At 34.0% G+C, this 122,194-nt stretch overlaps 2 protein-coding genes across 15 annotated transcripts; both read right to left on the bottom strand.

Annotated features, from left to right (window-relative positions):
- Positions 1-11,963: 11,963 nt before the first annotated feature.
- On the bottom strand, positions 11,964-49,174 carry LOC143249115 (C-myc promoter-binding protein-like). 6 transcript variants are annotated; one of them, XM_076498456.1, is made up of 7 exons: positions 47,820-49,174; positions 46,673-47,017; positions 46,148-46,231; positions 45,431-45,548; positions 44,240-44,413; positions 43,801-43,948; positions 11,964-25,003 (listed from the first exon to the last, which is right to left on the bottom strand). In XM_076498456.1, the coding sequence occupies exons 2-4, from the start codon at positions 46,943-46,945 to the stop codon at positions 45,501-45,503; spliced, it is 405 nt and encodes a 134-aa protein (XP_076354571.1). In that variant the 5' UTR covers positions 46,946-47,017; positions 47,820-49,174; the 3' UTR covers positions 11,964-25,003; positions 43,801-43,948; positions 44,240-44,413; positions 45,431-45,500. The 6 variants fall into 6 exon arrangements, with proteins under 6 accessions (XP_076354571.1, XP_076354566.1, XP_076354568.1 ...); XM_076498451.1 differs by having other exon boundaries at positions 47,890-49,174; XM_076498453.1 differs by lacking the exon at positions 43,801-43,948 and having other exon boundaries at positions 47,890-49,174.
- Positions 49,175-49,180: 6 nt separating this feature from the next.
- LOC143249114 (DENN domain-containing protein 4B-like) lies at positions 49,181-101,329 on the bottom strand. 9 transcript variants are annotated; one of them, XM_076498445.1, is made up of 12 exons: positions 101,193-101,274; positions 100,949-101,005; positions 96,787-96,855; positions 86,322-86,491; positions 81,455-81,491; positions 80,066-80,295; positions 79,773-79,841; positions 78,941-78,996; positions 69,559-69,703; positions 64,742-64,835; positions 64,315-64,358; positions 49,181-49,570 (listed from the first exon to the last, which is right to left on the bottom strand). In XM_076498445.1, the coding sequence occupies exons 7-12, from the start codon at positions 79,821-79,823 to the stop codon at positions 49,205-49,207; spliced, it is 756 nt and encodes a 251-aa protein (XP_076354560.1). In that variant the 5' UTR covers positions 79,824-79,841; positions 80,066-80,295; positions 81,455-81,491; positions 86,322-86,491; positions 96,787-96,855; positions 100,949-101,005; positions 101,193-101,274; the 3' UTR covers positions 49,181-49,204. The 9 variants fall into 9 exon arrangements, with proteins under 9 accessions (XP_076354560.1, XP_076354557.1, XP_076354561.1 ...); XM_076498442.1 differs by having other exon boundaries at positions 96,787-99,660; positions 101,193-101,261; XM_076498446.1 differs by lacking the exon at positions 100,949-101,005 and having other exon boundaries at positions 101,193-101,329.
- Positions 101,330-122,194: the final 20,865 nt, after the last annotated feature.

Raw genomic sequence — 122,194 nt, 5'->3', positions numbered from 1 at the left:
GGTTAGGACGCTTGAGTCGTAATCTGAGGGTCGAGGGTCCGAATCCCCGTCGCACCAAACATGCTCGCCCTTTCAGTCGTGGGGACGTTATTATGTGAGATCAATCCCACTATTCGATGGTAAAAGAGTAGCCCAAGAGTTAGCGGTGGGTGGTGATGACCAGCTGCCTTCCCTCTAATCTTACACTGCTAAATTAGGGACAGCTAGTGCAGATAGTTCTCGTGTAGCTTTACGTTAAATTAAGAAAATGAAACTAAAACATATTCTTTCTAGTGTACGACGACGAAGGCTTCACAAAGCCAGTTTCAACAGTCCAAACATACGGAAATCCACATGAGCGTCAATCAGTGACTTGATCGTTATTTGTTCGCAGGAAATAACATCAATAATCCTATAATTCTCAAGCTGCTAATGGTATGTGAAGGTTGAACGGATATATCGATGAAGAAACTTGTGTACATGTTACTGAGATTCTACTTCATTATTTTGTGCAATGTTGTCTAGGCTGGAGTAGAACTTGTATATCTCTTTCTTGATGGTCCTGATTGCTCAAGTTGATCCCAATTTATCTGTTTTTCAATGTTTTTAAGTACAAGTGATTTCTAGTTCTCAGAAACGCCAATGTCAAAGTATATTTCTGATACATTTCACTCAATCAGCTGTGATGGTCACGCAACTTGCCGATTTATTTTGAAACTGTTTAGTACAATGTGATAAATCCTCTGTGTATGTGTATATCCTAATATATACTATTACTAAGTCTATAATAAAATCAATTCGGCGTTTCTGAACTTTTTTGTTGTTTAACATAAACATTGCTATGTTTTGCTCCACCATAAATGTGACTGACGTCACAACATTTTTTTCAAGTACAAAAATAAAACATTAACTGTGAACATTTTAGAATGATCCTTATAATATAGTATTGTGCAAGTGATTAGGACAAAGTTGAAAATTATTTTTCAAGCTATTTTAAAAAACAATGGAAGGTAAATCACAGGTGAAACATCAGAATTTTATTAATATTCATATTTAGTACAATTGAAGCTCGGTGGAAGTGGTCAAGTTCAGCAAACAGTTAATATTGTGTGTGTTCCCGTTTTACCTTAATAACTGCAGACAGCCTTTCAAGCATTGTTGTAACGTATTTAATCAAAGTTTCCTTTGAAATTTTACTTTAAATGTCTCTAATACACTTTCAAAGAGTTTTTTGAAAGTAACTTTTGATTTTTCTTGAATTTTTTGTTGTCTCTAACATCCCAGATCCTCAATTGGGTTGGGACCGGGGCTCTTTGGGGGCCATCTAATCATTTGAATGACTCCAGCAGTTTCTTTTTTAGTTAAGTAATTTCTTCATAGGTTGGACGAGTGTTTAGGGTCATTATCTTTTTGGCAGTGAATTCCTTTACCAGTAACAAACCCCTGGGTAAACCATGACAAATCAGTATTTAATGGTAGTTGCAATGGTCCATTATTCCATCTATTTTGCAAATATGTTGCCTCAGAAGAAAATCACCCCAAAACCATCACACTACCTCTTCCATGCTTCATGGCAGGTGCTAAGCATCTTTCACCTTTCTTCCGATAGACATGCAACCTAGGCTTTGAAGCTAATATTTCAAACTTGGACTCATCCGTCTTTAATGCACTTTTGCAATCAAAATTCCAGATTTTAGTACTTAACAAATTTCAGTTTGTTGACAATATTTGGAGATCGAAGTAATGTTTCTTTTAAACTGCTACACAACCAATATTTCGTTCACGTTGAATCTTCTCGATCCTGTAGTTCTGGACACTTTTCGTGTCCTTTGGTACATGATCGTTTATCTAATGCTTGAGACCAGTGATAGTATTCCTTCTTCCTTAAAAGCGGCATAAATAAAGATATTTAACATCAGTATCATTGAGTTTAGATGTTCTTTGTCTTCCTTTCCTATTTCCAAATTTACTTGTCTCGGTCTCACGATCTAGGGTGTACTTGACAGTGTTAGGGAAGCATTTCAAGTCTGCAACAATTTGTCGGAGAGTTCAACCAGCATCATAAAACTTCTATGCGAACTCTCTTCTCTACCGATAATTCTCTTTGCTTTTTTGGGCCATGGCAAAACAACAAATGTTAATATATAGTCTTAAACACTGTTTTTATCAAGGTTTTTGTGAAGTACTATTAATATGATTTATTATAGTATATACCGGTACCATGTGCTAGCATCTTTCTATATAGTTAAGTTTGTTTTCGAATTTCGCACAAAGCTACTCGAAGGCCATCTGTGCTAGCCGTCCCTAATTTAGCAGTGTAAGACTAGAAGGAAGGTAGCTAGTCATCACCACCCACCGCCAACTCTTGGGCTACTCTTTTACCAACGTCTTTGACCGTCACATTATAACGCCCCCACAGCTAAAATGGCCAGCATGTTTGGCGCGACGGGGATGCGAATCCGCGCCCCTCAGATTACGGGTCGCACGCCTTAACACGCTTGGCCATGCCAGGCCTCTATATAGTTAAGACAATGTATGAGGTATCATGACAGTTATTTAAGACCCTAAATTTGATCAGTATGTTTATTTACGCAGAACCCTTGTGGTATGCCCTTCATACAAATATATGGGAATTTCTAAAGTATGATAAGTATTCCCGCCTTGATTCATTCAGTTGTCAACAGGGATGAATGAAGCTTTACCACAGTGTTGAGATTTACATTCTCTAATGGTATGGAAGGAAATAGTCCCGTAAAATTGAAAGAATGACAAAAACAATTCTTCGTCCTAATACTTTTGTACTTTGTGTGCGTTATTCTACTAATTTTATGGAACGTCAAGAGAAAGGAAAACTGGTATGGAAGTAGTCTGATATTAGAGTAATACATGTGTAATACACGGACCAGACTGATAGTGAGCGTCTATTACTCAGAAAAGGTGATGTTTTAGGGTTACCTGTTGCACTTGGAACTTTTCATATTATCGTTCTCAGTCAGCCATTACGCGATACTGCAGGTTCAGTTTTAAGAAGCCTTTGCAAAAGATCAATCTTCTACCACAGCGATATTGACAAACTTTCCATAGCTTATCTACTGTACATAAATAGGAAAGAAAACTAAAATTTTAACGGAAAGTAAAGATCTTTGATTATTTATAGAATTGCTATTAAAATTATCCGAAACAAAAACAGTAAAAAGTACAAAAACAAATAAAGTTTCAAAATCAATCTAACTAGTATCACTTGTTTTTTTGGTTTTCATATGCACATGAAATAGCCATAGCATGTATAAACTTTCAATATTGCCATATTTCTGATAGCCATAACTTTTACAAGAATTAAATCCACAATCACAAATTTATAAAACTTAATCCTTATTTTCGCCTACAGTTAAGTGTATAAAACTGTTAATGATAAATTATATAAATTTGTGATTGTGGGTTCAATTCTCGTTTCGTTACTTTTTAATAGTAGGATCCCTGATTTATTTTAAAATTGTTAATTTTTAATGTTCTTGTTTGTTTAATCTTTATGTTATCCCTTATAAAGTACCTTTATAAACTGTCACATGTCTATCCATGGTCAATTTCATTGTTACTTGATTCAAAGAGTAGAGAAAAGTTGACGATGGGTGATGGATGACTAGCTGCCCCGTCTAATCTCTCCTTGCTCAATTGGAAATGGTTCGCTCAGATAGCCCTCGTCCCCGAAATTCAAAACAAATTTGGTTGACATAAGATGAAAAATATTTAAGTATGTGCATGATATATTAACTATTTTTATTATACCTCTGTGTGTGTGTGTTTTTTTTCTATACATAAATTTCTCTCGAAATATCGAAAGCAGATACTCATAGTCAAATAATCTGGAGAAATCTTGTAGCGATATTCCGAGTTGTCTAAGCAATATTCCCGTTGACATAATCAGGTAAGTACACCCTTGTGCAAATTAATTGAAACAAGACAAAAAATGACGATTTTTTTCAATTTTTTGAGTTTTATTTCTGAGAATCCAATAATTACTCACAAATTAGTACATGATATGACCGCCCGCCTTTATTTTTCAGAAGATCATTAATCCGCTTTGGCATCGAGTCCACGAGTTGACTGCAATCTTTACTCATTTTTGGATCGGGTACCATACCTCAATTATGGCCTCAATTAGCTTATCTTTCGTAGTACAGTCTTTTCCCCGAAGTCTTGCTTTACAAATCGCTCAAAGATTTTCAATAGGATTTAAGTCTGGAGAGTTTCCAGGCCAGTTCAGCACCTTTATTCGCGTTGTAGTCATAAAATTCTTCACTAGTTTCGATGTGTGACACGGAGCCAGATCTTGCTGAAAAATGCCAGATCCATCTGGAAATCTCTTTTTCAATTCTGGAATAACTCTTCTCTGCAAAACTTCGATATACTGTGGTCCTCGAATCATACCTTCTACGATATGTAAGCCTCCGACGCCATAGTAGCTGAAAAAGCCCCAAAACATCTTCTTCAAGGGATGTTTTACGAACTGATGTGAGATTCTCGAAGTTTCTTACCTGGAGATCTGCGAACATGCAGACTTCTCTGACCCTGTACGAAGAAATGAGTCTCGTCACTGAATAACACCTTCCTCCACTGTTCTTGCGTTCAGTTCTTGTATTTCAGACCCCACTGATACCGTTTTTTCTTCATTGAATTGGTAAGTTGTTTTTTGACTGGTCTCCTTGTCTTTCTAACGCAATTTCGAATGACGTAATATTCCTCAAAATTTCGTCATATATCAAAAATAGATCGACCGTACTGCAAAAGAACAGCTAATGACGCTGTCTGTGTGAAAAAATGACTATTAAAGGAAATCAGCGGGTCCAGCGAGCCTACACCGGCCGCCATGCTGAAAATATTGTAAAATAACCATTTGTTTCAATTTATTTGCACAAGGGTGTAGGTATCACACGAAAAAGTTGCCGTTTTAGAAAGTTTTGAGTTGTTATACTGGAAACGATAACATTATTAGCATACATGCACTTAATATATCGTAATCAATCGTCGATTTTTCGCTTAGGAATTCAATAGGGTTGTTTTTCGGTACGTGAATTATTCGGAATCCTTGCGGATCCTTATTATTAAGTAGTGTCGTAACTTCTACTTCTGAAGCCAACATTTAAGTGGACCAAAAATACAAGGAAAACCTTCGGAGCTGCATCTGAGAAGATAGCAAATGTTTGTCTTTATCATGGAAATAGAAGCTACAAGTTTGTCATCTTTCAACATGTGGCGTCAGGAGATAAGCCCAGTTTCTGTGCTTACCTTAATATAATAAAATCAATAAATAAACGCACAGTTAAAATTTATAACTGTTGGAGTTTCTTACAGTCTGAAATGATCTGGTTTGAATTTTCAAGCAAAGCTACACGAAGACCATCTGCACTAACCATCCCTAATTTAGAAGTGTAAGGCTAGAGGGGCATCTAGTTATCACCATACACCGCCAACTCTTTTACCAACGAACGGTGGGATTAACATTAACGTTATAATGCCTTCATGGCTGAAAGGGCGAGCATGTTTGGTAGAATGAAAATTCGAACCCGCGAACTTCAGATTCCGAGTCAAGTGCTCTAACCATTTGCGGGGCTCAAGCTGAAATGAAACAGAAATGTTAACTGACAGTATTAATTTTATTTATCGAACTCTCTACGAGGTCTTTTCTGAAAAGTAAATTTTACCGTGAGGCTTAATAACCGGTCATTTATTCATTCATTAAGCCACATTATGAATTTCAATACATAATTATATAACAGAATTATTTTGATATTAGGTATTTAAGTTTTCAAGTTAATTTCTGACAATTTTTACAAATACTCTCGATGTGTGTGTGTGTACTTATAGCAAAGCCACATCGAGCTATTTGCTGAGTCCACCGAGAGAACCGAACTTTAGATGTGTAACAGGATATTGGAAGGACTGACGTCAGCACTTAATGCCATCACTACACGGTTTTATAATCAGCCTTTCTAGTCCTTAGAAACATTTTATGAAGTTTTATTTTTATAATTAAATTTAAAATTTCTAACGAAAATAAGTTTCATGTAAAATCTAACTGACTGTCACCTTTCTATTAACTTACGATTTCAACTTTGATATTCCTCAGTGTTTTTAAACCTCTGTAGTCAGCCCCATTATTATTTGCATTATCCCACTTTTCAAAAGCTTTTAGATTAATGAATCTCCAACTCTCTCTGACTAATGTTATTAGGTTCACTTGTAACGTATTTATACAAGGTTCATATTATTAATCAGAAATATTTACTTACGTTGTGCCCTTTCCTATGCTTTTGTTTTGTTCACATTTCTCAACATGCGATATTCCTTCACAATCCGAGGGTCGCGGGTTCGCGCCCGCGTCGTGCTAAAACATGCTCGCCCTCCCAGCCGTGAGGGCGTTATAATGTGACGGTCAATCCCACTTTTCGTTGGTAAAAGAGTAGCCCAAGAGTTGGCGGTGGGTGGTGATGACTAGCTGCCTTCCCTCTAGTCTTACACTGCTAAATTAGGGACGGCTAGCACAGATAGCCCTAGAGTAGCTTTGTGCGAAAATCCAAAAAACCAAACCAAACCAAACCGTCACACATTTTGTACTACTATGTCATAATGACAACATTGTTCTTTGATCACTGTACGATGAAGATAATCGATAATGGCAAAATTCTAGCCCAACACTCGAATAATCGACGGATAACTTTTTAATCTTAAAAAAAAAACAATATTAATAATAATCCAGGCTTCAATTACAGCACAGGTTAACTTTACTTTTTCTCCACGTTACCATAATTTTAACTGTGAAGACGTATAAGAACGCAAGTACAATGTGATATATTAAAATAAAAAAGAAATAGCCGTCTTTCATAACAATTTAATGTGCCATTAAGCAAGCGAAGAGCACAAACAACACACTCCCAAAACGACTATTGTTAAAATTACTGCATTAAAGTTTACACGTACTCATTGTTCTAGAAAATTTTAAACAGAAAGTATTTTAAAGTTGTTAATATCTTACTATTATATTTTTTATCTCATTAAAATTTTTTTCGTTTCATTAGTATTGTACAGCTTTTTCATGTTATTTTGCAACCTCTACAAAAATAATACATAAATATAAAAATGAGTCTAAGTTATTAAAATATTCAATAAAAATCAAGATATTCTTCAAAACAAGCAGTTTATATCTAAAAGGTAATTTTATGCAAAGTGACTACCGTGTTTCTCCGAAAATAAGACAGGGCTTATATTAATTTTCACTCCAAAATATGACACTAGGGCTTATTTTCGGGGGATGTCTTATTTTGATATATTAAAAAAATGAAGTTACAAAGTAAAACTATTAAACTAACCATTTAAAATAAACTATTATTAAACTATTAAACTAACTGACTAATACTTAAACAAACTAATTAACTAACTATTAAACTAATTAATAAATTTTTTTTTTTTTCTTTCCTCTTCCTGCCACTCTTAACTAGGGCTTATTTTAAAACTATCCCCAAAAATCACACTAGGTCTTACTTTATGGGTAGGTCTTATTATCGGAGAAACACGGTAGCTATGTTAAAATGAGCTTTAACATTGAGACCTTAACTATTCGTTAAGTTTTCTAGGAAAAACATTGATTTGCTTTTTCACCAGCAGGACACAGGTAAAGGCTCTAGAAGTGTTTTTCTTATAGCAAAGCCACATCGGGCTATCTGCTGAGCCCACCGAGGGGAATCGAACCCCTAATTTTAGCGTTGTAAATCCGTAGATCTACTGCTGTACCAGCGGGGGGACAGACTCTGGAAAGAACGTTTACAGATCCTCCAGGTTTTCAAGAGTTTGTCCATTATAGCTGTATGGACTCAATTTTTGAAGTTCCAGATTTCCAATAATTTGTGGTTCTATGAGAACTTTTACAGATCCTTTAAATAGTAGCTCAACAGCAGTTTGTCTGTTATAATTATGCAGTGTTTGTTGATCCATCAGATATACGACTCCAACAGTTGACTGTAGTTCTAGAAAAAAAACTCTTAATTTGTTTGTTATTCCAGGATTTTAAGGATACGCCCATTTTAGTTCTGTGGAGAGCGTTTGCTGACACTTCATATTCCAGGTTTCCTAAAATTATTGTGGCTGTGGGAAAAAGTTTTAGGGATGTTTCAGACTCCAGGTTTCCAAGGGAAGAACTTTTACTTTTTAGACTTAACGTTTCCAAGAGTAGTTCGCTGTCATTCTAGAAAGTTTGAAATAATGTAAAGAGCCAGCTACTTCTTGCAATAATAACTTTCCCAAAAGAAGTTATGAATTAAAAAAAAACAATGTAATGTATATTTAAAACTATCTTGTTTACTGAAATTGTGCTACAAAAATAAATCGGTGGTCTATAAATAAGTTCAGTCTTGATGTATAAATATGACTAACACACAATTAAAGAGTGATTGAAATTTTCATATTCTAACTCTGACAAAACAAGTGCTATAAAATGTAAGTTGCCCTTAAGCTTATTGTTCTGCAAACCAGGCATCCAATAATCTTTCGCGTTCTAAAGTGCAAAACACTGGTCATTCAGTTAGTATTATACATACAAATCACACATAAATTTGACTTAGTTGTTACTTTACAATGAATCCCCCAAGTTTAAAATGTTCTCAATTGTTCACAACTCATGGCTAATCCTCATAGACATTTTGATGTTTCACTCATGTGGACATCCATCACAGCAGGCCACTGTAAATTATCTGTATACATGCATCATTAGAAGAATGTGGAATTGCTATCAAATCAAGGGTACAGTTGCTTTTACACTTGGATAACATGCGTCATCATGTACAATGCAAGCAAACAACCATTAAGAGTCAATTTTGTGTCACTTCAAAAAAGTTACTCTGAGTTTGAATAAGATCTTTACAACTGAAGTTAGATATTGTTTTAACAAAGATTATTAGAATCAGCTTCAGATGGATGAGTTACTAGCCAGACATTCACAAAGATGCATTTCTTTCACTGTAAGGTATAAAACAAAATATGGATGATTTGACCATTCCCGACCATTCTAAACTGGTCAATCAATTCTTTGAAGAAAAAATATCTGGCCTTTAGATTTCACTCTCATTAAGCAGGTATGTGATGCTCTTAGAAGATGCATCATGTCGTCAGGTTACTCCAGAAATGGAACATGAATAGAAAACGCAGTTGTTTCAGAAGTGAGGTTGTTATAGCCTAGCACCTTTAACACTCACCTAAAGTGAATTTCCTTAAGGAATGAAGCTATGTATTCCTTTTATACTGTATATAACATAACTTTAAAAAATATTACACCACTAATTATGATGATTAAGTTAAAAATATCCATTACAAACAAATTTTTGGTGTTAATAATAACAATTACAACTGTGCTCCAGATTTTGCTTTTGAAATGCAATGAAATGATAAAAAGGTTATAAATGTGAAACCATAATATAAAGGTAATTAAGCCTACTGAGAATAATAATTCACATCTAATTCTTATATATATTTTTAGAACAACATGGTAAGATATTGATCATTGTTCTAATGTATTAGTTTTTGGTTATCTTTTCCCTTTGAAATATAGATAGTTGGCAATTAATAGTTACAAAGCAGATTCCTAGCAGAATAAACAATCCTATTCTATAAATAAAACAATTATCCTTTATTTTTCCTTTCACTCTTCTATCTTAAAGAACATTTTTGCGTGCTATAATTGTAAATACATTTTCTCTGTAACAATAATACAATGGATTGTATTTTAGCCTTACTTATTGAAGTTTCATTATTCTCAGGTCACACACTATGATGTTAAACCAGTACTAAACTATCCCCAAAAATCACACTAGGTCTTACTTTATGGGTAGGTCTTATTATCGGAGAAACACGGTAGCTATGTTAAAATGAGCTTTAACATTGAGACCTTAACTATTCGTTAAGTTTTCTAGGAAAAACATTGATTTGCTTTTTCACCAGCAGGACACAGGTAAAGGCTCTAGAAGTGTTTTTCTTATAGCAAAGCCACATCGGGCTATCTGCTGAGCCCACCGAGGGAATCGAACCCCTAATTTTAGCGTTGTAAATCCGTAGATCTACTGCTGTACCAGCGGGGGACAGACTCTGGAAAGAACGTTTACAGATCCTCCAGGTTTTCAAGAGTTTGTCCATTATAGCTGTATGGACTCAATTTTTGAAGTTCCAGATTTCCAATAATTTGTGGTTCTATGAGAACTTTTACAGATCCTTTAAATAGTAGCTCAACAGCAGTTTGTCTGTTATAATTATGCAGTGTTTGTTGATCCATCAGATATACGACTCCAACAGTTGACTGTAGTTCTAGAAAAAAAACTCTTAATTTGTTTGTTATTCCAGGATTTTAAGGATACGCCCATTTTAGTTCTGTGGAGAGCGTTTGCTGACACTTCATATTCCAGGTTTCCTAAAATTATTGTGGCTGTGGGAAAAAGTTTTAGGGATGTTTCAGACTCCAGGTTTCCAAGGGAAGAACTTTTACTTTTTAGACTTAACGTTTCCAAGAGTAGTTCGCTGTCATTCTAGAAAGTTTGAAATAATGTAAAGAGCCAGCTACTTCTTGCAATAATAACTTTCCCAAAAGAAGTTATGAATTAAAAAAAACAATGTAATGTATATTTAAAACTATCTTGTTTACTGAAATTGTGCTACAAAAATAAATCGGTGGTCTATAAATAAGTTCAGTCTTGATGTATAAATATGACTAACACACAATTAAAGAGTGATTGAAATTTTCATATTCTAACTCTGACAAAAACAAGTGCTATAAAAATGTAAGTTGCCCTTAAGCTTATTGTTCTGCAAACCAGGCATCCAATAATCTTTCGCGTTCTAAAGTGCAAAACACTGGTCATTCAGTTAGTATTATACATACAAATCACACATAAATTTGACTTAGTTGTTACTTTACAATGAATCCCCCAAGTTTAAAATGTTCTCAATTGTTCACAACTCATGGCTAATCCTCATAGACATTTTGATGTTTCACTCATGTGGACATCCATCACAGCAGGCCACTGTAAATTATCTGTATACATGCATCATTAGAAGAATGTGGAATTGCTATCAAATCAAGGGTACAGTTGCTTTTACACTTGGATAACATGCGTCATCATGTACAATGCAAGCAAACAACCATTAAGAGTCAATTTTGTGTCACTTCAAAAAAGTTACTCTGAGTTTGAATAAGATCTTTACAACTGAAGTTAGATATTGTTTTAACAAAGATTATTAGAATCAGCTTCAGATGGATGAGTTACTAGCCAGACATTCACAAAGATGCATTTCTTTCACTGTAAGGTATAAAACAAAATATGGATGATTTGACCATTCCCGACCATTCTAAACTGGTCAATCAATTCTTTGAAGAAAAAATATCTGGCCTTTAGATTTCACTCTCATTAAGCAGGTATGTGATGCTCTTAGAAGATGCATCATGTCGTCAGGTTACTCCAGAAATGGAACATGAATAGAAAACGCAGTTGTTTCAGAAGTGAGGTTGTTATAGCCTAGCACCTTTAACACTCACCTAAAGTGAATTTCCTTAAGGAATGAAGCTATGTATTCCTTTTATACTGTATATAACATAACTTTAAAAAATATTACACCACTAATTATGATGATTAAGTTAAAAATATCCATTACAAACAAATTTTTGGTGTTAATAATAACAATTACAACTGTGCTCCAGATTTTGCTTTTGAAATGCAATGAAATGATAAAAAGGTTATAAATGTGAAACCATAATATAAAGGTAATTAAGCCTACTGAGAATAATAATTCACATCTAATTCTTATATATATTTTTAGAACAACATGGTAAGATATTGATCATTGTTCTAATGTATTAGTTTTTGGTTATCTTTTCCCTTTGAAATATAGATAGTTGGCAATTAATAGTTACAAAGCAGATTCCTAGCAGAATAAACAATCCTATTCTATAAATAAAACAATTATCCTTTATTTTTCCTTTCACTCTTCTATCTTAAAGAACATTTTTGCGTGCTATAATTGTAAATACATTTTCTCTGTAACAATAATACAATGGATTGTATTTTAGCCTTACTTATTGAAGTTTCATTATTCTCAGGTCACACACTATGATGTTAAACCAGTACTAAACTGATAGGACTAACATCTACAAAAAATCTTCAAAATAATATACATACTTATATATGCTGAACAAAAGAAAATGATTTAAATTCATAATTACTAGGAAGTATTAAAAACATTTTAAAATAAATAAAATGGTTTGTTTGTTAGTTTTAGATATTCATACCAATGCAAACAAGAGTTGTCTGTACTAGCCACCACAATTTTGAGCAGATAGAGAGAAGGCATCACTCACTTCCAACTCTTGAGGCTAATTTAATTGAGCAAAGGGATTTCACTGTCACTCTTATAACAAACCTACAATATTTCTGTTTATGCCAATGCAAACTAATACTTTGCAGTAATAGGTTATGTAAAAATACTAATAAATGTACCAGCAACGCTATGAAATACAAACAAATAACTTTCAAATGTTTACATTATTCACAGATTTTAAAGGTACATTTGTGCATCTCACTCCCAAATGTTGTAGTATTATTCAAAATGAAAGAGTGAAAGATTGACTTAAAATATAGATTTTCTTAAAATACTTTATATTTAATAACTTTTGGTAATTATTGTTTAAAAGCTTGGTCCTGATTTAACATTTTAAAAAATTTCTATGAAACATTTTTTATTTAAATATTTGATTTCAGAAAACAATCTTTTCATAATGTTTTTAATTTTATACATTTTTAATCAAAATAGCTTCACCTTCCATCAGATTTGAATTTATAAAACATATAACATAATGTCTATTGCCAGGTATCTTTAAATAATATTTTATATGGGACTTTGATAATTGAGACCAATTTACCATGAGGAATTCTAATATTTATTAACATAAAACTTATGACCATGGTATTTTTTTAATAAATTAAAACAGTAAGTAGACAGGACTTAAGTTTATCCCTGTGATCATGCTTGTAAAATAAATTCAACTTACACAATTACCTACACAAAATGTTAGCTAATTCACTGTAAACTGAAAATTGATGAAGAGAAATTTGTTTACACAATACAATCCATATCCTAAATGACTTTAGGAGATGAAAGTGCTATATTTCAATAAGTATACTATTTAGAAAAAAAATTATTTATTAACCAAACAAGATTCTTCAATAAAAAGATACCATACATATTTTAGACAGCAAAAACATATGTCAGTCAATACCAAAGGGAAAAAATAAAAAATATTAAATATATTTGCACATTCTATTCTACCAAAAAAACAATTTTTGAAAAAACTATACCTCTACAGTGAAGTCCACGAACTTGTAGCTCAATGAAACACATCCCACATGTGTCAACCTTTTATACATATTTCATTTAACAGCTTATAATACCCAACACCAATAAAATCTTATACATCCATATATATCTATTTACAATATTGTATTTGTCAAAAATTCTGATGTTCAGCTTATGAAACAGATTATTCAGAAGTGAATGATAAAGTAATGATTAGAGCATGCTAACATAATCTGATTTACTATGATGAATGAAAAGGTCAACTGACCATAGAATCTAACTATTTCAAACATTATCCCAGAAGAAACTACATACAATTAAAGGTTCCTTTTGAATCGGACAATGTAGCATATTTCAATGTTTAATTAGTTAATCATTTCAGTGAAAAGTGTGAAATCTGCTAACATCAAATCTGTGACATAATATTTGTATCTAACAATGTACAAGTTTGACTGTAGTTTTTAAGAACACATTACCCTACAAGCATACTGGAAAGTTAGGTACACTTTCTCGAGGAATTCATTCCTTGGACCAGTAAGGAAGAGCATGTGAAAATGTCTATGCACTTTTAAAATAACAGCAAAATAAAATTACTTAAAACAGAAGAGACTTGTATTTAGTTACAAATAATTACTAGAGCAAAACATTAATGAAGTTTGAGCTGAAATTTGAGAAATGATAAGCACTTCACATTTTAAATGTGAAATAAAAAAAAAATTAACATGCTATATACAACACAAAGTTAGTTACAACAGAAATTTCCAAAGCTTAGCTATCAGTTTGAAAAGAAAATTAACTCATCGTTGACCTGTTTAGAATCTAAAGTCCACCAGTAGACTTTTTAACACACTAGCTTTGATTGAGTAGCAGTATGTCCTTATAGACACAAATACAACTACATTTCATGAGATCACTATTAACATAGATATTTGCCTTCTTATACTGCTTTCAGTTCTAGCTCCATAAAATACCTCTGACAAAAGAATGCTCGGCTGGACGGTGGCTTGTCTGCTTTTAATAGAAGGGCTCGTTGCATGGAAGACAATTGGTTATATGCACGTAAATATTCTCGATAAAAAGCAACTTTGAATACAAAAGAAGTTAAAAACAACTTACAAATCAATCTATGTTTTAAGATAATAGAACCATCACATCATTAGACAGAGCATTAAGAAATCCTGAATTATAAACAAAACTCTTTCTTCGTAATGTAGCAATTATTTTGAAAAAACAGTATGACAACTTTTATAATAACAACATTGAATTGTTGTTCTGCCTTTAACCAGTTTACTTGCTGTTTTATTAAAGACACCAAAGCCAGATGAACATTTTTGACCACTATAAAAGTTTAATTTCAGTTTAAACAATCTTAACAAAATCAATTAATCACATCTTTAAAAACATTTTATTTCAGAAATCAGTCCTACTATCCAGTTTATGACAATGTCTGTCAAAAGATAGAAGACATAAAAAATGCAACACAATTTTGTAAAAAGCATTAAACATTAACAAAATTAAGAATACAAACTTCCATGGTTGTGCATTAGTCAGTTGTAATTTACCCATATTTCTTTTAAAAATGTCAAAAGTTGTGTGTGTAAAATTATCCATTACTTACTGTGATCAATGTTTTCCCTGCCCAGTGCAACATAACAGAGGAACAATATGCTGCGATAGATACTGTGATAACTCTGATGAGCTCTTCGATGTTTTCTCCTTTCATTTATCAACAAGTTTATGGGAGATAAAAGATCATTACACTGGATTATTGTAAGGATCTGAAGCATGATGCTACAAGAAAATAGGGTTTTACTTTATATCACAAAATAAGCCTGTGATATTTATTATGTTAGTAAACTTTATTTTTTCTTATTTGTGAGAGATAAATATTCATTGAAATACACTCCAAGTTGACACCTTTGTTTAAAACAGTAAGTTTTTAAGATCATGCATTTACTTATTTCCAAATGCATTCAATCAACAGTATCTATCAATAACATTGGAAGATAGTCATTATGTTAAAAAGTAATATGTAAAAACAAACAGTGAAGAAAATGTACTGTAAATACTAAACTGAATTACAAGATGAAGTTCTGACACAATAACACCCCCAAAATATTAATTCAATGTTTGTCAGATCTTAAAAAATGAAGCAATGACACAGATACATTACAAAAACAGCTAAAATTATGATATGTTGGTTTCTATTTATAATGAAAAACAAAACTATCAAAATAAAAAAAACAGCTAAAAGATGGTAAATCAAAATGAAAAAAAAAAAAAATTCCAATGCAAGATGTTAGTAGCTGACGGAGACACAGCAAGCTTGCACAACCTCTATGGCACAGTGGATTTCAACTGTTTAGACTGTATACTGCATACCAAAATCAAAACTTTCTTGATTCCACCACATAAAATATCTACATTATACAATTTAGTGACATAGACAAACTACACTTTCAAAATAAAAAACAATAAATATAATGCAAAAATAAGTTATCATAATTCTGTTTATATATCCCTCAATACATCTCCATGCCCAACCAGTTAAAACCAATTGTTACAAAGAACTTGTGCTCATAACAGCAATCACTTTTTATTATGTTTACAACCATTAAAACATTAAAATTATTTTCCATTGCATTTTCAGATTCACTTGTAATCTATGTCACCTGTTTGTCAAAGAGTCTTTTAATGAAATTGAAACAATTAAGGCTACCTTTGATTAATCAGAATTACAATTAAACTTTGGTATCCTCACAGGTTTGTTCCTTTTGTCACATGGTAGTGGACCTCACATAACCCTCAGTTGTTGTTTGGCATTTTATGGTGCAAAACAACTAGGCTATCTGCACCAAACAACTGGTAAAAAAAAAAAATAACAGTAACAGTATTGTAAAAGTTTAAAGGGAAATTAAATTAAAATAAAAACAGTGGCCCAATGTATGGAATAGGCATGGCAGTGATAGCACCAAAGCAAACAAAATTAGCTGCAATGTCAGCGAGTTTGTTCCCATGAATACTGATGTGGTCTGGTATCCAGAAAAATTGAATAGAAGTATATGATCAAGAGAAAAGAATATTGATGAGAACTAAAGCAAAGCAATTTCAATGCCAGCAGAGAGCTAAGCAACTCAGTATAAATAGCACAGTTCATGTACTGCATACCTTCCATGTGATCCAAGACAAGAGAAATGGCATACAATTCAGCAGTAACCAAAAAAATTGTAAAGGGGATCCTGCACATAACCACTAAACCACAAAAAACCATGGCAGAGTCCACAGAGTCACCTAATTTCCAACTATCTATATAAATGGGAATGGAATGACAGTTTGAAAGATGTTTGGCAAACAGAAGACAGTACTTCCAATTGGGAGTATCCTCTTTCTTCAGATGACTCAAAGAAAGGTCACACTTGAGGACTGTAATAAGCCATGGTAGGACGGGCTGAGCTATGGAGACAGCAATATCATCCAGAGACAGACCCAATTCTGCCAGTTGTGCCTGGATATGAAGGCCAAAAGGAACAATGAAAGACAGTTTTGAAAACGCATGACCCACTGAGAATGCACAACCCTAGGTGGGATGCTGTAGTAAGGACCGAAGTTTTGAAATATGAAGACAGTTGCAAACAGTGGAGGTGTAGAGGAGGTTCTTGAGACTTAGTGTGCAAACTAGACTGGAGAAGTGCAGAAAGCCCCATTGGAAAGCTGAAGCCTCAGACAGTGAACAGAATCCAACCTCTTTAAAGTTCTGGCAGAGCCATAGACTCATAGTTCAGTATCAATCAAATGAAGACATGACAGAGTTTAGCATAGAATATCAATCCACTCTCAAAGAGGTAAAAGAGAGAATACAAAGGATATTCAGTGCCCTTGTTCACTTGACATCTAACTGCTTGATGTGTACAATGAAAGTCAGTTACAGTAAAAAATAAGCCCCAAGAACTTTGCCTTGGGGACCACAGGAAGCACAGCTTCACCAAGATGGAGAACAGGATCAGGGTAAATACCTCCCTTTAATGGCAAAAGTGCATGCAGACAGTTTTAGAGAGAGAAAAGGAAAAACCATTTGCTGTGGCCTACTTCAGTAAATGATAAAGGGCAACCTGTTGCTGCCGCTCAATAAATCTCAAACTCAACAACTGACACAAGATGTGGAAGTTGTTGGCATTGAGATTGTTTGCAACTGTGACAGAAGAGATGCTAGTTGTGTATGTAATCCAAGGTTTCTTCTTGCTTTAACATCTTTATCTGCTGAGCAGGCACACATGCTTACTGAAAAGTGAAGAGGTTTAAAAGTATGGGATACCTACAAAAGGTATTCCAGCCTACCATGCCATGTGGCAGACAGGATTCCACCATGGACAAGGATACCATGGAAAACATGTCAAGGTTTTAGGAATACACCAAGTAGCTACCTAGACAGTCAGTCACTGTTGACATGCAATTATCCATCGATGGCTTACAGATGATGGCAGGATCAAGTTTTGAGAAAGCAGACAAAGAGGGCCAGTTGGCCTGGTTTTGCATCCATCAAGGCATGCAGGTCAAGTGGCACTGACCATGGACAGTCTCTCTTAAAACAAGAAAATGATCACTGCCCAGTGGGTCTCTGTAAAGCCTCCAAGAAACGTAAGAAAAAAGTGAAAGGAGCATACAGAAAAATCAACAGCACTAAAAGACTTACTAGGTGCATAAAAATAAGTATAAGAACTGGTACTGAAGAAAAAAAAAGTGGTAATCCAAGTGTATACATTCAATATCAGCAGCACCCCAGAGGGTATTATGTCCATTAAAATCCCCCAGAATAAAGTAGGGAGACAGTAACTGTTCAACAAAGGCATCAAGGTCTGATTAATCATAGGTCTCTCGAGGAGACAAGCAGAGAAAAACAGTGATGTTATGATCCAAGGAAACACAGAAGGCTACCACCTCTAAGGATGCACCGAGTGGGAAAGACAGGACAGGCACATGATGATCAAAAAGCAGTGTCATTCCTCCATGTGCTTGTCTATTACACAACCTGTCATTTCTGTGCAAAGAAAACTGCTAAAAGGTGACAGCATCAGCAAGTTTCAGAAACATTTTCTGTAAGGAAACACGGGATGATAAGAATCAATCAAATCCTTAATGTCATATATATTCTAACAAAAAATGCTGACAATTCCACTATCAAAGTGGTCATTGTTATTTATGTGGAAAAGAATCAGGTGGAGAGCCCTTCTGTTTTCGACCATGTGTTTTTTTCTTTATTTTAAGGCAGTCTGTTGACCTCCGTGGATCTTGTCCTGGGTCAAGTAAGCAGGTCTTTATCTGTGAATGAAAATATCAGGGACTGAAAGCATGAACAAATAATCGTTTTGTAACTCAGAGCCAAAGAAGAAGGAAGACATGAGGGAATGCCTGAACCAGAGCCAAAAGCAAAAGATTCTTCAGATGTTTTGCAAACAACTCTGCTGGAGGTATAGAGAGATCTGTCTGCACTCCCACTGTGGCAGTGGAATAGAGTGCATCAGCATATGTCTGAGATGAAGTGGGAGACAATAACTTTTAAGCCTCTGGGTAAAAGACTGTTCACAGTATTCAAACATTGCACCTTTTTCTCCTCCACCCACTTAGGACAAGAACTAGAGTAAGAGAGGTATGAAACACTACAGTTAACACAGTGTGGTTCCAGTTTGCACTCGTAAGCATCATGGTTTTTTGATATCAAAATGAGCATATGTTAAAGAATCATAACATGATATCTTTGAGTGACTGAACCTCTGACACTGAAAACTTCTGAGAGGGTTGGGAATATATGGCCATACCTTACAGTTTAGATAATACATCTTGACTTTGGGATGTGGATGTGGTGATGTAAACGTCAAAATCAGAACATTAGTAGGCAGCATAATTCTGTCTTTGCAAGTGGAGATTTGGTGCACTGCAGAAATGCCTTGGCTGGAAAAGCTAGCGAGGATCTATGACTCAGGAATGTTCTTCAAGTTCCTCTCAACAATTGCTCCTCTTGAGGAACTCAAGGTAGCAAGGGGAATAACTTCAATGGGTATATCCAAATGCTCTTGGAACTCAAGAGAAGTTTGGTGTGTCATGATTACAATGTTTCCAAAAAATGTATCCTGAGCACAGCTTCCTTACTGACTTGGGGGGAGCCAGCAATCCCCTTTATCCCTTTTGGATAAAAGGATTTCTTAGATAACGAGTGAAAAATGAGAAATCTACATATAGAAACTGGCTGTGATGGTAATTGTTGAACATGGTCATCCATTCATGGCTGTTTACCAATTAACTGTTTCTCTCTCAATTTTGTTCATTTTTTTTCTTCATGATTGAGGATATCCATAATTAAGAAAGAATATTTCAGTGCCCACTGTCCCCACCTACCACAGAGCCCTACGAGGGGACACACTGTAATGCCAAGGGTTTCGTGAGCACTATACCCAAACACCAGCATCAAATACATTGTCCACAACACCTGTTGAAAATGTCCAACACTGGTATAGTTGGTTGATTCTAGCCCAAATGGACCAACAGATTTATCCTGAGGGGGCCATCCAAAGGTTGCCCATTTATGGGAATTCAAGACCAAAGTGATGTGTTAGGGTTGGACCTCTCAATCACCAGGACCTTCTCCTTCCCTTCACAGCTCATAACACACAGCAAATGCATAGGTGGATATTCAAATCCCAGAAAATGTAAAATGAAAGTGCAGAACCTTCTCTGGGAGGTCCCCTCACCACATACAGGAATCCACCTCAAGGGGAACCCTCAGTGAATACAAGATAACACATATGTATTAAATAAACTAAAGTACTCACAATAATGCTCATTTAGTCACATTATGGATCACCTCAAACCTCAGTTAATACAGGATAATACATACATATTTCATAAACCCGAGTACTCACAAGAATGCTAATCATTCAGTTACATGATGGTTGATCTCACATAGCATCAGTTAATTCAGGATAACAGAGATATATCTGATAAAATGCAGTACTTACATGTGTGCTTGTTTTTCAAAAAGTATATAAAACAAAAATCCTACTTACTTACAATATGTTTTCCTGTCAGTATTTCATAAACACAGAATTGTTACTTTTAGCATACTGCACAATGACAAATAAACTGATAAAAAATAAAAATTAAAAATGCTGAATTGGCATTTTGATAATTCAAAAAATATTATGGCTACTTCACAATAAATACCAGTGTGTGCAAAACAATGACCGATTTCATACCCACAATAATCTTAATCTCCTCTAGCTTTAACCATTGTAAGTGGCACATTATTAAATTTACCATCCCTTTTTTACAGTAAAGAGCTCCAACATTATCCATTTGCTCCAGGTTTATACCATGGGATCCTTTCAATATCACTGCAGCATTTTTTGCTTATTTTGTTTTGGCTTGTTTTTTAAGCTATAACAACCTAATATAATTAGTCAGAGGTTTAGATATGCTGTTATTAACACAGTCCTTCCTTGAGAATTTGTTTACTTAACTTTATCAATATGTATTAATTTTCACTAAAATATATTCAATGTATGATTTGTTGCTGACTATGTCGCACTTTTCCATTACATTGTTCAAGCTTTATGAGGCTAAGTGAAATAGCCTTAATTAACGACATTATGAAACTATAATCATGATGTGCTAAAAACATGTAGGTACAAGAAATTTTGATAAAACTGAAATAGAAACCCTTATAACCCAAGCACTTTTGAAAGGCGGACCTTTCTTCTTCAGGGGCAAGGTGGAAATGCCATAACTATAAATAAGCCTTGTGAGCTGACTATAATAATTATATTGTTGTAAATGTTATAAAACGTAATAGCAAAAGATGTCTCACATGTCCTGCTCTAAATACTTTTCACTCTATTACTTACACAAATTCATTTTATGAAATAAAAAGTGTAATTTATCTCTTAACATGCATTAAATTTGCAATGGGTGGTGGATTGAGATATATACTAGTTTGTTTAGATAACTGGATGGGATGCTTCATACTAGTATAATTCATCTTCTATGCTATCAATTAGTGCCTTTCTACCACATCGGGGGCTGGAATGCTGACTTCGAGAGGCAAGTTTTCAATTTACTTACCCCCAAATGGTAGTACCTTATTTTCTTATTCTTATTTCAATTACTTTTTTTTTTCTTTACTTTGATGAGCATCACCTCCTCACAATTATCTACAACCAGTGAAGGGTGATATTGATGTGGGATGTTGTAAGCTTGAACACCCACATTTCACTCTCTAAATTTCTATTTCTGTATCTATTGCAACTCTTATTTCTTATGCGAGACTGGCAAATGGAGATTAAGACTGATAGACAGTATATCCCAACCACAATGTGGGTCCTACTTCTTCAGTCACTTCCAAAAGCTAGGGTACATTTTATAATCCCCCAGAGTAGTTTGTACCCTGAGATTTTTTAAATTAGTGCAGCATTTACATTTATTTAATTTTCGCTTGTTTTTTAAGTTATAACAAACTATTATATATATTAATAAATTTGATAATTCACCAATATATTATCAAGTTTAGAATTGCTTGGTCACATCCTTATAGATTAGTATTATTACCGATTCTCACATGATCCATCCCCCCTTTTTTTCAATTAGTTTCTTTTAGTCTCATTTCTTGTATCTTGCCTAATAATTAACAGAATGTGAATACCATCCTTAAACTAAGTTCTAAAAGTGAAATTTAAAATTTTTAATATTATGAAAGAAAGCAATCTTCATATACACCATATTTGACCAGATTTTGTTACTCAAACTACTGCAATATGTTTACTTATACTTGACAGTTCTGTTACAAATACATTTCAGAGAATTATTTTGCTTTTATTTTAAATCATACATCCAGTTTCCAACAAAATGCAGACAAAATACTAATAAACTTTGTTTTTTTACTTATAATTATCATAATTTTCTCCATTCCAGCATAAATTTACTCACTTTCTAGGTATTTTACATTCATCAGTGACCACTGCACATACAAGAAATGACTGGTTATCTGGGAAAACAAATGAAGAGTTTAATAGATAAATGATATCTTTACATTTTAGCTTTACAAAAAATGCAAGTTAATTACACAACCAAGAAAAAATATGCATCCTAATACAATTCTCTAATGTGCATTGTGCAAAAAGGAAAAAGTTTGTCTATAAATATTTGTACTGCTTACCAAAATAACACCAATTTCAAAACTGTTTTAGTGTTTGTCACAGAAAAATATTTGTCCCTTATCTATTAACCCTATTTTTTGTACTGGCTATTCCAAATCTGCTTATAAAGTAGACTGTTTTTTAAGTAGAACTTGTACTCTCAAGGTGAGGGTTATTTAAAAATACATTTGTTTTTTTAAAAAAATATTTGAATGGTTGATAAAATACTTGATTTTTCAAAAACTTTTGACCAAGACATGACTGGAAAATAAATCTAATGAAAAATATTTCTAGTCATTAAAAGAGCCTCAGTAAAATAAATCTGAGATGAACACGTATTAAATACATTTGCTTGAGAATGTGGTAATGTTTATATGATCCATTCAGTGTGACTGAAGCTAACATAAATAAGTATAAATCATAAATTATACATCATTTATTATGTGATTAAGAACATAAATGTAGTATCTTTATGACAACAGAATCTATGGACCTATTACGTAAAAAAACAAACAAACAAACAGGTGTAACAAGGTGGAACCAGAAAAAATTATTTTTGAAAATGAAGAAAACAAATACTTTATTAACTGAAAACAGGTCATCGTAGTGGAGAACTATAACATTTATGGTAAAAACTGAATTAAAGAGTAAAATGTATTAAGTTAAACAGCAAATGAAATATATATTATTCAAATAAAAATATAAAAATTTACATTACAAGCAAACCATATCTAAATGTAAAGTAATATTTATACACATAATCAGCACACACGGCAGTGGGAAAGTGTTTCCAGGCAGATACAAGATAAAATAGCAACAATGAGTTTGACCCAAACTTGCTAAAATGTCAAAACTGTTCTCCTATTTCACATTATCTCTGCAGCTGACCAATCATAAAAAAGTTTCACAAGTATTCAGAAATATTTTTGTTCTGTGTGAAAGTTTTAGGTTATCTCAGATTAATAAGATACAGTAGAACACAATACTTCTCCATGAAACAGTAGTTTAGTTTCCACAAGTGAATGCTGGTATAGAAAGCAGCACCTAGGGCAAAGTGGTACAATTCAACTGAGTTTTTTATATTACAAATCAGAACTTTAGGAATATTAAAACATTTGGAAAATATCAAATATACAGTACATAATTGAGAAAAAACATTAAACAAAAGAAAAAACCTACATGCTTAGCATGCAAGACTAAATTTTTACAAAATGCAACTGATGAGCTAATGGCTAATTTCAGTAAACTGAACTAAACAGGCACCAAATGAAAACAAAACCAAAACTAATAATAATAAAACCCTTTAAAGTATCCTTAAATGTGTGCTAACAAAATATGAGTTCATGTATATGTTAATATAAAAAGAGAAATTACAAATCATATAAACATCAACTGAATTTAATCAAAAAAGTAAAAATAAGATAGAAACTTTACAAAATAATTCATTTCACAAACATAATTATAAACAATCCTTTAGATGAAAATGTAAAAACAACATAACTTACTTATATCATCAAAAACTCTTAATATAAAAATAAACAAAGGAACAGATGAAGAATAGATATGCAAGTCAAAAATAAACATGCAAATACATACACACACAAAAAAAACTATACATGAAAGAAACAAAAAAATTGAAATAAATACTCAAAATATTCATTTCCACACAATGAAGAACTGTAGCCTGATTCATGGCAGTGAAAACATCATTTAAAAAACAGTGGAATACCATCTTTAAGCTAACATCCAATAGATTATGACTTTCATTCAAGATAAATGTTTTTTATTTCAACTTCTTCAAAGCTTGATGAATGTCAATTGCTGATTTGGAGTCCTTTTCCACTACATTTACAAGATGAATATCTAGTCCTTTATCCATTTAATGGTATAATTATGGCAATGAACACACCATTCTAAAGTCTGTAGTCCTTCCATCTTAGTCTTCTTTTGATAATGGAAGAAGCTGGCTATGACAATCAGGACTTAAATACAATATGATGAAGACATCACTGCTGCAACAGTAGTTGTTACCATCATAGCAGCTGTCAGTTACTTTTTTTATTCTCAGGTTCCACTGATATGACTGTTTTTGCTACGAGGACCCTTAAGTTTATCAGTTGTTTCCTTATGCATCAATTTAATGTAATATTTCTTAAGCTACTTCAAATTACATTCCACATAAGTGTGCCACGATTATACACTGATGATACTTCTTTTCTGTGTATCCTTCTGACAGGCATCAAATGTACTGTGTCTTCCCCATCATTGCTAAACTAATGTTGTTTTGAACATCAAAATTTGGATAAATTGGGTTTCAAGTTGCCACTTGACTCCACAAGTTTTTTCATCCTACTAGTTACCCTCTGATGGTGAAATTATCCAGAAAATGGAAAAGGAGAGAGGACAAAACTACATCCATTAGTATGGGAGCTGCAGTCACATCAGTACCAATAAAACTGTAAGAAACAGAGATTTTCATTTAGCTACACATTTGTACTGACATCTATATACAGACTTTCTTCTATGACTTTAATAGAGCAAGAAAACAAAGCCAGGAATATAATATACTGCTGTTAAAAAATAAAAGTACTTGATTCGATCACTTATTATTTCTGAACCAAAAAAGCAGTGAACTCAACACTGGTCCACCAATTCACTGACAACATTTCAAGTTTTAGCATACAATGGAGATTAGCAAAATTTACATTCCAATAACATACCAATTTTTCAAAATCATCAATATAAAGCTGTGCAAACTTTACAAATACTTTCTAAGCCCTTCATGAATCACAAATTACAATCAGAATCTTTGACAAACTTCACAAAATTTCTGTATACTTTTGAAAATATCTTTAAATTCTTAAAACTTCTCAACACAAAAACATTATATTTTAGTGCCCTTTCATGTTGTTCTCTGTAACTACCAAAAATGGATTTCCCAAGTCCACTTTATACTGTAACAGAAAAACAGTTACAATTTTTACAAAATTCTTATTTCAAATTTCCAATTGTTCTTCAATATTACTTTCTTGACAAATGTTATAATTTTGGATATAGGTGCCCAGATCTACCTGATACATATGTAACTTTATGAATGATTACTTTCAATAAATACGCATGTACATACAGGCAAACAACACCTATATTTTGGTTACTAATTTCAAATACAACAAGTGAATGTTTTAAAATATCAGTGCTGGATTTTGATTTAGCCTGACTGTGCATCCAACTATTCAATACCAATGGATATGCACATCCAACACTACCAATAATAAGTAAAATTAAACAACTGAAACTTGAAATTTTCAAAATCATAAGAACTGTTAAAATTGAGCTTTGCTTTGTATTTCATTCTATTAGAAATCACAATTAGTACAACATATATTTATCAAAGACAACAGTACTGTTTGCTACTACTTTTACAGTCCTCTTCTTTTTCACTCTAAACACTTATTTTCTGTCAACCCAACTATCACAATATAAAGTTTTTCTAGGTGTAATCTTGCTCTTTATTTCCTTCAGAGCATGGTTATTGTTGTTTCTCATGTAAAACCAAATTAAAAGCTCTCCATGGTAATATATAAATATTTATGTTGATGATTTTATCAAATATACTGTATCATTTTACAAGGTTGTTTTGAAACATAGGATTCAACTCATTTTGTTTTACAATCATCCAAACTATTTTTTATACTTATCTCGCACTCCTACTTGGAGATGATGTAACAGTTATCAACCCTTACTTTCTTCTGCTGCTGGAATAGAACAGTATCCCACAGTGAACAGTGTCCTTTTCACTGTTTTCAGGTTTTACTGATCAAGCTAGTATTGCACAGACTCATTAGTGTCATGCACTTTCAACATTTCAGTGTGTTCTATGTACTTTCATGTACCATGTAGCTGCTTAATTTTATATACTTACATATTGAATCACAAAAGTACAATATAATGCCCAATTCAGCCAGATATAAATTGTTTCATTGTCACAGGGGTACAGCAGAAACTCAGTTTCTTTTACAACTGATGTTCTTTCCTTTTTTTTTTTGTCATGGATTCTCATCTCTCTCACAGATACTTTTACCAGCCATTGAAATGAGCATGGCTGTAAACAGCTATGAGAATAACATGATCATGCATTCAGTTTTATTTTGGCTTCTTCATTTACTCAGCTGTATTTATTCCAATTGAGCACAGTTGTCCCAAACTCTGTTGAATGAGGGGAGTTACAGTCAGAGTTGGTTACTAAGTGTAAAACCCTGGCCAAAGCCAAATTACTAATCTTGAGTCCACTTGAAATGAATATTGAACTAGAATTAACCTTGCAAGCAATGTGCAGCAGCAACTACTGCGAGAAAATGGGCTTAAATGGTACAATACAGTTAACAGCTATGGCAAAAGAAATTAATTAAAAAAAAAAAAAGAGCAAGAAAAATGAAATTGTCATAATGGGCACACAAGTTTCAAAGTAAGAACATAAATAATAATAGATGTAATGAAGTGAAAAAAATAAGAGCATTATGTGTACAGGAAACAAAATGGAAGGAAAAGGCTCAAGATTGTTAGGTGATACTTACAAAATGTCTTACAGTAATGAAAGCACAAGAAGAAATAGGGTAGGCATAACTTAACTTTAAATGAAATTTTTAAAGGTTTGTTTTTGAATTTCACGCAAAGCTATATGAAGGCTTTTTGTGCTAGCCGTCCCTAATTTAGCAGTGTAAAACTCAAGGGAAGGCAACTAATAATCAACACCCACTGACAACTCTTGTGATACTCTCTTGCCAACAAACAGTGGGATCAACTGTCACATTATAATGCCCCCATGGCTGAAAGATCAAGCATATTTGGTGTGACTGGAATTCAAACCAGCTACCCTCAGAATACAAGACATGCCAGACCATGGAATTCTGAAAGAAAAGAGTAATGGAGGTTAAAAGAAAAAAATCACAGGTTGATAGATGTGAAAATAGTAGTTGGGGCTGAAATGATAAATATAGCATCAGGAGAAATATAGACTCTTTAAGAAACATACTCCAATCAGAGGCAATATGATTAGAGGAAGTCTGAACTGCCTTGTAGAAAAAAGGAGGAAAAGTTTGATGGAGTGCATGGAGAAAAAAGGGCACATAAGTAAGGAGAGAGAAAGCTTGCTGGAGAAGGTTGATATTTTACAAATATATATTACCTAAAAAGGTTTTCAGAACACAAAAGAATTAATTACAAAATTTGACAATAAGAAACACAAAATGCAAGTAAGAAAGGATAATTATTGTGGATTGCAAAGTGATTTCAAGAGAGGAAATAGTGATAAAAACAGACTGTTTTTGGAATTAAGCATGAAAGTACAACATGGGCTGTATGTGTTCTGCTCATCACAGGTATTAAAACCCAGTTTGACTCTGCAGACTGAGACCCTGGGGGGCACTTTTAGGTGCATGAAAAGAGAAAGTGCAGGAGAAGAGAATGTAAAATAAATGTCTGGACACTCAACAGAGACAAGGTTAATGAATACAAAAACAAAATAGCAAAACTATGAGAAGATATGAAGAAGAAAGATGGTACATCTTGAACAAGCTGAGAGGGAAAAAGTAAATAAAGAATAAAAAAAAATGAAAACAATACTGGTGGAAGCAACAAAAAGTTTGCAATTTAATTAAAGGAGGAAATCCTTAAGAAAAGGAATATTGGTGGAATAAACAACCGCAAGATGTAATACAATGAACAAGAGAGACATTTAATGAAATGTCAAATAATGATGATGAATATACAAGAACTAGATATGGAGAATACAAGAAGAAAGCAAAGAAAGTACTTGCCAAACTAAAGAGTATAGCCTGGAAAGAATAGTATATGAAATTTGGAAATGTTAGAGAATTAAATATAGGATAGGAAAATCGAGAGAACAATCTGAAAGATATGTTGGATTGGTTGGTTCAGTGTTTTATGGCATAAAGCAACTAGGCTATCTGTGCCAAACATCTGGTAAAAAGTTAAAATTAAAGGAAAAGTAATAAAATTTGTAAAAAAAAATTAAGGTAAAACAAAACAAAGTTTAATTTTTGAATTAAAACATAGAATGCATTAAATCTTATTTTTACATTAATAATAATACAACTTGTAAAGGACTTTCTGCAGCATAATTCTAATTATCATAACTTGTCAGGATGACTAACAGGTAAATTCAAACATCAGCATTAGTCACCTGAAAATGACTTTTCCAGTCCTGGTTGAGTTATTTGACATTATGGCCATTTTCTAATTTCAAATTGAACTACATGTACTTTGATTCTTAAAAAAAAAATTACACTAAAAAAATGTCTAATGTATATTTAAAAAACTTAAATACCATTAAAAAGATTAATAGCCTTTAAAAAAATCAAAAACATTTCTAAGGTCAACAGTGTCACCATCGCTAATAATGCTGTCTGACATTACGGAAAAACCTTGAAATATAAAATGTTTAAAATGGTGCCGTTGTTGAGATTTGGAACAACGGCAAGACAGTAGAATGTGGCTTATTGTGACCTGAGTGTTACACAGACAACACACTGGTGTATCAGTCCCAGATAAAAGAAAATGATGAGTTACAAAACTGTGACCAATGCTTAATCTAATTAGAACAACTTTCTCTTTCCAATCCTTATGGAAGCAAGACAGCCAAAGTCCAATAGAGGATTTTATTTGAAAAAGCTTGTTTTCATGTAATTTGACTGCCAACTGGCACAGTGCCTATCCTTCAATATAGAACCGTAGTCTATGTATGGAACAGGCACAGCAGTGATAGTGCCAGAGCAAACAGATTTAGCTGCACTGTCATCAAGCTCTTTCCTGCAAATACCAACTTGGCCTGATATCCAAAAAAAACTAGATAGAAGTAAATGTTAAAGAGAAATGGGCCAGTCAGTTTTGAATATCAATAAAGACAGGGTGTGAACTAACGTGAAGTGATTCCAGGATCAGTAGAGAACTAAGCAAGTCAGTATAAATAGTGCAATTTAAGTACTTCTTTGCTTTTATGTGATCCAGGGCAAGACAAATGGCATAAAATTCAACAGAGGGGATTCTGTGCACAACTACCAAACCACAACAAACCATGGAAGAGCTCAGAGTCACCTGATTTTGAACCATTTGTATAAATACGGATGGAAGGATGGTTTGAAAGATGTTCAGCAAATAACAGATGGTACTTCCAATGAGGAGTATCTGCTTTTCTCAGATGACTTAAAGAAAGGTCACATTTGGAGATTGTAATAAGCCATGATAGAATGGGCTAACCAACTGAGACAGCAATGTTATCTAATGACAGACCCAATTCATCCAATTACTCCTGGATATGAAGTCCAAAAGGAACAATGGCAGATCATCTGTACTAATAAAGCATGGCCCATCGATGAAGGAAAACACAACCCCAGGTAGGATGCTGTGGTAAGGATAAAAGTTTTAAAGCATACAGTAAAGACAGGTGCAAACTGCGGAGGTGTAGAAGAGGTTCATGAGACTCTGTGTACAAGCTATGGACTGGAGAAGTGCAGAAAGTCCTGGTGTAGAGCCTAAGTCCCAGATGATGAATGGAGTCCAGCATCTTCAAGGCCAAAATTTTGGTAGAAAAGCCACAGAACAGTGACACATAGACTAATTTTGATTGAATAAGAGCACGATATATCTTTAACACAGAATGTCAATCCACTCCTCAAGTGTGAAAGGGAGGACATAGAGGATGTTCAGTGCTCTTGTAAATTAGGCTCATAGCTGCCTATGGTCAAATATAAACTCCAAGAACTTAGTCTCAGGGATCACAAGTAGCACAATGTTACTGAAACTGAGTTCAGGATCAGGGTCAATACCCCTGTTGGTGGCAAAAGTGCATGCAAATGGTTTTAAAACGACAGAAGATAAAACCATTTGCTGAGCTCCACTTCAGTAAACAATTGAGGGCAATCTGTAGCTGACACTCATTATACCTCACGTTTGACAAAAGACATTAGATGTGAAAGTCATAGACAAAAAGCACATTTGCAACAATAAGAGGGAGTTGTTCAGTGATGGCATTAATCTTTATACTGAAAAGTGTGACACTCAAAATAGCCCCGAGGAGCTCTAAGTTCCTGTATAAAAGAATGGAAAAGTGTTGAACTTACATGAAATTGGAATCACATCTCCATTAAAAAATGCTTAATAAAAATGGGTAAATGACCACATAACCCATATTGGTGGAGGTCTTGCAAAATGCCATACCTCCATGTAGTATCATAAGCTTTCTCAAGATCAAAGATTATCGATACAAGATGTCATTTGAGAAAAAGACTTCTCTGACAGATGTTTCAAGTTGAATCAGGCGGTCCATAGTGAAATGCTGTCATTGGAACCCACACTGGATGCCCGAGAGGAGGTTGTTTGATTCAAGTAACCAAAAAGACAAGCATTAACCATCCTCTTTAAGGTCTTACAGAGACGTCTCGTCAAAATTATTGTCTCGTCAAACAGTAGTTTGAAGGGATCTTGAGATCCTTCCCAGGCTTAAAGAAAAGAGAACAATAGCCTGGTGCCAGGCATCAAGAAAAACATTCTCCTGCCAGATCCTACTAAACACAATCAGAAGAATAGCAAGAGAAACAGGAGATAGATGGCACAGCATCTCATAATGTACATCATCAGGTCCGACTGATGTACTGCCAGACCGATGAAGGGGCAGTTGGAATTCCACTAGTGTGAAGAGGCAGTTATAGTCATAAAGACAATCAGCTTGGAAGAAAAGAGGTGATCACTCTACTCCAGTCTTGATGGCTAAAAAGGTGGAGCATGAGGCAGAAGTGCTAGGTATCTGGCAAAAGCTTTCACATAGAGTATCAGCTACTTCCTGGCCACCAGAGAGTAAGATTGAGAGGGGGACAGAATTATACTGCCCACTGACTTTGGAACTGTGGTAAAATACATACTGGTTGTGAACTTAATCCTAGAGTCCTCCAGGCTTTGACATCTTACCCACTGAGTATGTGCGTGGGCCCACTGGAAAGCAATGGGTTCGAGAGTGTGGGATACTTATGAAAAGTATCTCAGGCCCATTTTTGAGGCTTCCATGCCATGTGGCAGGCAGGATTGCACCACAAATGAAGATATCATGGAAAAAGTGTCAAGGTTTTAGGAATACAGTGAGCAGCTGCCTGTATAATACAGTCAATTACTATTGCTACAGCCATCCACTGATGGTTTACAGATGATGGCAGGATCAAGTTCTGCAAAAGCAGTGAAAGAGGGCCAGTTTGTTTGATCCAGCTTCCACCAGGGCACACTTGTAAAGTGGAATCGACTATTGCCAGTCTCTCTCAAAATTGTCAACATTCCATGAAAAGTGGAAGAATACTGAAAAGGAGCAAATTAAGAGATCAATAGCAGTAAAGGACTGACAAGGTGCATGAAAATAAGTATAGAAACCAGTATTAAAAGAAGAAAGAGCAACCTCTTTTATCAATATCAGCACTTCCCCAGAGGGGATGATGTTCATTAAAATCCCCCAGAATTAAAAAGGAAGATGGCAACTGTTCAACAGGAGCATTAAGGTTTGATTGATCATAGGTTTCTTCAGGATACAGGTAGAGAAAACAAACAGTGATGGTTTGACCAAATGAAACAGATGGCAACAGCCTCCAAGAGTGAGTCCAGTGGCAAAGACAAGGTAGGCATATGCAAATCAACCAGCAGTGTCACTACTCCATACACTCATTCATTACACAATCTGTCATTTTTGTGCAAAGAAAACTTCTGAAAGGTGACTGACTGTATCAGCAGGTTTCAGAAATGTTTCCTGTAAGGAAAGACATACAGGATGGTAGGAAGCAATAAGTGCTTTGATGTCATCCAGATTAAAACATAAACCTTGGTAGTTCCATTATATCAAAGTAGTTATTTTTATTTATGTGTAGGCAAAGTGGGTGGAGAGCCCTTCTGTTTTTGGTAGCTTCTTTTTTCTTTATTCAAGGGAGGTCTGTCACCTCCACTGATCCTGCTTTGGGTCGATTAGGCAGGTCTTTGTCATTGGAAGAGGATGTAAACAAATGACCATTTTGCATCTTGGAGCAGGAGAAGAAGATGTACACAAGGAAATGCTCATATGCAGAACCAAAGAAAGTGAATCTCAGGGTTTGCTGGAATGAATGTTGGGGACAGAGATGGGTGTTGACATTCATTCATCAACTTTTTTAACTGTGGAGGTCAAAAGACTCTTCATATGGTTTGAAAATTATTCTTTTGGAGGCAAAGAGAGATCTGTCTGCACTCCTACTGTAGTAGTTGAATGAAGTGCAGTAGCATACACCTAAGATGAAGTAGTGGACAGTAACTTTCAATCTTTGGGTAAGTAATGTTTTGAATCGTCTTCAAACACTGCACCTCTTTTTCTTCCAACAACTTCAGGAAAGAACGAAAGTAGGATGGGTGAGAGTCATTGCAGTTAACACAATGAGGGTCTCTTTCATACTCTTAGGCATCGTCATCCTTGCTACAGCAATGACCACACATCAAGGAACCAGGACAATATGTCTTCAGGTGACCAAATTGCTGACACTGGAAACATCTGAGAGGGTTTATAATGTATGGCTGTACCTTGCAATTGATATAGCCTGCCTTGAAGGTGACAACTGGATGCAGTAATGTAAATGTTAAAATGAGGACATTGATCAATATCATAAATCCATCTTTGCGAGTGGAGATACCTCTCACTGCAGAAACTCCTTGGGTGGAGAAACCAGCGAGAATTTCCAACTCAAATCCCTCTCAACAATAACTCCTCATGAAGAATTCAAAGTAGCATGAGGGAAAACCTCAATAAGTATATCCCCAATCACCTTTAAGTGCGAGAGGAGTTCACTGTGTTGAGATGTGGATGTTTCCACCAATATGTCACCAGAGAAAAAGCTTCTTTACTGACTTTGGAGAGCCAACAAGTCCCTCTAGTCCCTTCTGAATAAAAAAGGGAGGCAACTGCCCTAAAGGTTTGTCTGAAAGAGAATGTAGTGTAAGAAAATGAGGTACAGGTGTTACAGATGTTGAAGATTGCTGCTGAGAATCTTCAAGACATGGTCATTTACCTAGGAACTGTTTCTTCACTATTTTATTTAAGTTTTTATTTGGAGGACCCATAATGAAAAAAAGAATTTTTCGGTACCCACTGACCCCACCCACCATGAAGCCCTACAAGGGGAAGCACTATAATGCCAAACAACGACACTACAGCAATGCCAGGGTATTGTGAGCACTATACCCAAACACCAGCATCAGGCACAATGTCCACAACACCCGTTGAGAACTTCCAACACTGGTACTTGGTTGACTCTAGCCCAAATGGACCATCTAATTCACCCTAGTGGGGACACCCAAAGGCTGCCCATCCACATAACTTCAAGGCCAAAGTGGTGTGTCAGGGTTGGACCCCTCAACCACCAAGATGCTCTTCTCCCCATCACTGGTCACCACGCACAGCAAACACATGGGTGGATGTTTTGATCCCAGAGGAGGTACACTGAAAGAACAAAATATTCCCTGGAAGGTCTCATCAACACGTACAGGAATCCACACCAAGTGAAAGAACAATTGATGGACGATGATTTGTTGTAAGAAGTGTCATCATTAACTGAGGTAATTGATCACCATAATCAGATCAAGGTGATCTCATAAACTTGAAAAATGCAAACTTCATAGTTTGAATGATCTGACCATGATAATTACAAATCTTCATCAAACCCAGTACTTTACACAACTTAACACTCAACTGATTGATTGCTTGATTGATTTAGTGTTTTATGGCACAAAGCAGCGAGGCTATCTGCACCAAACATCTGGTAAAAAGGTAGAAATGTAAATGTAGTAAAATTCATAAAAGAAAATGAAGGTAAAACAAAACAGCATTGAAAAACAGAAAAAGCATAAAACCAATGTTGACATCTGGTCCACAATGTTAAGAGAGAAACCAGAGTATGAGAAGTTGTAAAACACTTTCTGTAGCATAATGGTAATTATCATAACCTGCCAGAAAAACTAACAGGTAAGTACAAGAACCACCATCAGTCAGCTGAAGTTACCCTTTCCAGTCCTGGTTCTGAGTTATGTGTCATTACAGCCATTATAAAAAGGTAAAGCAATAAAAATTTTAAAAGACATGTAGCAAAATTGTAATAATAATTTGCCAAGCATCCAGTAAAAAGGTAAAAGTAAAGTAAATGTAGCAAAATTCATAAAATGAAATGAAGGTAAAAACAAAACAGCAATTAAAAATATAAATGGCATAAAACCAATGTTGACATCCAGTCTACAATGTTAAGAAAGAAACTACAGAAAGAGAAGTTATAAAGGACTTTCTGTAGCATAATAGTAATTATCATAACCCACCAGGAAGACTAACAGGTAAGTACAAGAATCACCATCAGTCACCTGAAGTTAGCCTTTCTAGTCCTGATTTCAAGTTATGTGTCATTATGGCCAATATCAAAAAGTATTTAAAGTGTTAAAAGACATGCAGCAAAATTGTAATAATAACTCACCAGGATGACTAATGGGTAGTTCAAACAGCAGCGTTAGTCACCTCAAGTCAAGTTATTTAATGTTATGGCCATTTTCCAATTTCAAATTGAACTAGAGTAATTGTGACTATTAAAAGAGAACCACAATAAAAAAGGTGTAATGAATAAATATCACACACTTAGATGACATTAAAAAGATTAATTGCCATTAAAAAACTAAAAACTTTATCAAGGTGGACAGTGTCACCGTAACTAATAACACTGTCTAATGTTATGAACAAACCTTGGGACATATGTTTAAAATAGTGCCGTCATTGAGAGTCGTAATGATCGCAAGTAAAATGTGGCTTACAGTGATCTCAGTGTTACACAAACTACACACTGGTGCATCAGTTCCAGATAAAAGAAAACAATGAGCTAAAAAACTGTGACCAATGCGTAGTCTAGTTAGAACAACTTCTTCCTTTCAAACCTTACGGAAGCTAAACGGCCAAAGTCCAATATAGGGTTTTATTTGGAAAAGCTTGTTGTCGCATTGCTCACTCCAAGTCGACTGACAGCTGGCATGGAGCTGAGCCTTGAATACAGGACCATAGTCCATGTATGGAATAGGCACAGTATTGATAGTGCCAGAGCAGATAGATTTAACTGTCATGTCTGCAAGCTCGTTCCCGCGAATACCAACGTGGCCTGGTATCCAGAAAAACTGGATAGAAGTAGATGTTAATAAGAAATGAGCCAGTCGGTTTTCAATATCAGCAAGAACAGGGTGTGAGCCAATGTGAAGCAATTTCAGAGACAGTAGAGAACCAAGCGAGTCAGTATAAATAGTGCAGTTGGAGTACCGCTTAGCTTCAATATGATCCAGGGCAAGAGAAACTGCGTACAGTTCAGCAGTGAACACAGAAGCTGTAGAGGGGATTCTGTGTGCAACCACCGAACCACAACAAACCATGGCAGAGCCCATAGAGTCACCTCATTTGGAACCATTTGTATAAATTGGAATAGAAAGGGTGTTCATAAGATGTTTAGTAAATAAAAGACGGTACTTCCAATCAGGAGTATCTGCCTTTCTCAGATGACTTAAAGAAAGGTCACATTTGAGAACTGTAATAAGCCATGGTGGGATGGGCTGACCAGTGGATTCTGCAATATTATCTAAGGACAGACCCAATTCATTCAATTGCACCTGGACATGAAGGCCAAAAGGAGCAATGGCAGATCGTCTGTTCTGAAAAAGTATGGCCCACTGAGGAAGGAAAACACATCCTCAGGTGGGACACTGTGGTAAGGAATGAAGTTTTGAAGAATAAAGTAAAGACAGTTGCAAAGAGCGAAGGTGCAAAGAAGGTGCATAAGATTCTACGTAAAAGCTCTGAACTGGGGAGGTGCAGAAAGCCTCAGTGCAGAGTTGAAGTCCTTGATGATGAATGGGGTCCAGCATCTTTAAGGCCAAAGGTCTGGCAGAGCCGTAGACCAATGATCCATAGTCGAGTTTTGATTGAATAAGAGTACAATATATCTTTAACATGGAATATCGATCCGCTCCTCAACTGGTGGTAGAGAGGACATGGAGGATGTTCAATGCTCTTGCGCATTTGACCCGTAGCTGCTTTAAGTGTGGTATAAAGGTCAGCTTATAGTCAAAGATAAGCCACAAGAACTTGGTCTCAGGGACCACAGCCAGCGAAACTTCACCGATACGAAGTTCGGGATCAGGGTGAATACTCCGTTGGTGGCAAAAGTGCATGCAAACGGTTTCAGAGAAAGAAAAATTAAAACCGTTTGCTGTGGTCCACTTCAGTATATGATCGAGGGCAGTTTGTAGTTGCCGTTCAATATATCTCATGTTTGACAACTCACACAAGATGTGAAAATCATCAACATAGAGCCCATTTGCAACAGTGAGGGAGTTGTTCAGTGATGTCATTAATCTTTATACCGAAAAGTGTGACACTCAAAACACAGCCCTGAGGGACCCCAAGTTCCTGTAGAAAAGAATGGGAAAGTGTTGAACCCACACAAACTTGGAATCTCCTGTCCATTAAAAATTTTTTTAATAAAAATGGACAAATGGCCATGTAACCCGTATATATGGAGGTTTCGTAAAATGCCATACCTCCATGTTGTATCATAAGCCTTCACAATGTCAAAGATTACTGATACAAGATGTTGTCGTTTGAAAAAGGCTTCTCTGATTGACGTTTCAGGTCTAATTAGGTGGTCCATAGTGGAGTGCTGTCGTCGGAACCCACACTGGGTGGGCGAGAGGAAGTTGTTTGATTCGAGGAACCAAACAAGACGAGCATTAACCATCCTCTCTAAGGTCTTACAGAGACAACTTATTAAAGCAATTGGACAGTAGTTTGAAGGAATCTTGAGATCTTTCCCAGGCTTAGAGAAAGGTAAGATAATAGTATGGCACCAGGCATTAGGAAAAACATTATTCTGCCAGATCTGGTTAAAAACAATGAGAAGAATATCAAAAGAAGCAGGAGATATATGGCACAGCATGTCATAGTGTACATCATTTGGTCCATGAAGAGCCAATTTCAGTTCCACCAGTGTAAAGGGACAATTATAGTCAAAGAGATAGTCAGTTCAAAAAGAAAGAGGTGAATGCTCTGCCCAAATCTTGATGACCATGAAAGTGGAGGAACAAGCAGAAGTGCTAGATACCTGGCAAAAGCTTTCACCTAGAGTATCAGCAATGCTCCAGACACCAGCTACTTCTTGGGCATCAGAGAGTAAGATCAAGAGAGGGGCAGAATTGTAGTTCCCACTGACCTGTCAAACCCTGTCCCATATGACCTTGAAACTGATTGTAAAAGATATGCCAGTTGTGAACTTAATCCAAAATTTCTTCTCGCTTTGACGTCTTACCCACCTAGCATGTGCACAGGCCCGCTGGAAAGTGATGCAGTTTGAGAGTGTGGGATATCTATGGAAAGTATCCCACCACTGACGAGGATATAGCTCAAAACGTGCCGAGGTTTTAGGAATACACTGAGCAGCTGCTTGTATAATACAGTCAGTTACTGCTGCCACAGTCGTCTACTGATGGCTGACAGATGATAGCAGTATCAGGTTCTGCGAGAGCAGTGAAAGTGGACCAGTTTGCCTGATCCAGCTTTCACTGGGGCACATGGATAGAGTGGCATTGACCATGGTCAGTCTCTCTCAAAAGTATAGGAAAATGATCACTGCTTCGTGGATTATCATCAACCCTCCATGAAAAATGGGAGAATAATGAAGGGGAGCAAACCGAAAGATCAATAGCATTAAAGGATTGACTAAGTGTGTGAAAATAAGTTGAAGAACCAGCATTGAAAAGGGAAAGGTTGTGATCAGAGAGCATACACTCTACAGAGCAACCCCTCCTATCAATAACAGCACTTCCCATGAGGATGATGTCTATTAAAATCCATCAGTATTAAAAACGGAGACAAAAACTGTTGAATGAGAGCATCAAGGCCTGATTAATCATAGATCTCTCCAGGCGACAAATAGCTAGAACAAACAGTGAAGGTACGGCCCAAGGAAACAAGAATGGCTATGGCCTCTAAGGGTGTGTTGAGTAACAAAGACAGGGTGGGCACATGCTGATCAACCAATAGTGCCACCCCTCCTTGCACTCATCTATCATACAGTATCAACAGGTTTCCTTTAAGGAAAGACATACAAGATGGAATGGTGGAACAAAGTGCAGTAGCATATGTCCAAAATGAAGTGGTGGACAGTAATTTCCAAGCCTCAGGATAAATAATGTTATGAGTTATTTTCAAACACTGCACCTCTTTTTCCTCCAACCATTTAGGCCAAGAACGAAAGTAGGAAGGGTGAAAACCATTGCAGTTGACACAATGTGGGTCAGTTCACACTCAGAAGCATCGTGGTCCTTGCCACCCCAACGAGCCCATGTCAGTGAACCTTGACATGACGTCTTTGAGTGGTCGAACCTCTGACAAAAATGTCAGAGAGGGTTTGGAATGTATGGCTGTACCTTGCAATTTAGATAACCTGCCTTGATAGTGGCAGGTGCACATGGTGATGTACATGTCAAAACGAGGATATTTGTTGGCAGTGTAACTCCATCTTTGTGAGTGGAGATGCACCTCACTGCAGAAACTCCTTGAGTGGAGAAACCAGCAAGAATCTCTGACCCAGGGATGTCCTTCAAATCCCTTTCAACAATAACTCCTCGTGATGAATTCAAGGTAGCATGAGAGGTAACCTCAATAGGTACATCCCCAATAACCTTTGAATTTAATAGGAGTTCACTGTGTTGGGATGTGGATGTTTCAACCAATATGTCTCAGGATCAAAGCTTCTTTAGTGACTTTGGAGAGCCAGCAAGTCCCTCCAGGAGGCTATTTGCCCTAAAGGTTTTTCTGAAAGAGAATGTAGGATAAGAACATGAGGTACAACTGGTGGTAGAGATGTTGAAGATTGCTGATCAGAGTTTGCAAGACGTGGTTGTTTACCCATTAACTGTTTTTTCACTATTTTATTTAAATTTTTTGCAGGAGGATCCATAGGAAAAAGAGAAAATTTCGGTGCCCATTGACCCCACCCACCATGGAGCCCTACGAGGGTACACACTACAATGTCATGCAAGGATATTGCAGCAATGCCAGGGTTTTGTGAGCACTATATCCAAACACAAGCATCAAACACAATGTCCACAACACCCATTGGAAACTTTCAACGCTGGTACTTGGTTGACTCTAGCCCAAGTGGACCAGCCAATTGACCCAAGTAGGCCACCCAAAGGTTGCCCGTCTACAGGAATTCAAGGCCAAAGTGGTATGTTAGGGCTGGACCCCTCAATGACCAGGATCCTCACCTCCCCTTCACAGGTCGCCACGCACGGCAAACATGTAGGTTGATGTTTAAATCCCAGAGGAGGTAACCAGAAAGAACAGAACCTTTCCTGGGAGGTCCCCTCACCACGTACAGGAATCCACACCAAGGGGAACACTCAACTGACTGTTGAATTTGACTCCTTGATTAGTGTGAATCTCATCTTATGCTCTCAACTGAGTTATGCACAACTTAACTAATTTCTCTGCAACTGTTCAAACTAATGTAGGAGTCACTAAACATATTTAATCTCACTTGATGAAGTAATAAGTTAAACTATTCTTACTGTCAAGATGTTTATATGAAAATATTTGATAATACGTAGGGCTGTTCTCTGAAATAAAGGACCTATAACTCACTGATAATTTTTCTTACTGTGGATGTTTAGTTCCCTGACCCATACAGGCAGTGCAGTTCTGACATCATTGCTCTGTATTCCTATGGTAATAGAGCCAGTAAAATTAATTTTAATTAGCTATTGCTTGAGACACTCTGTGATGTCATTCTAACTGTATATTATGTAAAGCTCAGAGAATCTTGGACCTCAGAGATATCCAAAGAACTAGCCACTTCATGTGTTTCATACCATGCTTGCATAAGTTGTAATGATTGTATAATGCTCATTCCTATACCTCTGGTTGATTAAATTGTCAATGATTAAATGCATCTCTGTAATATGTTCTTATCTGTGATAGTTGTTCTTCACCTAGTTGAACAACAACTAATACTGATGATGCTAGATCTGGGTCCTTTATTTATTTCTGTCCTAACTTTTCTCTCGTAGCATTTAGTATCTGTTCCTCAATATTTGCATAAATTATTGTCACAGTTAAGACAAGGTTTTGCAGCAACTTGCATCTAGGTTTCAAAAACTCTACAGAGAGACAAGCTCTCTACTGGCAGTGAGAAAGAAAACCTGCATTTCTACAATTCTGGTTGAGTTGGTGTGGTCCAACAAAGTTTTGATCCAACATGTTATTTTACTTTTTGGCTTTTTTAAGTTATACAACCAATTAAATGGGGCAAATTCTGCTCTAAGAGCAATTTTAATATAAAAATAGCATTAAGTTAGTCTATGCTATAACACGTATTATTCCTTATTTGACGTACAATAGTAATGCTCCAATTACACCGTTGCCAGAATTTATAATCTGGATGAATGGAACATCTCAAAAAAGATGATAATGATGCATCAACCAAGCCATATTTTGTAAAGCAATTACTTATATAATGCTCAGTCCTTTTACAATGGTACAATTCCTGGTTCCTATTTCCAACTTAAAAGTATGCTTTCAATCAATTCCTTAAGAGAGATGGCAAATTAACTCTCTTGAAATGGGCTTAATTGAACCAGCTGAGTTCATGACTCCAAACTGAACTTTATAGTTTCCATACTATAGGTCCACAATCCCTTTTCCAAAACCCTTGGGGCCAGTTGTGTTTCAAAATCTGCAATTTTTTTGGATTTTAGAACAAATGTATCATCCCAGTAGGGTCCAGGGTAGCACCCCATATACTTCAGTAAGTTGCCGCACAGACACACCACAATCAAGCTTCTGCAATAACTCCACTTTCTGCATTATTGATAATGTCAGATGCTTCCTTTTCCTTTTTGTCACTGTTACCCATAGGGTTACCTGCAGCTGTTTTTGACATTTCCACAGTGAAATTAAAAACAAAGTCACAAAATAAAAGGTAAGAAAAAAATATCAGCAAAGAGCAGACACACATGTGACCAGTAGTAGCACTGAGGCACAACTGATGCGTCTGTTAGACTGCTGGGTGTGGGGTTGGGTCAGCTGCTATACTGACGCTCCATGCTCCATGAAAAAAAACTTCGGTTTTTGGAGCTTTTCGAATTTCAGAACTTCAGAGAGAGGATTGTGGGCCTGTAAAACTTCTATTTTATTTTGTGTATCCCATCACAGAATTTTGCAAGCCTTCAATAATTATTAAAAATTAGTTGTAAACAACAACAACAAAAAAGAAATCAGAATTTTTAATGAAGTACTTTCACTGAAAATTTCTCCATAAATGTATTGAGTCAGAATGTTGACTATTTTTATTGCAAAGTGATTTTCACATGAAGATTAAAAACTATTTTTCTTAATCAAAAAATTCTCAAACTTCATTTGCATAACCTCTAAAATCTCCTAAGTAAAAGTTTCAGTAAAACTTTGTCTTATCCGTTATTTTCTTTACCCTAACTACTCTATACAAGGTTAGGCAAATTGAACAATGAACAACCTTGTAACCACCAAAAAAATTCAAATGAATTTATATTACCACTGGTTTTTTTTGTTGAATGATTTCTCATTGTACCTACATTTGTTTATTCTAATTAGTTTTAAACTTGTAACAATATAGATCTGTTTATTCTTAAATTTTATTGTTTTACTGCCCTTTAAACATTAACAATATTTTTACAATATAACTAACTTGTAAATCACTTTGTGAATATGCAATTCACATTAACCTATCTAATTATATGATGCACAGGGTATTTACAAGTTGCTTGCAAGTGTAGCTCTTGATTTTCTTTTTTTTCTTTTAATTTTAGGTAATCTAACGTAAAATGTTTCTAACTTTTAAATTTTAGTTACTTTTATAATAATAAATAAAATTACATATGAAAAAACAAACAAATGAAGTCAACAACACTTAACCATACTTTTTATCGTAATGGTACAACTGAACTTAATTTTTTTTTATTTGATTAAATAATACAAACCTGAGAATACAGAATAATAACATACAAAAAGCAGACAATGTTCCATAGCTTTCACAGTTTGTTTGACTTTCTAACTATGTGATAAAATATGTTGAAAATTCACTTAAGCTCTTCATGGTTTTTCCCATGAGAATAAAGTATGAACTGGAAACATTTTAAGCAATTCTCTGTACAAAAGACATTGTAGTGTAATATTTCATTTAATAGATTAAACCCTTGGCTTACTATTGGTTATAAATAATATAGTATTATACGTCAGAACTACCGACAATATTTGAAAAAAAGAATGTAACATGTGCATGTGACAAGTGTGCAAGTTTATTTACATATCATGACAAGAAAGTTAGTTATATAATTATATCTTGAATGCAACTCCCTAAAACCTTGTAATATGCAAAATAAAAGGATACTTATACTGAAAGTGTTAAAAAGGTCAAATAGCATGATATAAAACACAGACTTTTTCAACCACAGCACTAACACAGATATCCACAAAACATCACGTGTACTTCACAAAAATATAACAATCATCTATTTTCCCTAATGTGGTCAAAGAATGTTCTCTTTCAAATCACTGACCAGATTGAATTCAAAATTCATAAGTTTAAAACAGTGGATTCAATAACATTTATAGCCTGTTGTCTATCATTTAGCGTATTTGATAATAATGTGGACTCGTGTGTAAACACAGGAAAAGAATACCTATAAAACCAATGACTAAACTGCTTAGAGTAAAATCAAGCATCTCTCCTGTTTTTCTCTCTGTAGATAAGAGTATTTATCTAATCATTCCATCGACAATGCTGAACTGTACTGTACTGGGAAGAATGTTACCATCTGTCGCAGACTCCTTCAACATTGGGTCAAACAATTTTGGAGCTGGATCTCTAACAGAATAACTGCAACTATCAATACAGGCTTCTTCTCAGGTGCCTTGATGAAGTTACCATGCCAACCCTTGATTACAGTGATATGATGCCTCCAATGCCAAAAGAAGGAGTACATCCACTGACTTATTGCCAGAATAATTTTATTAGTCACCTTCTGGTTTTGTAAGCTTTACAATTCACCAGTATATGCAGCTTAGTCCTAGGAGGCATCTATATATAATTCATAAATTCCACTCAGTACATGCAATATTCTCTACCTGGTAAATTGCAAATGCAATTCATCTGTGGAGATGAACAATTTCCATGAACTCCAAGAAATCTAGTGCCAGAACATCCAAATTAAGCAGAAGATGCTGTGTTCTTTGATCCTTGGTCCATGCATTTCAAGTGGTTACCTGAAAAATGCTTTTAAAAAAACAAAAAACATTATCTAAATGTTACTTAAAAGAATTCCTGATATAGAAAAGTGAAATTTGTTTCATCTTGCTACTACCTGCTGGTCATCATTAATGTTATTTGGAATAAATGGTTGTGAAGCTAGTATCAAAAACAGACACTGGTTTTTCTCAAGTGTGTCAGATTTGCATGTTTTGTTTAACATCATACTGTTGCTTGCACTGCCATAGCAATGATGCCACTGTTTAAAAGTGGGGTTCTTGCTGGTTTGGGTAAAGGGAGAATCAAAATTTCACCTACCTTCATGAGAAGTCTCCTGGCTGATCCGAATGTGTCACACAGATGGAAGGACGACAACCATGCCATTAGTGGGTGGGTAGAATTATGGCTAGCATTTCTCGTTCAGCACAGCTTTAAGTGCATTGAAGGGGCCCATCCAACACAGAACTTCACAATGCCAATTTACAAGCTTCACTGTATAGACCACACCCTGATTATTTATCTATTCTCAGTAACTGAACACCAATGTTTCTGAGCTTAGCTTATCTGCATCACAATGTCTGACATTACAGTTTATTATCAAAATACACTATACTGAAATGTAAATTCTCAACATGGTCAGCAAGAGAGAAAACTTCACAAGTTCTGACTCCTTCAGTGTTAGAAATGAAACAAACTGAAATGACCAAAGCTGCTGTTACGTTACACATTCTCTCTATAATTAACCAAACAGGAAAACTGGATCACAAACATCAGAAAATATTTTTGTTTCATATGAAGGTCACAGAGCAGTCCAACACATCCAAGGTGATTATTCCATGAACCAAAAGATAGTTTCTGTGGATAAATCTTGATACAGAAACTAACATTTGGGTTTGAACTTGCACACAACCTCAGTTTAGTATGTTTAGAAACAGATATTTAGAAAAATCTGAAACAAATGTGAAATATACACTAAAGTGACACATAGTATTTGCATTCTGCAATGTTACTTCATGAGGTATCACATCTTACCAGGAAATATAAATATAATAAATTAAGTCCAGACATTTTTTAAACTGCCACTTTGATGTGGAACAAATGCATGTGGTACATTCATGAATATTATACACTTAAGATTTCAACTACAAATAGAAAACTTAATAGAACATTCACTAAACAGGCACACCAAAATATCTGCACAGTGTTATAATATTCAGGGTTTAAGTGAATCATGAAATTTGTAAGAAAGCTGTTCAACAAGCTTGGAAGTGAAGCAATTACAGTCTGTGAGCATAAGAGAATGGTTGCAGATCTGTATACAAATCAATTGTAATTTTATCTGTATAAAAATTATCTGTGAAATGTAAAACTGTTTTCAAATGATGAATTTGATATAGGATTTCTTAAAAATTTGATTTTATCCAACAGCGAAAAAGCATGGGGAAAAATAAAATCCACACATACAGTGCTTAATTCATTATACATAGCAAGATATAATTAATTATTTACTTTCTGCATTCCACATCATGTACATAGGTTGGCCTATTTCTTGGTAAAGTTTGATGTTATCCCAAAAACATCAAACTAGCACCTTGTGACTGTCAACACTTTTCCATGCATCAGACACCTGTAAAAAAATTAAGTTTGAATTTAAAATCAATGTTTTTTGATAAATATTTCTTTATTTTTTACCCTGACGCTTCTATTACTGATTTATTCAGTATGAGTGCATAATGTAGTGACTAAAAATGCATGCAAAGTCACACAAGTCTAATTTATCCTATTTCATTCTTAAAGTGTAAAACTCTACATGTGCATAAAATTCATAAAGTGCAGAAAAAAATATTATTTGTTACAATAACTAAACAATTGCTGTAAACAGACAACAGAAAATGTTGATGGCATTAAATTGTGAAGAGACAGAAAATTGTATTCATAATAAAGACATTTATTTTGAAGTAAGACCAGGTTTATTTTAACATACTTTAATTTTATCTTTGTAAATTACATTTAGATTTCATTTTAATACTTCGAGAGCTACAGCTACTCATCATTAAACATAATGTATAAATGTTCAGGTCAGAGCTGTTCACAACATTTAAAATACAGGCGATTTTTGTAAAGGTTAACAAACACAACAGTTAAAATAGTATTTATACTTCAACATCTAAATTTCTTAATACACAATAAAAATAGTTTGACAGATGTATCTGACAAACCACAAACCTGATGACCCTTTAAAATACTTGATGCCTGAAGACATAATCCTGGAACGTGAGTTGGAACATTGATTCTTCTACAAAACCACACCTGAAAACGTAACATTAATTCCATCACTAAAGAGTTAATTATGTGAAATGAATTTTGATCAAAGAAAAGCTTGGAAACAGAAAACAATGAATATCAAGAATATCATCCTTAGAGGAAGACAACTGATTTAAATATAAAACTGTTAAAAATATATATATATTAAACTGAATATGAATTTCAGGTATTAGTTTACTGTTTATAAAAATATTAAAAAGTGAACTTTAGATTTTGCAGCTGTGTTTTGAAATATTTTAACTGTTTAAACTCATAACAATGTGTTTAGCAATATCTTACAATAGCTCAAGTAATAATTTAACAGTTTTGCAGACAACATTCTATCCATGTTAAATATTCTATCTATGTTTACTGTTCGATCAAATATCACTAGTACATCACACAGTTTATTGGTTTTACCACAACTTTATCATAAAAATTACAAACCAAATTCCAATATATAATTGGATGTTGATCCACAAATTCTGGTTTTGTCAAACAGTCATCACCTTCATGATCAAGTACATTCTCAATTTCTTTTCTCAACACTAGGGGACTCAAATAAGGCACTGTAAATGGCTCAAAGGTAATGCCTGCTTCCACATTACCCATCTTTCTCAAATCACCACCAGAGAACATACAAGATACTTGAGGCTGTAATGGTTGGTTTCTATGAATGACTGAAATATGTTCTTTGATGTGCAACTTTTCTTCTGTCATACCATTCTCTATCTCTGTATTATCAGCAACTGATGGGTGTGGTGTTTCCTGACTAGCTGATATTTTTTTTTTCTAAAAATATTATTGTTTGAAAACAAATAGACAAGTTGGTTTGCTTAATGAAAAGAGTAAAACAATATTACACTTTAAGCTTTGGCAAAGTTAAAATAAGAGTTAAGCACTAAAATGATTATCTTCAACAAATTAATCCAAAAATTAAACAAAATTAATATCCAAATCATTAAGCAGAATGTGACAACAAATTCAAGTTTGATATATTTTAATCCTGCTGATAGAATTTTTTTTTTTTAATTTATCAGTGTGAAAAGTAAAAATCAGTAAGTAGCCATTTTTTTCTCTTTTATAAATAAGTTTTCATTTACTCGCTGTTCAAAGGAGCAAGAAAATGAAAATTTATTTACAAAACTAGAAACAAATCTAGGAGATCAATCAACTAGAGCTCACCACAAGTACAATGTTGTACTTGAAGTTGGCAATTCTATATTAAACTAAGGAGGATAAAGTCAATTCAGGATATCTGATGGCCAGTCTGAAACCTGTTATCCAGCAAAATTCAGCTTACCCTCCTCTCCTCACACTGTGAGCTTGCAATTCAGATTAATTTGATTTTTTAACTTAGCTTTGAGTGTTAGATTCTTCACTGTACACAACATCTCTTATAAAAAATGCCTCATACTGAATCCTAGCCACTCCCATCATAGAAGCAGTCCTTCTCAAAACTTCCACGAAGGTGGCAGCAGGTTAGCAGCCAAAATGTACAATAAAGTGTAAATGGTAATTAGTATTTAGTAACTACAGAAAATATTAGTAACTAATTAACAATTTAACTTTAATGACTGTATAAATCACTAACCGTAAAAAAAAAAGAGCAAAAGCAAAGTGAGAGAATCACACATGTAGCCAAAAAGTTCAACACTGATTACCTCTGGAAAGATTACAGAGCATTCAGATCTGTACTTGTCGAAACTAAACAAAGAACAACTGCTGGAAAACATAAAAACATCACTTACAAAACACCATATTTCTTTAAATGGGCCTGCATTAAACAAAAAAAGTGCACAAAATTGATTCAAATACAAAATATTACACTGGAAGAACATAACATGTTTAACTGATGCACAATAGACAAGATAATTAAAAACACAATGACTCTGATAAATTCTCACATTGCAAAGGAAAATTAGACAGCTACACTAAAATCTGCTTACTCTTTCTCATATTAAAAGCCAATAAAATCACATTAATTTCTTCAGATTAAAAACCTATCTGTCACTCTTTCACATACTACAGCCCAAATGATGGGAGATTACAACCTAAACTTTTTACTTTTCTCAGATTACAAAATATTTGTAAACCTTAATCAGATTACAGGGCAACTTTTAAAAAATTAAAACCAACTTGCTCACTTCATCTTAAATTCTGAATCAACTGTTGGCTCATTACAAAACAAGCCTTGCACATTAATTTTCTCTCTCTGATAACCAAAATGCTCTTTCTTCCTCAGATTACAAAATGTTGTAAAATTATAAACTTAATTTATCACTAATTGCTATGTAATGAGTATCTTTTACAAGTTGTGCAAAGTACGATTATACTTGTCATAAATCATAAAGCTTATTCATTACGAAACAACAGTGACTTTATTATACACTTTTCTAATTCTTGAAAACTCCTAAGGAACAAGATAAAAGAATGTAATATTTAAAAATAATAATAGGCCTCATACTAATATTTTTCTATTCCAGAAAACAGAAAGTAGTTCCTGAATGTTACAATTGAACTTATATTTTCTTAGATTAAAAACAGCTTTTGACCGGTTACATAACAACTTCATGTTTTTTATATTACAAACTGAAATGTTCATGTTTTATCACACTACAACAAAGATTTCTTTTGCAATCTGAAAAGGCTTTGTATTTCAAAAATTCAAACTATTAAATACCACCTGTCTTAAAACATGAATTAAACAGGTAATTTAACAAGACAGACTCCTAAACTAAGTCATTTTTTTGTGTGCTGACAATCATAATTGTTGTTCACACACAGACACACAATTAATAAATTGATTTTTCAGGTTTTAAACTAATCAAAAAAACAAAAAATTCTTTGCATATCATACGATTTCAAAAATACCATAAAAATATTAAACACTTGTACTATCAAATTATTTTTTCAGAATAGTTTTAACTGACTCAAATTTAAAATTCTACTTACATCAGAGACTCTGCATAGTTGAGACTAAAAATCAGAAAATTCAAGATCTGTGAAGTCTTTAGTTATGTTTGAAGAATGACTTGAAAAGGGATGATACACTGTTGGTTGACTGTTTTGGCTCAAACTGAAATGACATGAACTAACAGCAGGTGCATTCCCTTTTGAGTTTCCAGAGTCAGAATCCTCAGATACAAAACACGCAACATTGCCACAATCTTTACTCTGATGAATCACAGTTCTCTCAAAAGAATGTCCTCTTTTAGAAGTAGGAGTTCTACATCTCAGGTTTCCCACATGGTGTAGCAATTGAGATGTTGATGGTGCACTTCGTATGCTCTCTGTAGAGTGGGCTGTCAAGTTAGAGTCATTTAACTCATCAGTTCGCATATCCTGCAGGGACACACATTTATCAAGCAGTGACTTTACAAGCTGAATGAAATATTTCAAAATCATTTATTTTTAATATTTAAAGTTGCCAATTTCTATCCTTTCAAAGCCAAAAAATCATTTCTAAATAAAACATTATAAACACCAATGAAGTCCTTCATCTATATACTTTGTCAAAAGTAACAAAAAACAAACAAACAAAGTCATGTCAAAACAAAAACTTGTATTATGACATCTTATCAAATACTTTTCTCCTTTTATTAAATATATTCAGCAAATTTCACATTAATGGTATTGGTAGAGATAATAGAATGAACTATCATGCCAAAGGAATCCCAAGTACTGAGCAGCTACTTTGATATAATTATATTTACTTTAAATTCTGAAAATGATAAATCAACAATAAATGTTGTATAAAATAAAAAAAAATGCAAAATACAAACATTTTGAAAAGTCTTAATGGTAGATATATTAGATACATTTAGTTGTTTTTAACATTTGTGCTGAGAAGCAGCTGACGTAAACTTCAACTACACACAGATCAACTTACTCTGATGGTCACAGTTAGAATTGGAACTACTCGAGCTTTGCAGAAGGCACACTTTGTATGAAATAAACATTAAAGACAAATAGTTAAAACCTCAAAGCAAATATCTCCACCAGTTTGAAAAGTGTAAATACATCATACTACTTTTTAATTTGAATATAACTTATTGCCTGCAGAATAAAATATGTTCCTTGTAGTAACAGATATAAAAATAGTTTTAACTACTTATTTTTGTTTTGCTTTTTTACCCAGGAACACAATCAACATTTGGTTCAGCTCTAACCCAAAACCACCCCTAGGTGACTGTAGGATGAGGGATCCCAACTTAAGGGGTTAAAGTGCAGTGTGATATATCTACTCCAAAGCAACATCATCCTTTGAGGAGGACCACACAAGGACTGGAGCAAATAGAATGGCAAAACAGTAAAATGTGGCTTATTGTGACCTGAGTGTTACACAGACAACACATTGGTGCATCAGTCCCAGACAAAAGAAAATGATGGGTTAAAAAACTGTGACCAATGAGTAGTCTAGTTAGGACAAGTTCCTCTTTCCAATCATTATGAAAGCAAGACAGCCAAAGTCCAACAGAGAGTTTTATTTGGAAAAGCTTGTTTTCATGTTGCTCACTCCAAGTCAACTGCCAACTAGCATAGAGCCAAGCCTCAAATACAGGACCACAGTGCATGTATGGAACAGGCACAGCAGTGATAGTGCTAGAGCAGATAGATTTAGCTGCAGTGCTGATAAGCTCGTTCCCAGGAATACCAACGTGGCCTGGTATCCACAAAAACTGGATAGAAGTAAATGTAAAAGAGAAATGGGCCAGTCGGTTTTGAATATCATTGAGAACAGGGTGTGAACTAACGTGAAGTGATTCCAAGGGTAGTAGAGAACTAAGTGAGTCAATATAAATAGTGCAATTTGAGTACTGCTTAGCTTCTATGTGATCCAAGACAAGAGAAATAGCATACATTTCAGCAGTGAACCCAGAAGCTGGAGAGAGGATTCTGCGTGTAACCACCGGACCACAACAAACCATGGCAGAGCCCACACAGTCATCTGATTTCGAACCATCTCTAAATAGGAATAGAAGGATGGTTCAAATAATGTTCAGCAAACCACAGACAGTATTTCCAATCGGGAGTGTCTGCTTTTCTCAGATGACTTAATGATAGATCACATTTTGGGACTGTAATAAGCCATAGTGGAATGGGCTGACCAGTGGATACAGCAAAATTAACCAAGGAGAGACCCAATTCATCCAACTACACCTGGATACAAAAGCCAAAAAAAGGAGCCATGGCAGATCGTCTGTTCTGAAAAAGTATGGCCCATCAAGAAAGGAAAACACAGCCCTATGTGGGATTCTTTGGTACAGAACAAAATTTCAAAGCATTTTGTAAAGACAATTGCAAATGGCAGATGTTTAAGGAAGATTCATGAGACTCTGTGTATAAGCTCTGAACTAGGGAAGTGCAGAAGGTCACAGTGCAAAGCCAAAATCTTTGATGGTGAATGGGGTGCAACATCTTCAAGGCCGAGGTGACCCATAGCCTAGGTTTGATCAAATAACAGCATGATATATCTTTATAATAGAACAACAATCTGCTCCCCAGGTGGTGGAAGAGAGAATAGGGAGGATGTTCAGTGCTCTTGTACATTTGATTCATAGCTGCTTCCTGTGTGGTATAAAGGTCAGCTTTATAATAAATTACAATAAAGATAGTCATTTACACAGTAACACAACATGTGGAATCCCAGAGCTATTGGCTGAAATCTGGTTTTATAACAACTTGCATTACACGTTTTTTCACAACTTGGATTACAATTTATTTTTTCTGAAATATATAGGTATAAAATGATAGTGGTAGCTTGTATGATTCAATATAGAAAATGATACCCATGAAATACTGTTCTGATATATTTTAGCTGAAAAGTAATGCCAAAATTTTAGTGACATTCTATGTTTCAAATTAAGGATGAAAAGGTGTTCAAATACAACAGCTATGATAGATGTCTTAATGTTGATTGTTTGAGCTCAAGAAACACATTCTTAGAGTTTTAAATCATAAAAATAATATTTTAATGAGCTAATTAAGACATTTTGCAACTGCAAGAAAGAAGAGAGATCACATTCAGTAGAATCCCAAAGGTTCCTAACAAGGTACATGAAATCCCTCCCTAAAAAACAAAAGTAATATTACATAGTGATAAATTACAATTATATTGTGTATTCTGGATCCAAGAACACATTATTATTTATAACTAATTTTAAATAGGTTAACTGCTGATTTTAATTTTTACTTTGAACATAACCTTACACAAAAATAGTGTGTTTTGTCCCTATATTGCAGTGTTACTAACAGATATTTGGTTTAATTTTTTTTTTCTGTTATGTAAATAATAAGCTAAGCTGGAAAATAAAAATAAAATTTACATAAACTTAACTAATTTAATGTAACTGTGCTAAGCTAATGAACTGATCAAAGAGCATGAGAGTAACCTATACATAAAAAAAACTAGGATAAGTTCATGGGAAAAGCAAGTAACAAGTGGAACTGAGTGCACAAAGAACCTAGTCAATTTAATGAATTTTTGTATATGTAAAATTACTGTAAATAGCTGATTTAAGAAAAATAATTTTGTTATAATAATAAAATGCAAAGGAGCAAAACCTTGTAACAGGACGAATTACGTGTATGGGTAAATAAAAATTGAACACTGAAGCTATATCTTATCATGGGATACTGTATAAGGAATTATAAAATTCTCAGCTAGGTGAACAAGGTTCCTTTTGTTTTTTTGTTTATAGAAAGAGCTACTTCGGCTCTTTGACAATATCCCTAACTTTGAATTGCCAACCACAGGGAAGGTAACTGGCCATCAGCAACAACTACTTATTCTTGGGCTACTGTTTACCAATATAAATTGAGACTGACCATCATATTGTAATACCCCTATGACTGCAAGGGCACACCTTTGGTGCTGAATTTCAATACCACAAACCATACATTTCTAGTTGAACATCCTGTCCACTAAACAAATTGTGAGTTGAACATCCTTATTACCTGGTCATGGCAGGTGAAGTGCGTGAGGTAAAATAAGGAAGTGCATTGGAAATTATACATAATTAAAAAGTTAAAATATTATATTACATATGGAAAACTAACCAAGTAATAAACTAAAAAATAAATAAACAGGGAAACTCTCAAGTTAAAAGGCATAAAGAAAATTTATTGAAAGTTTCTGCCATGTCTTGATCAATTTGAGTCAGAAACAATTACTAACAGGAAATGTTATAAGCTGTAGTGGTTATACAAATTAAAGGCAGTCCAAACATGAGAAACAAATAAATTACATATTAACATGTTTTTACAGAATATAGTACAAAAAAGCATGCTCATAAGATGTCTCTAAGATTTACTAACCAACATCTAGATATACAAAGCTTGAAAAATAAAGTAATACAATTATAAACCTAATTCTTCATAATGACAGAAAAGATATATTTTGTCTTGATTTCCTTCTGTACTGTTTTTTTTTTTGCAATGAGGTTGCTAAATTAAAAGAATTAACATGTAATTATGAAACAAAAGAAAATCAGTATGCAAACTTAAATACTCTGAAGCTTTGTTTTTAAACTGTGATGAACAACTTGTATATGTAATGAATAGTTAATTAAAAAAATGAATGATACACTAAATGTATATTTAATGAGTTAATGAGCAATATGTTTACAGTACAAGTAACAAAATTTAATGTGCATGTTTTGTAATTCTATTTCACTTTCAGTAACAATTCCACATGCTAGTCAAAATACAATTTTGTGCAACTGGAAGGTAACCACTAGTATAGATAATATTAATATATTGTAATGCATGTACACAGTCTGCATTATGATCTTCAAACATTTTCACTGTAGATACAATTCATTACAGATTAAAAATTAACAAGCTAATAAAGCTGCCTTCCACAAGACAAATAATTACTGAACCTATGTACTGAGAATTTCATCTTACATTATTAAACTTAAGCATCACATAAAAGGATTTTGTCACAAGATTCCCTGCAGTTACCAATATGCCATGTCAACCAGATATCATAAAATGCCACTAGAACACAATCCAATTTGGTATCAATTCTTAATGTAAGACAACTAGTAAGTAATGCAATTTTACACTAAACAATACAAATAAATATTAAAAAACCTTTTTTTTACCATAAAACCATTTAAATCTATATAACTTCAAACTAATTACAAACTAATTACAAACATGGCTAATTATGTAATACGGCAACTAACATCCACCGTACGAGAAACTATAGAAGTGTTTGTCAGTGTATATGTTAGCTGTTACACTACTACACATTAAGGTGGATTAATTTCACACAGTATCTCAGTGGGTCTTCGAATTTACAACACTAAAATCAGAGGTTTGATTTCTCTCAGCTTACACAGCAAGTGGCCAAATGTAACTTTACTATAAGAAGACACACATACACACACACACTCAGATTCTCATTTGTTACAACATATAAATAAGTAATTCACACCACATTTTTCCACACTGAATAACACTTTGGGGATTGTTCAAGGTAGTTGGAATTTTATCTTGTAGTTTGCATTATATCTGCATATTTTAGATATGCCAGAATGTTTAAGAACATCCTGTATGTAAATAATCTTGGCTGTCATTTTGTATTTCTGGAATATTCTGTGTATGATATAGCAACAGTTTCTATAATTTCTGGTATATAAGCAATTATGCAGATACTTCTATATAATTTCAACCAACACTATATCAGTGTATCATTCCAAATGTTTATTGCAACAAGAAGTAATATTACAATTTGGGTGCTTGATTTAGAAGACACTGAACTAACAGAAAGTTACTTACCTTCAGATACTCAAGTGCTACATTTATTTTTCTGTTAACACAAAACACTATAGAACACAGTTAATGAAAGCTTAAAGGTTGTTGACAAAGCTGTCAACTGTTGGGAATCATCACAAAGCACTGATGATGAGGTTGGTGGATAGAGTACCAGTAACAGAGATGAGGATAGAGAAACAACTTAAAAATCATCTTCTAAACCTAAAAATAGAACAAGAAGAAATATTACTGCCCCCAATTTAGTAGCAGATATGAACAGAACCAAGCGGAGTGACAGAAAAGCAACTCAACCTTGGTCATGATATGCAGGAGCTAATCATCAACCATTCCTCTATCTAAAACAAAATCAACATTGCTTCTGTGAAAAACTTATCAAAAACTTAAAGGAAAGGTTCTATCCAACAATCTCCTTAATGGTCTAATGGCAAAAGAGCAAGTGGATCATCTTCCTGAAGAAGGAGTAGACTCCTACATTTTCCAAAGATGATTTTAACTCTGGAGTCTCAAGCTTCTTCTGCAACACATTTGCTAGAAAAGGAAACAAGAATGCCATGATATATGTTTTTTTGTTGTACAAATAAACCATAAGGTACATTTCACTGCTACTGATATCAATTTTGCTCCTTGCAATGACCTTCATTTCCTACCATGTCTTGTCAAGTATAAATGAAATGAATGGCATGGATGAACCTCCACAAGAACATCGGCCTGAATATCAGGAATTATGACATCATGTAAATTGATGATTTCATCACAAAGAACACAGACTTTTTCCAGTACCAAAACATTCCATCTGGATTTCTGGATTATGACTCCAAGTCATAGCTCAGAAAGGACTACGAGGAGACACTAAAGACAATTCCACACATGCAAAAAATCATAATATAATTTAAATAAGTCATTTATAATACATAAAAATGTTTTTGTAATCACCTAGTAAATATAGTATTCCACAATTGCAGTCTACAGCCTCAACCTCATTAACATCTAAATAAAGATGTCTGACCCTTATTGTTTCTTTCCACATTTTAGAATTTAAACCCAAAATTTTACCTGCATATAAGGACTACATTACTGTGTAATTATAATCATTTATATAATCATTTTCTGAGAACACACAAAAATAAATGGTATAATTTAACAATTTCTGAACACCATGTATTAATTCTTAATTACTTTTATCTATAAATGTACCTGAGAATTAGTAGCACTCTCCAATTTATCCTTACTAAACTCTCACAACAATTAAATACATTCAACCTACATGTACTTGAATACACTGATGTATTTCTAACAAAAATGATTTGTTCCCAGAAATGCAATAGAAATAAATCAAGTCAAAATGCAAAGGTGTATTTCTTTAATCTATGACCATAAAGAAATAGTAACAGTGATATAAATGAATAGTTTTACAATGAAATGTTTCAAAATCAAGTTTATATGCAAAAAATATGAACAGTTAATCTTTAAACTTCCCTTACGTAATTAACAGTCTTTAATTTATGCATAACATAAGTACTCAAACAATAATTCTTTAGGTATTATTACTAAAATACTGATAATGTTAATGTACAAAAAAAATAGTTAACTTACAAGAATATGTTATTTGTATCAAGATCAACACACGCAACATCATGAGGATCACAGAGATCAAAATATGAATCCACACCCGTATAAAAGAAACTTTTAATGTCCTAATAAAAAAACTAAAATAACCTTTTATCACCTGGTCAAACTTCACTGTTTATACCAAGAACAAATATGTTGAATATACAAAAAGGTCTCCTAGTTTGCATGTTACAATGATAAAACTCACACGAAAAAGTATGACTGCACTAAAAATTGAGAATAACATGCTACAGTAAGTACATACCAAACTCATAACTGTCAAGACTTGTGTCCATTATATTTTCTTTAGGAATTTTCAGGGACAAGGAACCAAAAATCCTACAATATTTTGGGTACAGCAATGAGAACCAGTCTAGTATATGATGACCAGATGGCAGGCAACATACATCTGCATGTGCTGCTTGATGGGACAGTGAGAAAATTTCCCCATAGAAAGAATAAATGGGGACAACTCCAAATTATGTTAAAAGCCTTGGAGCCATGTGAATGCCCATCAGCAACTTGGCAATATACCAATCTACTGAGGAGATACTCTGAGAGGAAAAAAAGACAGGTGCAGCTACTGAGGCACAAATGGACATTGCAGATGTGGCTGTCCCAAAAGCAGAACCAAAAGATGACAGCTTTGTCATAGAAAATGAAAACCAACAAAAACTACAACTGCTAAATGGAAATAAAACAAATGCATCAACATCAGTGAAGAACTGACCAACAAGCATAAGAAAGAACCCAAAGATATAGTGTGCAAGAGATCAGGCAAAATAGACCTTGTGCAACACAAGATCAAGATCACAACCAGGGATCCAGTAAAGATGAAGCTTTACCAGATGGCCTATGCAATGAGAGAATTGAACAAGCAAGAAGTCAAGGCAATGTTACATGCTAGAATCATTGAGCTTATTAATTCAGCCTGCTGTTCAGCAATAATAACTGTGAATAATAACAACTTATATTGCTTTTCAATAGATTTCTGGAAGCTGAGCCTCGTGACATAGTTCAACCCTGAACCTACAGGTAACCCAGAAATTGTGGTAAAACTAGACAGGGCAAAGTTCTTTACAATGATCAATCTCAGTAATGGTTATTGGTAGATATCAATGGAAAAAGAACCTAAATAAATGACAACCCTTGTACAAAGATGAATGCTACCACTTTAAGTAAATGCCATTCAAGTTAGTCAACTCGGGCAACTGTACGATGCGGAAGAAGTCGCACAAAACCACCAAAGTCGAGCATTATATGGATAACATTCTGACCCACACTGCGAGATGGGAAGATTGCCTGAATAAATTCAGAGAATTGTTTGGGGAGGTGAGAACAGCAATTCTGACCATCTAAATGCTACATCTATTATTCTGTGCTAGACTTTGTTTGACACCAGGTTGGCAACCAAGAGTTAGCCAGAAGAGGAGAAGCTAACCTGTAAACAAAATGTACCAAGTAGCAAGTCACATCTTTCCTTGGTTTAGCAGAATACTATTGGAAGTTTATCCTTAACTATGCTAAAGGCAGAGCACCAGTATTTGACCTGATCGAGAAAGGCTAACCCAACAACATGAAGTGGGAGCAGCCACAATAGATAGAATTCAAGAAGGTAAAAACATATTAGGAAGCATGCCACTCAGAGTACCATACTTCAAACTGTTCCTCATCCAGGCCAATGCATCAGACACTGGAACTGAAGCAGTATAGGATGAAGATAAACTGTTTTCCATAATGTACGTTAGTGAAAGAATATGGAGTAGAGAGACAAACTACTCTATGGTTGAAAGAGCATGCCTAGCTATCATATTTGCCATTTGAAAATTCCAAACTACATCTATGGGAATGAGTTCATCATCTAGATGGAACCCTTGCATACAACCAAAGGTGAAAAATTAAGAATGCTAGAATGAGGGGAGCATTACACCTACAAAACTACTAATTCTGCAATGAAACCATGAAAGGAACAGTAACTGTTAATGCAGAGTGTAGACTTTGTGCACAAATTGAAAACAATCTTTGTAAATAGTATAAAAATAACGTAAATACTTTTCCTGAAATAGAGCTTACTGTTAGATATACATGACTGTTTAAGTTAATGCACATTTTGATTAATATAGTTGAAGTATAAAAAGTGTTAAATTTAGTTCTTTTAAAAGCAGTTGTTTGTTGCAGGTTTGTTTACATAACTGTGTACACACCATGCGTTATGTAGTTCAACTGTTGTGAAGTGGCAGTTGCTGTAGTACTGCATTATATTACTATAAACTTAAACATTTTTCTCACTGTTTCAATTGATTACCTTATAACATCTCATAGTGTGAAGAAAGTTGTAAATCTCAGTAAGACTATATGTTTACAAAATGTAATTTGAGATGTATACAGTGTAAGAAAAAGTTCTATATGTTTACAACATGTAATTTGATATGTATACAGTGTAAGAAAAAGTTATGTAGTTAGAAATATAGAGATAGATTGTGTGATTTTGAGTTTAGCCATGAAAAAGTTATTACAGATTGTATTGTAACCCAGAGTAGAAGAATAATTAATCTTGTCATTTGGATTCTAAAGTAACTGAACTACTCTGTTGACTTTGACAAAAACAGAAAATTAACACTCCTATGAAAAGACGTTTCTAGTCCTGATTTTTCCAAGCCCGTTCCCCTGGCTGTGGTTTCGCTAGATAGTAGATAGGGACAGTGGGAATCTCGTTAATCCATTCATTAATGGATTTAAATGGCAATTTCATTTAAATACAAAATTGTTAGGCTAATATTAATAACCTTTCAAGTTGCTCTGGAGCCTATTAGGCCCCACTTTTCGTAGGAGTGTTAAGCTATGTATACACCTGTTATAAGCAACAATGTAATGAACATTTGACCTGTTTCAATATATTATTTTATAAATAATTGGACTCTGTACTGTTTGCTTAATGTTGAAATTTATGAAAAGTAAATCGTATGTCCCTAATACAGGGTGTTTGGAAAGTCACTGTGCACTTATATATTTATTAACAGACAAAACTGCACAGTGACATTCCGAACACCCTGTATAAAGAATTCTGCCCACACATACAAAACCTGACAGGAATCTAAGAAATTGAGGTGTATTAACAGCTTTATTTATCAAAAACTAAAAATGGAAAAACTATGTTTTAAAAAATTGAAAGTGTAGGAATAGCTGCATCAAGAAGTGAGAAAACAAGGTTGAAATGGGCATTATATAATAAAATTTCCTATGTACACCTCACAAGAGGGCATCTCCAACATCACACCTACTTCTTTTATTCTTTATACCTTGTATACAATAAGCCAGATAGACTAAACTTAACAAATTTAGTTATACAATAACTAGAGGTTTTTGTGAATTGACACATTTGATGCAATATATTTACTGTAAAGACTGTTTTCTATTAGTGTAAACCAATAATTCATATGTTTATTTTCTCATTACAACTTGCTTCTCCTTTTGCAATTGCATGAGAAGGGAAAAAGGATTTTGTCCATTAGCTGTATGGATATATTAACTACATAATCATGGATGTCTTTGAGTCTTACACTGATAATTTTATTAAACTAATTTTTATGTTATACCAATTAAAACTATGTACAAATCTCAGCTAATAAGCCATATTTTAATATTATACAAGTTCTTTATTCAACAAAGCAAATTTTTTTAAAAAATCATGAATTTCCAACAGCATAAAAATACAGCACTTTCTCTTAGCATGTCATCATGCTTATTTTATCCACCACCCCTTGGGAAAGTATAAAATTAAATATACATTACTCTATAAAATCATCATTGCTCAAATAAACTACATTTATTATAGTCTTCAAGTCTGAAACTATGAAATAGAAAATCAAACCCCACCTGTCAAATCCTCTTTTTCATAATGTGTTAATAATTCTCTCTTACATTGAATTATATATTAACTACACCCAATAAAAACTCAACGTTTTCACCTATCAAATTACATGTTGTATAATGTTCTGTTCTGTATGGTTAAATATCAATTTCACTCAGAATACCAACATGGTTCCTGTGAGAAAGTTAACAACTAGATTGGATGAATTTGTATCGACTAGATTGCAGAGTTAGGAAGCCAGAAAAGTTGAGGTATGGGAATTTATCTACTTTTTGGATGTTATTAGACTGTAATGTTTGTAGAATTATTCAATTAAATAAAAATTAAGTGCAATGCTATGAGAAGTATAAAAAATTAGAGTTAATGAGAGCAATAAAAGGTTTGGATAAGTATTTTATTTCTCGTTTCTCATCGTCATTCCTCATGTACAATTATAAAAGTAACTAAAATGTAAAAGTAGGGATATTTTTAAGTTATTTAAGATCAAATTATATAAAATAAATAATAAATAATATAATGAAAATGTTTCACGAGCCACACAAACAAGCTGCTTGCACTAGCTGTAGTAGTTCATGGGTAATACAATTCAATAACATAAGATGCACATTCCCCAAGTGATTTATAATTTATAATGACAAGGACAGTAGTTAGACAGTTTAAAAGGCAATAAAAACAACAAAATATATTTATAAATAGATGAATACTGTTAGAAACGTAGAGCTATGTTGGATGAATAAATGTAGTTTCATGTTATAATACAATGTCATTCTGGTAAGGAAAAAGGACAATTTAGATTTATTTTGATTTTTTTTGGGTGGTTACATAATTGATCAAAATAAAAATTATCAAAAGACTTCAACTTTTACTGAAAAGTTTGAAATGCATTTAGAAGGTTTGGGGGAACAAAGGAAGTTTAAGATTTCTCAGATAATTTTAATTAGGAACACAAACTATTCAAAACAAATATTCAATATATTCATAGACAAATCTTTATTTTATTTTACTAAAAATAGTTCATTAAAAATATCTTTTGCATGTTAAAGACTAATATTAACTACATACTGCCAAATGTTGTAAAGATAAACACACCATATTGAAAGTTAAAAGTATTAAATCTAGAAACACTTTAAAAAGGTTGGTCATATAGACTGAGCCCATACTGAGAGTTAACATAATAGTAAAAAGCCTAAGAGATTTTCATATATACAAAAGTAGAATTGTAGAACAATATACTATGTACCCACAAGTTGCATGATATCATTAACACAGAAAAACAAAGTAGACAGTTACACAGAATTTTTATTATACCATGCTCATTCTGACCTTGCCTTCCTAACTTTTTAATGTACCAATTCCAACACTTTCATTACTGTTCCCACAAGATTACATGATTTTATACTTTATTTATTTGTGTTGATATCTCATACATACATCAAGAGTATGGAAGTTCACCACAATATTATAGTATTATAGTGGAGGCACGTATTATATAATATGCAATGCCATTTGGGTGATACAGTATGGGTTGCACTTGTGTGCATATACTAAATGTTGATAAATTATTTAATTAACTACTCCACGCTAGCACTAACACATGGTCTCTGTACTATTGTCTTGTTTATTACACTTATAATTATGGTAAGTGCTTCTTACACAGATAGAAGTGTTCAACAATGTCAGTTAATCAGTGAGATTGAAAAGTTTATAGTTTTGTTGATTTTCTTTTGCATCTGCTCTGCTGACTTTCTCAAATGGTTCAATGAACTGTAATTTTGTTTGTAGTACCTTTAACACCTAAGTGTTTCTCTCTCAAATACTTTTGAGGATTCATTATTAGGTCATTAAGTGTGTATAAGTAAACAGTTTGTATTATGGATCTGTTTTATTCCTACTACAGTAAAACCTATCTAAGGCAGAATTACACAGGACTGAGTAAAATTTCCAGTTCAAGCAGGTTTTTCTGGCTTAGATAGTGAACATGCATTTCCCTAATTATATATAAAATTTGAGCAGAATATTATACTTGCTTGACTCAAGGGAAGTAAGATGTTTGTGAATAAAGTTATTATACTGTTTATGCTATATTTATTAGAATAAGAATAAAAATAGATATTCAAAATATACACAAGTACACAAAAATGAAATTTATTTGAAGAAAGTGTCCAGTTTCAACTGTTTCGTTTTTTTTTAATGGGCTTTCTCATGTGGTTCATTTTGCCCCTTCATTTTTGCACACAATTTGATAGCATTAACATAAACTAACACTTGTGATGAATTAAGAATTTCTATTTCCTCACTATCTTTTACATTTTGTTCATCTTCTGAATCTGTCACACTGTTACCATCTTGCAATTCTATTACAGATTTTAAATCAATTTCATCAGTTCCTGTTAAAACATTCTTATCAACATTCACAAAACTTTCCATGTTCACAGCATCATCTGCATCAATCTTCTGAGTTTGGATTTCACTAGAATCATCACAACAAACAACTTCTCCACAATTTCTGCCAGTATCATGAATAAATCCACAGTTTCAAAAGCATTTTATTACTCATTCATCTTTTACGCATTTGACTAAATGGCTTAAAAATGCAATTGCATCTAACACGTCAATTTTCACGGGTATTTCAAATGCTCTCTTACAGTCGTCCATATTTGCAATAATATGCTGAAGCATCAATTTCCTGCATTTCAATTTTATACATCATATAATTTCATTATCTAGTGGTTGTAGAACTGATGTTGTACATGGAGGTAAAAAGACTAAACAAACATTTGAATGTTGAACTTTTGGATGACAAGTTGCATTATCTAGGAAAAGTAGAATATTTCTATTATCTTATTCCATTCTTTTGTTTAACTTGTTCAAAAATTCCTCGAATATAGCACTTGTCATCAACGCCTTATTATTCGCTTCCCGTTCCATAGGAAGTTGATTCTTCCTTAAATTTTTGAAACTGTCCAGATTTTACTTTTACATATTACCCATAGTTTCTCTAGTTTTCCATCAGCAAATATGAACAAATGTACAATCAATCGTTCCTTTGAATAGCGACCTCTGGAATAATGACAGCATAAAAACAGAACATAATATATTTAACCAATACTTACTGTAACAGAATGTCTGAGAATTTATTAATATTTAAAGAAATTATTAATTAAATAAGAAATTAATATTTAATCAAATATATGTTTTCTGCCTTACTCAGGTTCTAATCCTACTTGTTGATAGATGAGGTAGTTGAAAGATAATTTTCCATCCATGTCACACAGGTTCTGCCATATATAGGGCCTTTTATAAGAGAAATCTTAAAGAAAATGCTACAAAACTTTGATATTTCCAGCTTGTACAGGTTTTTGCCCTACACATTTTCTGGCTTACACAGGTTTTACTGTACAAGGACAACCATATACTTACGATAACTACACTTTCAATATAGCTTTAATACTGTACATAGAAACAAGTAGTTCATACTTTCACAGATTGTTTACATGAAAAATGTGAATTCTTGAGAACATACTCAAATGTATCCAAGCATTGAACACACCACTGAGAAAATGGGCAATGAAGTCATATGAAATTAAAAAAATATATCAAAAGATTCTATTGTAAAAATAAATATACCATATCTACAGGGGAGCAAAAGGTTATGAGAAAGACAGAGAATTCTAGTCAAGGGCTTGCCTGTACTAACAAAACAAGTAATTATACATTAATAGGTTTTAAGATTCTTTGGAAAAAGTAAATTTAAAAATAAACTTGAAAATAAATCAGCAATACCAAATAAAGGGAAATACAAGTTCAAAATATCTTCACTTACAGGTTTAAAAACAAAAATCATAGCTCTGCTCAGAATCACATGGTCTATAAAAAGAAATAATGTTTCAAAGATTGAACACCAACTAAGATAAACAATCATTAAAAGGTACTTTGTAGTGATTCCAAGCCTCATTCATTTGTTACTTTTATTAATTCTTATACTATCACTAAAAAAGACTCAAGTACTGTTTTATTACTTTTGTTTTTAAGAAATAAAAAAAATGTTAATACAGCAAAAAAGGCATGTTAAATGAAAATTCTATGACAAATACAAGATGCATAATGAGTGGAAAATATCATATTATAAATTTTCAAAATTTAATGTTACAAATTAAAATGGATATTTTCTTCTTCATCCATTCACACTGAAAACTAGATACTCCATTTCTGTGCCAACTGGATACTAAACTGAATTCAACATAACTCACCAACAATATATGGAAGAGGAGCATTTAGAACATCTGACAATCCCAGTGGACAGAGAGGAATGTACGGACATTGCCAATGAAATGGAAATATTAACTGAAAATAAAACTAATGCATGTAAGCAAACTTAATAATCATATAACTATCAAATTCAGAACACCAATCTATTAAAAATCAAATAAATAAACCATCTTGAAATAATAATCCATGATGATCTTGAAATAAGCAAAATGTAAATTTTGGTCCTCCAATATGGATTTTTTTTTTTTTAAATCACAATTACATCATGGTAAACATTATCTTTAGGGCATAAAATATTTTATTACACTACTACAGAAATAAATAAGTATTAACATTTTTTTTTCATACAATGTTTAAATTCATAACAGAAACCTTCTAATTAGGCAGAAAACTGCTTTAACTACTTTACTAACACTGATTAAATAATAAAATTCAAATCACTTACAACCTTGTATGTTTTATATTAATTAATATATACAGGAACTAAAGAATTATGCTAATGTCCCGTAAAAAGTATCAAAGACCATGTCATCACAATTCATGTATGGCATTCAAACTTTTATTAAATTTATGTCAGTAAGTTTGATACCAAATTGTAGATTGTAATTTAAATTTTTGTATTAAAAACTATTTAATTTCTAAATTTAGAAGTAAATATTAAAACAAAAACAAAAACACCACCACCAAAATATCAATTTTTGTGTGGCAGGCAGTATGTTGAATACATCATTGGTTCAAATTAGATATCTATGATGTCAAAAGGTAAAACCAATATTACCAATGTATAAACTAGCTAGAATATAAAATAAAATCTCTTATCTTTTCTATTTGTTGACATATCACTTATGTACTGAATCAAATTCAGTGACCTCACTAGACTTCTATTTTTAGAAATGCTCCTTACATACACTTACTTCTGTCTATGATGTGTGAATAACCAACCAAAAGCTCAGAATGTCCCCCTAGTAACTTTCTCAGCCATTTAAATATTATGACGTCACCTCATTTTTTAAATACAAAACCTCAAGGTGGTAAAGTTGTCTTTAGTGTGCTCAAAATTTCATATTTTTTAAGATCCAAACATAACTTAGTTACAAAGTACAGTGGAATTCTATGGTATCAATATAATAATTTATTAATTTTGGTTATTTCAAATGTATATATATAAAAAAAAATTGTTTCATAACCTCCATGTGCAAAATTTCACACAGCAACCTACAACAAGCAGCAAACTATTTCAAAATTCACAATAAGAAGAGAATTGTTTGCTTTACTTCTTTATTTACTGTTCTATATTTCAAGAATAAATTTAGCAACTTATTCGTAAAAAATACATATATACACATACATACATACATATTATACACACACACACACACATATACATACATACATATGCAAAATACTAGTCCACTAAAACAAGTCACTTTCTACAACATAAATATCAATTTTGTATTACTGGATACAGTTACACAAGTGCACATGTGCAGCATCATATTAACTTCTTTATTATTAGCCATGCACATCTTGAAAGGTTAATATAATAAAATACATCTATAATAATAGATAAATATATATTATACAATACAATATGATAAAAATTATATAAATCTATCCATGTTTGTGATTTAAATAAGCTACTTAGACTAAACTTTTGTATTTCTGTTTTAACCATTCCAGAATGGAACACCATGAGTTATACTTATTTTCTAATTTTTGGTGGCAATTACAAGATCAGTCAAATTGTCCGAATCCATAGAGAGATTTGCTAGTGAAAATAACAAAAAATAGTTTTTCCTCAAGAAATGTTTCACAGCTATCTGGACATTATAAAAAATTTTCATATGATCTAGGAAAATGTCTGATGCATAAAATTATTTTTTAATCTTAAGAGCAAAAAACAACCTTGAGATTTAATATTTAAAAAAAGATATTTTGCACACAAGAGCATTGTACTGTTTTTTGATAATCTGATATTTTGTGAATATTCACTTACTAATTTAAAAGTAATAGAATGAAAAATATAAAAGCATAAATTGGTTGGAAGATCAGTCCCAGAGATCAAGCCCATGCTGAAAGAGTTAAGTCTCATAACACTATATATGAACACACACACACACACACACATATATATATATATATATATATTTTACTATATTGATCTTCCCCTTCCAGTCCTGCCCACCTAACATTACATAACTTGCATTGACACTGGTGTACATGCACTCGGGTTGCCATCCAGTAATATAAAACTGATCATTAGTCTTTCCTATCTTGGCTGTGTTTTACTGGACTAGTTTTTGTAATATACAGTCATGATTTCAATTATTATATATGTGTATATAGATTATTATTATTTAGAAAATCAATTATTACACTTATTATTCTTAAAATATAAAAAAATAAATCAAGAAGTAAAGCAAACAATTATCTCTTCTCACTATGCCCTTTGTACTCTGTTGTTGCTGGACATACATTGCTAAGCTTTTTAAAATTTTGCACATGAAAGATATCAAATAATTTTTTTAGTTTTTTTAGTTTACACACACAGAGATGAATAACCTAACAATTATAAACAATTAATACCACAGAATTCCACCACAAGTTATTAAGCTTAATAGCTAAGATTTATTTATTTATTTATTACAAAATATAAAACTTTGAGCAGACTAAAGACAACCTACCTCATTTAAATCCTGGAGTGAAAGAATGTGGAAGCCTTTTCAAAGATTAAAATGGCAGGGTAAACCACTCTGGGGACATTCTGAGCTGTTGTTTGGTTATTCACGTCATATATTGATGTAAGTGCATATAGGAGACCATTAAAAAAAAAAAAATGTAAAAAAGAGTTGAATGGAACCACTGTGTTAGATTCAGTACATAAGCCATATCTCCACAAAATAAAAAGATACGAGGTTCTTATTTTATATTGTAGCTTGTTAATATTAGTAATTTCAGTTCCTAATTTGTACATAATTACATACTTAGTATTTTGACATCAAAAGCAACTAATCTGAAAGTGCTGCATCCAACATAAAGCGACTCACTAAAATGTGTATTTGTGTTATTTTAATATTTACTTTTAAATTTAAAAAATTCACATATAAAGTTTGAATTATAATCTACAATTTCATTCTAATGCAATGACACAGCCTTTCATCCCTGACCTATTACTAAAAGGTTAAATTGACACCCTGAAATTTTTAAATACCAAAACTTATACTATTAATCTATGGCAAAAATTGTCCTAATCACAAATCCTCTCAAAAATGTGAGAGGAAAAAAAATCCAATTAAAAGTTTAATATGCATAGAGTGCAAGATAAAATCCTGAAGTAAGATTCTGAAACATAACAGCAAAAGTTACCCTTTGGTTGCAAGAATCAATGCCTCCTATCACATAGATTTTATTCAAAAACAATTTTGGAACATTCTAGTATTTGACTTTCTTTAAACAAAATCAGCATTAGGCGTCTTCTCCAAATTCTAAACACACATATACGCATTCCTTATCAATAAATTAGCTGAGCTGATGAAGGCTCAGACTTGGAACTCTTATAACTGATTGAGTTGTGGGATTTGTTATACCAGTGAATAAATATATTTCATATTACAAATTATACCATCATAAAGTGAAACAAACTAGGTTGTCACTTTGGAAATAAATCAAGAGTCTTACAATTAAAACTATTTTGCTGTAAAAAGAGAGTAGAAAGGAAGATGTTTAGAGAAAATCTAAACTTAGCTTTCTCCCAAAGCTTTTAAGACATAAAACTTTATATAAATTTCTAAATTATTAAGTTAACTAGAGTGATGAGATAAGATATAGCTTGAATCACCATTTCTCAGCTGGTCATATCAATAAATTTATCTGCAATTGTGATATGAGCAAAGGTTTCATTTAACAACTTTCCAGACTTTTCAAAATCTCCATGCAGAGTTCAACTGACTTACCTTTACAAAGCTTTGAGACTTACATCAGTGTATAGTTCATATCATTTAAAATGCAGCTCAACGTAGCTCTTATCATCATGATGGGCACAAAGCAACCGTACTTTTATAGTAGTTCCCTATTAACTTTCTCCCTCAAATTAGCTTCATTATCATATTTCCACTTTAATATTTATTGCTTTTTTTTTAATATTTGTTTCAATAAGCCAGGTTAATGTATTATACAGTGTTAAATGGTCCGTTTGTTTTGAGTTGTTTAGCACAAAGCTACGCAATAGGCTTTCAGTGTTGTGCCTACCACATGTATTGTGTATTGAAACCCAGTTTTTACCATCAGAAGCCTCCAAACATACCACTGGGGCAATACAGCAGGGTGTTACTAAATGGAAAATGTCAAACGGCAAGAACGTAGATAGTTAATTGATTGCTTCAGGCTCAAGATATTACCATGCATTGGGACATCAGCTAATGAGAAAGGTAACATTTAAAATTTTAGTGCCATCAGTAGATTTTAACTTTTGTACTAAAATAAACTTATAGAAAAATAACAAAGGACTCACTAAAACACTCAAATTGAACTAGACTTTCCTATATCAATAACACAGAATACTTTTATGGCATTTAAACAATTTAAACTTATTTTATAACATTAACAAAATGTTTTTTCTCTTTGTATTACCCAAACACATATATACTAAGGCTTTACACTGTTGCATTTCAGTGGAATTAATAAATGTTTCAAGAAATGATACAAGATTAGTACATTTTAAAGTTATTGGATTTAAAATTCTTATTACTTTTAAGAGGTTTCCATCATTAGAAGTTAAAAAAAAAAAAAAAAATCATACCGTAACCATTGCTTCAGCAACACTTGTTAGTACATCTGGACGGAGAGAATGAAATAGGATCTTCTGTTCCATCAACACAAACAGCAAAACAATGAGACAATTATCAGAACCAAGATTTCTCAGCAGCTGGATGAACGAAGCTCCTCTGACAAAACACGAGTAACTTTACTCTAAAATTGCACGAAAAACACTGTTAGGCATAAAAATTTCAAAATGTCATATGTGTACAACTTAATTTGATTAGAATGCAGAATTTATATGTGAAATGCTTTCTTACAGTTGTTTCCATTAGTAACAAAAGAATGTGGCACATCATGTTTAGCATTATAAAAACTTGTGTATTACAAATGTTTATTTTCTCAAGAACTGAAAATTATCCTGTGTATTTTAGTAAGAGTAGAAAAACTGCTTGATGAAAACTAGAATTTTCCTTCAATCAAAATTTAATCTATTATAAAAAAGTTGACAGAAAACTGAAAATTCTAAGCATTCATAGATTCTGATGCTGGAATTACCTAAATAGGCAATAACTTAAACAGATAAAACAAAACAGCTCAAAAATATAACTAACTATACAATTAGTACAACTGCAAAACATTCCCTACATTTAAAATATCCCTTTTTTTCTTTCTTTCTTTTATTATGCAGTACTGTATAAAAATATTAGAAGAAAATATTTTGTCATTCTATCCATTTTATGAGGTTAATTCTCCCATGCCATTTAAAGATTGCAAATTTCAACACTATGATAATGCTTCTACTGAATTAGCAATGGTGAGAATACTCATTCTTTAGAATTTCCACATACTTGTAACAAGAGCATGTCATAAGGGTTCTGCTTGAATGAACATTCTAATGAACATTAGTTTTGAAATAACTCTTTGGTACCCTATTCAGTGTCTTAACAATACAGAAAGAAGCTAGCATATGATACTAGTGCATCATACAAGAAACCAATTTAATGGCACTCCACAAATAAACCCTGATAAAAGCAGTGTTTAACACTATACTAAGTTTTGATGTCATGGCACAGCCCAAAAAGCATAAAGAATTGTGAGTACAGTTCACATGAAAATTTTATGTGATGCTGGTTGGGCTCTGGCAAATTGCTGCAGACTTAATTTTCTCCCAAACACTGTTAAACACACATTAAATTGTGAGACTAAGACAGGTAAATTTGAAAATAGATAAAGAAGAGGCAGAACAACTAAACTCAATTATACTAATGTTAAGTATCATTCTTTATGCAGCCTTTAAGACAAAAGAAGACTGTCATTGATCTCAAACATGTACCAAATAAGAGAAATGTGTCCAGATCTACAGAATCAAAAAACTCAATGAGAATGGAATAGTTGGCCATGTAGAAATTAAAATACCTTTATTCTGAATTTCAAATTTTGGCAAGAGATTGAGATTTGCTCAAAAGCACAAAAAAATATTGGGCTGTTACGATCAGAAAAGGGTATTATGATGGATGAGTCCAAATTTGAAAGCAAATTCAAAGCATAGATTGTATGTCTGGTATAAGAAAGGTGAAAGATCCTTACTTCAATGTTTACCACCTACAATGAAACATAGAAGGGGCAGTATTTCTCTGCTGAGGTGACAGGAGATATTTGCAAAAAAGAAGGAATAATGGACCAGCACAATTACAATCAAATACTAATCCATCATGGTATACTCAGAGGTCTGCAAGATGATGACTCCAAACACTCATCCAACCTATGCAGAAATTAATCAGCTCAGAAAGAAATTGCCCGAGTCATTCAAATGATAAAATGGCCCCAACAGAGTCCTGGTTTCAACTTAATTGAGCAGATCTGGGATTTCATTAATCAAAAACTTGACAAATCAAAAGTCATTTCCAAAGAAACTTTATAAGAGTATTAGAGACATTTGGAGTAAAATCCCAAAGGATATTTTGTTTTAACATGTTACAACAATGCCTGAAAGGCTGTCTACAGTTATTAAAGCAAAAGGGGGATACACAAAATATTAACTGTTTGCTGAACTGTATCACTTTCACCAAATTTCTGTTGTACAAAATATGAATATTAATAAAGTTATGTTTCATTTGTAAATTACCTTCATTATTCTTTGAATGTAGCCTGAAATTTAATTTTAACTTTGTCCTAACACTTTAGCCTAGTACTATACTTCCTAAATGAGCATCATTACTACAGATGGCCAGTTAGAGAGAGCTGGGGTAAACTATTCACTTCCCTTCTCTGTATTGTAGAAATACTTCTCATTTGATCAGGAAGTATATGGAATAAAAATATTCCAAAACATTGTAATTAGAAATTCTTAAGTACTTCTAAAAGCTATTCTGCTATGCTACAAGTAAGATAGTAGCCCAACAGACTACAAGATATTTTTTTAAGCAGCAAGCACAAAAAATATTGTAAAAGAAAAATATTTTTAAGTTTGTTACAATTTGTAAAAAATGCAAAAACACTGTTAAAATCTAATAACTAAAATACTGATACTCATATGTGGTTAATGAATGGTACAGTTAAGGGATGGAAAAAAGAGCAAGGCATGAAAACCTAACTCAGGGTTTTGTAACTCAACACATTGAAATAAATGTAAAAAAAAAACATTTGAACAAGTCAAGAAACTAATGTTGCTAAAAGTAATAAAAAAGACCAGTGCTACAACTGTTTGCAAATGTTTTAGAAACTGTTAAAACACAGAAATTTTAAAGTAAAAGCACAGAAAGCAAAAATATCTAACATGAGTGATATAGTTAAGTTGCTAAAATCACAATTCAAATATTCAAAAGTTTTGGCTGTTCAGCAGTTACAGAAAACTAATATTTTCAAAGATGAGAAAGGAAGGAAATTTGCAACAAATTACAACACAGAATTTTGTCAATGGAGACGTAACAAGACAATAGATTTAACAGATATCATGTGCAATTCAGTACTTTGTTTTTCAATGCAGTATGTTTGGCACACCCAACTTTTCATTGCTGTCATATAGACCAAAGCACTGGAAAAAAATCTGTTTCACTTTTAAGATTACGTGAAAAGTCAGCATACTATCCACATGGAAACATTTCAAAAGTGGAAATAAATATCGAAAGTAAACCAATTGATACAAAAAATTTGTGTGAATAAATGAATGGGAACACTAGCAAGTTATATTTGAAGACTTGTTGCTTTGATCACTCTTTGCAGAAAACACAAAAAGCTATTCAAAACTGGAATTAAAAGTCTTTTTAATATTTTCCAATGTACCATCTCTGTCAGGATCCATAGAAGGTAAAACTGAAAAGGGGGAGAGAAAAAGTCTAGGATGACAAAATACTCACCTTTGGACCTGATAAAATTCAGCAAGTTTGTAAATTTCAGCATTTGTAAAAACAACGATTACTTACGTAAATGTTCAATTTTGCAATTTATATTAAAGATATAGTGTTGTACAAATATTAAACAGAAAATAGGATAATAACATAGTAAAAAACAGCTCCCAAACATTTTCAAACAAAAAAATGTCATTTAGTCTTTGAATTTAGTTCTCAATTTATCTTTTTTATAGCTTACTGCTATCATAATATGTAATAAATATCGAAAATCATTATTTAATATAATACCCCAAAGCAGCAGAAACTCAAGTATCATTAACAAAACAAATTCTTGAGAAAGCCTGAAAAGTTCCTGAATTTCTACAAAAATAAGAAGCTACATTTTTTTAGAAGCTGTTTTATACACAATATACTACAATTTTTGTTTTTCGGATCTGATACAAAGCTACTTAAGGTCAACCTGTGCTAACTGTGCTTAATTTAGCAGTAATAGACTATAGAGAAGACAGCTAGCCAACACTGCCAACTGCTTTGGTTACTCTTTTACCAATGACTACTGGGATTGATCTTCACATTATAAACACCTCTATGTATGAAAGTATAAGCATGTTCAATGACAAGAATTCAAACTCATAAACAGTAGATTGTGAGTCAAGTGCCTTAACTACCATGGCACGTCAACCATACATTGTGAACTCAGTCTGTAATAATGTTGTGTTATACACTTATTACTTCAATATTTTTAATGATTAAAGGAGATCTTTTAATATTATGAAAAACAGGTCTATGTAAAATCTCAAAGCTGGTACAATACAAAAATGCCAGACTGACTTAAAGTTAGTTAACCCTCTTGCTATGGATATTCCTTTCTGTTTGTGCCTTAAGGGTTTCCTGAGTTACATTCATAATTTAAACTACTTTCTTGCTAAGGTATACGAATAAGCTTATTATAAAAACATAGCTAATATTCCAATTTTAATATCAGAAAAGCTTTAAATTCTTAATGTTACAAAGACAACTTAAAAAAAAAACACCTCAATCTCCCTTAGTATGAGAATTGTGATGCACACTCCAAGTATCTCTTTTTCTCTTCACACCTCCAAGAAGCACAAAATTTGACATAAATTACTCAATATAATGTTGTAATTACTCAGGCAAAGCATAACTTTTATAGCCTTCAATTAGAAACTCTTATCCCATTTGCCACACTGATCGGTCACATCTTTTCTTTCAAAAGTTACAAATAGCTCTTTCTGCTGTTTAATATGATATTATTTTTAATCAATAGAAATCCAAAGTTTTAATCTATCAAAAGACATATAATACATTGTTTTCAGTACACAGATATGTCTATTTCACTTCAACTTCAAACCTTGTTTCCATGGTAAATGCATTTACAAGCCTAACTGAATTTTTAATGACATCTGTTGCACAGCTAGAATGCCAGAAAAACTGATAGTTATACGACATTGTCTGCTTTTCCATTTTATTTTTGGTGTTATATGGTACATTAATTAATTAAATAAAAAATAATTTAGAGTAGTAGGAACATTAGCATAAATAAAAAGTAAAATTAAGTTTCATCAACAGTCAACAACAAAAAAAAGATCCAAGTAAGTACTATATTCAGTCTTTTTCACATATATTATTCATTATTATAAAGGTAACATAACATGTAAAAAACTGGAAAGTTTTTAGATATGGTTAAATTAAGTAAGATTAAGAACAATAATAATTTTTATGAGGTACACTTACAAGCAATTCAAGTAGCTCATGCATAATATAATTCAAAAGGGAAATACAAGCTCCACATTTGCCAACTGATTACAAATTGTTTAGCAGCAATATTAGTTAGACACCATTCAAAAAGCAACAAGACAATAAGCTTTTAGAATAAATGGATGTATACTATTTCACAAGTTAAAAGCTATTTAGGATAAAGGAAGATAGTTTCATGTTAAAATTTGAAATCATGCTACAATAAAACCTGTCGGAGCCAGAAACTGCATAGGGCAGAAACCTGTACAACCTAAAAATATCAAAATTTTGCAGCATTATCTTACAGACCTCTACATGGCAGAACATGCATAACGTGGACAGAAAACTATCTTTCACCTACCTCATCTATCAACTAGCAGAATTAGAACCAAAGTAAGGCAGGAAAAATGTTTTAATTAAATATTAATAAATTCTGACATTTTGTTACAGTAAGTATTGGTTAAATATATTCTGTTCTTTTTTTATGCTGTCATTATTCCGGAAGTTGTTATTTAAAAGAACGATTGACTGTACTTTCGGTCACATTTGCTCATGGATAACTAGAGAAACCATGGGTAAAAGGTAAAAAAGTGAAAATCTACACTGTTTCAAAAATTTAAGCCAAAATATTTCACTCAGTTGCATGTGATTCTGCCTTAAACAGGGTTTACTGTATAAAGAAACAAAGGGTAAATTGGATTTATTCCACATTTTGTTTGGTGATTAGAATTAATTGCCCAAATTAATCAACCTCATAGTGATCTGGAGTAGAGAAAGTAGCAGATAAAATATAGTCTTACTGAAAAAAAAAAAGTTTGAAATGTATTTAGGAGGTTTTAGATATTATTCTCATGAAGAAAAGCATTTTTAGCTATAACATAAAAATCACTTTGTATTGGTAGTAAGCAACACTAATTCTATATATTCATGGAGAAATATTTAGTGAAAAAATTCAGGATGTTATTGTTGTTTACAAATAGCTCTTACTGAAAGCTTGCAATGTTTCATGAAGATATATTAGAAGTTATAGCATGAAAATTCGAAATGTAAATTTGGAGTGATTTTACGCTGGGTCAAAATGACCAAGCCAGCAGCAAAAGTGTTTACCCCAATAGACCCAGCTATCAACATATTTTGTTCCAAAAATGAAACTAGCAGATGAAATTAAAATTTGGCAAGAATGTTCTTAAACATTTGTAGATTCAAAATTATTTAATTTTGATTCATTCTACTATTTCTAATAAAAAATTCATAACCTAATATTGTTATTTGCACTCACATTTTGACTATAAAAAAGATTATTTATTACCCTACAGTTCCCACATTTTATTTGCATATCTAGAACCTACTAAATGAATATCAAAAAGTTTAAGGTAAATATTTAAAATTTATTTTCCATTTTCTCTCTTATGTCAGTAACTATTTATCATCAATGTACACAGCACTGAAATGTTTAAAATTAAGAAATAGAAATATGTGAATACCTATGAGCTCTTTGCAGAAATATTTTGAAACCATTTTTTAATATGCATAACAACTTCATATCTTTGTAATTTTTTTTCTCAGTTTATTTTTAGATTCTCCTTTCCAATTCTTCACATTTCATTATTTACAATGATACATTGTCAGGTTCACCTGACGATGACCGAAGAAGATCGAAACGTCGTTCGCTCTTCTACGTAAAATATTTTCTCAACCCAAACGTGCCGTTTTTGCATATATAATACTAATGACAGTTACAAATGCAACTGAGAAAAACTGCAAGCCAATTTCAAATTACCCATTGGTGGAGTAGATTGTAAACCAAGTTCTTTCTAATTACTACATACACTCATATATACTAACTACATGTGCATCATAGCTCACAAGTTAAAATATAAAATGTAAGCATCAAGGGTTTGAAAGTTTATTGCTGTTTCCCAAACAATAAAGCTACAGACTTCAGATATCATGTGTCAAGTAGGTCAGACAAATATACTTTACAACTACACCCTTGTGCAAATTAATTGAAACAAGACAGAAAATTACAATTTTTTCAATTTTTTGTGTTATATTTCTGAAAATCCAAAAATTGCTCACAAATTAATACATGATATGACCGCCTTTATTTTTCAGAAGATCATTAATCCGCTTTGGCATCAAGTCCATAAGTTGACTGCAATATTTACTAATTTTTAAATTGCAGTATCACAACTCAATTATGGCCTCAATTAGCTTATCTTTCATGGTACAGTCTTTTCCCAGAAGTCTTTCTTTACAAATCGCCAAGATTTATAATAGGATTTAAGTCCAGAGAGTTTCCAGGCCAGTTCAGCACCTTTATTCGCGTTGTAGTCATAAAATTTTTCACAACTTTCAATGTGTGGCACGGAGCCAGATCTTGCTGAAAAATGCCAGATCCATCTGGAAATCTCTTTTTCAATTCTGGAAGGACTCTTCTCTGCAAAACTTCGATGTACTAGGGTCCTCGCATCATACCTTCTACGATATGTAAGCCTCCATAGCCATAGTAGCTGAAAAAGCCCCAAAACATCTTCCAGGGATGTTTTATGAACTGATTGATGTGAGATTCTCAAAGTTTCTCACCTGGATATCTACGAACATGCAGACTTCTTTGACCCTGTACAAAGAAATAAGTCTCGTCACTGAATAACACCTTCCTCCACTGTTCTTGCATCCAGTTCTTGTATTTCAGACCCCATTGATACTTTTTTTTCTTCAATGAGTTGGTAAGAAATTCTTTTTTGACTGGTCTCCTTGCCCTTCTAATGCAATTTCGAATGACGTAATATTCCTGAATATTTCGTCATATATTTCAAAAATAGATCGACCATATTGCAAAACACAGCTGTGTGAAAAAATAACTATTAAAGGAAATCAGCAGGTTCAGCGAGCCTACACCGGCAGTCATGCTGAAAATATTGTAAAATGACCATCTGTTTCAATTAATTTGCATGAGGGTGTAAAATCCAATTACCTCTATGGCAAAAACGTTTGCCAATTATTTGGAACATTTTTGGATGGGACTACATCACATTCTCTTAGAGCATGCCTTATAATGCTTAAACTTTCCTATGTTACGGGTGAAGGAGATTCTTCAAAAGAAGTTGAAATTATTATTTATTTGGTTTGCTTGCTGTTAAGCACAAAGTTACACAACTGACTACCTGTGCTCTGCTCATCATGAATATCAAAACTGTTGAGCCACTGGGTGACCAGTTGTTTATCTATTTCATAATGCCTGTAAAATATGTCAAGTTTCATGTATCTCAGTTGGCTTCACGTCACAGTGCCATAACAACTGAGATAAAGTGTACAGGAATCTTCCAAAATGGTTTCCATCTTAAGGATACATAATGACACAGGTAGTCTGTCTGCAGCTACTAGTGTATTTGTTCATGTGTAATGTTGATATGTAAAACACAGCTAATGACGTACCTGTGTGAAAAAATGACTATTAAAGGAAATCAGTGGGTCCAGCGAGCCTACACTGGCCGCCATGCTGAAAATATTGTAAAATGACCATTTGTTTCAATTAATTTACACAAGGGTGTACATTCTCTTACATTACCAGCTTATGTGGTTCAAGGTGAGATTTTTCATGGGACGTGGATCACAATGTGAAAAGTGCAGTTTAAAACATTTTTTGGAAGGTTTTGAAAGCAAAAAGATATACATATTTCTATTTATTAATTTTAAACATTTCATTGCACAGTGTTAAAGATAGTAGATACAGTTAATGACATCCTAAATGACATATGTATAATAAAATATTTATCTCAAAATAACTTTTGATATTGATTTAGCAGGTTCTAGAGATTAATCAAAGGAAATATGAAACTAAGATAATAAATAGCATTTTTTATAGTCAAAATGAAAAAATCACCTTCCAGATGAACTACCAAGAGTATGGGTACAAATTACATTACACAATAGTTTTTTGTATAGAAATAGTACCAAAAAAAGTTTTATTTTTCTGAATCTACATACTTTCATGATCATTAATGTCAAATTTCAAAAAAAAATTTATCTACTAGCCTCATTTTAAAACTCTTTCATATATGTGATTTTTAAGACACCTGTAATAAAACAGAACTACATGGATAAACTCTATACAGATTTCACTCATGTTGATAAAATTATGAAAACTTTCACAATACCAAAATGGAGATAACAGTTATGTTACTTTTTTTTATGTCAAAATGTCAAAGGATATCACACAGTCTTAGTATTGGTGGCAAACTTCAACACATTCATTCAATAAAATTAGAATCAAAACTTGTCCTGATGAAGAAGTAATGCCTCATTGCTTACCTTAAAAGTAGTGGACTATCTTCAGGTTGAGCCAAGGAAGTAGTATTATCTCCTAACTGAAAGAAATTATATCTATTAATATTTATTCAGATAGATAACAGATAAACACTCATCCCCTCACAAAGTAACATTTTCTGTATATTCAAATGCTTGAATTTATAATATTAAAATGCATACAACTTTAAAATAACAGAATTTGCCTTTTTATAAAATATCTTTCTGCAAATAAAAAGCTGCATGCTTCATTATAAACCTTGTATTCACAGATATCAGCCTATAATGCTAACTTCAAAACAGATCAGTTAATTCCAAAATTTAAACTAGATTTTACTAATGTTACAACAATGCAATCTTTATAATACTCAAATAAAACTTTGTTTCATATGCTTGTGGACCGGCATAGCCAGGTGGGTCAAGGCATTCGACTTGTAACTTGAGGGTTTGAATCCCTGTTGCACCAAATATGCTCACCCTTTCAGCCATAAGGGTGTTACACAGTGATGATCAATCCTACTATTCGTTGATAAAAGAGTAACCCAAGAGTTGGGGGTGAGTGGTGATGACTAACTGCATTACCTGTAGTCTTACACTGCTAAATTAGGGACAGCTAGCACAAATAGCCCTCATATAGTTTTGAGCAGAATTCAAAAACAAACAAACAAAACACACTTACACAACAAAATTCTTATCAAGTTTTGTTTTCATACATAATCCTACATTATGAAAACTAAAGAATCTGTGACCTGGTTCTGTAGTACATTACAATACAAATGTTTAAGTTTTCAAAATCAAAAACAACAAATAGAGAAATATGCATAACAAGAAGAAATACCTGAATAAGTATCCGTGAATGCTGAGCAGATGGAAAAGGAACATTTATCATGAAGTGCGAGAGATGTACCTGTAATGTCACATAAGTGCTTACAATTTACTAGAGTATGCTCCATTTTTAGGAACAATACATTAACACCTTTTCACTTATTTTGAAGTCATATATAAATATTTTATTCCATAACAATGTTATTATGGGGAATTCTCTTAAGTAATTTTGTCTTTCAAACACTGTCTGAAAATATTTACAAAGCTACCACATAAATAATTTTTTACAGGTTATTTCAAACTGACCTTTCCAGGGGTAGCTGGTGAGGGCCCATTATGGATATTTGGTGAAGGTGCAATAAAAACTTTTCAAACGTGTCAAAAAATGGCCACCGCGAGAGAATACATATAGCCTTGTTTATATGCAAGCATTTTTTCTTGCAGTCATTGTCTGTCATATAACCCAACTGTGCTTTAGATGCAGAAGAAAGCTTATCTTTGTATTTCTCATAAAATGTAACAGCTGCTCCATAAACCTGTGAAATAATGAACACGTCCTAAATAACTTACAAGAGACAATACCTTAAAAACAATCTTTATGCTACTGCACCGTAATACTGTTATGCAAAAGTAAATTTAAAAGAATATTTCAAAGACAGATTAAGGATGTTTCATCACATCTACATATTAATTTATACTTTAAACTCCACTGTAAGTTCCTCACAAGGCAATTAACATTATTTGTGAATAGAAAGGAGTCAAGGAGATATCTACGTATGAACTCATTTTTCTAAATTTTCCATTCTTTATTGCTCAGATGATTGTAAGAACCTTATAATATTGGGTTCCAGAGAAAAATAGTTCCCAGCCACTGAAACATGCAAAATCACAGTTGCAAATATACAAATCTCACATAAACAAAAAATACTAGTTATAAAACAGCTATAAAAAAATAATGAATGAAAAAAGTTAAACTATATGATGGCTTGACAACAAGTTGCTTTGGTTAAATATACATCAAGTTTTCCTAATAACAGTCTGCTATACATCATATCATTGGATGTAGCTAGAATGAAAGAATAAGAGTTACAATAATTTAAGAAAAAACAAGATACACAGGTAATAAAATCTAGGAAAACTTTATTTTGGTACAATTTAATTTGCTACAATAGTCTATGATAAAAGTAATATGAACAATGTATCAATTACGTAATGACATGACATATAATTGGTAGAGATTACTCTAGTACATGTTTATTGTGGTATTTCAAGTTTACAACCGATGTGATTACAAAATATTTTCTATACTTCAACGGGTGCATAGGTAAGTTTATACTTCATTGACACTTGGTTACTGACAGTTTACATGTCATTTATTCATATACAAGGAATCTACACATACAAGTTTGACATTGCTGGACCTTACTGGGCCTACATTTTATCTTGCCTTGACACACAGCATTAGGTAACTAGGTAAAGAGATAATTTGATATCAGTCATTGTAATTTTAATACTGTTCCATCAGAAAGGTTGTGTGAAGTGAAAGCTCAATTAACAGGTATGAATTTTAATTGTTAACTACATTAGTGAAGCTGTAGTGTAAATCTAATTTATAACTGAAATCCAATAACGTGCGCATTTTTTCATTCTTTTCATTATTTAAAAAATTACAAATGCCCCCTATACTGAACATACCTTTTTTGTGCTTTCCAGGGTGGGGGAGGGTGTTGCTCTTTTGCAAATAAAACCATATAATCTTAGAACTGGTTCACAAATTCCAATAATAATTCATTCACTTTTCAGTGTTTTATATACAAATTCAATTTTTCATCAGCACTTAGCTTTTAGATTTATACATATTTAAATTCTGTCATCATTTTAAGTCAAATTATCTTCTTTAAATTAAAGATTGCTGAAACAAAGAATATATTTGTTTATATTAGCTAATTATCAGATCTGATGACTAAGTCATTATAACAGATTAAATTAAGCCACATACACTATTAATCCAGATATGAATGTATAAAACGTGAGAAATTTATACTGTAATACAAAAAGCTATTTAGTTTTAAAAACAGATCATATTTTAAATAAATGACAATTTCTTAGGTTGTTTCAGCTATTTGTAGATCAATTTTTAGCTAGCCTTATTTAAAACCAAAACAATTTACCATTCCTGATGACCCTTTAACAACCACATCTCTACATTGAGGATGTAATGTAGCTTTCATCAAATTTTGTTCCAAAAATAAAATTGGTAAATTAAATTATTTGAAACTTGACACAAACTTTCCAAAAAGGCATGAAATATCAGGAAAATAAAATAGTTAATTCTGATCATTCTACTGAAAATTTGTTACATATTATAGTTATTTACGTTCAGTCACTGAATAGTTTAAATTCATGGTAGTTTTCATGTTAAGTACAAAAATATTTTTTTTATCTTAGAGTTTTCAAATTTCCTTCTCATAACCTCTAGAATCTCCTTAATGGGTATCAAAATGTTATACTTTATTTTTCATTTTCTCCACAATATCACTAACAGAGGCTGTGACCATCATCAGAATAAAGTTCAAAGAAATTAATAATAAGAAATATATACATGCTTTTTAAATATTCAATCAAATGATGTTGAAATACTTTATGTTAATTTTGTTATTTCACATTGTTACCTTATCAGTTTATTTTCAAATATTATTTAAAATTTCTTTCCTGCTCTTAACACATCGAAAGGTGACCTAGGAGCATATTACAGTATCATTAGTAGAGATACACACTAGTAATAAGTTAACTCACAAAATGAAGCAAAGTTTACATTGTATTAAAACAATTATTAAACTTTTCAAACATGCATTTTAAAACATAAATAAGAAATAATAAATGAAAATATAAAAGTAAAACTTTAAAAATAATGTATTGTAAATCTGATCAATATCTACCAAGGCAAGAATGAACAATAAATGCTAGCAAGGACAAAAGCAGAAACACTTCAACTGTTAGATACATTTAGTAATGAATACTGCACATCAGTTTTAAAATAGCCACTGGGAGATTGTAGTTTAAAATGAGCTCTTCCTATTGGTGACAAAAATGTACCTCAAATGATTACGTTTTGTAAATCTCAAGTCTAAATGAATGATGTAAACATGGCTTCTGTCAGGGAGGTGAGAGAATTTATTTCTTGGGGGCACTAAGTTGATCTGAAAGAATTTGAAACAAACATAAGTAAACAGCATAGTAATCATAGTTTCTGTCTAGACATACGCGTACAGTTGTAAATGTTGTACCATTCACATTGTCAAAATTAAGATTTATGGGTGTTTATCCATCATGACAATAAAAATATTTAAACTTCAGTTTTAAGTTTCTTTTAAAATAAAAAAATTAAAACTAAGATAACAAAACTTTGAGCCATAGCATGCATTATACTGCTAATTTCATTGACATATTAATAGTAAACATGTTTAAGTTCTGAATGTAACTTAGTAACAGTTTGTCACATACACAGAGAAAGAGTTTAAAAAGTATGCAATTGTCTACGGATTAAATACATATGCATACAGAAATAACAAGTGACCTTTCAAGTGTAAATATTATATATAACAACATACGTGCAATGTTGTTCTCTTCACGACGTTAACAATTAGTCAAAATTTTTCACATAATTAGACGATTATTTAGCCAGCTTACTACAGTTCAAAACACTGCTTATAAGCAGAAATTACCAATGGAAAATGTTAAGAAATATTTTAATACAGTAAATATTTCTTGCTCTATAAATATTGTTCTTAAATAGTTCCATCACAAATGCTGGAATCTTCAAATCATTCTGCTTTTAGAACAATGAGAAAAGGAAACCCTACTGAAACTCAATATCAACAAAATAAAAGGATACTTAAAAGCAAGTGAACGCTGTACTCATGTAATTCTACAAACATCGAACAATAGTCAATCCCAAATTCTCAAAAGAGGAATTCTACATAATCTATCAATGGATCTGTCACAGTCTGCTTCCAAAATGCTTTTATTTGCTGAACACACCCATAACAAATCTCAAAGAGAAAGTCAATCTTCTTTCGAGACAAAATGAAATCACTATAGGAGTGAGAAAAATGGAAGGGAATAGATAAAAAAAAGATGAGAAGTTATTTTAACCAATACAAGGACTAGGTCAAGATAAAGTCTTCACTATACAAGAATTATATATATGTCTCACTTCTCACAATAAGAAAAATACCCATCAGAATTCCTCTATAAACAGAGTCAATCTAAAAACCTAATTAAAGAATGACATCTGTGCCCAAACAACAGACAAGATGATAGAAAAACCATCTTTCTCTTAGTATACCCTGGTCTACATCTTGTAAATCTGTACAAAAGTGAGTTGTAACTGCTTCTTCATGAATATGCTCAAAGAGGTTTAGGAACATAGTTGAAGACAAGTCTGACTTGTTAAGATTGAATCAGCACACTCTTAATCTACCATCAATCACACTAATCAGTTCTGTGTGAACCAATTATAAGTAAAAGAAGACAGAATCTATTCAAGTAATAACAATAATGTAGCTGATCCAAAGTAAAAAGACCTAAAGTAATTTAATTATATACAACAAACCAAGAATAAACCAAAAGGAAAAGCTAGATTCCATATCACCTATTCAAACAAGAACCTCTTTTGCACTCTTAGACAAGTAAGGACATTAAGATTGGCATCCAGTGTCTAGACTGACTAATCCACAGTGATGTTACATACAATAAGCAAGATAATGAGAGCCTTAAATATTTACCCATGACACAACTCATAAATTGTTACACTGAGCATGTCTCTTCACCATTGTCACAAAACACAGAAATGCACAAGTACCAATTTAATCTTATCTACTCATTCCACAGTACACCATTCTAGCATGATAAAATATAAGTCACATGAAGCTATGAATATGGTATAAAATAAAAGCATAAATTGTGATAAAAATGTTTAAAGTTAGGAAAAAATATCTAGCAAATAATAACAAAACAAAAGTTTAAAAACATCATTGGTTATAAAGTCCAATAAGCCTTCAACATTTAAGAATATTTTCACAATAAAACTGATTATTGCATATTGATATTACTGGAAAGTTTTACATCAAGGTAAACAAAGAAAGTTATTAGCTGGTTCAATGAAAGACCTTCATTGCCTGATAAAGTATTATTAATTCATATCACCTACAATATGCATTTGGAAAAGGTGCTAGAGATTTGTTGAATGCATGAATATTTTAGATGACTTTTAATTTTGAATACAGGCCAGCAGCAAACCAATCTGCAAACAGCAAATACTTTATATGTATTAAATAAAACAGAATGCCATATAAACAAATACTAAACAAATCAAATGTCAATTCTATGTTAGCAATACAAATGCTCAACTCAAAAAATGTAGTATTTTCTAATTAGATTAATATTACATGTACATCAATTAAACAAGAAATGTAAAATTTATATCAAACACCCATATTTTTCAAATGTCTTGAACTACTGATAGCTCAATACTTTCATTTAACCTTCAGAATTTGGTAAAATGCAATCTCAATCTTGCACAAAAGCTACAGTCTTAAACATAGAGCAATTCTCTTAAAACCAGCATTTAGTACATATGTAAAAGTTTCTCTTACAAACCTGAAAATAAAAACTTATAAACAATTTTATGCAAGGTATTATTATGCTTATATAATCAAATGTTCATTTTCTTTTATAACTTATCATGGTACTTATAGGAACTGTTTTGTTTTTTTTTTTTGTTGTTGTTGTTAAGAACTCTCATCTTAAAAAATTGCTCAAACAAACTGACAGCATGAATATAAGACCATTTTATTTGCTAAATATTTTATTCATTATTTGGAGTGTAAAAAATGATACTGTTTGCATACTAATAATATTTTTTGTTTTTAATTGTAAATTTGGAGGAAGAAAATACATTTTGACCTATGTTCATTATTTTATTACCATTCCATTATGTTAAAAAACAAATATTATATATATATAATTGTTACACATGGATCAAACAAAGCCAACCTGTCAACAACTTTCATCAATGAAGAATATGGCACTGAATTATTTACAACTAATGCAGAGTAGAAATATTCTGTTTTATTGTAGAGCTGGCACAGTTATTTCACATAAATATTTGCAAGGAATAATTAAGTATAAAATTAAGTAATTAAAAATAGAAAATTAGTTGTATATCTTAATCTCAACATAAGACATTAAATATGTCTGTAGTAAAGTATCAATATTTGTCTTCCTCTTTTAACAACAGTTAACCAATAAAAGAACAAATATTTAGGGTGGTTTTTGCCACTCCACACACTTTCCCTGATGTCACTGGTGAGTCTATTTTGTCAATAAAAAAAAAAAATTGTTAGCATCAGCAAGAGATTTTACATGTCAGTACATTTTTTTTCCCTACAAGTTGGTAATTCTGTCTAATGTCCAAGGAAAACTTGTGTGAAAAGAAGAAAAAATTTTGAAGACTTACTATACATTTTGCATTAAAAACAAAGAAAAGAATAGTGTTTACTTTTTCTGCAGTGTCAGAAGTAAGAACAAATGTAGAAAATACAGGACAGGGAAGTTGGGCATTTCTGGACCAGCATTCTACAGTTGCTCCCATGGGCATACAGAACAGTGGAACTGAGTCTGGTAGATGAAAATTTTGGTAATCATCTAGCGGATATCTACTCAAGATGGCTAGATATAATGAAAATAAATGAAAACACTAAGTGTGTATTTAATTGTGAAAAAGCATATTTAAATGTTCTGCTGCTATTAATTAATGACATATGAACTGTCACAAGAAACTTTACATTACACCTGATTAACTCAAACCAATGCAATGAGTTCAAACAACTGGTAACTTAGAAATGCTTGTTAATTCACTGATGCATATTTTGAATATGTCATTCTTTCGTATATTGTACAGTGCCAATTTTCACAGCATGATATTGCTACAATGGAACACAAATAAAATGTGTAAAAATCAAATATGATAACAGAAAAATTCTTATATGAACCATAAAATCAGTCAAACAGAACATGACAATTATTCATGCCATAATACATTATCCATGATTTTAATTAAGAGAAAAGCAACATATCACCACAAATGATTGAGTGTAGTAGATGCTTAAAAATTATTCCAGGTGTTTATTCTAAATTAAAATTGATGCAAAAATGTCACACAATTGCCTTAAGTTCCTGTATGATGGAGAGCTCAATTTAGTATGACTTTCATGCAAAGCTACATCTGCACTAGTTATCTTTAATTTAGCAGCAGAAGAGTAGTAGGAAGGCAGGCAGCTAGTTACCACCATCTACTGCCAACTCTTAGGCAACTCTCTTACAAATAATGGGACTGACCCTCACATTACAATGCTCCCATTTCTAACAGAGTGAGCACATTTGGGGATGGCTATTTGAACCTGCAACATGCAGATTGCAAGTAACGCATCCTAACCACTTGGCCATAAATGTAGGGATGGCATTGCCAAAACATAAGAAAATAGAGATTAATCTAAAACTACCAATGTAAGTATCTAGTAAGTACTTATCAGTTTTACAAGCTTATAGTTATTAGTCATTGTAAAAATGTATAAAACTATTCAGTTTAAAGGCTTTCTTTTGTACATTAATTCATGCAACTGACAAAAAAAAGTCAACATTCGTTATATATAAAATTTATTCTTCGAAATATTTCGCTACTTATGTAGTGATTTTTGTTTGGTTTTGTGTATTCATCACTACTTTGTTTCTGCACTTTTCAGCATTGCCATCCTTACATCATCCTTAATTTATGCAAACATTTTTCCCATTACTTGTTTTCTCTCTTTTTAAATAAATTCTCTGAAGCAGGTTGATAAGTGAACATTATTTTTATTATTCAATGGTAATATATATTGTTAATATCATATCAGTTTTGTTCTTTCTTCATTGATCTTGTAGAATGACCTCAGGATATTGATAATATACAATTAGTTACAATAAATTATTCACTTGACTTCTTGGGACTTAATGCTGAGGAATTTGCACTACGGAAAAAGCATGAAAATTTTATAATCATATCATCCCTATATTCATGTTTGCATTATTTTTAGCACTGCCACCTTTAAAATTCTACATTTAAAAACATTTTTTATTACTTATTTTGTGACATTCTTTCCCCCGAGTGAACCCTATGAATGCATGCAATAAAATTTAATATCATGTGTATTTTATTTTTAATCCTTCAGTTCATACACAATATAGGGGGTTGGGTCCCTAAAAGAACTGATTAGTGTACAAAGAACTAATTATTCAAAATGTTACACTCACTCCATTTATTATTGGCAGGTAGTTACTGTTTCACACTGTACTCAAATTAAAAAAAAAACAACATCAGATTTCTGTAAGAAGACTTATTTCAAGGGAGCACTGCTAACATTGTTTACACTTTAATTACAATTTTTTAGCTTATCATTACTGTGATTAGTAATAGCCTAATCCTAAGTGCTTTTAAAATGTTTCTTGTCATACTACAGTCACATTTTTTTGCTATCATGCAGAAAGAAAAAGAAAGATGAACACTTTGACTTTTTAGCTAGTTCTTCACTTCAGCAATACTTTTCAATGATACTAGGAGTCTCCAAGCTGTGAACCATTCAATAATGGCAATAATATGCTCAAATAAAGCTATAACTCTACCTTGATTAGTTTTATAGAGACAAAAACAGGGAAAATTAAACAATTCTGATTTAATAGTTATTTACACTAGCAGAAACACTGCCTTACAGGTAAGTGTTCATACTAGTAATTACTAATTGTATTATTCATACCTCACTGAAAACAAAATTTTTTTAATGAAGCATTAAAACAAAAAATTCTGGAATGTACTACATAGGAAAAGTTTAATTTGTGCTCTTCAGACATGTGCAAATAACTGCATCAGAATAACTGAAAGTACAGAGCTTCAAATTTTCATAAATGTTACTGATATAAACTGTAAAATTTTTATATATTAAAAGCAGTGCTGTTTGAAAAAAAAAATTAAGCACTCCAGTTTTTCAGCATTGTACTTAAAAATTATATCAATAAAGATGTTACCAAATAAATTACATCACATTCATGGACAAACATATATACTTGCTAAGTCCATTGTGGTAAATTTCCTAAATGTTAATTCTTGTGTGTACTATTATGTAGTGATGATGCAAATGCCAACCCTACTTTGTTGTCTGCATTGTTTTTTTTAAGAATTAATATCAGCCATCCATATTTCATTCATTTTTGAAAAGTTTTTTTCTTTACTCATTTTCAATGCAGTTTTTCAATAGACATGGGAATGCTGTATTTATAACCAAATTCTAAATACGACGAGGTTCCAACTGGAATATTTATTGCTTATATATTATTGGTTGGGAATTAATGTTTCACCTATACTTAATTTTTTTTAAAGAAACACCAAATTTCTAGAAGAAAGCTAACTTCAAAGGGTAATGTCAACATCATGTATACCAGAACTTTCTTTTTAATTACTACTAGTTCTTACTAATTCTTATAAAAGCAGATACTCTGTTTAAAACAATACCAACTCAATAAAATTGATTAACACAACTTTTTTGGTTTTTAAGTAACCATGGAATAGAAAAGAAACAGAAGAAGGAACAACAAATTCAAAACTTTCTACTATGATATTTACAGACATTCCCAGAGTTTGCAAGTTAGTCATTATATAGTAAAAAGGAAACTGTACAGTATTTGTAAAGCTCTGATGATCTATTGAGGAGATATTTAAAATACCGTTTTGATGAGCTATTCAAGTCATCCACCTCCTCGATAAATGACATTCAGATAAAAATTCAAGTACAGCCTTGGGAGCAGCATGAAATCCATCACTTTGTAAAGATGGTACAGCATAAAAATTTAAACTTCTTGAAAATATATCATTGTCTTTGGAACAATCACAAAAGGTGCTTTGGACAGACAAGCATAAATGAGAAGACTAAAAGTGTCCTGTACCAACATTCAAACATGCACTGCAAGTTTCTGTTATGGTTTGGGGTGCAATATCTGCGAATGACAGCCATCTTTACAAAATTGATGAAATCATGGATATCGAATTACATATGACAGTATAGTGATCCATAATGTTACACTCTCTATAAAGAAGCTCATTGAGAAGAATGTCACTTTCTCAGAAGATACAGCCCAAGCATACTTCCAAAACATTTCCAGCTTACTAGAACAAGAAAGAAAGAAAGAAACCTCACAGGTTCTCTAGCAAAATGGAATGGTCACCACAAAGTTCAGGCCTTATCTCCCACAGAACAAATCTGAGATATTCATCCAACTGCTCCTGGATACAAAGGCCAAAAGGAGCAATGGCAGATCGCCTGTTCTGAAAAAGTATGGCCCACTAAGGAAGAAAAACACAACCCCAGGTGTGATGCTTTGATAAGGAATGAAGTTTTGAAGCATATAGTAAAGACAGTTGCAAATGGCAGAGGTGCAAAAAACGTTCATAAGACTATGTATAAGCTCTGAACTGGGAAGGTGCAGAAAGCTTCAGTGCAGAGCTGAAGTCCTTGATGATGAATGGGGTCCAGCATCTTTAAGACCAAAGGTCTGGCAGAGCCATAGATCAGTGATCCATAGTCAAGTTTCAATTGAATAAGAGCACGATATATCTCTAGAATAGAACATCAATCCACTCCCCAAGTAGTGGTAGAGAGGACATGGAGGATGTTCAGTGCTCTTGTACATTTGACCTGTAGCTGCTTAATGTGTGGTATAAAAATCAGCTTACAGTCAAAGATAAGCCCCAAGAACTGGGTCTCAAGGAACACAAGCAGCACAACTTCACCAATACGGAGTTCAGGATTAGGGTGAATACCCTGTTGGTGGCACATGTGCATGCAAACAGTTTTAGAGAGAAAGAAATTAAAGTCATTTGCCGTGACCTACTTAAGTAAATGACTGAGGGCAGTCTGTAGATGCCACTCAATATACCTCATGTCAGTCGTCAACATAGAGCTTGTTTGCAACAATGAGAGGGAGTTGGTTCAGTGAGGGTATTAATCTTTATACTGCAAAGTGTGACACTCAAAACACAGCCCTGAGGGCCCCCAAGTTCCTGTAGAAAAGAACAGGAAAGCGTCAAACCCACAAGAACTTGGAATATCCTTTCCATTAAATATTTTGTAATAAAAATAGGCAAATAGCCATGTAACCCATTTATATAGAAGTCTCACAAAATGCCATACCTCCATGTTGTGTCATAAACCTTCTCAATGACAAAGAATATTGATACAAGATATTCTTTGTGAAAGGTTTCTCTGATTGATGTTTCAAGTCAAATCAGGTTGTGCATGGTGGAGAGCTGTCATCGGAACTCACACTGGGTGAGCGAGAGGAAATTGTTTGATTCAACGAACCAAACAAGATGAGCATTAACCATCCTCTCTGAGGCCTTACAGAGACAGCTCATCAAAGAAATTGGACGATAGTTTGAAGGGATTCTGGGATCCTTCCCAGGCTTAGAGAAAGGTAGAAAAATAGTCTGGTACCAGGCATCAGAAAAAACAGACCAATGAAGGTCCAGTTTCAGTTCCACCAGTGTGAAAGGACGAGCAATAACCTCTTTCCTTTTGAGCTGATTATCCTGCCCAAGTCTTGATAGCTAAAAAGGTAAAAGGTGAAGCAGAAGTGCTAGATACCTAGCAAAATCATTGTCAACACTCCAAGTATGAACAACTTTCTTGCCATAAGAGAGCAAGATTGAGAGGAGGACAGAAATGTATTGCCCACTGACCTTTCGAATCTTGTCCCATATGACTTTGGAACTGGTGGTAGAAGATATGCCAATTGTGAACTTAATCCAAGATTCCTTCTGGATTTGGCATCTTACCCACCAAGCATGTGCATGGGCCTGCTGGAAAGCGATGCGGTTTGAGAGCATGGGATATCTACGGAAGGTATCCTAGGCCCATTTTTGAGACTTCTGTGCTACGTGGCAGGCAAGATTCCACCACAAACGAGGATATAGTGGAAAACGTGTCAAGGTTTTAGGAATACATTGAGCAGCTGCTTGTGTAATACAGTCAGTTATTGCTACCACACAATGGCAGGATCAAGTTCTGCGAGAGCAGTAAAAATGGGACAGTCTGCCTGATCCACCTTCCACAAGGGCACAGGTTGGGGGACATTTGCCCTAAATGTTTCTCTGAAAGAGAATGTATGATAAGAAAATGATACACAACAGGTGGTCCAGATGTTGAAAATTGCTGCTCAGAAACTTCAAGAGGTGGTCATTTGCCTACTGACTGTGTTTTCACTATTTTATTTAAATTTTTTTGGAGGATCCATAAGAAAAAAGAAAATTTCAGTGCCCACTGACCCCACCCGCTATGGAGCCATACAAGGGGATGCACTATAATGTCAAGCAAGGATACTACAGCAACACCAGGGTTTTGTGAACACTATACCCAAACACCAGCATAAGACACAATGTCAACAACACCTGTTGAGAACTTCTAACACTGGTACTTGATTTACCCTAACCCAAGTGGACCAGCCGATTGACAGAAGGGAGGCACCCCAAGGCTGCCGTCTACAGGAATTCAAGGCCAAAGTGGTGTATTAGGGTTGGACCCCTCAAACACCAGGATCCTCTTTTCCCCTTCACAGGTTGCCACTCACAGCAAACACATGGGTGGATGTTTAGATTCCAGAGGAGGTAAACTGAAAAAACAGAACCTTCCCTGGGGGGTCCCCTCACCACGTACAGGAATTCACTCCGAGGGTTTTGAGAAAGATTTCTCTGACTGATGTTTGAAGTCAAATCAGGTGATCCAGGTTGGAGCTCTATCAACAGAACCCATACTGGGTGGGTAAGAAGAGGCTGTTTGATTCAAGAAACCAAACAAAACGAGTATTAATCATTCTCTCTAAGGTCTTACAGAGATAGCTCGTCCAAACAACTGGACAGCAGTTTGAAGGAATCTTGGGATCCTTCCCATGCTAAAAAAAATGTAAGACAATGCCCTGCTGCCAAGCATCAGAAAAAACATTTTCCTGCCAGATTCTGTTACAAAATATCAGAAGAATGGCAAGAGAAGCAGGAGACAGATGGCACAGCATCTTGTAGCATATATCATCATGTCCGACCGATGTAATGCCAGACCAAAGAAGAGCTAGTTTTAGTTCCATCAGTGTAAAGGGGCAATTAGAATCATGGAGACAACCAGCTTCAAAGAAAAGAGGTGATTGCTCTGCCAAAGTCTTGATGTCTAAGAAGGTAGAGGTTGAAACAGAAGTGGTAGATACCCAGCAAAAGCTTTCACCTAGAGTATTGGCAATACTCCTAGTATCAGCTACTTCCTGGCAATCAGAGCGCAAGATAGAGAGAAGGACAGGATTATATTGCTCTCTTACCTTTAAAATATTGTCCCATATGGCTTTGGAACTGCTGGTAGAAAAGATACTGGTTGTGAATTTAATCCAAGGTTCTTTCTAGCTTTGACGTCTTACCTGCCAAGCACATGAAAGGATCTGCTAGAAAGCAATGTGGTTAGACAGCATGCATTGCCTACAAAAAGATCCCTGGCCCGTTTTTGAGTCTTCCGTACCGTGTTACAGACAGGATTTCACCAGGAACGAGGATATTGTGGAAAATGTGTTGAAGTTTTAGGAATACACTGAGCAGGTGCTTGTATAATACAGTCAGTCACTGCTGCCATGCAGTCATCTATTGATGGTTTACAGATGATGGCAGGATCAACTTCTGCAAGAGCAGTAAAAGAGAGCCAGTTGGCTTGATCCAGCTTCCACTAGGGCACACAGGTCGGGTGACATCGACCACAGCCAGTCTTTATCAAATTATAGGAAATTTATCACTGCCTCATGGGTTATTGTCAACCCTCCATGAATTGTGGGGAAACAGTGAAGGGGAGCAAACTGAAAGATCAATAGCAATAAAGAACTGACTAGGTGCATGAAAATAAGTATAAGAACCAGTATTGAAAGGAAAAAGGTTATCTGAGAGCATATATTCTATGAGCAGCCATTCCTATCAATATCAGTCCCTCCTCAGAGGAGATTATGTCCATTAAAGTCTCCTAGGATTAAAAAAGGAGATTACAACTGTTCCACGAGAGCAACAAGGTCTGTTTGATCATTGGTTTCTTCAGGAGACAGGTAGAGAGTACAAACAGTGATGGTATGACCCAAGGAAACACGGATGGCTACAGCCTCCAAGGGTGCATTGAGTGACAAAGATAGGGTGGGCACGTGCTGGTCAACCAACAGTGCCACCCCTCCTTGCACTCATCTATCACACAGTATTAGCAGGTTTCAGAAAGGTTTCCTTTAAGGAAAGACATACAAGATGGTAGAAAGCAACCAGTCCTTTGATATCATCCAGATCAGAAAGTAAACCTCAACAGTTCCATTTTATGAAGGTGGCCATTTTTATTTATGTGTAAGAAAATTGGGTGGAGAGCTCTTTTGTTTATGACCACGTATTTTTTTCTTTATTCGAGGGAGGTCTGTCAACCTCCATGGATCTTGCCAAGGGTAGATTGGGCAGATCTTTGTCATTGGAAAATGATTCCAGCAATTGAGGATGTAAATGAATGATCATTTTGCATCTTGGGGCAGGAGAAGAAGACGCGTACCTGGAACCAAAGGAGGTCAATTTTGGGATTTGCTGGAATGAATGTTAGGGACAGAGATGGGTGTTGGCATTGATTCATCAACTTTTTTTTTTACCATGGAGGTCAAAAGACTTCATATAGTTTGAAAATTATTCTTTTGGAGGCACAGAAAAATCCATCTCCACTCACACCATAGTTGTGGAATGAAGTGCAGCAGCATACATCCAAGATGAAATGGTGGACAGTAAGTTTTGAGCCAAAGGGTAAGTAATGTTTTGAATCATCTTCAAATGCTGCATCTATTTTTCTTCCAACCACTTAGGGACAACAATGAAAGTAGGATGGGCAAGAGCCATTGCAATTAATGCAATAAGGGTCTGTTTCACACTCATAGGGATCGTGATCCTTACTACTACAACAAGCACATGTCAAAGAAACATGACATTATGTCTTAAAGTGACCAAACAGCAGACACTGGAAACATCCAAGAGGGTTTGGAATGTATGGCCGTACCTTGATATTAAGGTGACCTGCCTTGGTGGTGGCAGATGGATGTAGTGGTGTAAGTGTTAAAATGAGGGCACTGGTTGGCATCATAATTCCATCTTTGCGAGTGAAGATACACCTCACGCCAGACACTCTTTGGGTGGAGAAACAAAAGCATCAAGGCCTGATTAATCATAGGTCTCATCAGGAGGCAGAACAAACAGTGATGGTACAACCCAAGGAAACATGGATAGCTATAGACCCCAAGGGTGTGTCGAGTGGTGGCAAAAACAGGATGAGCACATGCTGATCAACTAACCGTGCCACCCCTCCATGCACTCATCTATCACACAACCTGTCATTTCTGTACAAAGACTGTACTGGCAGGTTTCAAAAATGTTTCCTGCAAGGAAAGACATATAGGATGGCAGGAATCAGATTAGAATGTAAACCCTGACAGTTCCATTGTATCAAAGTGGCCATTTTTATTTGTGTGTAGGTGACCACATTTTTTTTCTTTACTTTCTTTATTCAAGGGTTATTCAGCATCATAATTCCATCTTTGTGAGTGGAGATATGCTTCACTGCAAAATCACCTTGGGTGGAGAAACCAGCGAGAATCTCTGACTGGGAGATTTCTTCAAATCCTTCTCAACAATAAATCCATGTGACAAATTCAAAGTAGCATGGGGTGTAACCTCAATGGGTATATCCCCAATCACCTTTTAATGTAAGAGGAGTTCACTGTGTGAAGATGTGGATGTTTCCACCAATATATCATCAGAGCATAGCTTTTTGACTGACTTTGGAGAGCCAGCAAGTTCCTCTAGTCCATTCTGAATAAAAAAGGGAGATATCTGCCATAAAGATTTATCTGAAAGAAAATGTAATACAAGAAAATGAGATCAGGTGGTACAAATGTTGAAGATTGCTGCACAGATTCTTCAAGATGTGGTCATTTGCCTATTGAAAGTTTTTTCACTATTTTATTTAAGTTTTTATTTAGATGATCCATAATAAAAAAAAGGAATATTTCAGTGTCCACTGACCCCACCCACCATGGAGCCCTATGAGGGGATGCACTACAATGCCAAACAAGGACACTGTAGCAATGCCAGGGTTTCATGAGCACTATACCAAAACACCAGCATCAGATACAATGTCCACAACATCTGTTGAGGACATCCAACACTGGTACTTAGTTCACCCTAGCCCAAGTGGACCAGTTGATTGACCTTAGTGTGACCACCCCAAGGAATTCAAGGCCATAGTGGTGTGTTAGGATTGGACACCTCAAACCTCTCATCCCCTTCAAGGGTCACCACACATGGCAAACATGTGGATGGATATTTAGGTCACAGAGAAGGTAAACTTAAAGAACAGAACCTTCCCTGGGAGGTCCTCTCACCACATTCAGAAATCCACACCAAGGAGACCAAACCACAAATTTATGACAAAATGCAAAGACATAAAGCTGTCACTGTTACTAAAGGGGGCCACACTAAACATTAGCATTAGAAAAACAATGATATTATTTGTATATTAGTTTTGTAAAAGTTTCCTGCAAGATTAATTTGCAACATGTTAATCTCCATAGTAAATCAATGGCTATTTTATGTGTAAAGTTCATAAAATGAGAATTATTAAGGTGTCCTAGTAAATTTGTACACTGTTTTAAGTATTTAATAGTGATGTATTACAGAGAAGTACCTACATTGTTTTATAATATTGGATATAAAAGATAAATACATACTTGTGTTTACTCTAACAATAATAAATGGTTGCACGATTTCTAAGTTCAGAATCAAAAATAAAACAAAAACCATATATAAATATATCAATGACAGTTTTTGCAGAGAAAAATTTTAATACCTGGTTTAAAACACAGAAGATCTGGTCTATTCACTGACTTTTTGTAGCAGAGTAAACATCAGAGCCCACCTTTGAAAACAAAATTTTGAAATATTAAAGAACATACAAACTAGTATAGGTTTAATTACAAAACAATCAGAATATTTAATATATGCTTTAATATAACCTCACTATAATTATTGAATTTATAAACAAATGATTAAAGAAGTTACAAACAGAATTTACAAAAACATGAGAATTATAAATCAGCAATTCCCAACCATTGATCCACAGACCAATGCCAGTCCAAATGTTTTGGCCAGCTTGCAGAAATATTAAGATTGGAAAAAGAAAAACAGTGAAAGAAAGAGAAGTGTATTGTGAAACATTAAATTTTCTTAAAACCTTGCAAGTGTTAAGCATGTTAAGAATAGGTGAAAAATGTTTCCTTCTTGGTTCATTGTACAATAACTGAACCTCATAACATTCATTTCAAGATTTCTTAAAGAAGTCAAATTACAGACTCACATACTCTTACTGGTTTCTAAATGTTTTACATAGAATTCACCAGTATGTGGAGTGACACTGCTACAAGTTTGATATATTAACATGGTTTTGTTTTCTCTATCTAGTATTCAACTAAAATGATGTTCAATAATTCCAGAAAGAGTAATCAAGATGCAATCACATGTCACATGCTTGTTTAATACACTATGAAGAGAAAGAACTTGGGTGTTAATCCTATGAAAGTCACTTGTCACAAGCAATCAAAAACTCACCTTGTTTGCTTCATCTTTTTTTTTGTGAAAAGTTTTTGATTTTCAAATTACAACACATTAAACAAATATCTTCACAAGTGACAAATATTTATTATTTAAACTAAGCTTGTATTTTGGCAAAACTATATTTAAAATCAAATAGAATTTACTGCTTCAAACACAACATCTATAAATACATACTCCAAGGAAAAAAAAACAATGCAGAAGCAAATAATCATGGGACAATGTGCACTATTCAGTTTTAATTCTCAGTTGCTCTTGGGCATTAAAACAGGCAAAATTACATTGATCAAACTCATCAAGCTCATCAATTTTCTATAAATGTCAGGATCACAAAGAGCTCCTGCTACAACCCAATAGTATTTGTAACCTGTCTTTATAAACTCTGAATTTAAATTTACAACCATCATCTTTCTTTTAGTAAAATATTATACTTACAAACTTAAATATGACATAACTATTTTGGGGGGGATAAAAAAGGTAATTTTGATTGACACCATTCATGTTATAAGCACAGTTAGCATGAAATTGAAGATATACTACAACAAGAAGGTTCTTCTTAAAAAATTAATATGCATATGTTTAAATACACAATAAATTCTCTCTTCAGCTGTTACTTAATTTAAGATATTACTCAAGTTTTCAAGTCTCTCAACACAGGTTTGGTCAAATTAATTGACCTCATAAGCACTTTTGTATTTGTTATACTTTCTACACTAACTTTTAATACACTTGATCTATCTCCACAAAAACTGGTAAATTTGTAGCATACAAGTCTTTTTTACACAAAAATCAGTTTCTTTTAATGAAATTTTTTAACTAATGATCAATCAGATTATAGATAGTATTTCTATATATAATCCAAGTGCTAATTGGTTTTCATTCTAGGAATAACAAAACTTTATCTAGAATGTTAATATTTTCTGAGGTTCAAAATGTATTTCCAACAATACTTACCTCTACTCAAACTACACCTATAACACAACTGTTAAAGTTTCTTTACCTTTATCCATCTAAGCATTGGTCTGACTTTTTCTCCTTTGCTCCAGTCCTTTATTCCACACTTAACTGCACATGGCAATATCTGTCTCATGACACTCCACCTACATCAATGCACCCTCTTATCATGATACTGTATATAGATGCCTTCTGCAAACAATATTTTTGAAACTGATCCAATCTGCATCTCTAACACTGACTCTTAATGAGAAGAAAGGATAGAAGAGTATGATGAGATGGAGGAGCCAGTAAGGACATTATCCATACAAAATGCACCTACATAGATTGTGGTCGTGCCAATAGAAGATCAGCACACAAGTTAGGGAATGACACTGCATCAAAAACAGGTTTCTTCTCCTCCCTGAAGCTAAGTCACACCCATGATTTGTTATCACTACTGACTAAACCCCAACCAGGTAGCCAAGAACCCATAGCATATAGTTCAAATTATAGGGACATGGCCTTTAAATCCCACATTGGTGTCTAAGGCTGCAAGAGATATAGTTGCAAGTTAATTACAAACTACAGCCATAGAGTGATGCATTTCAAGCCACCTGAATTAGAATGAGAATTTAAGCAACACCAAAATGGACAAACTCTCTCCTCAACCTGAAGAAACAGAACACATCCAGTCTGGAATTATGAACACTCATCCTCACTCCCCAACTGTGTGGCAAGGAAAATTCCACTTGCCCCTAGAATTATGGGCAGAACATGGAACAAACTGTGCTCAACCTAGAACACAGGATGAGAACTCTCTGCATTCAAAATTATAAGACAATGAAATGTCTTCCATGAACAATGTACTGAACAATATTGATTAAAAAGAAGGACTATGCTCAATCCAACCAGATTGGCAAGTATCAAATTCAAATCAGTATTGTGAGTAGACTCTGAGCAGGCTGATGCCACTCCTACAAACATCTGTAAAAAACTAACAGCAAGGGTCCTGGGCAGGAGTGCCCCAAACTTGTGTTCTTCTACAAAAGTGTTGTTGTTGTTTTGAATTAAGCAAAAAGCTACACAATGGGCTATCTGTGCTCTGCCCACCACGGGTATCAAAACCCAGATTTTAGCATTGTAAGTCTGCAGACATACTGCTGAGCCACGGTGGAGCCTGCAAAAGTAGAGGAAAGTCATCCAAAAAATCTTCAAAACATTTTTATTTCATAAAACTATGTATCTTACCTATTATTTTCTTTATCTCAACTTTATATCAGATTGGTCAATTTGTTACCACAAAAAACAAAATCAAAATAAAACTATACCTTTTTTTTCTTTCTAGAATAGCTCCAAATTGTAATATGAAACATTTGTTTATCCTAAACAGTTTTAATCTAATAACAGTAGACATCTATTTATACTTAAATGCTATTGTTTTATTGTACTTTGAATGCTATGTAATTAATATTCATGCCATTATAAGTTGTAACTCACTTGGCAAACAAACAGGTCATGTTATACTATCCAATAACAAATCAAGAGCTACCTCATGCACACCTCCTAAAAAGATATCATTATATTATTACTATTTATTTCCTCTAATCTAACCTTAAGAAACACAAGTTTTGTTTCCTTTTATAATAATAAGTAAACAATACACACAAAAAAATGCTTACACAATTCTTATTTTTCTGTCAACTGTTGATGAGACTTAACCCTACTTTTTCATAATAATGTTACTGTTTAACTTAACAGAAAAATAACATGCAAGAAGCAAACAATGTCCCATAACTATCTATTTTTCTGGTTTTCTAGCTATGTAACAAGAGCCATTAAAAGTTTGCCAAGCTTCTTGAAGTACTTCCCATGGAAATAAAGGTTGAACTGAAAGAGAAACTGACAATTCTCTGTATGGTAAACAATTTTTTTTGTGTGTGTTTGTTTGTTTTTAATATAAATGAAACTCCTGGCTTCCTATTAGTTATATTGACTATAATGTTGATACTTAGAGAGAATTACTGACAGTTTCTGAAAGAGAGGATGTGACAGGTGACAGCAGCAGGAGTCTGGTATCCTATTTGATTGCTCTGTAACCAAATAAGATCAAAGGCTATAAGTGAGCACTGACAATATTATAATAAGTAATTTGTGAACTCCATACTTCTTAAGTAAATAAATAAGATGCCTAGAAAACAAAATGTCACAATTCTCACACCAGATTTGTTTTAATATTGCCTTATAGAAGTAAAACTTAAAACTTGCATACTCTTAAAATATGAATTATTAACTATGTTTTTATGCTATATTTATTGGTATACTATGAAAAAAAAAGTAGTTTAAATTATCAATATTATTGACTAAAACTTTATGATACACACAGAAACAGATATCCAGAGCAATAGGGTAAACTGTCTTTCAGTGAACTTAGAAGAAATCTTTTTTTTTTAGAATGCGCTGCTTACCATGCCTTTGTTTAAGGTTTTGTTGATAATACAAAAAGCACGTGGTGGTGTCTCCCCCTTTAAGAAACAACAAATTTACTAGTTTAAAGTTTTGTTTTCAATACATAGTTAATATGAATCATTATTTTCTGTTACATAAAAATATAGGTTGATCACATCATTTCAAAATAGTTTAATGAAATATAAAATTTAACTTGAAGTAATTAGAAATATTGTTCACAGTAAATCACAGTTATTCAATTACCTTATTAACCAGAATAATGCAAATGTCTGTCACAACCAACTGATTACAGGGAGCATTAGAAGCCGCCCATCTGAATGTAAGGAATGTCCGAGACCCACTGTTGTTCACATTGGCAACTCGGCCATAAGGTGTTGTGTGGACTACTTGACTGTCTGCCATCACTCGTTCTTTAGTTTCATACAGTACTCTAACAAGACATAGAAAAGTTAAAGTTACTATCAACAGTAATAAATCACAGTCAACACTAAATGTTTCAAGTCCAAGTTTACAAAAAATTAATTTTTTTTTCCTCAAATGCATAGCAATGCTAGTTTTTGCTTTCAATTTTGTAAGACATAATATAACTCTTATAGATAAAAGAACTGCCAAAGTATATGATGTAATTTTTGGGTTTAAAAATGCTAATTTAGGCTTTCTTACTATACAAGTAACAAATAACATGGGATTATTCACGCGATCCACACATTAAAACAGAAATCAATTGAACAAATACAAAAATTAAACAAGAAATTAAAAAAGTCAGAGAAAACAATTGGCATAACTTCTGTAAAAACTTAGAAAAAACCAAGAACAATCCAAAAGAATTCTGGAAAAAATTCAAGAGTATTGCTTCAGACAAAAACACAAATCACATGCTACAACATATCACACACAACAATAAAATCGCAAGGACGGACGTAGAGAAAGCTGACTTATTAGCTGACTATTACAAATCCTCTTTTAGCGATTTAAACTCGGTAGATTTCGACACACAACACCAACACCATGTCAACAACTTCATAAATACAAACCAAGCTTCATTCTCACCACGATTCCATGGCGAGACACTAGAAGCATACTCAAGTTCAATCAATAGAAAAATAACCATAACCGAACTAAAAATTAATATCAAAAACTTGAAGAACACTTCCCCCGGACATGACCAAATACCAAACATTATTCTGAAAAAAAAGCTCCACTCTCCTACTACAACACCTCACAAACATCATGAACATTTCACTAGCGACAGAGTACTACCCTGACACGTGGAAAAAAGCCATCATAACAACGATCTCCAAGAAACAAACTAATAGAACAAATCCAGATAATTTCCGCCCCATCAGTCTGTTAAGCTGCCTTGGCAAACTGATGGAGAGAATTATCTCCAACCGTCTCCTCCATTTTTGCGAATTGAACAACATCCTTCCAGAATCTCAAAATGTCTCCAGAAAAAATAGACAAACAACAGATCACCTCACACGACTCACCGAATCAATCTACGAAGCTTACAACAACAACCAAGTAACCATCGGGGTATTCCTAGATGTCAAAAAGCATTCGACAGCGTATGGCACAACGCCATCATATACAAACTAAATCACCTGCAAATAAATCCCACGATAGTCAAATGGATTTCAAATTTCTTAACCAATAGAACAGCACAAGTAAAAGTCAATGAAACTATATCCAAATCATTTAATATAACGGCAGGAGTGCCCCAAGGATCAGTCCTCTCTCCACTTCTATACATAATTTTCGTCAGTGACATACCTTTTCCAAATCTAACATACACACACAATTCACAATACGCAGACGACATCGCAATCTGGAGCACCTCCAGAAACCCAGTAATGGCCATGTCTCGCGTACAAGAATCACTAAACAACGTCTCAACATGGAGCAACAAGTGGAGAGTCGTGTTAAATCCAACAAAAACACAAGCAATCACCTTCTATAGAAAACTAAAGAAGCAAAGAAAAATTCTAGAAAAAATAAAACTATCACTTGGAAACACAACCATTAACATGAGCAAAAACATCACATTCCTTGGCGTCACTTTCGACACAAAACTAACATGGAGAAAACATCTAAACAATATACACTCATCAATCAGAAAAAGGATTTCATATCTAAAGACTATAACTGGTAAACAATCGAAATGCGCACCGAACACCATTATACAAATATACAAGGCTTACATCCGTCCACTAATAGAGAACGGATGTCAAGTAACATACAATATGTCAAACAACACACTTCAGAAAATCCAAGTGCAACAAAACAGAATATTAAAATCTGCATTCAGCCTACCATCATTTACGCCAACAAATTATCTACACCAAATTAGCAATTTACCAACTATAAGAGATAGAATAACAGAACTTTCTCTCAAATATTATCTAAAAGCAGAAAATAGAAACAAACTAACGGCATCACTACACAAATTCTCAAGTGCACCAACAAAATACATATCACCTTACAACACATTTCAAGAATCACAATCCACTCAACAAAGAATCTAAATAAATAAAATCCATGTCATTAACATGAATTCCTTTTTTTTTCAGACACAGGGCACACGACAGGCAAAACTTTCGGCGCCTGTCCTGTGAAAGTGGGTTTTCTCGGGGCACTCCCGTTTCCCCCCACATCAAAATCTTTAGGCATTGGATTTCTAGATCCCAGCCCAGGCAACTCTTTTGCCAGACCCTGAATCGTGCCGTTTGATTTGATCTGGATTTGAATTATATTCATGTTCACATCTGCTCAACTTCTTCCTTTCGGGACAGGTCCCGGCCTTTCTTTCCGCTGCTGCCTTTGCCTCCACCCAAGACAACATTTAGAGAGACATCCTCCACCCAAAAAGTCAAGAATAATAACAATTTTTTTTAATAAATTAAACCACCACTTAATCTTAATAACAATCCACGAAAGGGGACGAAGAGGAACCACAACGTTCCTGAACACCCCGGTTGGGGAGAGAACTCTTCTGATTTCTCTCTCTAAACTGAACCCCTGCCACGTTAGTTTAGTAATACACTCCAATCATGCTTCCCAATACACTGCCGATATAGCGGTTTGGAGTACGCCCACTAACTATGTTACAGGCGCTCATCGTGTCCAAACTATCATCAATGCTCTCACACAGTGGTATGACAAATGGCGGGTAGCACTGAACTCCCACAAATCCCAAACGATTTTATTCTATCGATGCTTCAAAAAGAAAAAGAAAAAAACGGTACTGTGATCCCCTCTACAAGTTTCTTAAGTTTTTAGGTATTCCTTTTAATTCCAAACTAACTTGATCAACTCACATTAATACAATTGCATTGTATTAGTCACTGCATTTCTTTCCTTCGAAGGATCAGCGTATGAACAAAGGTTGTACCCCTCACACCATTATGTTCAAATACAAAGCATACATTAGACCCGCGGTTGAGTATGGTTGCAATCATTACAATATATAGCAATCAGAACTGCCATTCGTTTGCCCTGCTACAATCCCGCACTGTTACCTAGACAAAATCTATGACATACCACCTATGAAAACACGTTTACTCCAACTAGCCACTAAGTTTTATAAAAAAAAAAAAAAAACAATAAACCGTAACCCGCTTACAGCCCAGTTCACCGATTTATCAGCCACCCCTTCCTCTTGGTAAATGCACATTTCACCCTTTAATAAACTTAACCTATATTACTAATGTCTTTTAAATCAATTTTGTAATGTTTATTATGTTTAATTATCCTTTTTGTTTAGAGCTCGGGCACTAACCAGATACCGAATGATATATCTGGTTAGTGAAAGTGGGTTTTTCTCGAGGTACTTCCGTTTTCCTCCCACATCTAAATTGCAGGGTATTAGGATTTACAGATCCCCCCTCTTGTTTTTTTGTTTTTTTTGGGGGGTGCAATATTTAACCTCTCGCAGACCGCCAACGGACCTTTGTCACCAGGCTACAACACAATCTCGTATATATTTAAAATTATTTCGATTTAGCTCTTAATCACTTGCTCAGCACGCAATTTTACTTCGCGACTAGGACTCTTCTGAGCGCCCTCGATTGCTTTGCGGTTTTTCCTGAGACGCAAAGTGTTAAATCGGAATGCCTGCCACGTTTTTTGGTGTGTTTTTTTTAATACAGTCGAAGGTTTTCTTTCTAAACAGGTGAGTTGTTGGAAAAGTTAAGTTAACAACTATAGGTAAAGTTTGAAGTTGTTAGGTAGGTTATTTAACCTTATAAGCTAAAACATGAATACAAGTTGAAATTCGAATAATAGAAATCATTGTAGAAATCATTCGTGAAGAAACCCAATTGAAGTAAAAATGTATTCTCAAGAACTAAAGGTTACTTTTCAACCCATTTCCTGAAGATGACCTAAGAAGTCCGAAACGTTGTACTGTACTTTATTTTAATTAAAGTGAAAATACCTTTACCAGCCGTCTTGAGAAACTATATTTTTCTACAAACCACTCTAAGTTGTTAATTCTTATAACGCTTCTTTTGTTATTTTTGTGTTTTAAATTATCTATAATTTTAAATAGACACTAAATGTGGTATTCGCGTAGCTCTACATGGAAACTTTCGTGAATAATTACATTGTATTTTGTGTCCTTGTTCGTTAAGATATATAACATGTTTTATAGTTTTTGGCAAGATGGCCAAAATCTTAAGGCCAGCAGTGTATATTGAACAAATTTCTTCTTAAGGTGAGAAGTTTATCTTAGACGTAAGTGTTCGATATCATAGTATTCTACCATATGGAAGGATATATTTTTATAACCTTGTAATTCTTTAACAGAGCTTGGAAATTTTGTATGTTTCTGGTAATCTTGCACTCATAAAATAATGAATATTGCCTTCTGATATGTAAATTGATTTTCTAGCCTTTTTAAATTAGTATTTTGTAAGAAGTATTTTCTGTTTTTTATTCTAATAATATTATAATATACATAAATACCAGGGACGTAGATTTTTTACACCCGATGGGGGGGGATGATTTTTGCAACCACTTATGTGGACTGTTCAATTTGCAAATTAGTAATCTTACGTGAACCTGAAAGCTGTAAACATGCAGTCACAGAGTAATCTTGTTGCCACGATACTTCAAGGTTTCCATGTAGGTTTGTATAAGTGAGGTGTTGTGAAACGTTTTCAAAATTTTAATAAAAAAAAGACAAATGTGTCACAAATTAACTGCCACATGAATTTATTCCTGCACACTGTACAGTATGAAAGATGGCCATTATACATGACGAGGTTACTAAACTTTCATTGCATGAATTACGTTTTCAAATATTAATAAAATTAGTAATTACCCTTGATAAGTTCATATTACTGAAAAACTGTTCATGTTGTTTGATAAAAATAATTAAAATGTGTTTGCGAACTCTTGAAAATTACACATCAATACAATATAGCACATAATTATTCATACTTTTCATTGAAGTAAGATTCATTTAGTCCTCTAGTCCACATGTTCCCAAACGCAGACCTCCTTTGTGATGATCTGCTTATGAAAGAATTCATAAGCTCTTCTATATTTATCTTGTCGACCTCATCTTTGTGAGTGTGACAAACTGCCACATGGTTGAGGCGGCACTAAGACATAGTTGACCTTAACCACGTCTTCTACCGTTTTAATGCAGAAAAGCTGCGTTCACATTCGCAGCTGGATACTGGACATACAAGCAAAATTTTCATGAGAAGAAACACTTCACTAAACATCTGCTGACTTGTTTGATGCATTTTACAGTAAGCATCCTTCGCACCTTCCAGAGATACTGCTTTTGTTGTTCCTTTAAGCATGGGCAACTGAAGCTCGAGCCGTTGTGCAGAGGGTTCTGGTTAGAAGTTTATAACCGAGTTGTCAATCTTGCCAGATGTGATCATGTTCTCAAGTGCCAGGTATTGCCTTAAGTCATTGTTGTCTGCATTGAATCTAGTGGTCAGATGTTCTATGACTGTGTCCACAAATTCAAAATATTGGCTTCTGTAGTAATCTCTAGCTGTTGCAGAATGGTGTGCTGAGCCATCACCTGTGATCCTTCTGGGGGGTCTGCGAATGCGTGGTAGTTCAATAGGCACCAGATGTAGGGAAGTTACCTTTTTCTCAGCTTCATCAAATATCTTGTTGTAATTTTCTTCTGTTCGCAATACCCGCAATTGCTCAACTGTCATTGCAGCTGCTTCAATCATGCCAGATACTGTCGCTGAATTTGCTTGGAATGCACGGTTTAGTTCTTCTAATGCAGCTAATAGATGCTGAGCTATCAACAATCCTAAAACTGTCTTTCCTTTGTCAAATCTGTCCAGCAGACCTCGTGCTTTCACTGCTACATCTCATTTTCCATTCGCTAATTGAGACAAAGAATCAACAATATCACTGTAGTGATCATTAGCACATGTAATTGCAGATAGGCGGCACAACCAGCGTGTTGGACACAGTGGGCGGATGTATTTAACTGGACCATTGTAGCTGTCTGACGATACAATATTTTCAAAGATTGTCTTGTATTTGCCTGACCTCAGAAGCAAGACACCAAGTTCATGTACCCACTTGATTAGAATCTCGAACACATTCACAAGCTTCAACTGCATGTTGCATTATTAAATTAGCCTTGTGTGTTCCGCAGTGAAAAAACAAAGTTGACGGTTGCTTCTCTTTTATTTTTGCCTGGCATCAACTGTATGCACAACTCATGTTAGCGGCTCCATCATAAGTTTGTGCTCTTAATCCTGACAGTAGTAAATTGAGTCTAGTCGGCACATTAAGTACAGTCGAGGATATTGTTTCACCAGTTGTATTGGAAACACTGTACAAGCCAAGAAATGTCTCATGGACGTTAAGGTTCTCATCTACGTATCGTACACATATTACTTCCTGTTCGGCACCTGTAACTTCTTGAGTACCATCAACCATTAATGCAAAGATTTTACTTTGCTGCACTTCGTGTGCTATGTTCCTCAGTATTTGATGGCTGAACATCTCCATTATTTCATTCTGAGCCTGGGGTGATGTGAATGTGGTTTTCTTTCAAAAGCAGGCCGTCAACTCAGAATCTTCCTCTTCCAGGAGCTTCATTAACAACAGGAAGTTCCCCTCCGTATCAGTACGTCCACGTAATGTTAAACCTTAACGCAGTAAGAAACGTAAACTTCTGAATATTTTGGCTAGACTTCTTTTGCATTCTTCCTGCTGCTTCTTTTTTCCCATCATGTGCTGGACAGTCACTGGAGTTACATCAAGTGAACCTTCTGGAAGTGTAGCGAATCTGTGCTGAGAAAAGGATTGGTGTTCATTGAATTTCTGTTTTGCCTTTTTCCAGTTACAAAAACCGGTGGATATGAAGGTATACTCTACTGGCCTCTCCAATTTCCCTGTAAAAAGATCTCTATTTTCCGCCTTGGTACAATGAAAGCATACGACTTTTTGAGTCTGATTGTCGAAGTGCAGCCATGGGAACTCATCAAACCACTTGCCCTGGAAGTTGATATTTTGAGATTTTGCTTTCTGTCGTGGTATTAGCTGTGCGTCTGGATGATATGGCTTTCCACACTGTATCTGTGGAGTGTAAGATTTTTCATTACTGCTTGTTTCACAATTATCTGATGGTTCATGATGTGCAATAGTTGCACAAGCATTTTCAGACTCATCTTCTGATAAACATGGTATTTCCTCTTATGACAAGTTTCTATTCCTTTGCTTGAGGTTGTTGGATTATCTGCATCTGCATTGTCACTTGTAGTACTAGTAACTGGCTTGTAGAATCTGTTTCCCAAATGACTCAACAAGCTAAAATACAGTCTTTATTGAAAAACTCTAACGTACAACAAACGAAGATAAAACAGAATGGAAGTAGGACTGAACTGTACAATGTATTTAAGTTGATTGTACAAATCTCACAGTGACTACCGAGCCGACTGACCGGGACAATCGCTGTTGTCCATCGCTGGGACAATAATGTGTGCTAATTACAACACAAGTAATTGCACGTTTCTCGAAAAATACTTAAACGATCACAAATATATTATATTCCTGTTAAAGCTCGTCAAAAGGCAAACACGTTGTGATATAATGTCTATAAGCACGTCTATTAAATAAAAACACCTTAAAAAACTCGCAATATAATTCGAGTAGAGACTTCAGGCTATTGAAATCGCTCCGTTTGTGTTCTAATTATACAAGAAAATACAATATTTTTAATATCTATGATAAGAGAATATATTGTTCTTTTACCATAAAGCACCAGTACTTCATTAGAGGGCGGTGATAATCTGAAATTTCATGGATTAATGAGGGCCACAAATACAGGTCTAATGAGCCATGTTGTAAAATCGAGGCTCAGACTAAAGGGAGCAGAGGGGGGTGATGTAGGGCGCGTCTGGATCCGAGTGGCCCGAACCTGTCGTTAACTGTACACTAAACGTACATTATGGTCAGCGGCTTTGGCAGCTAAGGAGAGTAAGGCGTTCGACAATAAAACCGGCTAGACATGCATAAGAACAAATGGCGTATGAAAACCGCACAGTATACACATAAGATCGATGCAGCTACAACCTGCAAATGACCTGCCAGATCGAGATCACAGGAGTTTACGCTTGGGAGTAATATACTCTTCAAAAAAAGAAACGCAAAAGGCAAAATTTGAGACACATTGTTAACAAGTTTATTCCAAGTAGTTCTGTATAACATGTGTGAAACTTTGCACATTCACTGCTGAACATCCAAAGTCTGCAAAGGCGAAGTCCACGCTCATTAGTTGAAGTTTAACGTCACTCAACGTCAATAACGAGTATGCCTCCCGTGGGCATCAATAACTGCTTGGCATCTCCTGCCCATGGAAGCGATGAGATGACGAATCGCATCCTGTGGAATGGCTGTCCACTCAGCCTGCAAAGCTGCTGCAAGCTGAGGTAGAGTCTGCGGTTGAGGTTGTTGCCGTCGCAGACGTCGGTCCAACTCGTCCCAAAGATGTTCGATGGAGTTTAAATCTGGTGGGCCAGGGAAGAACGTTGATGTTGTGGTGTCTCAAGAAGACAGTGGTGAGTCGGGCTGTGTGAGGACGGGCGTTGTCATGTTGAAAAACGTCGTTGACGTTCACCATGATGGGTTGCTCATGGGGCCTAAGAATCTCGACGACGTATCGTTGAGCCGTAAGATTCCCTCGAATGTGCAAAAGGTCTGTTTTGGCATTGTAGGCGATGGCAGCCCACATTACAGACTATGATTAAGCTTAGTTTTCATAGGAATCCCCGACACCACTAGACAGCCTGTATATAAACAATTTTCCTGAACCGTTTTAATCCCCAGTCTGCCCCTGATTATTGTTATCATTACGCTTTTATTGTCAATTCTGATTAATATACGATTTTTTTCATTTAAAGATAATCTGACTTGATCAGACACATTGTTAAAAAAAAACCGAGAAGAAAGAAGCTAGTAATCAAAATACTAGCACAATATACAAGACTCATTTTCTTTATTGACCAAGTATTAAAGAAAGAGGAATTAAACGTGCCCTAGTGGCTAGTGTACCAAACTTTTGAATCTGATTTAGCTTCCATCCCATGAAACCGCGCTCAGCACTTTTGGGCCATGGATAAGTTATGAGTGGCGATCAAATATCATTGTTCGATTATAGTAGTCCAAGAGTTGACCGTGGTTCTATTTGACTAACTTTCTTCTAGTTTTCGACTCGCAATTTGCAGATCGCAGGATCAAAACCGAAATGCTCATCCCCTTTCAACTATTTAAGCGTTATAATACTACGGTCAGTCTCACTGTTCGTTGATAAAGAGTAGCCTAAAAGTTGGCGGTGGATGGTGTTGACTTTGGTCTGTCACTTCTAAATTAGGGATGACTACCGTTGATAATCATACGTACTTTTACGTAAATATCTGAAGTAAACTACAGAGAACGAAACCAATAATCAGCTCTAGTCACCATAGGCGGAACTTAATGAAAGGCGTCAGAATATTGTTTTTCTGATAGGTGTGTGTACATGTTAGATGAGATTTACAGTATACACCATGTTGTATGTTTCGGTTCCTTTGAAGTACTTCTCAATTATAACAAAAAAGTCAATCTATATTGGCATTGCTATTTAATATATATATATATATCATTATGTGAATAGCTAGATGGTTAGCAATTCCAGCATTCTGCTTAAAAGGTTTTTATAAAGGTAACGTACTGTTTCTTGACATTGAATGAGTAACCATACTTGTATGACGCAATCTTAGTAATATTTAACTCGTATAGAACAAACTGACATTTAGGGCACTGTTGTTGTTGTTTATACTAAATAAAATCAAAGCTAAATATATAAGAATCATATTCCTACACGGCCACAGTGGTTCAACTTTGCAAAGTCAGTTTTTTTTTGCTAGTGTGCATTTAACTTTTTAACTTATAAATCAAAAGTGCATCTGTTTTCGTCCCACCTTATTTAGTAATGAAAAGCCAATATATCTGTCCATTTCCTTGAACTTCAATTTACTGACCGTTACTGATCCTCGTTATAGAAAGATATCCCAGTATTCAGGGTGCACCTGATCAGAAAGGAAAATGATGAAGCGATTACAGTTAAAAATAAAACTAGAAAGACAAGAGCCATTCACAAAATTTTCGTTATATATGTTGATTGCATTACAACATGCTAAAATAAAATTTTACATTAATATCTTTTTGTCTAATTGTTTGTTTGTGTGTTTTGGAATTTCGCACAAAGCTACTCGAGGGCTATCTGTGCTAGCCGTCCCTAATTTAGCAGTGTAAGACTAGAGGGAAGGCAGCTAGTCATCACCACCCACCGCCAACTCTTGGGCTACTCTTTTACCAACGAATAGTGGGATTGACCGTTACATTATACGCCCCCACAGCTGGGAGGGCGAGCATGTTTAGCGCGACGCGGGCGCGAACCCGCGACCCTCGGATTACGAGTCGCACGCCTTACGCGCTTGGCCCTTTTTGTCTAAAATAATAATATTGATTTTCCTCTTTCCACTCCTTACAGTTTCTTTTTCCGCTGTTACAACGGTAAGCTTACGGATTTACAACGCTAAAATCAGGGATTCGATTCCCCTTGGTGGACTTAGTAGATAGACCGATGTGGCTTTGCTACAAGAAAAACACATTCACACACACCTCCTTAAAATTTAAAAGTGATATAATTCACAAATATTTTGTCCCGACTATCTAGGTAAATAAATCACTAAAATAAGAAGTTCGAAGTAATAAAATGAATTGGTTATTTAGAAATATTAGAAACGAATTTCGGAAAGATAGAAATAATATTTAAAAAACTTGTGAATACTCTTTCTAAATTAGATTCTCTTGTTACTTCTATAGGACTTTCCGGCAGTACGCATAAAATAATGGAAAGTCTTATTACAGGACCCAATCATATGCTTGGTTGTTCTTTCCACATTGCATATATACGAACAGTTGGGACTTTACAAGCCTTTTCAGTTTCCTTGTGACTTGTCGGTAATCTGATTGTATTGGCTTTGACAACGGTGCTTAGGATTTTGTGTTATCTTAAATTGTCGGCTCCAAGTATTAATTGTTACGTAAAAGATTCAATGACCTAACCTTTATTTTTCAACTGTACACAAACTTGGAGCATTTTTTGAATGCCTAAGAATCAGCGCGATTATAATTCTGTCTGTTGGACAGATTAGGTTACACATTTCATCGTGCGTTTTTTCTTGTTTCTTTTTATAGCAAAACCACATCGGGCTATCTGCTGAGTCCACTGAGAGGAGTCGAACCCCTTTATTTCGGCGTTGTAAATCAGAAGACTTACCTCTATAACAATCTAAATTCGTGTAGCCAGATGTTTCCCGTTTAAGATACTTTGATACTGATGTAAAGGGAATTTTAGTTTTTGAATTTGATGTGTTAAAAACCGAAGATAAATGCTGTGTTTTATTACTATTTTTTGCCATTTTGATTTGTTTTGAATTAAGCACAAAGCTATCTGTGATCTGCCCACCATCAGTATCGAAACCCGATTTCTAGCGTGTGAGTCTGCAAGCGTACAAAGTGAAATATTCTAACCAAAGCGTGAAAATATTAAATTTATTTTGTTTCGAGTTACGCTGTTACACGTGCGCTGACAAACTACTTAGCCATCCTGTACCTCATATATTGCGATGTCTTGCTTATACTCCTTTATTAACGATAGAAGTGTTTCTATTATACACGTAAGGTAGCAACTGTAAGATAGTTTGTCCTTGAAAAGCTGCTTAAGACCAGTTTCAACAACGTTACAGAATCTCTAGGGTGCGTGTATTTTAGACGCGCACTCCCATTTCAACTAACCTTTGATATGAGATAACAAAAAGATGTTGGGAAATTTGGATATGATGTCCAACAAATAACATTGCCAGTTTTAAAAGTTGACACTGACGTCTTACCATGTAACTCGTGAAGTAACTCACAATAATCTCAGATAAGAAATTTACTAATCCAACAAAACTTGGAAATATTGCACTAAACTTTCTACTGAGACTCTAAGACTCTAAACGAACTCTTGAGCGATATTCCCAACTTTCTGAAATAGTAACAACTTAAAATTTGTTCCTCATATCTGAGAAGTCCCCACATAGGTCAGCGGTAAACTTGCGAACTTACAACAATGAAATCAGACGCTCCATTATTTCTATACAGACAATCCATTGTGTAGATTCAGGCTAAAAAGAGTAATATCAGCAAAACTGTCTACCCCGACAGCTCAACGGTATAACGTTAAAAATCGAGTTTTCATACCTGTGGTGGAAAGAGTTTGTTTGTTTGTTTTTTGGAATTTCGCACAAAGCTACTCGAGGGCTATCTGTGCTAGCCGTCCCTAATTTAGCAGTGTAAGACTAGAGGGAAGGCAGCTAGTCATCACCACCCACCGCCAACTCTTGGGATACTCTTTTACCAACGAATAGTGGGATTGACCGTCACATTATACGCCCCCACGGCTGAAAGGGTGAGCATGTTTAGCGCGACTCGGGCGCGAACCCGCGACCTTCGGATTACGAGTCGCACGCCTTACGCGCTTGGCCAGGTGGAAAGAGCATAGATATACCATTGTGTAGTTTCACATTTAGCAACAAACAAACATCAATATTATTCCATGACTTTCAATTACAAAGATATGCAAGGAATATTTGTATCTTATCTTCAACGAATATAATTTGTATCACATAGTCTAGTGATACAAAAAATAATTTTAATGCAATGTGTTCACAGACTATATCGGAACTATAATTTGATATTGTTTGACGTTCGTATATGATATGATGACACCGAAAACTGATCATTTTTGGGAAGTGTACACAACAGTCATTTCTCGGACAAAAAATATTCACACACGCAGATAGTGAAAATGTAGTCAGATATGGAATTAAAAATTCCCAAAACGATGGTATCTCTTACGTAATGACATTGGAAAACATAAATTAGGGATTCAATTAGAGTACCGGGATCATTCAGAAATATATTTGCGAAGAGTCGTGCAAAATGCGGCATCGTATAACAGGTGAGAATCCAGAAACTTAAAGGTTAGAGTATAAAGACATTTATGTATCTCGGGCAACAGTATGCAACATAAACAAGATGGATTGGTGTCTGGAAAAAGAGACATAAAAATGAAGGCTAACTATAAAAACCTCTATGTACAGTACCTAGCCGAGGGTAAATAACATGCCTGTATGGCGTCGCTCGACAAAGCGTATGTATATTAGATTGCCAAGAAATAAATGTCGTTTTGAATTGCGAAGTTTGTAAAAGTATAAACCAGGCTTGTAAAACATGCTTTAATCAAAATGAGCACCATTTGCTTCAACACACTTTTGCCAACAAATTTTGTGTTTGTTCTTGTAATTCTCGTGTTCTTACCAATCGAACTACATAACTAGGTCCATCAGTGATGTCGAGAAAACCCACTTGTAGAGAAAATATATATGTAAAAACGAGCTGTTTATGTAGGCGTGCTTCTAAGTTTTTCGATCTAAGCGATAGTTCGAAAGTATCAGTCAGTAGGCCTAAGTATACATGCAAGGCTTGTAAGCACTATCACAGAATCTACCTATGTCTTGTACGTTGCATAAGATTAAGTAAAATTTTCATCACAACAGATTGAACAGAACATGAAATTTGAAAATATACTCTTCAAAACAAGAAACGCAAAAGGGATATTTTTTATTTTAAAGAGAAATATATGTAATAACGTTACAAGCTCAGAGTATGTGATGTTACACGTGTTAAGGCACTGATTGTCAAACCAAAATGACAGTAAAAGTTGTGCACTTTGAAAACGGAGGAAAACATCGGATTTTTCGCCAAAACGCATTCGTGTCCAATAAATTTGTTTGAGAGATCTGCATGTTCTGCAAGTGCAACATGTGCAAAATCCCTATAAAAGTGGCGGGTTCTCGGTTTCCATAGCTCAGTGATAAGCCACCGACACGCAATACAGTTACGCCAAGACTGACTGAAGCACAATGCAACAACGCCATTGGTCGCTTCGAAACAGGCGAATCTCGATCAGATGTTGCCAGAGCTGTGAATGCCCACCAAAGCACCATCACAAGGCTATGGAATCGTCACCAACAACATGGATCAACTCGTGACCTCCACGATCTGGTAGACCTCGTGTGACCACGCCCGCAAAAGATCGCAACATCCGGTTACGTCACCTTCGGGATAGGACCACCACTGCGACGTCTACTTCCTCAACCATACCAGGGCTGGGTAGGATTTCCGATCAGACCGTACGCAACCGTCTACGAGATGCAGGAATCCGACCTCGACGTCCAGTCAGAGGCGTCATCCTCATCCAGCAACATCGTCAAGCACGGCTGCAGTGGACTCGGGCACATCGGGTATGGCCTCATCGACGATGGAGGCATGTTTGGTTCAGCGATGAATCACGTTTTATGCTTCGTAGGCAGGATGGAAGGACCCGTGTTTACCGTCGCCAAGGTGAACGTTTTGCAGCAAACTGTATAATATTATCTCTTTGCAAATCAACACTTATTACATTTATTATCCCTCCTAATAGACCTGTATGACCACAGAACTATGTGAATTGAAACTATTTAACACTAACATAACTTTAAAAGATTAATGCGCTTGCTGGTTCAATGTTCCTCCATGCTACAAGTCGTTAACTCTTAACTGGATATCCAATTAAGGGTTACGCTTAAATATATTTTTTAACTCGATGTACTGCCCGCTCAACTGGAAATTTCTCAGTATCTCGGCTGCCCAATCCGCTCCTGTTTACAGCTGTGCTAATAAAATAGATACTACTCTAAAATATAGATATTAAAAATACATTATTTTATTATCCAGTTGAAGTTTCATTACTTAGCCAAAATTTGTTTAAGAGCATATGTGTTTGCTCATATTTATTTATTTTTTTTAACTTTGCGCAAAGCTAGAAGAGGGCTATCTGCGCTAGCCGTCCCTAATTTAGCAATGTAAGACTAGAGGGAAGGCAGCTAATCACCACCACCCATCGTCAACTCTTGGGCTACTCTTTTACTAAAGAATAGTGAGATTGACCGTCACATTATAACGCCCCCACGGCTGAAAGGGCGAGCATGTTTGGTGCAACTGGGACTGGAACCCGCGACCCTCAGATTACGAGTCGAACGCTTTAACCCAGCTGGCTATGCCGGGCCTATATATATTTAAATGTAAAGTTTATTGTCACTCATAAAGTGTTATTTTTTATCTTAATCTAGAAAATTTTGAAATGTGTTGGTAATAACCGATCAAAAGTTTCAGATTTTCTTAATATTAAGAACATAGTCATAAATAATTTGTTCAGGTGTTTATTTTCAAATTGATAAATGTCTAACAGCCTGAAAAAAAAAAAAAACCGGTCAAACATGCTACCCCTCGATGTGGATTCCTGGGGAACTCACAGGATCAAAAGGATCAAAAGAAGGTTAAGCATAATTATGAAAGTGTATTTAAGAAGATTTAGGGATAACAAAATAGCCTTCAACACTACAGATAAGAGCTAAGGGTGAAAACATAGAAGTGTAAACTAATAACTGCAACATCTTACACAGCAAAGCATATCCCAGAATGATATCAATTGACTGTAAGGATATTTTGGTTAACAAGTTAGTAGAGAAACTCTGTCGAATCTATACAACACAACTTCTGTTAGACATGTCTTTAACTAAAGCTGTTTCCATGACAATGGTACAAGATTCTAAGTTCAACAATGTTGTCAAAGCAAAAAAACATCCTGACTCCATATTACAAGAACCTAAAATATATGGCATCACATCTGCAGAAGCTATATCGTATCCTAGTTTGGGTTGAATATCTATTAGCTGTGCTGATGATACACACAGAGAGACAGCTTGATTTATAGATCAAAAGGATAAATGTCTCTGATAACTATTTACAGTTGAGTAAATTCTGGTACAGGAGGCCAAACACCTCTATAATAGACTGAATAATTGACAAAATGCTCAAGGGAGAAGACAGAGAGTAAACACTGTCAGGTCCCCTAATTTAAACTAGTGAGCCCTCAGCCCTGTATAGGCCTGATCAAAACAAAACTACCTTGTGTATGTTTCTTCAATTGTGGTAGTTAGTATTACAGGACCAAATATGGTTTCGTGTGTGCCCATTAGATTACATGGACTACAAAGAGCTTTTAGATGATACAAGTACCACTAAAACTAATTCATTTTGTAGTGTATCAGTCACTGTCACAAACCACCACTCTGAGCAGTAATTGCAAACTTCTTCCTTGCAAAAGATGACCACAGTGCAGTGAATGGAGAACATTGACTTTTCTTCACTGTTGGTGAGTTGTGATAGCAAATTTCAGTTCAAGTATTGGCATTTTAGGTTTAGATTTTCTACAGGTATTATTTGATAGAATAACCTTTTATCAGGTGAATTTTAGTTCCATAGTGAAACTACAACATGCCAATTAAAATAAACAGAAATATGGACTTTGAGTATATACAGATGATGCTATTAAATACATTAATAACATACATACATCTAATACACGTTTTCATGGTGAACTACAACTAAACCCTCAGGGTAATACCATCAGCTAATGCTATGGTTGAAGCAATTCCTAAACACAGTTTTCTCGCTGAAAATTAGCTGTGTTTGCATAAATAGCTCTATCTTCAAGAGCAAGATACATTCCAGTCATCACTTATATTTATGTAGAATATACCACACCCTGAACCACACAGATGTCAGATACTGAAGTTTCATAAAGGAGTTATCACTGAGGTTTCCTTGGGTCACCAAGAATATAGTCAGTACTTAAATAAATCAAATGCAGAAAGATGGCATCATTTAACCTTCAGCTACTACCTGGTCACCACCTGAACTGATTGTTTGAAAGAAAAGAGGTACAGTAGGTTATGTGTGGACTTCAGGTGGGTAAACGTAGTATCACATATCAATACATTTTTATTGCTGTGCTCAGAGAAAAGTCTCATTGCATTAGAACAAACTTGCTGGTTTAGTTCACTAAGATTTCATTTCTGACAACTGATAACTCCAGCTAGATGATGAAAGCAAAGCTACTATTGCTTTCTTTAATTGAGAAATCTTGTGTAAATTTCACACTGTTATATTTGTACTTTGTAGTGCACCAACTACTTTATATCAACTGACAGAACTAGCATTATTTGGTTTATAGTAGGAATAGTGATTATCTAGTTAATGACAGTTTGATATTTGGTTACAGGTTTGAAATTGAAGACACAAATATGTTCTTTTATACAGATACATGAAGGGTATCTTGGGCATTTCACAAACAGTAGTGATTTACAGACCTTGATAAAACTTTGAGAAGGGTAAATTGTTCTAAGCCTGCAAATGATAAAGAAGCCATTTTTCTGTTTTTGTCTTAATATAGACATTTTGTGACTATAATGTTTAAATAATAGCAGCTCCCTCACTAAAACCAACCAATAGTAATCATCACACCCTGGAAGTAACTGATTTATTCATCAAGTGAGTTAAACCATATTTACTGAATGATATATTAGCTTAAATAGTCACCAGTGCACTGACTGAAGAGTGTGAATCTTGATTTAGAGTACCAGAGGAGACTTGTAATGATCAATAAGCAAAACTCAATCAGTTATCTATTTCCTGGGTTATGTAAGGAACTTAAGTGTGGTGAAGCCTCATATTTCACCTTATTGTTCTTGGTCTAATAGTTCGGCTGAACAATTTGTCCAAATTGTAACACGTTTAGGATGTTTCTGAGCTTGGATAAAACTGATTGGGACTATTATCTACTTTACACAATTATGGCAGACAGTCCAATGGAGAAGAACTGGCTGACTGTTTTAGTATGCCAAAATTCAGATACTTTAAATTATTCTACCAGTATTTCTCATGTATGGCCTACCACAGATTACAGAATTTTAATATCCATATGAACATATGGAATGGTTATGAACAAAGATAGTTGATAGGCATAAGTTCACACATCAACAGATGGAATAAGTGACCAAGAAACAAATGAAAGGTATGACAATACAGTGAAACAATATCTGTTTCAATGAAGTAGCTTGGTATATTTCAGCAGCATGTAAATCACTCATTTATTTAGGCTAGCTTATTTCTTATTCTACAGTAATCTAATGTATCAGACTACCAGGTTTAGCATATCGATGGCATGGGAAAGCATACTGAGCAAGTTGATAAGAGGAAGCCTCATGTTACCATTGGGTTGTTGTAGCAATAGGTTGACCAAGAAACAGATGTAACAAGTTGAGGTTGTATGCAGTACTACTTTTTATTTGGTGGAACAAAAGAAGAAAACAGTTTTAATCCTTCCATGGCTATTTATAAAGAGAGTAAGAGGAGAGACTTCCCTAATTATTAACCTATGGTGATACTGTGGGTGAAATTGAGACAATTCCTAATGGTTAAATGAGGGAAAAATTGCTACCAAATTGTGAGATAATTTTTAGTGTACATAAAATTTATTAGGTTTCAACAGTTAGAGAAGCTTATATTGATATATATATATATATATAAAACACCTAGAACATGAACAGTTTGAGCTGCTGGAGATTATCACAAGGAGTCAGAAAACATTTGTAAGCTTTGAACATATGAGTAGTTATGTCTTGTTTAATGCAACTTAATAGTTTATTTGAATTTCTACATCAAAATATGCTTTGTTTTAGTTACACCTAGAACTCCATATTTGCTGCTGAACATTTTCGTGTGTCAAACATAACTTCAGTACATATGAGGTGCTATTCCAGACAGAATGTTTAGCTCTGAATTTATACCCATGCAGTGAAGATTAGGTTTAATGAAGATAATGCTTGCACAGATGAAGTTTAATGTACCTATGCACTAGGGTTAAACTGGAGCAGAACGGAGACATTAGCACTGCTGGTCTTTTAGTTTGAATGTCTAAGAAAATCACAAAAAGTAGTTCCATCTTCTACCTCTCTGAAAATCCCAAATTAACCACTGCCTGCACAATACACATGGAAAAAAAAAAGGAAAGTAATGCAAAGTGGTGTTCAGAACATTCAAGATTATGTAATGAACTAATTATGATTTCTACTTGGAAGATGTTCTGGTCAAAATTGTTTGCTTTTTTATCCTCTAGAAATATTCTAGTTTGGCATATTGTTTACTTTTAATCTGTGCTAGTGTTTTCAGGCATATATTCCCATGGATAATGACACAATGTGGTAAGGAAGTTGCATAGATATCAAGCAATGAAAGTACACATTACCAATGTTCTCTTGTAATAGTTAAATTTCCTATTAATCAAAATTCATATGTATATGTTATATGTAATACATACTTGTGCATACTTATGTATGTAAATATTCACAAAATCACTAACTAAAAACATTTGATCTATGTCCAACAGGAAGAGAACTTAACTTGTGAATAAAGAAAATACTACAGAAGTACAGAGTGATAGAAACTTTGGTTTGCATTGATGTCTTTTCTGTACTACATGAAGTTGGTTTGAGATAGTTAATTTTAGCAGTTGCAGTGTATAGCAGAGAAAACAAACAACTGTAAAGTAATAGCAGCCTTATGCTGGTTGAAGTTTGAAAATTCAAGGTCCTTTTAAATATAAGAAATTAGATTATCTTGTGTTTTGTGTAAGAAAAGTTCCAGAGCTTGGCTTGGTAAAAGCTGCCTTTTCTTTTTTAATCACACACACATATGGGAGTAAAAGCAATAATGCCCACTACAGCAATAATCACTGGCAAGTTCTATAGTCACCCATAAATCAAGCAAAAATGGAAGTGATACAATGTCCTTCTTGCAGTCTGTTAATTTTAGTAAGGCTTCTGCTTCAGCAGTATAAATGCAGACTGTTGACCACAGAGTTATACTTTTTTATATGTATATTGCTGTGTCAGGTGCTGTTCTCACAACACCAAAGAACCAGGTAATTCTATTGCATAGTGAGCAATGTGAGAATAGCTAAATCTTGTTTAATGCAATTTAAATGTTCCATTGAATTATTATATCAGAATATAATTTGCTTTAAGTAGTGAATGTGAAATACATGGCATTCAACCATGTATGGATAACATGGGGAGCTATAAAGTATGGTTTCAATGTAGATTTTACTAATCACCATACACTGAAATCTGAACTTCACTTTTTTCTGGATTGGTTGAGCAATAAAGACGTTGTTCTCTGTAATTCCTGCTGAACACGAAGCAACAATTACATGTTTTATTCTTAAACTTTTTCATACATCATGAAAGAATCCTATCTTTAGGTTAATTCTACTGTTGAGCTAGAAAATATTGAAAAGATTTTCTTAACATTAAGTTTATAAATGTGGATGCTTCTGCAGCAACAACAATGATGGACATGGTACACCCCTCTTTGTTCTTATTTACTAGCTAATTTTGTCATGAAGAATGAGGAAAAGCATGGAGCTGGAGTCCAGCAGCAATTTCAATCCCAGCCTAACTTTTCTGAAATTACCAAAGTTTCTTTAGATATTAATAAATCAAGTGTTTCTCTGGTGATTTAAGTGCCTTCTCCAATCCACATCATCAACCTCATGCTAGATGGAGAGGAAAAACCTCAAAATAGCATTAAGATTTCCAGGAAGCTGTGGGTGAGTTAAACCAAATAAAAAATGATTTTGTTCAAGCAACAGTTGTCATACAGAGGATATCAGCAGAAGTGCCAGAATGCTCTCACTGCTGTCTTAGATGAGCTGCTTCCTA

Source organism: Tachypleus tridentatus, chromosome 4 (assembly GCF_004210375.1).
Source record: "Tachypleus tridentatus isolate NWPU-2018 chromosome 4, ASM421037v1, whole genome shotgun sequence".
NCBI classification, from domain to species: domain Eukaryota; kingdom Metazoa; phylum Arthropoda; class Merostomata; order Xiphosura; family Limulidae; genus Tachypleus; species Tachypleus tridentatus.
Note: the sequence above shows the minus strand (reverse complement) of the source record. Positions and strands in the feature narration are given on the sequence as shown.

Bases quoted from the DNA above. Each gene is read 5' to 3' on its own strand.
- LOC143249115 (XM_076498451.1), bottom strand. From the start codon at position 48,066: ATGTTCTTCCAGTGTAATATTTTGTATTTGAATCAATTTTGTGCACTT. The intron at 46,232-46,672 runs GTTTGTAATTTT...TTACGTTTTCAG, and splicing joins CAATTATATATTGGAATTTG to GTGTGGTTTTGTAGAAGAAT. The intron at 45,549-46,147 runs GTTTGTGGTTTG...ATTTTTTTACAG, and splicing joins GTATTTTAAAGGGTCATCAG to GTGTCTGATGCATGGAAAAG.
- LOC143249114 (XM_076498446.1), bottom strand. From the start codon at position 79,823: ATGATAAATGTTCCTTTTCCATCTGCTCAGCATTCACGGATACTTATT. The intron at 69,704-78,940 runs GTAAGCAATGAG...GTGTTTTGTCAG, and splicing joins GATAGTCCACTACTTTTAAG to AGGAGCTTCGTTCATCCAGC. The intron at 49,571-64,314 runs GTAAGTGAAGAT...GTGTCCCTGCAG, and splicing joins TGATTTTTGTTTTTAAACCT to GATATGCGAACTGATGAGTT.